Below are 141,107 nucleotides of genomic sequence, written 5' to 3' on the forward strand. Positions count from 1 at the left end.
ATTTTTCTGAATTATTTTTCTTTGGGGCGTTTATATATATATATACGGTGCATGACGGCGGCGGCGACGGGGACTGACAAAAACCAGCCGAAACTGTCAATATAATTGCTATCGCAATAAAACGAAAATATGAAAGCCAGCCAAGCAGTCAGTCGCACGGAAAGTTGTCCCTAATGCGATATTGTTCCTCGCACCGGATAGATGAGCTGCCAATAATATTTGGGGTTTAACGTCCCAAAACCACGATATGATCGTGAGAGACGCCGTAGTGGAGGGCTCCGGAAATTTCGACCACCTGGGGTTCTTTAACGTGCACTTAAATGTAGGTACACGGGACTCAAACATTTTCGCCTCCATCGAAAATGCAGCCGCCGCAGCCGGGATTCGATCTCGCGACCTTCGGGTCAGCAGTCGAGCGCCATAACCACTAGACCACCATGGCGGGGAGATAGATGGGTTGCTATCTAAGACGGGCTGCGTGCTGCGGAGTCGACACGAGCGCGTATATGCTGGCTTATCGGAGCGGGCAACACGCTATCTTCTTCGGGGAAGAGCGAAGGCGTTCTTCGATTCGGCGTCGGGTCCGCTTTCAGCGACTGTGACGGGGGTCGCGCTGCTCGACATCTCGCATTTCATCTCTCTGACATTCTGCGCAGCCTTGCAGAACGTGGGAAGCGTCGCGTCACTGTTGAATCGCTGCAGAGGGGCAGCGTTCGTGCAGTCGTTACTCTTTCCTGAGAGTGATAAGATGATCATTTGGAAAAATAAAGATCATTACCATACGCTTACATTAGAAGGCTCCGGGTTCTTCTATGTTGGAGCCACCGAGCTTGAAAAGTTGCCAGTCCACGCGCGCTGTCAGGCTACAGACCGCGCACGCGATGAAAAGAAACGGGAACAGCTGAAAGCATGCCTTTCTGCATGGTCAGCACAGGTTAGCGTCGGTCTGCTATAGTCCGAGGATCCGTGTACACTTTCGATATTTCTTGGCCGTTGCCTTGGGAAACCTGCCTTCAGTCGACGTCACCGCAGCGTTAGAATCTTGTTCCTGCTGGCGTTATCGCACCGCGTGTGTGTTCCAAGTATCAGGAATAACTGGCCGACGATAAGTACACGCGGTGCGATAGTGCCAGCCGGCACCGGCGTACCCAAGGATGGCAGGTTTCCAACCGCCCCACCCGCGAAAATTCTAATAACAATCGTTGGAGTTTAAAGTCCCAAAACCACGATATGGTTATGAGGGACGCCGTAGTGGAGGGCTCCGGAAATTTCGACCACCTATGGTTCTTTAACGTGCACCTAAATGTAAGTACACTGGCGTCAAGCATTTTTGCCTCCGTTGAAAGTGCGGCCGCCGCGGCCGAGATTCGATCCCGCGACCTTCGGGGTCCGCAGTCAAGCACCATAACCACTAGACCACAGTGGCGGGTCCTGAAATTTCTGTTCTGCATTTGTGAGTATACACGCACACATACAAACACACGCACGAATATACATAGAGATTGATTGACCCCTTCCCCCTCCCCCCCTTTCCATTTCGGCCAGCATTCGTGAGTGTGTTTGTAAGCAGTCGCCTTGTCGCTAGCAGGTCGCTCTGAGCCACGCCTCTTCACAGGCCGTTTGAAGGGTTCTGGACCGTGGCAGAAGCTGATTGCTTAGGAGGAAATACGGCATTTCGACATTCCGAACAGTAAGCGTTCTGGGAAGAAGGACTACATTGATTAGTCACGTGCCGTACAGTGGCACTGCGTACACGTACTTCAAAAGGAGGGTCGGAACATCCGAACACAACCCCTGGATCCGCGCATGCGTGCACCATTCTCGTTTCTCGTAAGCGCTGCCGTATTCCAATAAAACTCACAGGGCCCCCTTTGTATTCGCCAAAGACGACTAGAAGGCGAAAGCTTTCTTTACCTAATGTGGTTTTGCACTGCCTCCAGGATCGGAGGCAGTGCAAGCTTTCTGCGCCTCACCTGCTTTTGCACTGCCTCAGCGATCGGCCCACCCTTGGCCAAGCGACGATTTCATGCATGTGATGACGTCATCATGTGACGCCACGTTATGCGACGTCATGGTGACGTAACAAATTTGGTGATCTGTGACACCATGATGACGTCGTATGGTGATGAAGATCTTTTGCGTCACTCGCGTTGACGCCGGCGCCGCGGGCGGCGGTCGACGCCGACGGTGAATTTTGATGAGGCATCTAAGACTTTCGCCTTAATGTATACTATGCCGACCAACACAGTGTATCAGCGTTTCTAACGCTTCACGGGCTGTTCTCCGCTCATTCACGTTGATGCCTCGTGGCTCTGCAGGGCAGTGAGCGAACAAGGACAGACAGAGCAACCTGGCACTATGCAGGCTGAAGACACCGCTGATTATTCTTGAGCTTATTTTTTTCCTCGAGCGTGAGACCTATAGCTGAAGGTAAACACGGGCTGTAGATGTGTGCGTGTACCGAAAATACGACGCTAGGGCCGGTCGTCGCTCACCCGCAACAATCTTTCCTCCTTGATGAGCTCCTCCGGGACAGATTCACCGGTGGAGATGGACTATCGGTGCTCTTTGCGCGGCAGGGCCGCGACAATGACGAATGACCGTCACACCTGCTCCGGTGCAGGAACACCAGGCTAGAAAGGAGGCCGCTGTTATGCGGGAGTGTATACTTCGAGCGCGAGTTGCTAAGAAAGTGCGTTTCTTCAACGCTTAAACCCCTCCCGCGCGAGGTCGCGTGTCTCGCCTGGCGCACTCGAAAACGATTTTCGTCCAGGCCACCGGTGAAACGCGATGTGTGTCACCGAATCGCCCAATAGATCGAATAATTGTATTTCTTGATTTTGCGTGGTTCCCACCGCGGTGGTCTAGTGGTTATGGTGCTCGACTGCTGACCCGAATGTCCCGCGGCCGGGATCGAATCCCGGCCGCGGCGGCCGCATTTCACTAGAGGGGAAATAGTAGAGAGAGAGAGAGAATTTACTTGAAGGCAGAGAGGTCGGCCTGAGCTAGTGCGCTCTAGCCTGCTACTCTGCACAGGGGAAAAGGAAAAGGGAAAAAAATTAGTCATGAAGGGTGATGATGGGGAGAGGAAAGAGGTATGCGTATAGTAGAGGCCCGTGTACTTAGATTTAGGTGCGCATTGAAGAGACCCAGGTGGTCCAAATTTCCGGAGCCCTCCCCTACAACGCCCCATCGTGGTTTCATGGTTTTGGGACACATCGTGCTTTTGGGACGTAAAATCCTAACAGTTACTACTGGTTTCACGCTGTACAAAAAGTGCAGAATCATGGTCGCGCATGCTGTGTGACTACTTGTGCATGTAACCGCTCCACGGAGCTTTCACGAGCTTCGCAGCGATAGGCGGCATTTAACGGGGTTACTGTTTTTCTGTTGTAATAGCGTGTATGTGGCATACGACGATGTTCAACCGTGATTTAGCACAAGCGCTGCCCATCATCTGTCGAGCCTACGGTGCACTGACTTTACTGAAAATTCGGTCGTGGGTTCAACTTACCTTCTCTTCAATCCAAACGGCATTACTAACCAGCATCTCGTAATACCCAAGCTCATATATCAAATCGGTTTAAATGCTGTTCTCAGCTGCTATACAAGATGCACATGAAGGCGCTAGTGTTTATTTGTGTTTGCTTGTTTGTTTCTTTGTTTTTTCTCCTGCTGCGCAAAATGTCGTGGGTTCAGTTACCGGTTAAGGCGGTCGCACTGCAACGAAAGGGAAAAAAAATATGTTTGTATTGAGTGCCGAAGTTTGGGTGTCGTCGAAGATTCCTTGGCGATTTAAATTATTCACGAGACCACCAGCATGTCTTTCACAATCTTGCGTTGCGTTGGGTATGTTGACCAAATCAGTAAATCACTCAATAAATGTATACTTACTCATGTACACGTTCGCGATATACAAGAACTCTATAGAATTTTTATGTGGATATGATGATTGCAAATATTAAATGCGTCGACGAACGTCGAGGTTATACGTTTACAATTTTGTGATGCGCCTTTATATCAAAAACGCAAAGCATTTTACGTTTTAGCTCGCGGCGTCATGTATCTGTCATGTCTCTTCACAGCTATTCGTAATCAAACGTCCCTCTACGATATGTGAGCATTCCGCGCCAGAGATTTGATGACGATCTAAGTTTTGGGATCTAGGGGAGGCGCACTTACCTTTAGGGTGCTTTGGGAGCAATGATTCAATCTGATCGACGCACACCAACTGCTAACTGTTCTTTCTTCACTATTGCGAAGGGTGACAGTTGTCCCATTGCCTTACAGTTTTCTCGAAAAAGATGTTACTCGATTCGATGCAGCCAAGAGTACACGTCATATAGAAGCGAACAACAAGGTCACGTCCGAGTAAGGACAGAGAAGACCCAGCAGACGGCCTTAGAATATCGTGTCCAGAGCTTCGCGCACGCAAGCGCCTCGGGTCACCACCTCTGCGCATGCGTCATACGCTAACCACTCTTCGTACTATCATCTCGGGCCCTTTTGTTTGTTTTTTCGAAGACAGCCTGCATACCCAAAGTTCCTTCGCCTTGTCTTCGTGAAGATCCGGGCGCGGTTCTCGTGCGTTTAGGTTTACGGAGTACAAACGCTATCCTAAAATATGCAGTTTTCGAAACGGGTGCGCAAAGATTTGCGTTTGCATTTGATGCAACCAAGAGGCTTTAGAAACTATTGCTGTAATGAAAATTATGCCTGGCTTCTCTTTTGCCGGTAAGGTCTTGCGAGAGGTTCCACTTCAGATTTTTTTTTAACCTCTACGGTCGCCACTGCGCATGCGTCATACGCTAACCTATGGGTACTATCACCATCAACCACTGAATAACAGCTCACACGTTACATTTCGACTCATTGTTTTGGACAAGCATGATGTGAAAACGCCAGACATGCACGGAGTCGGTGGAGGTATACATGCGTGTTTTATGATATGATCCTCTCAATTCAAACGTTCCGTACACTTCTCGCTGTTTTCATTTTACTGGCATCGTGATTGTACACATACACGTGTTCATTTTTTTTCTCGGAGTCATTGTTCTCGACAACATTTTTTTTTCGTGGATATCGGGGCGTAACAAAGGGGACGTTCCAACACAACGGAGCACTGTACACGTAGTACAACATGCAGTGATCGACGTGACGTCATCGCCTCAACGCGCATTGAATGAGGTGCAGCTTCCGCACAGAGTGCCCTGAGATAACACTTCGCCGACGGAATTCGGCTACTGTCCTTTCTTTGGGGCAGTCTGTGTCGATGGAACCTGGTAGAACTTATTGAACAGGACTCGACTCCCGGCGATTTGGTCTGTACGACGTAGGCAGAGCAAGGTTCCTCGATGCACGTTCCACTGACGTGGCAAATGAGAGTCGCCGGCCAATTCTTCATACCAGCACTTCATTCTACCAATTTCGGTTATAGAAGTCACTCAATTCCTCAGCCCTTGTTACTCTTGCCAACGAGTAGCTGGCCGAATTCTCAGATCAAGTGCTTCCCGGTTCAGCTTCCCAATTGGATAGGTTAGCCAGCCTTTCTGTAACAACGTCCTGATGAAGCTTCTCGCTGGAATTTCTCTTGCGGGACTCGATTCGCCTCATGAACTTTGTTGCATCTGAATCGCTGAACCGCGTATCTGGCATAACTTGTTTGGTCCATCTTGATACGTATTGAGCCACTGATTTTGGCCGGCAGAGTTGACGGAGCTCACTTGGCTTTTACGCCGACGCAACACCGCGCAGCTCGTGAAGGGCATACAGTTTTGACCGCACTTGCTGGCAGAAGTTGTTTGGTTCAGCTTGGTGACCAATTGAAGCCATGAGTCTTGTACTGCCGGACACGTGAAACCTCGTGGCCGCGTTCACTTTACTTATCGGTCAACCAGACTTGAGTGGTAGGAATTTACCAAGTGAAGCTTCGGCCAACTTGAAAAGGATTTCTTGGTCCAACTATAGCTGGCTAACAAAGCCGTCAACTATGTTCAGATACGACGGTGATAACTGCCGTTAGAGCGCAGATGCCTTCACCATTAGCCAACTGCGGTATTGCAGAATTGCTCGCTGCAGTCTCGTTCAGTTTAGGATGTAGGTGGATCTTCTTCGTTATCACTTGCTCACAAATGATGCCACCCGTCTTGTCCACCTTGCCTGCATAGAGCTCGCTAGCCAACTCCGGTTAAGTTTTGCTTTTCGATCGAACCTGTTGGTTGGTGGCTCCCGAGGAAAACTGCTTGACTCGTCAGCAAAAGCGTGCCTCGAACAAACCCATTTTTTCGGCTGGGGTTTGTAAAATGCCCGCGCGTTGGACTACATATAAACGCTACGGGTGGTATACAAAGTCAGTCGATGAGTGACCTTTGACACTTCCGCTGAGCACACAACACACGGTGAAAACTGTCCAGGACGTATTGCTCTGGCAGTGTTCTCTCAATCTAAACATGACAGAATGTAAAATTATGACACACGTTCAATGCAGAGACAAAACACATTGATTTTTGGCCTCGTGGTGTATAGGCTTAGGCGCGAATAGCCAGCTATCGCGCTATAGCGTGCTCAAATGAGATATGTGCGCAAAGGCGCCGCTGGTGTAGACGATACATTCATAGCAGAACGTCGTCGATGGAACCAACGGTGAATAGCATGGTCGCTGGGACAAAACACGACACATTATTTAACAGCCGCCTTTGTTCACAGTGACTTCCCACTTCAAGCATGACACTTCCGCGCGAGGAAGGCTATCCGCTGAAAGCCACAGTCCTCTCAACCACTTCATAAAAACCAGTGTAGCGTCGATAAGACGTTGTGCGGACGCGAACAAACACGTCCACAACCCAAGTCACCGCGGGACGACAGTCTTCCCCGCTTCGCTTTCGTTTGATCTTCGCGGCGATTATTGTCATTGCGTACGAGCACAGAACGACTTCTCCAAGCGCAGCGTCGTTTAGACACATCCAGCAACCACACCCCACTTTTGTGCGTTCAACCATGCAGTCCGTGTCTGTGTCTGCACGCGGCGGAATGACACACAGCGTCCCAACACGCCGAAGAAGCGTTCCCGCCGCACACACTATAACCTCCAGCACTCTCCGCACTCCCACACACCGGTCCTGCGCCAGCACAGAAGTGTTCAGCCCGATTCACTCAAGATGACCGTGCACGTGCGGGAAACGACATTGCACGTTCCAGTCGAAGGCCATAGGATACCTGCGAAAGCAACGAAACTGCAGTTATGGCGAACATCACACCGCGAAGGAACGTCGTTGTCTAAACGAACTCGACAGCCTTTTTTTTGCGATAGCAATTATATGAACACTCGTGGCGCATTTTTGCCGTCGCCGTCATGTTCCGTAAAAGTTCAAACCCAGAGCCGCTTCGTGCTGCGAAAAGGTGGACAACAACTTTCGATTTCCGTGAACCTTTTATCCACCTGCTTCCCCAGAACTGATTTTATTATGATTACATTACTAGCCCAGTGCCTTAATATAGTCATCACTGGCAAATTTCATAACCCTTCCGTCACCTTGCGGAGTTGCGCAGAACTCATTTGCAATATTCTATGTCCACGTGCTTCGATCTGTTGACTAATTCGACCTCGCACTGCCAATTGCTAGCATCCTGGTTAGCTCAACTTGTAGAGCGACCACCCCGGAAAGGGGTGTTCGATACCCGGACCAGGACGCATATTTCTTCAACTAGAAGACTCCTTTCTGAGAAATCCGTATGGATTTCCTAGTGGCTTTGTGCTACAAATTGCTTCTTGTCAATGGACGAAACGTACCGACAAGAAGTCGAGTCGATTTCAGCCTTCAGCAGCCAGTGCATTCATGGCCCGCATCTCGTCGGGCTGGTCGGAGAGTCCCGGAGGTGGGCGTGTGCTATCCGGAGCCTGCATATATTTCGTAAGACGAAAGCACGATGCTGTCTTTTACTGAGTGCTTCCTGAAATAGTTATGTCACGCAATTCAAGGGTCGTCAAGGAAGGAGGAGGAACAAATAGATGCAAGGACAGGGAGGTTGTCGTCAAGGAAGTAAGTCGCCATATGCGAAGGACGCAACCCGACTAGAAGGACATTAGTCTTTCCTGACTAGAAGGACAAACTATACGCAGAAATTCAGCCGTTTACCTTGCCTTCTGATCACGAGCTTGGACATAATTCTCCTCGAACTTACGAGTCTTGCACAAAGAAGCGAAAAAGACGAACACGCGTGTGAGAAAACTGGAACAGCACCTATAGGATTCAACAGCAGTACACATTACCTACAACTATCTCCCGTCCTCCCCGTAGCTTCCGAGGGCAGGTACTTCCGTCAATTTATCTTATTTGAATATTAAATAAAATTCGCGCTATACAGGCCATTCTACTGTCCAAGAAGCAAATTTCGAAAGCCTCAGTTGCAACCCGTGAATGTCATGCGGGTGTCACACGGTAAATTTTTGATCGTGTTCAAGACCGATCGGCATCGTGTTATTTGATCGCGGTTGGCTTGATCGGGCAGGTGTCGACGTGACCTAGATTGCCCGTGCTATACCCGTATAAAGATTTTATGAAATCTGAGGAGGAGGACTAATGTTTTCTGCAGGCGGATCTAGGCTTGCAAAGGCTGCCAGTAACAACTCCGCCCGAGCGCCCCCTGTCAAACGCGATACAACCTGAAGTTCACCACACCTGATAGCAAATCGTTGCGCGTTATCTCAATTACTTATACCCACCTATTTCGTTATCCTAGCTACTACTGCCCACATATTCCGTCATTCACACCCCAGACAGGTATCATAACTGTGCATTTCCTATCCTTTGTGCATGTATTCGTGAATCTGTGTCCTGAACGATGCAGTCGCCATTTACCGCCTCCGTTCCTCTTTTCGAGCAAAAAAACGTGCCTTTAGCAAATATTATGCAGCTCAACAATGAGTTCTCGTAAAGCCATCGAGATTGCAACGGCGCAGCTAAAAAGGGGCAACGGTGCGATCACGGAGGCCACGACAAAAGGCACGTTACTCACCGGGGGCTCCAGAAGGGGGCAGGCAGCCAGGTTTCCTCCACTGCATCACACACACGTTCTCTTGAGGCTCTCTGAGAAGGCACGAGAAAAAAGTGAGAAAAGTAGGAGTGAACGGAAGAACGCACTCGGTACTCACAAGACTGGAGGAGCACAGAGACACTGGGCTGCCTTTGTGGTCCTTCCTATCCCGTCTCGTCCTATATAGCACTGTTTTTTTTTTTTTTGGTCATCATGAATCAGTCCAACGCCAACGGCAGCCAACGGTGTCTTCGCTACATTGTGTACGCTACAACACCTCTGGCTGACGTCGTTTACCACCTATACTTCAATTATTTCGAGTCGCATAGAAGAAAACCAGCGCCGACGTACTATGTCGTGCAGTCAGCCACCCTCCGTTGTGATGCGCACCGCCAGAGTAGCCTTCGAAAATCTAGATGTTTCTTGCCTTAGAAGCTTCGTTATGTTGTGAAACCAATGCATCTATTTTTTTTTTTCATCACCATCTTCGCTTCCCTCGCCATCCTGGTTTCGTCCTCCTTTTCTTTTCTCCTCTTCTTTGGCCGCAGGATAGTTTGGGTGTCCGCTGACAGGTGAGCCAGTTGGCTCATACGCCTATACTAATTCTCTTAAACAACGATAACTACATCATCTGTGCATATATAGGGCTTATCCGCTGCAGTAGGTTGAGCCATATCCCGAAGTATCTACAAACCAACGAAATCTGATACCTTCTTTTTTTATGTAAACGCAAACTGACATCGCGAATGCGCGGGCTCTAAGGTGCAATCACAACTCAGACGACCACATGACTATCCTTCTTATCAAACTTTCCCGTACGCACGCTCCCGCAAAGCCTCGCCTCCGTGGTTTTCTGGCTATAACGACGTTCTGTGTTTGTATGGGAGGTTAGGAGTTCGATTCCTGCGCCGCATTTCGACACAGGCGGGACGAGACGCCAATTTGTAGGAATTCATGCGGTCGTTAATGAACGCACTAAGTAATCCAGATTAGTACGGAGTGGTGCGGTACTGGTGTTGTGGTGCAAACCAAAGAAAGGTATGCACAAATGGAACGGACGCGACATGTCCACCGTAATCCACTGAGCACCTGAGCAACGTAAAACCCCCACCAGTCAAGATCGGCTGCAGATAATCTGCAGACCGTCGTGTCGGCGAAATGCGGCGGGCGCAGCCGTTAGATTTATTGAAAGCGGGGAGAGGTTTAAGACAGGCACTAATTACAAGGTCTCTTTTTCGGAGGACGAGATTAGTACCTGAGCAACGCTTTCAAAAACTCGTTAGCGAACACCACCGCTTAAACAGGCGATTAGCGAGAAAGAAGCGGAGTGTCTATGTACTCCGATAAGCTCTCTCTCTATCTCGCTCTTTTTGTCTTGCTGAACTAATTGTCGCCATGCCTTTTGAGCTTAGGAACATTAGAAACAACTTGCGCTGTAAGCGCCTATAAAGGCACTTAACTACGTTTGCTTTCACAAAGTGAACTAAAACATTGACACCGCACTCTAGCGTTCTTGCTGTCCCGCACATTGTTCTTTCCCTTGTTTCTCTTCCAAGCGCTTCCGGTCCAGCACTTCCGGTTTTCCGAATATCCAGGAAATTTATTTCAAAAAATAAAACTGGTACGAAACCGATCGTTCTGGTTCAAGTCAAGACCTACATTGAATACATGTAATACCGGAGCAAAAGTTTACTTAAGATAAGGGCCAATTAACAGTCTGAATAACTAACTGAATGAGTTCATTCGTTTTGTGTGCAGCTAGGATCGCTGCGGCACCTGGCGGAGCAGAGCTCAACCACGCGCTTCTTTCTACGTGGCCTCTGTGATCAGCTTCGGCAGCGCGCGAAACAGAGACCCAAGGAATACACCGGGGCACACGAACGCCGACGTGCAAGCGCCACTTACAGACACCTCAGTCAAGGATTAAGGTCGCCTCCATTTTTATGCCATTGATCTTTCTGTATCCATCTCTCTCTATACGATCACAGCTATTCGATTTCTAACCCGACACGTGTACGTCAGCAATGCATCTGCCGGGAACGCGCGACCCGACACGGTAGAATCGTGCCATCGGCCGTGGTGGGTTCAATACGCCAGTTCTCATTGCGACACCGAAGCTAAGCAAATTTCATACTGGTCAGTGCACGGCAAGGAAAACCGCCAGAAATTATCTAGTCATACAATAAAAGCATCGCTAATTCGAACTCGGTTCATTCGAACTTGCAGTTAATTCGAACTGACGCCCTGGTCCCAGCACAGCCTTGTGCATTTCTACGGGGGGGAAAACACCCAATAATTCGAACGCGTCGGTATCCACAACGGTTAATTCGAACTGGGAGCCCCTGGTTCTCGTCGCTCCTCGCAGAAGTCAGCCCGGAATTATCACAATATGTTGCAAAACCAAACCAAGCTAAATTAACTAGAGATGCAAAACAACGAAACAGCCGCATTTCTCGGCAGATGAGCATTCGGGCGCTGCGCAGGAGCTCTTCGGCAAGCTACAAACGATGCTCATAGAGTTGCGAAGGAAGAAACGCTAGTAAATGCTAATTACTCCTTACCTTTAATTTTGATTGCGTGAACTCTGCCATGTCAATAAACATGTTTTCGAGCATAAATAGCGTCATATATTTCGACGCTAAGGCTTACTGCTCACATGAATGTATGTCAGTGCTTGTTTCTGGCGTATCACTGACTGATCAATTAATTCTGCCCGCTGTTAGAGCTCCATGAACTCATTTTACAATACCAGCTGTCGCAAACATGTAGTTGCGCATAGTTCGCGATAACGAGTCTAGAGGTGGCTTCTTTGGGTTCTGCCTGCGCAGTGTGGCGCAATGTCCGTTCATTCTAGCGCCCATCCACTAATTCGAACTCCGCTTAATTCGAACAATTTTATAGTACCCTTCGAGTTCGAGTTAACGAGCATTAGATGGGAAGCATCTTATAGCGGAGTTCAATCCGGTGGTGGTGGTGGTGTGCGGCGTGACCACACTTAGTGCGCATGCACAATCCCTCTCCCCTTCCCTCTCCCATCCCCCTCTCCACTTTCCTCTCTCCCAACCCCCTCTCCACTTCCCATCCACTCGCCCTCTGAAACGCGGGCTCGACATGCCGAAACGCTGCTTCGCATCGCCTCATGGTCCCCTTTAGCGGGAGATGGCGTGATTCTTTTGTAATGCCTTTCCAACGAGATTCAGTTGTCCTGCAGAGCGAGACAGCCACTGCGGGCGCCGCCAAGGGGACGTCTTCCCCTTTCCCTATGCGCACACTCGCCGCTGCTGCCGAGAGTACTCCTTGTTCCGAACAACTAGAGGAAATAGAATGTTTTTGTGTGAAGGACCCCTATCTAAACGCCCCAACGCCCCTAACTCTCAGCGTTGTTCTGTTCGCCGGCCGGTTTTCTGGTTAGGGGACGCCTCCAATGCTTGCAAGCCCTAATGTCCCTAGAACCTTTAGGAGACCCCTATACTAAAACTCCCCAATAGAGAGTTTTAGTGTCGGGGCCCCCACGTGGCTTGCGTCCGCAAGCCCTTGTATTCCTTTGTACTCCCAGCCGCACCCATGGAGAGTACAAAGGAACGCAAGAGCGTGCTTATGTAAGCCACTTGGGTTCCCCGGTACTAAAACTCTCTATTAGGAGCCCCCAAAATGCTTGAGTACGCAAGCAGTTGCGTTCCTTATACTCTCCATGGGTGCCGCTGTCGAACAGAAGAAAGCGGGAAGATGTACAATAGGATGCAAGAACGCGCGGACCCAACGGCTGGGGATCCCTGGCACTAAAGCTCTCTAATGCAATGCACAGCTGGATGCGTGAAAAGCTACTTGTCCTCCTTGAAATTTTGGTGAAATCACTTTTTACTTAAAGAGTGCGGATAACGCTCTTTTCTTTTTTCTTTTAATTTGTCAGGTGTGCTATACTCACGGCGGTCGGGTGCGCAGAACGAGCCTCGCGAGGCTGGCGCCCTGCGCAAGCAGCGGCTGTGCCTCGGGCATCGGCGGCGGCGCCTTGGGCGGCAGCGTGGCAGCGTTGCCGGCGCCCGCCATGTTGGCGCCACCGCCGCCGCCGCCGGCGGGCCCCACGGGCGACGGGGGAGGCGCGCGCAGCGCAAGCGGCTTTCCGCCCGCGGTGGTCAGGTGGGGTGGCTCACCGGGCTTGGCCAGCTTGTAGCTGCGCTTGTGCAGCTTCGCCTCGAGCCGCGTCTTGTCGCGCTGGTAGTAGACGCCCGCGAAGATGAGCACGTTGAGCACGAGCAGCGAGCAGCCGACGGCGATGGTGACGCTCAGCGCGGTCGAGTAGCCGCCGCCGGACAGCGGCTCCCACAGGGGCCTCGCCGTGGACGCCGCCTCGGCGGGCCACGCACCGCTCTCGTTGCCCTGCGCACGATGACACCATTCAAGCTTCCGACCGTCTCCAGGCTCTGACAATGAGACGTCTTCAAGAACGCATGTCAAATGGAGCCATGGATGAAGAAAAAAAACTAGGAGGGAGCGTCACGTGATTCAGCTAACGTCGGCAAGCCAACCTACTCTGACGCCAACCTTCCCAACCAGAACGCGGTGCCTCCTGGGTGGGATTAGGCCCCCGCAGCAGAGGCAACCAAAGCGAACCCACCAATAGTAGCGCTTGCCTATCACGTGACCAGAGCCTATTTCTCTCATATATTTTTTATGACTAGGCCTTGAGATTGTCACGTCACGCTCTCTCCTAGTTGTTTTTCTTCCTCCATGGATAAATACATGGAAAGATTGTGACTTGGGCTAGTCGGTGTTCTCCACTTGAGGAGTGGTGCAGCTCAAAACAAAACAAAAGACAAGCAAATGACGAAGGCAAGCGCTTGTCTTCGTTTTCAGTAGTCATGTGTTTCGCATGGCGCTAAGCAACCCCTCCATTACGAATCCATACAAGCCCATCAATGCCTCCCGCCGATCGTTTTTGCCTCGTATTCACCGCATCTTGGCCGCCCAGTTATACAGAGAGCCCCTAAACGTCCCAGAAAGCCACTCTGTGCTTATTTTATCAAACCTAACAGAAAACATAGCTTGAACAAATGACTATGCGGCGATCTTGCTAAAGCTATGTGTTTATTGTCCCACGGGGTATTATTCGCCTCGTTGTCATTTATGCGCTCTATTAGACAGGATCTTGTGGACCAAACTATCGTTCCAAATCACCGCACCGAAACCCCAAGTTACGGCCATGAGCCGGCCCTTCGCATCCCTTTTTGCACAACTATGTTCGAGGTGGCCAGATCGCTTTGGATAAAAATGCCACCCGAATTGCTCATTCATGTTTCCAGCACTTTTCTTTCAGTGAATGATGTATAAGAGAGGTTGGTTCCTACACGGCGGCACCGGCTACTCTTTCCGCTTAGCAAACAAAATATATACAATATTAAAAAATTACACCATCTCCCGCTAAAGGGGACCATGAGGTGATGCGAAGCCGGAGCACTTGCACGATCGCGTTCCGTTGGCGTTCGTTGGGCATGCTACCGACCTCGCGTCGTGGAACGCGAAGAGGGACGCTACGCGCGTCGTATCTTCCATCTAGCCTGGCCGTTAATTCTCACAGGGCGAGCGGGGAACGCGGTCGACAGGCGGGCGAGAGGGGGGCAGCGTAGGAGAGGAGAGAGAAGGGGAGGGGACGCGCATGCGCTCGAGCTCATCGCAGCGTTGCGCAGGAGAGAATTTCGGCATGTCTAGCCCGCGTTTCAGAGGAAGAGTGGAAAGGGGGAGGCCAGCGTGGTATGGGAGAGGGGGAGGTGAGAGGGAAAGTGGAGATGAGGTGTGTGGAGAGGGTATGCGCATGCGCAGTAAGGGTGGTCACGCCGCACACCACCACCACCACCACCGGATTGAGCTCCGCCTTAAGATACTTCGCATCTAATAAAAAGCGTACAAAATATATCATACGACATCACAATATGTGCAAACACGGTACAATCACGCAGCACACGAGTCATAAATATTCGAGCACGAGTTCAGGTAAATTAAATAAGTTCACATGTGCACGTACAAAGTCAAATGTTCTGCATAGCTTGACATATACAATAACGACAGTGCGTTTTACATTGTGTGCAATTATTTGTCTTTTCCCGCACTTCGTTCTTATTCAGACGACTCGGTCACAGTTTCAGGATAAACATCAACCCGCAGCCGGCTCAAAAGTGGCAGCTCACGCTTCTTTTAACGATTGCCTCAGCGTAAATGGTTGCACGACAGTCATGGACAGACATGCGTGCGAGCGAGCCTTGCGTACACGACGTAATACGAAGGAATGCCTTTCGCGTATTCGTCTCCAGCCTTCTCGAACGGTCATGACCACGCGAGCGAATACCAATGCTGCGTGTACGTGTTCTTGCTATTCCCAGAAGGAGGGCGCCGGGGCGGAGTGAATGCCGGCGCCATGCATGACTTGATCTCTTTTCACTCTCCATTTCACAGACGCGTGCAAATAGCTCCTCAAGCGCATCCTGTTACACCTTTAACTAAAGCAACCATCTCGCATCCGCTATTTTTTTTCTTTTTCGTTAGTGGTCTCCTATGGTCTCATCGATGCAAACACGCTGACGAGATGAGAGACACCATGCGACACTTCTCGCGTCGGCATTTTTCGATAATTCATATGCAGAAACACGACGGCTTTTCAGCTTCTCCTTCTTTTCTTTCTTTTTTTTTTTTCCGATGTGCCAGCGAATCTGCGCTGTTATCTCTTCTGTTGGGAAATTATTCTAATGGCACCAAAATGCAAAATAACTTTCAATAAATCTTCAACTTGCTTGTCCTGTTTTACTATGTCGCCCTTTGCGTAAAAATTACGCCGCAGAAAAACAGACCCAGTTACCACAATTTCTGTCGACACGTCAGAGACTCACCTCTAAACACAAGTTCAAAGCCAGGAAGGCTTATTCGCGTTAGTCGGGGTCCTGTCATCTACAGGTCTTCATGTCACAATTGACGTGGGGAAAGGGTTTCGTAACGTACGCGACAGGAATGCACTCATGTCCTCCTATGCCGATTTTAAAGCCTCAGATCTCTCTGTTTCAAGGTCGTGTTGTGAGGTACAGAACAGGGCGTGCCTTCTAAGAAAACGTTCTGAGAAAAGGACGAGGGAGTGCCGTTAAGAGAAAGGGCAACGACGGTGCAGTAGTAGCGCAGAGGGAAATGGCAGTAAAGGCGCTGAGGAGGAGGAGAAGGGAAACGTCAGTGGCGGCGCCCGTAGTACGTTCACAGCGCACTCGCGCGCCTGGTATAGACTATTTTACAGATGGGCTTTGGTGTCTTTAACCACTAAACGAACAGTGCTGTGGTAGACGCAAACGCATGAACACTGTTGGGTTGATGCATTCGACGTTTCATGACGTTATTAATTCACGTAACAATATACAAAATTACGAAAACGTTCGAATTAACAGCCCAAGGGGTCGGAACCCACGCGTCTTATGTGAAATCGTCTATGCGTCGCCACGTGGGCTCAGAGTTCCATTGCACATCGCTACGGTTCCAACTGGGCTCTCGCCTCCACGTTCTCAGAAAATTTCAAGCATCCACCGTAATTTTTTCTCCGTCTCGTAAAGCTGCGAAGCACTCGCCTGCGATGCCTGCGGCACACCGGGCGCCGGTGACAGCGGGGCGGCGCTGCTGCTACTGCTGCTGGTGCTGCTGCTGGGCGCCGTGGACGAAGACGAAGAAGATGACGAGGATGCGGGCGCCATGCCGTCCAGGGAGCGTACGTGGCCGTCGTAGCTGAGCGGGTTGTCGTGGTCCTCGAGCAAGTGATGCGCCTCGGGGGCACCCGGCCGGTGCAGCTGCGGTATCAGGTGCAGCCACAGCGACAGCCGGTGCGCGTGGTAGTGGTCCTTCACCTTCGGCTTCAACCCTGGGCGAGACACGGACATAAGGAGCTTTGTCTCCGGTACAGACCTCAACCTTTTCCGACACTCTCCGATTTCCGTGTCCGTCGCTGCGAATATACCGGAACCACGACCGCTCGATGGAGACGCGTTTCAATCGAGCGGCCGTGTCGGAACATCGCGCACGTTTAGTAAGGGCAATACCACAAGCGTTTTGTTACAGAGACGCTCTGACGCACACCCGACTAAAAAAGCCAAGGAAGATAGAGACGAACCCAGATATATCGACTCTGAAGGGAGTCACAAAAGAGTTCTACATATTGGTGATTCTATTATAAGATATTTTATACATCGATAATATATTCTTGAAGATATTACAACTGTTCGATATACGCAATAATTCGTTATATGTGGGTTCGATATGCGCGGGTTCGACTGTACTGTCACCGTAACTGAAGACGTTTTGCGCACGAACAGGATCATGAAAACCAGAGGCTAGACAAAGCAAGCGCTTGCGTCTGTCTATAGTCTGGCTTTCGTCGTCTTTCTTGTGTGCAAGACGCTTACGGTTATGAAATACAACCAACTCACCCAAACCAATGCCCCGACCATAGTATGACCAACATGGGGCGATAGGATGAATCGTGCAGGAGCAATTTCTTAAGTAAAATGATCTGGTAGCAATCAGTGAACAATGAGAAACATCGTGCCACTTTTGAGGGCTATCTTGTGGCCGTGATTGGGAGAGAAAGGTTTCGTTAGCCAGCCTTCGCGTTGTACGTGTACCAGTAAGGCTTGCGGAAGAACGCGTCCACGCTGAGTCCTCACTTTCGAAGGTACGTGTCTTACAGAGAAATTTTCTTTCGCTTCCAGAAACCCGTCCCCGATGGTCATGTAAACGCGCCACGTGAATGCGGTGCACTCCTCACGTATGCAGAGAACAGTGTCGCGCGCTCTCTCTGTGCGTCGTTGATAATAAGAGAAGCCACTATCCTTGAAATAAGCCGGTGAGAAAAGGCCTCCTCTTACCGATGAGTAGGTACTTCTGGTGAGCTGGCTCGTAAGGTGGCCAAGCGATGCGCTCGAAGCGCCCCTTGGCGTGCAGCTCGCTACCGGTCAAGCCACTGCTGTGGCCCGTGTAGCTGGGGTCCCTGCAGAATGTAAGGTACAGTTTTAAGGTATAAATTCCGTGATTTATGTAGCAAACCTACGATATACGATTTTGAGTCACACTCTACAGGGTGACACTAAAATAATTTCCGCCGACTGGTATTCTTAACGTGCACGCAATACAGTGCACACGAATGTCTTTACCTTTCGCCCCGAGTTAAGTGCGGTCGCCGAGCCCGGAATAAGACCCACAATATTGTGCTTATCAGCACAATGTCACAGCTACTGAGAGCTACAGTGGCAGATTAGGTCTGTTAGGTCTTCCGCCTACGGTGGCAGACCTAACAGACCTGAAACACCTAAGTAAAACCTCGGTGATACGATCCCGGCTCGTACGAATTTCGGGGTGATACGAATTTTTCTGTGGTCCCGGCCAAGGCCCATTAGCCTGCAATGTATTGGAGTACGGTTGTTGCGAACCGTTTTGCACCTCGCGACGTTTGATACGAACGTACACAGGTGCTGCCCGCGCTGTCGCGGAAGACGCGGCAGTCACGCGCGGGCGCGGGCATGCGCGCTGCGCGACCATCGACGGTGCGTCGTTGCCTCCGAAATAGTGTGCGCGAATCTTGGAAGCCTTTAGGCGCCTTCGCGTTTAGATTATAGATGACGTTGACGTCACGCTTTCTTTTTCCGGCGCGTTGACGCGTGCTTCTGTGCTCGAGGCAGCAGCGTCTTTGTACTGTGTTAACACGTGCCTGCCACGTCGATGCTAGCCATGACGTTCTATGAAACAAGACTGAAACTTGGGCTGCGGGTCCGTCATGAAGTCCCATTAAAGGTGGACGAAGACTCCAAGAGACGAAGCAAACGGTCTCAGCGAAGGAGCTTGGCCTCTATCGTGCGCAAAGCGCTTCTTAAGTCACTTTCGCCGCAATACTTTAGTGTGATGCAGAAAAGCGTAGTAAGATTAGGAAGGGGCTACTAGCGGTAACAGGGCACAAATCATCTGGTTCATTAATTACACACGCGTGCATGCACCATATATTTATGAGTACAAGTATGATCGTTAACGTCTAAAAACTTTACTGGCAATCATTCAGAGCTGTTCTTGACGTCGCTGCGGCCCTGAGAAACACTGAATCAAAACGTATGCATACTTTCTTTTGTCGCATACTAATTTCCCATGTTTTCTGGTGATACGAATTTCGGATGATACAAATATCTTGGCAGCCCCACGAGATTCGTATCACCGAGGTTTTACTGCAATTAGGTGTTTAGGAGGGCTCCATGTGAGAAGCTTGATACGGATCGGTTCGCCAAGTGAACAGTTCAAATTAAACTATTCCTTGAATAGGTTTAACTTACTCGGCCATTCAACAGATTTACGTGAAACAACGGGAGAGTGGAAAAAACTTATATTTTTGCTTTAAAACGCGGTCGCAAGAAGAAAAACATCGAGAAGATCCGCGGTCGCATTCGGTATGTGGATCCTGTAAGGCAACCTGTTGCAGAACTTACGTGTCTTACACGTAAGCGCGAACGCTTGTGTATAAAAGAGTTTACACGAAACGTACAGGCCGCCTTGGGCAGCTTCCCAAGGCGGCCTGTACGTTTCGGGCGTGTGCTTATCATTACGGGCGTGTGCTTCACACCTCCGACTTTTTCGATGGTATATCTCGAGTTTCATTAAAAACAGTGGTTAAGCCCCTCAAAACAGAGAGGAATAGCGCAATTTTTACGTACAGAAGTCACTTTGCTTGAGTGAAGCTGTCTGTTCCTTGGCTAATAATGTAGATGAGAGGCTTTAAGACAAAATACTCGGTATTTAGTGCTTTTCCTGCATTTACATCTTTCTGCTTAAGTCCCCGTATTCGTTTCGCGCTTCTTATTTAAATAAAAAAAGAAATTATAGGTGTAACATGAAGAAAAAAGAAGGCAGCGGAGTGGGTCAGGAAACAAACGCGTGTTAATGATATATTAGTCAAAGTCAAGGAGAAGAAATGGGCATGGGCAATGAATGCAATGAGAAGGCACGACAGCCTGGATTTGAGGAAAAGGCAAGCGTGGCGTCAGAAGGTTAGGTGAGCAAGTGAGTAACAAGTATGCAGGGATAACGTGGCTGCAACAAGCACATGACCGGGTCAATTGGATAAATATGGGAGGAGCCTTCGCCATGCTATTCCCAAGCCCTGAAGTGGGCGTAGTCAGGTTGTTGCTGCTGTAGTTGTTGTTGATGACGATGATGATGATGATCGTGGTGGTGGTGGTGGTGGTGGTGGTGGTGGTGGTGGTGGTGATTGCGGTGGTGGTGGCGACGGTGGTGGTGATTTTTAAGAGCGGAGCTGTTTAAGGGCGAAGTAACTGCCTGGGGTTCCGTCGTCTGCACTTTCAACTCGCTGCTGTGAGAGCTAAGCCTGACGAGAGGGAGAGCAAGGGTAAAGTTATGTGGGTTAGAGGGAAGCCTAGTGTAGCGAGTTGAGCTTGACAGAGAAAGGTTAGCGACGTGGAAAGGGTGGATAGAGAGGAGCTGGATAGAGAGGAGGAGAGCAAGGGTGGGAGCGAAGCAGGCGGTGTGGAGAGGAGAACCGTCTGATAACCACCCCGGAAAAGCTCTGGGTCTCGCATTTCTTTCTAGAATGTTGGGCAATGGCCAAGCCAAAACTGACGCCACCAGCTGCGCTGTTTAATCAGTCTTCGCGACGTTAAGTCAGTTGAAGCTGCGCATAATTTTTTCCACGAAGGAAGGAAGGAATTGAAGCAAGAGGTAAGACGCACCCGAACTTGACGAAGTTTGTCCAGAACGCGACGGTGGCCTCGGCGAGCGCCTGCTCTTGCCGGCTGTAGTTGCGGCCGAAGTGTCCCAGCGCGGCGACGAGCGGCGCGCCGAACACGAAGGCCAGTTCCTCGCCGTGCACGCATCCGAGCCGGCTCGGGTAGTCCGACGAGAGCTCGGCCTGGTGCGCGAACACGTACAGGAAGGTGGGCGCGGCACGGGACAGAAGGCCCGCAGTGCGCACCAGCGGAGCCACCACCAGCGCGTCACCCACGGCCTCACCCGTACTGTCCAGGATGTTGAGCGGATGCTGCAGAGGACAATTGGCGAGGAGGCGATTGGAGAAAGAAAGTTATGCACGCGAACCTGATTTAGCCTAACGTAAACAAACCGATCCTATCGCGCCAATAAGACTTTCCTAGTTAAGTGATAAGGACAAGGACAACGAGAAGATCACAACAGGAGCGCTGTTATCCTGTTGTCCTTGTTCTTTCAAGAACTTTGCAGTTCCCATGTCACACCAACAAGGCCGAACATCAGTATCGGTCAACCCATGGGTTCGCGAGCCCGAAGGGCGGAGTATCAAAAGCTAACCGCGAGCGCAACCTAAGTTGCCCCTAACTTATGCCCTACAATCTACGTACACCAACCTGGAAGGGCTTCGTCCAGTCGGTGTACTCGTTGACGATGGTCAGGAATATCTCCTGCTGGTGGAAGGAGAAGAGGTTTCGCACCAGCGTGCGCAGCAGCCGGTCCCGCCGGTCCGCCTCAATGCCGTACTTCTCCTCCGAGGCGCTCACGAAGAAGTACGACTCGAACCGCGACACGCCCATCATCAGCTCGAGGCGGCGGCCCGACGAGGCGAGTGACTCGGTCAGCTCCAGGGGCTCGGCGCGCAACACAATGCCGTCCACCGTGGGGCCGAACGCGCTTAGGTGGTCGGGCACGGACAGGGGCACGCGCAACAGGTCGCCCACCGGTCGCAGCCGCAGGCACTCGACGAGCCCTTCTTCTTCGGCCACGGGACAGTCGAGGGCGCGGGCCACGTGACGCGCGTGCGCGTGCGCGTCACGGGCCAGCGCCCACGGGCTGAGCGCCGAGCCGGACATCAGGAGGGCGCGGTGCACCAGCGACTGGGCCATGGGCGCCAGTAGCAGCAGGTGTGCCATGGCGGCACCCGTGCCGTGGCCTGCAAGCGTCACGTTGGCAGGGTCGCCGCCGAACTCGGCGATGTTGTCGCGGATCCAGTGCAGGGCCGCGATCTGGTCCAGCAGGCCATTGTTGGCTCGCGCGCTGTTCCCCATCGCCGGAAGGAAGCCTGCGGGAAAGCAGATGGAGACTATTAGATCCGGTAGTAAGATATAACAACTTCGAGAGATTGCCAAGGATTAGAAAAGGGCAGAAGTTCAGGAGAACATAGAGGCTTGGCGAGATGAAAAATCCTAGAACTGTGGACGTCGCTGGATCCAACGCTTCGGCAAGTAGTCTTGTCTTCTTCAAGGCAGCAAGTGCCTTGAAGAAGGCAAGACCACGTTGGCCCCAGTGACAAAACCCTGTTCAAAGATTTTTTGATCTCCCAAGAATTTGGCAGTTCAAAGTAATATGTTGTTGTACTCAACGCTAAGTGAATCTGCATGGCTGCAGTAGCAGGGGAAAAACCACCGCAGGAGTGATATGTGCTGCATCTTGTTTCGATTAGGCTGCGCTACACAAGTTAACTTCTTACTAACATGGCAACGTTGAAGTTTCCAACAGTTCACAGTGTCATCAAGCAACCTTACATTAATTCCTTAGTGTTCTGAATACCCTGGAAGAAAGCCACGCTTTCAATACACGCTGAGGCGCGTGTATATGGCCTGGTCTTCACTGCGTAATAATGAACTAGGCATTAAGCATGTTTTTTTTTTCTCTTCAAGAACGAAGTTCGGACGTCTAACTGAGATAACAGCGTTGTCCTCAAAAAGAATAAGCATCTGTTCCCATCGCATAATTTGGAAATCGGCGACTAAATAGTTCTAGTCAGATTACGTGCATTTGCAATACGACGTCAATCTCGAAAAAAAAAAGTTGTTTCTTTTACAGTAGTAAAGAATTTGCGCAATATCAACAACATTTCGGCACTGGTTCGTTTTAACTATTAACGATGCTGACGTGAAACATCTGGCACATAGCGACACTAAACACGCCGCATCGTTCGTCTTGACGCGTCGGCTTAGCGTCGGTTTGACCGGTGCTTCAAGCTCTCTTACCGAGGATGCCCAGACGGAAGTTGATGGTGACCACAACCACATTGCCGACCGAGGCCATAACGGTGCCGTCGTAAGGGTTGCCCGAGTTCCATTCGTACGACTCGCCGTGGATGAACATGAGCACAGGAAGCCGCACTGCGTCTCGGCCCACTGCACCGGAATAAAAAAAAAGAGTTGGTTTACAGGAAGGCAGGGAGACCAGCACTGCAGTCCACCTACTACCCTATACACTAGAAAAAAGAGCACCGGGATGAAAAAAGTGATTAGTAATGACACTGATGAAAAAAATAAAGTGAGTATATGCAAGTATTTCACCCAGGGGGTCTCTCCAAAATCAAGTGTAAGGGTTGGTGGCTAGTAAAAAGACCCAATGCTGCTCCGCGTACACTAGGCCAAGCGCACAAAATAATACCGCCTGAAAGTGGTCTGCTATTGACTTACACAGTCAAGAAGACCAGGGGCCCAATCCACAAAGCTTTCACTTGTTAAGCGCTACTCGCCATTGGCCAGACGGCTTCGTTAATTATATGTCCAGCATCCCGATTAGCTGACATTTTCTCTTACGAACAATTGTAGCACGAGACATTTTTTTATGAACATCCACCGGCTCATCTCCTTAAGTCGTCCTCGCGTATGCGCCGGACAAGCGCAAAAAAACACGTCTACGAGTGTCACCGACGCTTGATAACATTCGCGCCGCGTACCAGTGTCACTAAAGCCCTATAAGGCGCGTGCATAACGCGTAACGAACTAAGGCGAAACACCGGTGAATCATGCTCGTTCGGATTCGTTGGAGCCTGCGAGGCGTGTACTGCGTATCGTCCATTTTTCTTAGAAGGGAAAAACGTTATAATCCGTAACACAGCAGCAACCACATCGGTGCGCGCAACTCCCACGCAGCCTTAAATCCCCGAGGTACGCTACGGGAGGTCTCATGAAGACCGCTAACGTCGAGCGGAACGTTTCGTCCGGCGAGCCTTAAGACGTCCGGGGCGCCCGCATAATGCGCGAGCGTCTTTGCATTTCTCCTCCCCATCAAAGTGGTGCCGCAGTTGGGGGGCCACAGCGGGAGTTGGGAGGACGAAAATGAACCTGCGACCTCGCGTCATTAGCATAACGGAATTGAGAGCGAGGAGGAATCTTTGCGAAATTGTCCTCTTCGTAGTGGACCGTACCGAGATCGAAATGAACCGAAAGTCATAAAAAAGAACTAAGACGACGAAGAAGAAGAGAAAGAGAGCACGTGGCTGTTCAGCTTCGCTCTGTAATTCTCTCTCGAGTCTGCGCACTGCAGGTTTATCTTCCTCTCCCCATTTCCAAGATTCCTTCCTAGTTAGCGCGACTGCTTCTCGATCAGCCAGCTTTTCGGCGACGACGGCTTTTCCTGCATACACTCCTGGGAGCAGTGAAGCCCTTCTTGCAGGGGCAGTAAGACGGGAAGAACGTTGGCTTCTTACGGTCCTTGAAATTTTTATCTTTTTTTGAAGGAGTTCGAACGACTAGGCGACTCTCGATCGAAGTCGGGACCGTACGACCGAAGAGAGAGTTAGAAAGACGACAGCGAACGAGAAGAGAAAGATGGCGGCGAGGCGGGGAATAGACGTCTCGTTGCACAAGCTCTGGTTAGTTACAGCTAAGGTAGATAAACGTCGGCCGCTAATCTTGAGAGCAAACAAGCGACGGCACCGGGGATGAGAATGTGAAACTGGGAAAAGAAATACTGTGATAAACTGGAGAACACCGAAGCACGCACGATCGCCCGCGAAGATTGCCGTGCGGGGAATTAAACGGGTGAGCGCAGGTCTTGCTAGGTTGTGCAAGGCACAGAGGGATTGACTACTAAAAGAGCTAGAAGCTTGGAAATAGTTACTACACTGTACGCGCTCATCATTCATCAGCGATGAATGAATGAATGAATGAATGAATGAATGAATGAATGAATGAATGAATGAATGAATGAATGAATGAACAGAATATTTCGTGGCAATAGATGGAGAACGGCAGGTGTATCAAGAAATGGTACAAACGAAACTGTTGGCAAGGGTTTCGGAAAAGGAACTGCATCCTCCCCGCTTCGTCCGAAGAAATATATTTTGGCACAGATGTTCGTGACCACGTTACGCGGTGACTGAGAATGTCTATTCTCCTATTTAACGGATGTCGCAGAGCACGCGTCCTGTCAGCTTTCTCAGTATGAAAAGTGAACGCAGTTTTTAAATCTATACGCGGTCGAGTTCTTTAGCAGGAAATCAGGACGTGAGTTGGACGAATGTTCTGCGTGAAATTAATGAGTACCCGATTGCGTATATATCTTGTTCGTCGAAGGTAAAAAAAAAAGTTAAAAAGAAGACAGCCGGTTTTCTTTTCACGTTAAGGAAGAGATAAGTGATTTTTGTTGCTGACGTCCTCGTCTTCGTTGTACATTCCTAGTATGTACACTTACACTCTCATCCACACATTTGAAAGCTAACCCCAAGTGAGAACACGGAATACCGACCTTAATGAAAACTGGATATTGAAAAACAAAAACTGCAACTTAAAATACGTTTCCGTTTCTGCACGGAACTTTCTTCTCAAGATGTTTCGCTTGATCCTGCAGTCGGTGTCTCCCTGCTCGTTAGTCGCTTGTGCAATGAACCGTCCCGATCGGTCGACGTTCTTTGTTTGTCCGCCGGGGTTTTAAATTTGAGATGAGATCGGAAGCGCCGTGGACGCAATCTCTCGTTTGAAGTAGCTGGTTCAATAGTCTTTCGAAAGAATGCCTTAGCCGTGTCTTATCTCGCGGTGTCGCAAACAGCCGATATTTTCCTGTTTCGCACAAAGATTAAATAAGCATCACAGCGTTTTTCTGCTCGTTTTTAGTGCGCACAAATGAGTATAAAGAAACGGGCGAAAAGGAACGCCGGAGCTACCGCTTTAATATTAGAGCGCGATGGTGCAAGTCACTAGCATGCAGCACAGATGAACGACCGTGTTGCCGTACGACGGCGGACAGGAGAAGCACGACCGTGTGTACCCATAGCTATTCAATTCAATTCAATTCAATTCAATTCAATTCAATTCAATTTTATTTCATCTCAAGGATGAGGGCAGGCTCGGGAGAAAAGTGACGTTTGTCACTTGAGGAGAACCCGAGCCTCCCTAATACATGGCAAGCAACGAGGACATGGGTGAATATAGACCATGAAATATAGGCCATTAACATATAGGCAATGAACATAGACCATGAAATGTTTGGCGCAGTACAAGTGGAAAAGATGCACGTACAGTAATGCTATGTACAGAGACTAATATACGTAAGCAGTTTCTTACTGCACACATTTCGAGGTACAATGCAAAATGTGACGGAATACATAATACTATATATATGACAACAATGCTATGCATAGAAATTGCATATACATATACGCATATATATATATATATATATATATACATATACACACACATATACACATATATATAGAGAGTTCGAGTAATGCCTGAACCACCATTTTCTTGATTTTCACGGTAAAAGCACTTCCCTAATGTCACGTGTGCTGCAATTTTCCAGGATTATTTTTGCCTGTAGTAATTTATTTAATAACAAAGGAACAGTAAAACACAACATTTGTCGCCCAAAATTTGTTCTACAGAATGGAAGGTTCCAGTGTTGTTGGTGACGAGTAGGGTACGGAATAGCATGTGTTTCCAGTACAAAGATATCTAAGAAGGCACGATTGTTATGAAAAAGAGATTGCTTATATCTTATTGCTAGGGAATACTCGTAAAGTTTGTGAATTGGCACAATATTGTAGCGCTGAAACAGTTCGTCAGTGTGTGCATGGTAGTCGACATTTGCTATAAACCTGATCGCTTTTTTTTGTAGTCTGTATATTTTACTTATGTTAGTTGCTGTCGTACTTCCCCATACCAAAAGACAATAATTTACATGCGACAAAAACAAGCTGTTATAAAGTGTTAGCTTAACAGAAACTGGAAGAAAATGACGCATTCGTGCAAGTATGCCCACACATTTTGATAGGTTGGTAATTAGATTATTAATCTGAGGATCCCACGACATTGTGCAATTAAAAAGCACTCCTAAAGTTTTAACGGTTTCTACAATTTCAATAGCCGCGCTACCTATACGTAATCTATTGCCTAAGAAAATCTGTCTCCGCGAATGAAAAACTACAGCTTTTGTTTTTGTTGCATTAATGAGTAATGAATTTCGTTCACTCCATGTGTTTAAGCTTTCCAACGTAGTGTTTATAAGTGTGGTCATGGCAGTCATGTCGTTACCTGTAAAGAAAATGCTAGTGTCGTCCGCGTATATTATGTATTTAGGTTTATCACTGATCTTGACAATGTCATTTATGTATAGGTTAAAAAGCAGCGGTCCTAAATTGCTACCTTGCGGAACCCCTGTGGTTATTGCCTGGAGAGAGGAAAATGAATCGTTAATTTTTACACATTGCATGCGGTGCTTAAAATAAGATTTCAAGAGGGAAAGTGGAATGCCGCGAATACCATACATTTTTAATTTTTCAAATAAAGTATGATGACAGAGACGGTCGAAGGCCTTAGTAAAATCTATGAAAACGCCAATGCAAATTTCTTTATTTTCAAACGATTTAAGGATTATTTCTTTCTGAGCTAGTAAAGCAGTCTCCGTCGACCTACCCTTCATAAAACCATGTTGAGATAGAGATATTATGTGAAACTTCGTACAAAAATTCATGAGTCTTTTAAAAATAATTTTCTCCAAGCCCTTTGAAAATATGGGTAATATAGAAATTGGCCGATAGTTCGTAAGATCATTCTTGTCTCCTTTCTTATATAACACGGTGACAACGGACGTTTGCATTTGTTTGGGGAAACAGCCTGTTGATAGACACAAGTTATAAATGTGAGAGAGCACGGGAGCTATAATATCGATTGCATGTTTGATCGGGGAAATCTGAATACCGTCTATGTCACGAGCGCTGCTCTGTTTTAGCGTGGAAAAAATTGAAACTATTTCTTGATCATCGGTTGGTCCAAGAAAGATGTTCTTTGTCTGTATTGTCATTGCGTCAGTTATATTTGTCTGCGCTGTTTGCGTCGGCTGTACAACGTTTATAAGAAAATCATTAAATCTTTCTGCAAGCTCTAAATCTGTAACCGCTCGACCATCTATATTTATTTGATTAACCCCAGGAGAAATCCGTGTCCTGTGAAGCAAAACGTTAAGTTTCCTCCACAGTTCTGCACTCCCTTTGCAGTTGTCTGCATGGAATTGTTGATTTAAGTAATTTCTTTTTCTTTCTTGATGAAGGCATTCACCTTATTGCGGTATTCTTTAAACGCTTTTAAGTCTGACGTATCCTTAGTTTTTAAAAACCTTCTGAATAGCTTTGATTTCTTTTCGATTATTTTTAAACACTCGCGATTGATCCATGGTTTGCGACTTTTACGGCATTTCTGTAGAACTTTTTCTTTAAAGTGTCTAAAATAGACTTTTTTAAATATAATCATGAATGTTTCATAGGCTAAATCTGCGGTTTCTGAAAGGTATACCGCACTCCAGTCTGTTTGGGAAAGGCTTGTGTTGAATGCTGTTAAAGTGTGAGGTGTGATATTTTGAACTGTTCTAGCGGGCAGTGCTTGTGGTTTTTTTATTGCACTGTCCGTAACAAAGTAGAGTGCAAAGTGGTCGCTAATGTCACAACATATTACACCAGTCTCAACGTTATCTTTGTTTACGTTCGTAATAAATAGATCGATTAACGTTTCCGAGGTAGGTGTGATACGTGTGGGAGTTTCCGTTACTATATCGTAGCCACTCGACTCGACCGTAGACACAAACGTAATTGCGACAGCAGACGACTCCAGTCTGTTGATATTAAGGTCACCGCCAAGAATAAGTTTTAAATTGTTGTCATTTACATAATTTAATAATTCTTCAAGGCTACTAATACCCATAGCTATACATAGCTACATAGTACCCATAGTACCCATAGCTATAATCAAAGCCTCCGGGATCGAGTAGAGTCACTGGAAAATCAGAGTACCGCAAAGGTAGGCTGCACGCGGGCAACATTGGGTGGCGGCGGCCATGTCCCTTCCAGACCGTCCGGCGCGTTGCTAGCGTGTGTTGAGAAGTGACCGATCTTTTAGCCTCAGTGCCGTGTTACGCTCGGCAGAACCGCATTATGTGTGTGTGTTTCTTCAAGAGGATATTAGAAGTGATTTCGACTCATCGACAGGTATGGATCGACTGCGCGGTTAGCGGTGTAACTAATGAAACATACGGCGAATGTTGCCATATGTGCTCGCGAACTCTCTTCATGGCTTCATCGGTCTCTTTTCGTGTCACGCCCGGGCGTGTTCGCCATGTCCGGATCTGTAAACATAGTTGCATTAGCGCAGTGACATCGTGCGAGATGCCATTTACTTCGACATTTGGTGAATCTTGACTGTTTGCGCTAGCTTTGCAGTCGGTGTTCAGGTTCACTGCACTCGAGAACGTTATCGAACATCGAGAACATTCAGCATTGCGTCCTTCGACTGTTCGCTGACGCATAGCTTGCTTGCGCACCGTGCTTGCTGTTCAACTGGTTGATATGTGTAATAGAAGTTGTGTGTGTACGGTAATTGGAAGTTGTGCGCGACGTCTTGATTCGGAACGCCAGCAGCCGAACGCACGGGCAAATCGGCGTGCGGTAGGTAAGGTGCATCTTATCTTGCGATACTAGAAAATAGGCCATCAAAAACGATTGACATCACTACTTATTTGTTTCATTTCCTTTTTCTTGTCTCCTTAATATTCCCAACATTGCAATGAATTTGCAGATATTTTGCTGTGTTCCGACAAACAGTTCTTTTTTGGGCGTTGCCAGCGCGTAAACAGCTGGGGTTCGGTTTCTGCACTGCTGCACTTTTTTTTTTCATAATGCACTCTTATTAAAACTTCCTCGGCACGGTGCTTTATGTTCTTTTGATCAGAAATAGCACATCCCGGAATTTTTAAAGCGCATACTGTTGCAACACAGTATGTATATAGACCTAGGGCTCGCATAAAATCGACTCCCTCAATGCGTGGGATCTGCTTTTTTTTTTTTTTTTTGCTGTGACCATTTCTTACCAACTATACAGTATTTTAAGGGTACGCTCGGCGCAATGCAGCATTAGCAGCAATTTTTTTGCTACAAGTTTAAAAATACGCTTCATAGCATTGCCTTATACCAAGTTTATCAACAGAGTCCCACGCTTCTGTTTTGTGCAATGCCAAATGATCATGCCACAATTGCCTTCAAGGTATACCAGAAAACAGTTATTATTTTATAAATCTTCAATTTCGCTCTCGTGCGTGACACGCTTATAACTCGGATAGCATGCGTAATCTGTTCAACAGATCGAGATATAAACAGCCGAGCAAATAGAAAGGTATGTAGTTTTCAATGTCGCTGGCCATAGCGAACCGAAAAGGTGAAGTATCCTGTCGCATAAGATCTTTTCCAGCAAAGTTAGTGTAGTTCACTGCAGGAAGGAGTGTTATTCGAGAGGGGCGAATTTGTTCAGGCCCACTATGCAGCCACGTAGAACGGCGCTCTTTGACATTAATTTTTCCCACACGGCAAACGAGATTCCCAGAGTAGCTGACCAGTAACGTTCGACTGATGGTGAGCTACTCTCTTCTGGCATCTGCACGCAGTGGCGTAGCCAGGGGTTGGCACGCCGGGCCCGTGCCCCCCCCCCCCCTCCGAAAAAAATGTCTGCTTACGTCCCTGTCTGCATGACGCGTTTAAAAAAGCGACGAAGTACTTCTGGGGACCGTGGTACTGCTAAATGTCCGGCCACACTCTGCATTGAACGCGCCTGCACCCAAAGCGCTTGGAAGGGATATGGCGGCGAGAGGTCACGTGATGCAAGTAAGCCAATCGCGTCGGCGGCGGCGCGCGGAAAACAGATGCGATACTCTGAAAATTTTCCAGTGACTCTAGGATCGAGGAGTCAGGTTGCGCGCGTCGCCCTATTTCGGAAGCCATGCAATGGCGTAGCACACTGCATGATCGTCTTCGAGACGTCGACCATTGAAATGGCGTTCTTTTACTGTACCCACTAGGAAACCCAACTTGGCACCATCTGTTAGAGTGGCTGCTATTGTATACACACTCTGCGGCCACGCTAACGCCGTATATACCACGAGAACTCGCTATGGAGATTACGGCATTCGTTGGATACACAGCAGTCTTCCGAGCTCCTATACTCACATCACAATCGTGCAGACATGAAGTTTCATAGTACGAAATTCTGAGTTTCAAAGTATGAAGCATACACTTTCATATAGTATGAATGCGAAGACCAGGCCTTCGCATTCTGCGCGTGTGCGGTCTCAAGTTACGAACACCGTACGCTCGGTTTCACAACAATGCGACGCTGCAATTCACGCTCTAAGATCTGCTCCAGCTTTCGAAACTAGACCAGAGAGTAAACAGATGATGCTGTGAGCAGCGCAACGCGTGGCCTAGAAACACAAGCGTCCGCTTGAGCGTGCTTCAGCGTGGCTGACGTTAGTACTATACTTGCTCCAGCGTCAAGTTGTTTTGAAGCAGAGCGTTTCCGCGCTTGCGCGATTAAAACTGCCGCGCTCAGGCTGGAAGGAATATGAGGGTACACCTTCCTGAATAGAGCAGGCAAACAAACAAAACGCACTGCGTAGAGACTCACCGCTCAACTGGAGGCAGAGAGTGATTAAGCGTTGTACCGAATGTTTGTTCCCTCACCAGCACAAACCTCTTTCGTTGTGAGAGGGAGAGAGTGAAGAAAACTTGCAGCAGCAAGAGAAGGTTGCTCGTGCATTCACGCGGAACATACAGCTAAGAAAGAAAAGAAAGAAAAGCCGAAAAGCACTTTCATCTTCTCTTGATTCCCATCTTCCACCGCGGTAGCTTTCCCCACCCACGCAAGGCCTGTCAGTGCATTGGGAACAAAGGCAACTTACTCACGCAGCAACCCACGGATCGCGCGACGCGGCTGTGTGCACTACACCGTCACAGACGAGGTTTGGCGCGCATTCCTGTCGTCAGCCTCGCCTTATCGGAGAAGGCATATAAATGCAACGCGACCAAGAGGTGGTAGATTCGTCGGTGTAGAGGGAAAAAATGAGAGAGAGAGAGAGAGAGAGAGAGAGGGGGGGGGGGGGGGGGGAGAGGGGGGGGGGGGGGAGGGGAATCCATAACCGTCGTTTGAGGCGAGTTTCAAGCATTCAAGAAAGTAAATAGCAAGAAAGATTGTCACGACGGGTCGTTTGCTTTCCATGTCGCCAGAATCGCACGTCGTTTGAAGATGCAAAAACTTTGGCTCGGCCGAGGCAGATTAAACTGAGTAGAGCCGCAAAAGAAAAGAACAGACATAAAAAAGGCGCTCATTTGGCAACGTTCAAATGGCCCGGTGTCGGCGCCTGCGATTGCTCACCCGCACAACGCTAACGTCAGCATCGGCAGCAACTTTCAATACTGCTGCCGCGTGACGTCACAGGCTGGCGCGGACGCCAAATCACAGACTCCACGAGCGCGTTCGCGAGAAAGAAGTCGTACACGACAACGACGCATGAATGCGCGGCCCATGTGTGCGACGAGGCCTCGGTTTCCCTTCCCCTTCGACCCTCTTTCTTCATCCGTCAGCCACGTCCTTCTCGTAGCACTCCCCAAGGAGAGATAGCGGAGCACGCGCTCGGCATGGGTCGCGGCGGAACAAGCGCAAGCGGTTCTTGGCCCCGGCCTTCCTGGAAATACTGTTCCGCGGCATACACAGGTGTGACGAAAGCGACGCGACGTGCGAGGAGAGAAGGTCGAAAAGGCTGGAGTGGAAGAGAACGGGGGGAGGGGGAGACAGGAATCTGAGAATCCAGTGAGTTCTAACGTAGTTGCGCTGAGCGAAATGGGCGAAGTACTAGCAGTAAAGATGACAAGACAAGTGGTCAAGTCCTCGTGTTCTCTTTTATCGTTAGTCCTTCGAGCATTTCGCTCAACGCAACTACATTAGAATGTCGCACCAACTAGCCCAAGTTGAAAGCTTTGATATCCATGAAGCGTGGAAACTTGGGCAAGTTTGTAGCACATATTTGCGCTGTTCTTATATTCAACTTTGATATCCAGTGAGAGAGAGCGCTGCACAAAGTTCGTGATGAACTGAGGCCCGATTCGCAAAGCTCCGCAATGATTCACGATGTTTGGTGTCATGCCTACTCCTTCACCCTTTCATCGAGCTTCAAAATTTTCTTCTGATGTTCCTCGGAGACATTAGCTTAATTGATAAGCCCTAAAACATCCTACGTCACGACCATTACATTTGTTGTCTCACCTGAACATACCACGACTATATCTCTTCTTTTTTTTTTGTCTTTTCCTGCCCTCCTGCTCCTAGGCCTTTCTGTTCTCAATTCCCTTCCCCTTGTAGCTTGTAGGCGCCTATAAAGACGCCGACGGAATTCTCTGTATTTCAATAAAGAGCTCTCTCTCTCTCTCTCTCTTGTTCCTTATGAAATCAAGCAATGTACAGACCCTTATATGCCAGCCTATTTCTGAAAACGACGATCTGAAAACGATAGATAATTTGTGCCTCTATGCAAGAGATAACAGAATAATTAGCAGAGCTGAAAGTTTTGGTGAAATCGGCGCACCTGTTATCGTAATGTGCAGCCTCGTGAGAGAGTTTCGCAGATGGCAGAAGGAGGATTAAGAACGCCTCGCTATAATACGGCGCGATCGATAAGGAGGGACCCTCTCCGCGAATCGGATTGCTCTGGCTCGGTTAGTAGAGAGAGAGGCAGAAATAATTTTCTTTCGTCAGGCCGCGTATGTGGGTCTCGTCGTTCCCAATTTGGGGTTCTTACGTTACCGCTTGCTTACTTCCACGGTGGAACTCGACACCCGCGAGGTAGAAGACGAAAAAATAGGGGGTCGGCGACCCCTTTTCGATTCATTTTCGTCCTCGACCGAAGGGCGTCATAAAGGGATGCGCGGCGACGGTCAAAGACTCTTCTGGCACCGCGCGTCATAAGAGCACGTTCGGCAGGGTGACTAACGGCGGCGCGGCTCCTCTGACAGGACAGTCCACGTGATTTGTGCGAGCACACGCACTCAAAAACACACAAACACACACACATATACATATACATGCGTACGCATCCCATCCATCCTTCAGGGGCCGCGCCGAAATAGACTAGCTTTTTTCCCCACTGCGTGCTCTCCTCATCCTCTCATCCTCATCCCGCTCTGCGGCGCGACCGGATTAAGCGCAGCCTCGCTCGCCCCGCAGCAGCGGCTTATGCGCGAACGTCATGGCAGAGGGCGCTGCATGCACTACCTACGCGTCACGTCACCTTCGGCCGGCGCCGACCGAGCGACAGGCCGCAGCGACTTACGTGCGCGAGCAGTCATTCGAAAACTTAGTGAACTTTTTATCTGTCCTGACGACTCTCTGTGCTGCGAATTCCCGGAGGTGGGTCTCAGCGTTTTGAACTTATAATCTTCAGTGACGAATCAGGCTTAACGAGAAAAAAATAAGGACATTCGAGGAACCCATTTTTTTTCCTTTCTCTTTTTTTTAAGAGAAGGTGGCTTTGCCTACCCTTCTGTGTTTTGCGTGGCCGCTGCTCAAGTGTCTGATGGTGCCATCGGTCGGGCGATATCTAAACAAATAACAAATATTTTTACGGATATATACACGAAGATTATATGTACGCCGAGTGCAAGTACCAATGAACGGAATTACAATCAACCTGAACACTGGCCGAAAAGCAGTGCCAAGTGCTGTGGTGGTTAGTCTACAGATCTTTCCATTATTATCTCTATTTTGGCTATAAATTGGTATGTTTCCAGAGGCCCAATAAAGACAGATTACCCTTGACTATTACTCCTACTCCAAGGGGCGCGCTTACAGTACTCAGGAAATGAAACGCTAAACTTTAGGGCTAAGTAACGAACGTGCCTTCGTTTTCAGCGCCTACAGTTCGTGTCATATCGGCGTAATTTTGACTGCAGGAACACTTGCATCAGAGCCAACCTTACCTTTAGCGGCCAGATTTGCAGCGACGTGACGCGGTTATCACGATCAACTGCTCATAGCAGTCGTTATACTAAGACAATTGAAGTCGCGTTTCAATCCGTTAGTACTTTACGTGGTCGTGATCACCATAGAGTTTCCTACAATATTTACTAGAGGGAACTGTAGCGCCGCGATTGTTCAGCCATCAAGGGAATGATGGGTAGTAGATGGATTTGCCTAGTCTTCGTGCTTGCGGCTTCGAGCGCCCCTGTAGCTTTGTTTATTGGTGTGTTTTGGCTTTTGTTTCGGATAAAAGAATGGCTCGTTGTTAACCTCGTGTGGTGATTTGAATTGGTCAGCCTAAAAGGTAAAGGTGGTGAAGTGGGAGCGCTGAACATTTGCCGAACTTCGTCTAGCGACAAAACGGCTGCAGGCCACACGGAGCCATCATTCCCGTGCCGGCTGAGGCGCCATGCGTTGCAGCTCCCACAGACACTAGCACCAGATTTGTACCTAGTGCGCCATCATGAAACTCTGTGGTGACCACGGCACACGCGCAGGGGTGTGAGCTGAAGCAGTGAATATACGAAGATCTGGCGGGCAGGTAAGCGCGCTATAATTGCGCGCAAGCAAGCTCTGCTCGGAACTCTTCCCTCGGCTCCATCAACTTATCCCGAAGATCCCTCTTGCATCGGGACACACGCGCCTTAATCCCTTCGCGTGGCGTCTGCTCCCTTCGTGATAATCTGTCCCGGATGGAAGAAGTCTCTCTCCAGAGGGTATACGCGCATTGGAGTGGCCCCCTTCCGTCAGCTGACCCTTCAGGGAGTCAATACCTGAAGACCCAGCCCAAGGTGTTCTCCTCGACAGCTTTTACGGCGGGCATTCTTTGCGGCTTTGCCCAGCAAACGAGGGTTGCTCGAAAAGTAGGAAGGTAATAATGCAAAAGTTGAACAAGCTGTCAAGCTGTGCAACACATCAGACAGACAGTTGTGGGCGTTAGCTCAATAAGGTGTTACCTAAACGACTACTTCAATGTGTGTATGAGGATGACCTCCTCACTTAGTACTAATAAATGTGTATACCAGAGTGCAGTCCATCAAGGATATATATATATATATATATATATATATATATATATATATATATATATATATATATATATCCATCCTTGATAATGTGTGTGTGCGTCACGCAAAACAAACAAAAATGTCGAATAACAGAGTAGCAAATCTTAGTTGCATAGTATGTTGTAACTTCGTCTTCACCAACCTTGCAGACGCCGTTTTATCATCATCGTGATTGCTCCTCACGAGCTGCGGCTCGCTCGAGCCGCAGCGAAGACCAGCTGAACAGCCTCTTTCAGTTGGAAACGTTGGCAGAAAGAATATTTGGTCCGAACTAAGAAACTTCGCCGTCAACAAAGCGAAACGCACTGACTTGCTTAAGGAAGGAAACTTAGTTAGTATCGGCGTCAAAGATGAAGAAAGCATCTCAGACAGCGAACAGACACTACAAGAATTCGAACGAAATATAACTAAAAAGGACGGTCGTTATCAAGTTCGACTTCCTTGGAAGAAAGCTGTAGAACTTGAAGACAATTTCTCTGTGGCCACTAAACGCCTTGGAAATTTGATGCGCAAGCTCATGAAGGACCACAGCCTTCTGGAAAAATATGACCAAGACCATACGTGTATATCTGGAAGAAGGTTCAGCAGAACGAGTTTCCAGTTCAAGTTACACACGTGATCACCGACCGTACTACATGCCGCATCGAGCCGTGATCAAGGAAGACCGGACTACAACAAAGATTCGCATCGTTTTTGACGCGTCCTCCCATGAACGTGGAGCGAAATCACTGAACGACAACTTGGAATCCGGTCCGAACCTAAACCCCGACGTAACCACCCTCCTCTTGCGTTTCCGGAGATACAAGGTGGCTATGACAGCAGATGTGGAAAAGGCGTTCCTTCAGATTGGTCTACATGAAGAGGACAGCGATTCCCTCCGATTCCTCTGGTTCGCCAATTCTCCCGAGGCAAATCAACCATTAACAGAAGAAGAAATCTGGAGAATGACCAGAGTGCCATTTGGAGCAACTTCAAGCCCTTTTCTTCTGATGGCCACCCTGCAACGCCATTTCCGGTGCGCCGAAAATTGCTACAAAACGACGGCTGTCCTGCTTCAGAAATCCATGTACATGGATGACCTCCTGATAGGAGCCGACACAACACAAGATGCTATTAGGATGCATGAAGAAATAGTGAAAATATTCAAGGATGCATCTATGAACATCGGGAAGTGGAAAAGCAATGACCCTGCAGTGACTGCCTGTTTTCAAGATTCCCTCGTAACACAAGACCAACCACTCTGTACGCCACCAGGAATGCTGAAAGTTCTTGGGATGTCTTGGAACACGGATAATGACAGCTTCTGTTTCCATCCTATGAGCATCTTGCACTTTATTTCGCAGCATGAAGTGACGAAGCGTTTTGCTCTACAAGCTGTGACAAGGTTTTATGACCCGTTAGGTCTCATGTCTCCCTTTCTTGTGAGAGCGAAGATATTTCTGCAAGACCTTTCGAGAGCTAATCTAGAGTGGGATGAACCGTCACCATTCCATTTGGCGGGCGCATGGTTAAAATGGAATCAAGAAGTAACGCATCTCCAAGACATCCACGTTCCTAGGTTTCTGGGAGCCGGAATGCGAAGGCCGATTTTGAGACGTACCTACACATTTTTTGCCGACGCTAGCGAATCGGCATACGGAGCAGTAGCTTACGCTTCCATGTTTGATTCGAAGGGCGAAGCTCGTAGTGCAATCAAAACAATAGCTTAGTATTAAAGGCACATTGGTTTCGCAGCCGGCTTGAGTCACTAAGAGCCTTACGCAGCTCGACTGCTGATCAGAAAGACGCAGGTTCGATCCCGGCGAAGGCGGTCGCATTTCAATCGAGGCGAAATGATAGATGTCCGTGTACTGCGCCATGTAAGTTAAAGAACCTCAGATGGTCCAAATCATCCAGAGCCCTCCATCATGGCTTGCCTCGTGATCTCATCGCAGTTTTGACACGAAAAACCCCAGAAAGTACTATTATTGAGTCACTGAATTCTCTTTTTTTTTTTCAAGTCAGATTATCCAGCTATAGTTGGTTAACATCACATATGCTTTCTTTTAATATTCGTTATAGAGTATAGGTACTCTTTGAAAAGTTATAAAACGTGCCAAGAAGACCCAAATGAAGTTGTTGACGTACCAATAACGCGTTCATTTTTTTCAGGGGCTCTAGCTATCAAAGAAACCCGAGAAGTGTTAGAAATTGATGTAAGGGGGGGATCGGAGATCTCTGTTCGTTCCGCGTTCGTTCTGGCGGTGTTACGTCACAAAAGTGGGCGGTCCGCAGCTCTCTTCCGCCGAGAGGAAGAGGACAGCCAATCGTCAAGCGGTGAGCGGCGAGCTTTCCGGAAGTAGACGCGCATCGTTTGTCCTCGGCAAGGGGACCGTATATTTCAAAACGAAGTGTTTCTCGCCTTCTAATAAATACAGTTGTTATACGAAAAGATATTGTTTTTCTTTTTCAAGCTCAAACAGTTTCTGAAACAGCAATAGCTTTGAGTGCTGATATTTATTGGTGTTAGTTTTTCTAACGTGCTTGCTATGTTAAGTCGCGCACGCGAAAAAAAAAAAAGAGAAAAGTAGCGGTTGGCGCAGTTTTTCAAGATGTCGTCCCACCGGAATGTCTGGCTTGGCTCCCGGGTGTCGAATCGTCAAAAGGAGCTCCTGCTGGCTTTTATAAAAGAGCACCCACAGATACCTACGCCGTCGTGCCCACTGGGGCCGTCGTTCACGAGTGAGGACCGGGACGACACGTGGCAGTACCTGGTAGCGCTTTTGAACTGAGAAGTGCCTGCGCGCAAGACAACAGCCCAGTGGCAGGCCCGTTCATTTTGTTCGCACTGTTCGTTTCGAGAACAGAAAGCGACGCCGCACTCGCTCATGTCTTCAAACGCATCTCGCACCTCCAACCGCAGGAGAAGCACACGTCGCAAGCGCCATTTTCTCAAAATCAGCTGTTGCGGCAGCCGCAACTGCCGCATCATGCCGTGCGAACCCGTTTGTTCGCTCGAGAGAACGCGTGCGAACGGTCTCGCGCTCCGTTCGTTTGTAGCAGACGACATGCTCGTTATGATGCGGTATGACGTCACCAAAAAATAAAAGATCACGCAAAAAGAAAAATGGCTACGCCCCTCAGAGACGTGGTTTTTTTTCCGGTTTCGGCCAATCGCGTACGCCGCCAGAATGGGTACAGAACGAACGGCGCAGAACAGAGATCTCCGATCACCCCACTCGTTATGACGCGATATGACGTCACCAAAAAAGAAAAGATCAAGCAAAAAAAAAAAGAAATGGCGACAGCCCCCGGCCTTGAGTGGCATCTCCCGCTTCAGCCAATCAGCGCGCTTGTTCTTCCCCAGGAGAACGAACAAGCGGAACGAACAGATCTCCGATCGCCCCCTAATTGCCCTCTAACGTGTCTGAATAGCAGCGCTGTCAACGGCGTTTCGGAAGACCGCATGTAGTACAGTGAAAAGTGAAAGAAAAGAAAGAAAGAACGGTTGCAATATCCTGAAAGCTTTTATAAAAGTATCTATATTTATAAACGTATCGCGTACATCGCCACCTTCGCTGTGGAAATGGACATCTGTCCAGTTTCTAAATGATAAGAAATTGGCAGGCGCTGATCGTGGATGCGAACACCGCCGCCTCCCCGCTACCACATTTATTTTATTTTTATTTTTTAGGCCAAGGGGGCGTGTCGGCTTCGTTCTTTAAAACACGATTGACAGCGTTGCCATTCAAGGGCACAAGAACACACTGACGTAACATTTGTCGTAACTTGGGCACTGTTCTTCCGCAACCATTTTCCTAAAGAAAAAGGAAGAACAGCACAAAATATTTCGAAGTGATAAAGAGCTGCAGCGAGACGAGGACAGACACTGGAGCTGCGCTGGTTTCCCACTTCAAAAGTATGCAGCGCCAACCAGCCCGACGTCGCCAACGTAAAAGGTAACGCGGAAAAAATTGCTTCCAAGGAAGCTGTACAATCCTGCAGTTAAGACATATGCCACTTAAAACGGCATATTTGAGATATTACGTACGCATATTTAACAATTCAACTAATTTATCGCATTTCAACAAATAGGTTCGGTCACTAAGGGCATTATCGAGCGCTGTTTGTATATATATATAAACGCAGGACAATACCATGTTATATAACCATGCGGGTGTGACGTAAGAAGGCAGGGATGGCTGGTAGAAGCCAACGAGGAAGAAGTGCAATGGAATAAAAGTATCTATATTAGTATCCTTCTGTGTCGACATATGTATATTTTTTTTTAAATTAGGGCATTGATTTATTTTATTTTATTATTAATTTTTTTTTTCATATTTGATGAAGCGCGAAAATTTCCTATCAAATTTGTAATGTTTCTATTCTGTAACCTCCCGTCTCAAATATTATAACATTTGATAAAACCACTCAACTCTTGGCCATTCCCCCACAGTGGGTGTGAGCCACAGTTGAAGGTGAACAAGAACAAGAACAAGAAAAAGTATGGCGTCTGTGCCGCTGCACGTCTCTCATTCATAGCGTCACACAAGTCGACAGGATGAAGACCTGGCAGCCACTTCATCAGCCGCACATCACCGACGAGCAGTAACAAGACGCCCTGACCACACATGGACTGGCGAAGCAGGTCCTAGTTGCACCCAGCGACCACCTGCATGGCAGCATCATTGACAGACCTTGCCATCCCACAGTACGCCGGATCAGCGGACGATGCAGCCGTAGAGGACTGGTTCAACCTCTTCGAACGCCACGCTACCGCTGCATCATGGACGGAACGGGACATGGTCGCCCACTTCAACAACTACGTCACCAGTGAGGCTTTCAAATTTTACCTCACACATATCTTTCAAAACGACGAATCTTGGAAAAAAGATCAAAGATGAAATGATCACCCGTTTTAAAAAATACGATGAAGATTTGTCCATAACCCATCAGCTGGTGGCCATTCAACTTGCTCATGACAATAACGCGAAGTCTTCACGCAGCAAGCATATTTGTCGAACAAGGTCTTATGTGAGAATACCGTCGACGGTCCCCCCATCTTATGAATATTCCAGATATACCACGTGCATTCGAACGTCGAATAGGAATTCACAACTCCCAACAGACAAGGTAAAGCCTCTACTAATCGAAAGACATTCAGGCTGTTTTCCCAAAAGACTCAACCTTCCACCAGGTTTTCCATCACAGCTAAGATCGTCATCGCGTACCCCTTCACTGCGCCATAGGACACAAGGCATTATTGAACCCGATGCAGCTGATTCCTCGTGTCGCATGCGTTACCCACCGCCTACCATTGCATCAAGTGGCCCAACTGTTCTTCATAACGATTACCACATGCCTCACAAGGTCGCTGCGTTCACGATAAATGAGATGACGCATCGGGAAAATACACAATCACGCCAGGACCAGTCCAGGGTATGTCTTTCGCCACATGAGTGTGTTTCAACAGCTCCACAGTCTTACCAAAACTCGCAAATGGAACCTAGTCAAGCCATGTCTGCTGTGCTATCAGCTTCCAGTGATCACCCACCAGAGAGTCGAAGCAACGCGGAAGTTTCGGATTCACCAAACCCTGCGCATTGCCATCTGCCAGAAGCACCTAGAATGCACGGCATCTCAGAACCTTCTGGGGAGCTTTCTGATCATTCTGCCACACTACTTTCATCACCAGATAAGCCTTGCAGTACAGCACCGATTACCAGCTACCTACTGGACACGACAACAACTTGCAAAAGAACTCAGACTCACGTTGCCAAGAGAAGCCCACCTCATCAACTTCCGCAGCAACATCAGAAATGCCAACGAAAGCAACTCGGAAAACCCCAGAACCTACGACAGCTATATCATCATGGACAACGGCGAACTAAAACTAGATCACAAGCACACTTTTGCCTTACAGAAGGTCGCCAGAAAGGACACCTACTAAACCGACAAGTTCAACATCTGAGGCACCTTCGCATTAAGGAGCGTCGTCAAGGAAGTTTTCCGCGCCAAAGATCAAGACAACTGCGACAAAAACCACAGAAAACGACGAAAGGAGCAAGAAACCATCCCATGTTCTCGTCAAGAACACAGACATCGCTCCATCAGCCTCGGTCAACGCGAACACTATGTGGAAGCGACGAATTTGTATCGGCCACGACAAACACCACGACGCGTACGGCATACAGGCATTCGATCCAACAAGGTGCTCCAGTATTATTCAGCCGTGACATATCCATTGACATATCTGCGAACCGTGTTCTCATCAGTGCGCATGCGCAGGGCATGGGTACGTTGTCCAGGACGCAACAGCCAGCCTCGCCCACCAGAGTTCTTCTCGATATTACCGGACTGCTGCACTCTCCCCTGAAGTTTTTGCGAGTTTACCGAACTCCACTGGGATATGGAACGATCTGTGCATTTTGACATCTGCCACTTCTAAGCCTCTCCTTGTTTACTATTAGTTGTCGTTTGTAACTCACGCCTTCTTTCGGGGGGAGGGGGAATCCTGTGACGTAAGAAGGCAGGGATGGCTGGTAGAAGCCAACGAGGAAGAAGTGAAATGGAATAAAAGTATGGCGTATGAGCCACGGCACGTCTCTCATTCATAGCGTCACACACACACACACACACACACACACACACACACACACACACACACACACACACACACACACACACACACACACACACACACACACACACACACACACACACACATATATATATATATATATATATATATATATATATATATATATATATATATATATATATATATATATATATATATATATATATATATATAAGCGCGGAGTATAAAAACGCGGCTGTTCTCGTTGTGCTCGAGCGTGATAGGAAGGGCCTCTATCGTAGAGACGTGGCTGTTGTCGAGGCGTGAGATCGTACTCCTCAATGCCCTTCGCCGCTTGATGCTAGAAGGACGCAACGTTTGGCTCGAACTCTAGTGGCAGCCTCGTCTTGAGTTGTTCGAAGGTGCGACAGTGCCGAATGACATCGGCGACGGAAGTCAGGGTGTCTTTCGCGATGAGAAAACTGTAAACGTCCTCGGCGATTCCTTTTAGAACGTGCCCAGCTTTGTCTTCTTCAGTCATTCCAGAGTCCACCATCCTACACAGTTTTATGACTTCCTCAATGTAAGTCGTGCAGGTTTCGCCTGGCACTTGCGCGCGTTGCATGAGCGTCTGTTCTGCTTTCTTCTTTTTCGTCGTGGAATCGCCGAAACGCTCTTTGATCTCAGAAACAAATCTGTCCCACGTGGTTAACTTTTCCTCGTGATTCTCATACCATACTAACGCAGTATCTGTTAGGAAGAACACGACGTTCGAAAGCTGGGAAGCGACATCCCACTTGTTGGCAGCACTCACCCGTTTGTAATGGATGAGCCAAGACTCGACGTCTTCATCCGGTCTTCCGGCAAAGGGACGGGCATCTCTTAGCTGTGGAGCAGAACTGGTCGGCGTAGAAGTTGAGAGGGGCTGTGGTTTGTCGGTGTTGTGGAACATGTCCGGCCCAGATGGCTTCGGTGGAAGTCCAGCAAGGCGACGGCTCCGTCGAAGAACTTGCGGTTCAACCTCCGTTTTCGGGTGTCGAGTACCCAGCACGTCCACCACAACTGTTACAGCGAGTTGTGATGAGATGGTTTTATTTACAGGAGATGGACGATGGTCGCAACGCCGCGCTGCGGCCTTGCAAAAGCTCTTCGTGCTCCTCCTCTTCTCTTTCCCTTCTCTGTCTTTCGCATATATATATATATATATATATATATATATATATATATATATATATATATATATATATATATATATATATATATATATATATATATATATATATATATATATATATATATATGAGAGAGAGAGAGAGATAAACGTTATAAACGCAGGACAATACCATGTTATATAACCATGCGGGTGGAAAAGTAACTACCTACTAAAAATTGTGCATAACTTTCACAATAATAATCAAATTTTGATAAAAAAAAGAACGTTTTCTTCGTTACAATCGGAAATATTATTAAACACAACTCCGTTATGTCATTGGGAGCATCAGAGACAAGACTTGCTGTGGGTCCATACGTTATACAGAACTCCCCCGTAGTGGGTTGAGCTATTCCCCTAAGGAACCAACCAAGGGCGTCCGCAGAACTTTTTCCAGGGGGGTGCATCAGGAGAGGGTGGGGGTGGGGGAGGGGGGCATACAGCATAGGTAGCTTTTGTTTCATTGCCGTGACATGACCGGCAAGATAGCAGTATATGTAACTTGCAAAGTTGGCTGGTAATCCTGAATGATGTTTCACGCGGATATGCGGGACTGGAGTGTGCTAATCAAGCTGTGTAGCTTACTGCTACTGCATAGCAAATTATTATCCAAAATTCCAAGGGGGGGCAGCTGCCCCCCCTTGCACCCCCCTCCGGACGCCCATGGAACCAACCAACCAACCAACACATTTACCGGGAGGCTGGCCGGGGCGTCGTGCAACCCTAAAAAGGCTTGCAAGGAGTCCTAGATCAAAGCAACTTGTTCCTCTTGGGTGGGTTAGAGAGGAAGTTTGTGTCACAACATAAAAAGCGTATTGAGGAATTGAAAGAGCGAATTAAGGCTTTTCTCTTTTTGCGAGCGCACCACATGAATGTCTGCAGAAGTGTGTCGAAAGCACCTCCAATCGTTTACAAAATACTGGTGAATAATGGCGGGGCTTACACAGAATTTCAAGCAATGCATTACAATTATCCGACTCTGAACGCAACTCACGGGCACCTGGGTACATATTTGAAGAGGTCACACATATGTCGCACGGCAGGGAGGGTCGTAAATTCCAATGTAACTCCATGTACAGCTCGCCACTTCGCAATATTTCGCCAAAAAAAATACGAAAAAAAAAAACGTATATACAAGCTCACGACTCTCGAGGTGTCAGTGTCGCCGTGGCTGCTCCCAGCGCACCGCGCGCCCACCACCTCTGGCAAGTTTCTTCAGAGTTATTTAAGACGAAGTGGGCGCCGGCAGAAGCGTAAACAACGTGATGTGTATGCGTCTCGACCGTTCGTACGTAAGTAGTTTAATTTTACGGATGCCTCGAAGGCGCGATAAAATCGAGCCTCAGCACTGGAGCTGTAAACAACTCCGAGCTCCCATGATCTGACCCGCGTTGTGTACAACCTCACATGAGCAATCACATTACGTAATATATCCGCGCGTCCTGCTTGCTTACACCGGAAGCGACAAACCAAACTTATTCAACTTCAATTTGAGAGTGTGTGTGTGTCCGTTTCGGTGGTGCAGTGCTTACGGTGCTCGGCTGCTGACCCGAAGGTCGCGGGTTCGATCCCGGCCGCGGCGGTCGCATTTTGATGGAAGTAGAATGCTAGAGGCCCGTGTGCTGTGCGATGTCAGTGCAAGAACACCAGTTGGTAGAAATTTCCGGAGCTCTTCACTACGGCATACCTCATATCATATCTTAGTTTTGGCAATGTAAAACCCCCCGATATTATTAATCTGAGAGCGTATATCGACCTTATGTTTTCTCTCTCTTCCCTGTGGATATTATGAGGCAAACAACAATATGGTCCTCATACATCATAACGCCAACGAAAGTACAGAGGAAAATATATGTTCGTTTGTTTCTTATTACCGAAATGTATAAATGGTAAGGTAAGGGTAAATGAAAGCTGAAGAGCGAAAAAATATTCCCACCGGTGAGGAGCAAAGCGCACATCCTCCACGTTTCAGAGTGGCACTGGCTAACACTTCCAGGGCGCAGATCTCTAACGCGCACATAAACACCCACGAAAGTGGACGCGAGAACGACCACGGCCGTAGCACAATGATAAAAAACGCATCGCACTCGTAATGCGGAGAATGCGGCTTGGGCTCCCAGATGCGGCAAGTTGTTTTCTTTTTCACACAGTTTTGCTTCGCTTTACCTTGTAAGCTGAAGATGTTGATTAGAACTTAACCATATCTTAGCTTCATGAGGTTGCGACTAGTACGGTTCATGAACCAAACGAGCACCAAAAGACTTCAACGATCCGCGTATCTTCGGACTCATTTGGTGAGACCGGATCATCATCCTCACTTCTTCACGTTGCGTATACGACGTCGCGCTCGTCCGCTACAGCGTCACCCGACGTGTCCTCCGAAATGCAGGCACGAATACCACCGCTCTCCGAGTCTGTGTGGCGCACAGAACCACGCACATATTGACAAGCGCCGAAACCAAGCGATAACGTGGTATAGTTAGCTAACCCTCTATAACGCTTACTATACTGCGCTATCCCTTTCAACCGCACACATTTGCAGGCGCACGGGTACGATCAACAATGGCAGTGGTTTGTATAGCTTCGTTTTTCCTCACCGCGCGGTGATGGTGAAGGTGATGATTACGAAGTACACCCCGAACGACGATGAGTGGACGGCGAAGCGTGGCGGACTGGCACAGCAAACCGAGTCTCATGCATTTAACTGTTTTCGCGTCAAAGTACAGAGCGTACAGCCTTGGAGGTCGTTTAATACCCGCGTAGACGAGGTTCGTTATAAAAGCGGGACAAGAAAAAAAAAAAAAACAGCGTGCGTTAAGAGCGCGCTAGACGCTAACTTCATTACGTGCAGTGAGGGCGTATGAGCGGGCGGATGTACGCGACGAAAATTACTGCTGAATGAAAAGCTCTGCCTCGCATACAAGGCAAACTTTACGCACGCGCGAATCCTTCGGGCGCGTACTCGTAACGCACGCACGCACGGAAGTGCGCGTGTTTATATATAGCCTCGCTTCTCCTCGGCACCCATGCACCCTGACTCGGCAACCACAAACCGTTCAACGTTCGCGCCGTCGTTCTGGTGAGTGACAGGGTGCTCTCGGGTTTACGACCGCAGGAAAGTTGCTTGCTAGCACGGCATCTCCCTGGGGACTTTTAAACCAGCGGAAACGAGACTTAAAAAAAAATAATAATAAAACTGCCTCAGCACGGGAAGGCTAGACACGAGCAGTCTCTCTCTCTCTCTCTCTTCACGTGTGTTTGCGAGAGTGGTTTTCTGTTTCCTGTGGTTTGCCTCTCAGAACGTGGCGAGTTTTAAGCCTGCTGGCTGCTAATTTGTCTAGGCTATACATAGACGGTCAAGAGGCCTGTTTCCGGGCACGTTTTTTCATGCTGATACGGCATATTAGGAAGAGGAGAAAGAGAGGAAATAGCGGGTAGTTTAGCCAGTGCAAACAGCGGCTGGCTACCCTGCTACGTAGAAAAGGGTAGAGAAAAGAAAAGGTGATATAGGGAGATAACAGGATGCAAAAAGGGAAAGAGAAAGAAGAGCGTACATACTAATGCGATGCAACGCGATGCAACTTATTTCATAGTATGTCGCACAATCCGCAAATCTTCAAACATTGCAGAAATGGGTTTAAAAACCTTGAAGCACAAAACCAACAAAAAAAAAATCATACGATCATAAAGGAAAGGGTAGAAGAACGGGGAAGGTAGGTATTGAGCTATTTGTGAGACCGCCGTTTTCTCTTTTTTAAGTTGTCCGCGCCTGTTGTAGGGAACAAAATAACAACAACAGCGTTTGTACGCTCGGTTCTTCTAGTAACACTTTTCTAGTAACACTTTTCTAGTAACATTTTCCCGCAGCACGATTCACCGCAGTGTCCTGGAGTCATACCGTGGCCGTAGCACAGATGGTGGCCACATCTTCTGATGATTTGTCCGACGAAAAGTCCGTTTGAAACTTTTTTGTTGTCCATGAACGTTCTCGCTCAATGAAAGTTTACGCACCGAGAACGCCGCTATACCGATGCCAGAGCCCGTCCCGCGCACTGGCAGCATAATGAATGTACGACTAAGGTTTTATCTAGACAAATACAACGCACTCCGGCTTCTTAACTTGAGTAACGTTCAAGGTGAAGCTGTTTTAATGGCAATGAGTTGTTTTCCAGAATCCCGTCATCACCGGACAGAAGATGATTGTGTCGCGCAAGGCTTTCTACTAAGCGTTCACTCTGCAAGCTCTGACGAGTGGAGCTCCCAGTATTCGGTGAGCAGTTCCCACCGTGCCTGTTTGGAGGTCTATTAGCTTACACGTTGCAGTATTAGCCTTGTGTGCTCTCTTAATAATAACCTTCGCATCGCAAGATGTCGCTACCACGGTTTTGTTGCTGTGTCCACTTGTAACGTGGTCAAGCTGAACCTCTCTACGCCGTCCATTAGCGTTATCCTCACGTTTCGCTGCGTACTCTCGAGTGCGTTGACACGGCGCCAGTCGATCCCAGCACGGCTCGGCAAATGACGTATGATCATTCAAGAGACAAAGTTGTCCTCGATGATGACCAGTCTGAGCACGCGGCCCCAAGCGGTTCGTTTCTTTAGTCACTAATGCGCTGCACATCAAACGCTTTCTGTAATCCGTGCCTGCGAATTAAGCGATTACTGGCGATTGCAACCGTGGTTTTCCCGGAGAGCTTCGTTTTCAGTCACGACGCAGCCGTTCCTCTAAGTAAGCGTACGCTTCGATTTATTCAGCCGCTTTAAAATAAGAAATAATTATGAAATCAGAAAGTGTGGAGCAAAGAACGGGCCTACGAAAATAAGATACAATAGACGCGGTGATTGCCGTGCCTTCATTCGTACTTTTCGTCCCTCAGTTAAACTCACCTAAAGACGAGCTAGATACAGTGGAAACTGCTGCTTAAAAATAAAACGTTTTTGTTTTTTTACTTCAAGGTCTTTTCCATGTAATTTCAAATGGGTGATTGACCAAGAAACTCGCGGTTACAATGAACGAGAAGTAAGATGCAGTGGATTGATGAACTAGAAGTTGCCGTAAACAGATAAGAGCTGTTTTGGCACCGCCTCGTGCCAACGTATCTTTCTGCTTGTTTCTATTTTTTATACTTTTCCCCAGCCGGCAATATGACCAAAAAGAAATTCACAAATTGAACTCTGTACACAGTTCCCCGAAATATGACCAGTGCAACATCCAGTATCGCTGCAATATTTTTTTTTTCGCGTAATTGCACATACCGAAGGGGTACTCTTGAGAGCAGATTTCGCAACAATAAACTCGAACGTTCTCCATATCGCTTAGATTACCAACAGCCGCGTACCGTGCTATAAATACGAAGTTCTCCTCTTTGATCGCACTCCTCTCGCTAGTTTCAAAAGAAAAAAAAAACGCTAAATGTACTCGATTATCGCGGATATACAGCGTAGATAGAAGCGCGCATATACGAACCTCCATACGTAAATACATCTTATTTTTTTCTTTTTTCCTGTCCAGAAAAACTCGCAACATAAAAATGAAAAGCGGAAAGTTATGAACGTCACGGCCGACCCCACTATTTATAGTCTCCCCAAGGTGCTCCCTCGAAATGCGCGCTTGCAACGAGGGCAGCTACACGGATGAGCTTCATACTCGGCGTCTTGCCTTGCCACACACACCAAGAACGTGTGTGTCGTGTGCGCGCCCGTTTTTTCGAGATACTAGCGTCGGGGCGAAGCTTCTGCGCAAACGTTGCGATATTTAAAAAAAAAAAACGAGAGTTCGAGGAGCAATTCTCGCCACTGGATTCGTACTGGATCTGAGATTACGAAAACTCGACGTTTCCTTAGAATCATTCCTGCCTGACCAAATGTGACTGGCACGCTGTCTGATTCGGGGCAGACTAATAATAATAACTGTTGGGGTTTTACGTCTCAAAACCACTATATCAATATGAAGGACTCCGTAGCGGAGGGCTCCGGAAATTTTGACCATTTGGTGTTCTTTAACGCGCACCTGAATCTAAGTACACGGGCCTCTAGCATTTCGCCTCCATCGAAATGCGGCCGCCGCGGCCGGGATTCGATTCCGCGACCTTCGTGAGAGAGCAGACACGTTCGACGAAGAGCCGTGCAAGTGGTGGCTGAGAAAACGAGCAGGCCGGACCATATATGCCATTGCTATGCCTACGTGCCGCTATACCGTACTCATTGCGGAGAGCAGATGTTCATCGGTACCATTCACAAACCGTTTAGTTGTTTACGTGAACACGATAATGAGTTAAGACGCCTAACTGCACTTGAACGTAGGGGTGATTTTGTAAATTTGACTACGCAGTGTGGCTGTCGTTACCTGTATATTTTCATCGGCATGTGAAACTGTTTCACAAGCCTGCTCTTTACCATGATATCATACAAGCCAGCATCCCTACTAAAATGTTCCGTGTACCATTTCAATAATTCTATATGTTTCCGTAAAGCTCTTGCGGAAATATATTGCAACCGTATGGAAAACATATGGACTATATGTGGATTTCGTAAGGAAACGTACGGAATTATTGGAATGGTAGGCGGAACGTTTCAGTAAGGATTGCATAGTTATTTAGGTGTTGGCAGTATATGCTTGCTAACTGCCTTACGTGCTGTTAATTGTGGTCGCTTATACGCAGGCTGGTAAGAACCCGTCAAGGTGTTTTATCAGCAGCTTACCCCACTGGCTCGAGTCCGCGAGCCGATTTTAATTATATATGCGTATATATTGTTCAAACAAATCTACCCATCCCTCTCCCCTCGCGGGGATTGATCGACAGGAGCGATGGGAGGCTGCCTGCGCAACACACGACTGGAAGACCGACGGCGGATCGTATGCTAGGTTATATGGGATCGCTGAAGCACATGAACTTTCGGTCATCTAGAGCGGCCTGAAAGCCCACCGTCTTTCTCTTTCCCAGACCACAACCCACTCCACACCTGACCAGGTTCTTGGCGTCAATAAATTGTTTCCTCCTTCTCCTCCTCCATGCATAACGATATCTGAATAAACTGACTGAATGATGTCCTTAGTGGTTCTGCCATGACCACTTCAAGGGTCCGCAGCAAAGCCCCGACCAAGCCTCCCTCTTTTCGCTTCATGTAAAATTTCCCTCTCTCTTTCTCTCTCGCTGCTGTAGAAAAGTTAAGCCATGATTACTTCGAGAATTCTGCTATCTTTATGTGCTGTGTTTTACGAGCCAAAACCGCATTATGATTAGGAGGGACGACGCAGTGGCGGGCTCCGGAATTTTCGACCATCTGGTGTTCTTTAACGCACCAGTTTCTATGTCTATACGCCTTTCTTTCTTTCTTTCTTTCTTTCTTTCTTTCTTTCTTTCTTTCTTTCTTTCTTTCTTTCTTTCTTTCTTTCTTTCTTTCTTTCTTTCTTTCTCTTTTCTTTTCATTCATTCATTCACTCGCACTCTACAGTGCTCAAGGGATTACAGCCGCTGCCCGCTAGATTTAAAGGATGATCGAGATGTCACTTCATTGCCTTTGCAAGCAAAGGTCGCGCTCTTTACGTTGACCGTCATTAACTTGGAATTAAAATGAGCGCCCACACTTTCTGCCTCCCTTCTTGCATAATCTTCGATGTACCACTCTTGAAACGAAAAAAGTCATTGATCGAACAAGAACACGCGTTGCCTGCCGCCCGCCGAGCGCGCTGCAGCCAGTCTTTCGTAAAATAAGTGACGCCCACTTCTTTCGCGAGAGCAGTGTAGCTGAATATTCTCCGCATGTACCGCTAGTCAAAATAAAACGTAATAACGAGGCTTTCCACCTGCGTCACTACGGCTAAAGTTGTGGGCGCATTTAATTTCGCTAAAGACTAACTGACAACGGCAGCTGCTTTCTTCCTTTTTTTTTTTTCTGAACATAACGCACGTGAACGAAGCGCCATCTGGAAATTGCACAACGCTGCCAATATTTTCACGCCTTTTTTTATTAAAGGTTAGACCAATTCATGTAAAAAGGCATTGCGTGTAAAGACGGCGGTTTCGCAAAGGTCATCGCGATACTTGACATTTAAAATATCTGGAGAGAGCTAGTCCCGATGTTACGCTTCCCAATGAGACACTGTGGCTTTAACAGAGGTCGTAGCGGACGTCACCGGAATAAACTTGACTTTAACGAAGGTCGTTGCTGGGCTAGTTGGCTCATAATCTTAAAAACTGGATTGCGTAGATTCAACACAGGACAGAGAAAGAACACTGATGCACTGCACTGAACAATGCAGTGCATGCACGCTACAGGACAAGCGCTACTCGCTTGCGAGTAGCGCTTGTCCTGTGCATCATTGTTCTTTCTTTGTCTTGTGTTGAATCTGCGCAACAGTTTTTAAGATAAATTTGACCACCTGAAGTTTCATAACGTGCGCCTATACCTCAAGCACATACACGAGCAGACAGACAGACAGACAACGAACTTTATTGGATCCTGAGGAGTTACGACCCCCTAACGGGAGGCCGTTGTAACTGCTGGCCGCGCCCACGTAGAGGACAGAACGCCGTGACGCTCCGCCCTTTCCTGGGCCCTCTGGATAGCCTGGGCTTGCTGTCGGAGTGCCGTGCTTCTGATGGCCTCCTCCCATCCGGCTTCGCTGGAGAGAAGGGTTTGAGACAACGCGGGACATCGCCAGAGCATGTGAGCCATGGAGCAAAAGGTTTCACTGCAGTCGGGGCAACCGGGGTCAACGTCCGAGTACATTTTACTGAGAATGCCCCGCGACGGGAAAGACCCCGTCTGCAACATTCTCAGAGTAGCTGACTGAGCTCTGCTGAGCTTCGGGTGAGGAAGAGGATAGACTCTCCTGCCAAGTTGGTAATGCTTTGTTACCTCATTAAATGTCAGAAGTGGATCATTCTGCTGAGTCCCTTCCTGCCCCTCCGGAGCCTCCAGACCGCCGCGGCGCGTGAGTTCTCGCTCAGGTCTCTCCACAAATCCACATACACGAGCAATTTTTTTTTTTTTTGCACTTCGCTCCAATAAAATGTGGCCACCGCTGCCGGGAGTCAAAACCCTGGGCATCGTGTTCAGAACGGGATGGAGCACATGTTTAAATGGTGCAATCTCTGAATTAAATAACGACAGGAAGTTGAACTGCTTGTCAGAGATTCACCATTAAAATAAACAAATCTGGGAGTGCACGTACGAACGAAGGTAAATCTTGTCGGTTTTCTTCACTTACGTCGGTGCTTACACGCCTATTTATTTTTTCCGCAATGAATCTTTCTAATCATATTGCATCACCGAGAGAGGCGCATTTTCCAACTGAAAGAACAAAGAGATACGTTTTGTGTCGAGACGTCGCTGCGTAAAGCGTTCACGCTCATCGACTCCCTCAAGGTTCCAACAGCGTCGCCGATTGCGTGAAGAACGACGATGCGGCGGCGTCGACTTGACAGTTCAGCGAGCCGAAGCATCAGCGGCGTCTGCCTGCCTGCCTGCCTGCAGCGGCCGATGCTGCGTGTATGGGACTGCCGCGCATGTAATCAGTGTCAGGAGGGCGCGTGGTAAGAACAAAGGCGGGAGACTCTACCCCCCCCCTCCCCCATCAGAGTTTCGGGGATAAAAAGGAAGTAAGCGCCCGTCTTATCCCAGCAGGCGTCACTCGCTTAGCCAAGCGTCGTCATTCGGCCGGCAAGAGACAGCGTTCATCCGAGCGAACAGGCACGTGCGAGGAGAAAGAGGTGCTGGCCATCTGGCGTCGGCGTTAACTGCGTGTCTGACGGTTCTCGGACTCTTCTTTTTTTTTTCTTTTCCCTGTACCCTTCTGTCGACGGGACGCCTGGTCCGGGCAGGACCGCGTTCGACCAACCTTGCTGTCTTCTTGTCCTCGACGCTTATTACTTTTTATTCTCATACGCGCGCTCCGCTATATTGAGTCTCCCTGGCGCATGCTTCCAGCGACGACGCGTGTGCATTGTGTCCTCGCAGCTTGCGGTGCCCATGCACCGGCCGACGCCTCCGGATACGTACAGACCGCTCCAGAAGGCCGTGCTCTTTCTTGTCGGCTGATGTGCGAGCCCATCGTGGACAACTGAGCGCGTCCTTCGAAGGCGGCTAGTCGAAGGTTGGGAAAGAGCCTTCTTTCTTATTCGACCTTGCTGCGAAGATCTATGAGAGCGTTGCGTTGTGTGGGTTTTTCTGTACGGAAGAAGAAAAACGAAAGAACGGAAGAAAAAAAGGGAGTCGATCGCCTCACGAATTCTTTTCAGGTTCTTGCTGTTCCTTTATTTAATTTCTAACGTGTTTCGCAGGCTGCTATAAAGATTATTTGTCATTCTTGTCGTAGTTTGGCGGCTAAGGATCGGCAACCTTTGATGTTCGTCTTCTCAAACGTCCTTCGGGTATTCTTTTGCGGGTTTTCTTCGTTATCTACTTACTTTTTTGCAGTTTGTGAGGCACGTGCCTGTTTCAGCGGTTGTAAATGTCAGAACTGTCTCAAGTACAAGCGATGGGTAAGGCAGTTGAGTAATTTCCAACAGTGCGGATCCGATACTAGCAAGAGAATTTTAGAGTACGTCTAGGCACACTTCTCCCTCGTCGTTCTTCCGTCTAGTATTTCGCGTTCTGACGCGCAGGAAAACGCACATTCGTCAAAACGCCAGTATTTAAACAAAAAGAACGTCTACAAGGTTGTTTTGTCGCAGTACATAGCAGCCTTACAGAAAAGCCCGCACATGTTTGCAAGCAAGAGCAACAGGCGCCGGGGGAGAGAATTGAGGCAGGAAAAAATCAGACGGCAGCTGTGCTTGTATGAGGTATTACCGTTGTTTTTTCTTCCACAATTTCCTCTACCACAGACGCTTAGCTGTGCTGCTCTTTAGCGCAGCATTAATGGCGTCCTTTCCTCACATGATCTCCCCCCTCCTCCTCCCGTCTAAAAAGCCAGAGTGTATGATGGGAAGCATGCTTAGTCAGTATCAAGCGCGGATACACTAATTTGAGCTCGTGAACAATTGTGCACCTACTGTGCAGAAGCACGCAAGTGTGTGTGTGTGTGTGAGGAGGGGGGGGTGATGCTTTCCACAGAGAAACACTCATTGTGAACTTGCAAAGGTATACAAAGAAAACCTTGAAGAGGAACATCAACAACGTTAGGACCAAACCTCGTTTCTAGACACACTTTGCTGAACACATATTGCTCTAGCACACACATCTCGACCGTCGCAACCTGCTTAATGCAACCTTGCGACATCTGCGACAATTGCGACAGCCCGGCCGCCACGGGAGTGCACTCGGGCAATTGATTCATCAAAATACGCGTTCTCAGCCTGATTATCCGCATTGACCTCGGGACACCGTGTTCGCGGGAGTAACGAACACGTCACGCGATGCGCCATCATTTGCACTTGCACCGTCAGCCGTACGCACCGATAATTGCGTCTAGAGATGACCGATACTTTTATTTGCTCAATACAACGAATATTGTCCCGATGCCCTGCGGAAAAAGAACGAATACGGGCTGCCAGGCGTTGTTATTTGTGATGACTGTCGCATCGATTCTGAGTGAGTGAGTGAGTGAGTGAGTGAGTGAGTGAGTGAGTGAGTGAGTGAGTGAGTGAGTGAGTGAGTGAGTGAGTGAGTGAGTGAGTGAGTGAGTGAGTGAGTGATGGTGAGGGTGAGTGGAGTGAGTGAGTGAGTGAGTGAGTGAGTGATGTGAGTGAGTGAGTGAGTGAGTGAGTGAGTGAGTGAGTGAGTGAGTGGTGAGGGGTGAATGAGTGAAGTGAGTGAGTGAGTGAGTGAGTGAGTGAGTGAAGTGAGTGAGTGAGTGAGTGAGTGAGTGAGTGAGTGAGTGATGGTGAGGAGTGAGTGAGTGAGTGAGTGAGTGAGTGAGTGTACACATAGAGGGATTAACGGGTCTGACAGTAGTTCAGTAGGCAAATAGGTGATTCCGCAAAAATGCAGGTAGATGAGCGAGCTACCAAGCAAGCAAATGGGCGGGAGAGCGAACGCGGGAGCAAGAGGGGCCCGCGAAACAACGACTCTTTATACTGCCAGTGCTAGCGTTTCCGTGCGGGATAAAGTGACGACGATAACCGTGCGAGAAAGCGGCCCCAGCGGCGGCACGTACGTAATGTCTTCGCGCACGCAAGTAAACGCCGTTTCGCTATCAAAGTCGGTCACGCGATCCCAGCGACCTCGGCAAGCGGTAGAGCGCCCTCGGCACCTTTCGCGTTGATTGAGTGCGGGTTCGTGTGTCTGGACAGCTCGTTTAGGCTCCCTACTGCGGGTCGTTTAGGCAATGGCATCCCTCAGCTGCTCAGAGCGCAGGAACCACCTCCATTTACCGCAGAAATGGCAAAATAAAGACGAGTGCGATCGCCGGGCTAAAGAAATAACCAACGTCTCTTCATGTATTATTGGGGAAGAAACATGCAACGTCACTCACGGAGTCTAATCAGGCGCAGGCACGCCGCTCTCTCCGAAATATCTGAAGAGATTCCTCGGCTTAATGCGATTGGTCTTCATCAATGAAAGCGGGAAAATGCCAAGAAATATCAAACAAGAAGACGCATCTTCTCTTACGTTCTATACACAGCGCCAAGCTGTACACCTCTTGTACTCCGATGGAGAGTATTGGGTAGTGTGTTGAGGCTCTTAATTTAGCAGGCAATGATGCAGTCGGCTGACGCAAGAGAGTTGGCAATTGGAGATCGCTGAGGAACGGGGGGTTTGCCCTACTAGAGGACACGAAAGTGGTTGAGCATTGGGATGATGATTTCGTCGTGTTTTTGGTGAATACGGCTTCGCTTATATATAGGGGGCTAGGAATGCTTTTGTCTTTGCAACGAACTAGTCGACTGCGTCGGTGGACTTTTTTTTTGGGGGGGGGGGGGTGTTCTTCATTGCGTTGTCCGTTCAACACGGAAAAATGACACAGAACGGAGAGCGCGAAATACAGTCAAACGAATTGGACACTGTAGAGTACGTACCATAACTTCTCGGATTAGTGTTATCGAAAAATGACAATGCGGAGGAGGAAAAGGAGAGAGGCGGTAGCCAGTTCTCAGACCGGCTGGCTACACTGTGCGGCACACTACTGTAATGTCAATGTTTGGGATGATCGCTAATGGATTCTGTGGCTGAACAACTGACAAACAAGACGGCAGAAATATGGGCGAGGAAAGTGCAATAAATAATGCATCAGTGCTGTCAGCGTAAGAAGCTCTGGTATTTTTGTACAAACCTGGTTAACGTTAGCTGTGGGGAAGTACAGCGGAGTAACACGTACTTACGTGCAGCAAGATAACACAGTCGGAAAGCCTGAACGCAATTTGGAGAAGGGATATACATTGCAGGAGGTGGCGTAATAGCCACATTTGTACTGTACTGTACTCTATTCGACGATACTCTACCGTAAAATAACAGCGCAAAAATAAAAACGACGGACGAACACACAGAGACAAACGAGCGCTTATACATAGCGGTGTGTTCGCCCGTCGTTTCTTGTGTTGTTATTTCACTATCATGAACAACCGACTAGCCCGATTTACCGCCATTGTGAAGGTAAACTCTACCCTAGTCTATTCTACTCCACTGTACTGTACTGTACTGTGCAATACTGTACTGTACTGTACTGTACTGTACTGTACTGTACTGTTGTATAAGAAAGAGGATGAGGATGGTTGCGTGAGGGACATGAAATGAAGAATATGATGTTCAGGCATCGGATGCATCGTTTCTCTGTGTTCAAAATACAACATATTGGCGACGAGATTTCAACCCACGCAAAAGTGAGAGTCCTGGTAATTTCTGCTGCATCATCACAATGAGCATTCCGGGTTTGCAACCGCCACCGCCTTTCCTGCTTTCGCCTGGTCATCCGGCTGTCCCATGGGACCAGTGAAAGCAGGCCCTTCAGACGTACATGGTGGCTTCTGGAGCTTCAGAGCTTCCTGCCGCACACCAAACAGCTATCCTGCTCACATGTCTTGGCATGGAGGGGCAGCGGATCTTCTCTACACTGAAGCCAGCGGACTTGCAGGCTTCAGTGTAGGTCGTGCGCGATTTCGTTCCCGGGGAGGGAGGAGTGAGCCGGCGCCCATATAATATGAACAAGCCGCTCGGCGCGAAAGTTAGCTAAATTCTTAGCGCTTCCGGCAATATCCTTCCCTTCGCATAATTTTTAACAGCGGTTTAACAGTCGCTGATTATGACGTGGGCTTTTGTGGAGGCTAGTGCTATTGCTACAGCCACCTCCTCCGCCACTTCTGCATTTCCTGTACGTATAGCACCACTGACCTTGGAGTCCCCTTGAATATTCGTTGCTACTATGGCCATGTTTCGACCATTCTCGTATTCCGCTGCATCTACATAGATCACGTCCCGATCGTTGCTGAATTTTTATACAGTGTTTTCGCCCTTTCTATCCTTCTATCTTGGTGATGCTCAGGATGCATATTTCTAGGTAATGGGGGTACTCTGATATGTTCCCTCACTCCGTCGCGTTACGCAAGTAATAGTTCCCTCACTCCGTTCAAGTTCAGGGACTATGCGTTACGCAAGTGATAGTTTTTTTTTTTATCAACCGGGGAAACGTTGTACATGAAAGATGATGACGATGATGACGCAATCTTTATTTGGGTCCAAATGACGCAGGAGAGACCCCGCGCCACCCGGCTAGTCCCAAGATGAGGATGGTCGCGCGGGGGACATGTAACAAAGAAGATGATGTTCAGGCATCGGATGCATCATTCCTCCGTGTTCTAAATACATCTGTATTGCGCTGTGCTGTAGTGAGCTGTGCGGTACTGAGCTGTGATGTAATGTGCTGTACTGAGCTGAGCTGAGCTGAGCTTAGCTGGCGCTGTGCTGTGCTGTGTAATAATGTGCTATGTAGTACTGAGTGAGTGTTCTACACTGCAGTGCAGAACACCGGATTCGGGGCAGGAAATCGCACTCTTCTGTGCGGCGCCGGTAGTGGATCTGGAGCCCGAAATTGAACCCACAAGCGTTTGCTGAGAAGCACTACGCTGTAGCCGCTAAGCCATCGCAGCGGGATACGCGGGCGTGGACACGTGCTACACTGACGGTAATGCAATTAGGTTAGGAGACATCTAGTCCTTAATGCGGGAAACAGCACGCATTACGTTACAGGGTGCCAACACATGCGCACGTTGAATCGTTTCGACGTGGAGCGTAGGACGAAACACGGTAATGTAGCAGGCCGCCTTTTTTTTTTTCTTTCTTTCTTACCGCAACCAGGCTTTATCATGCGAGTATGCATATGTCTGGCCGCACTATACGGTAATGGGAGCTACGCGTCTTGAAGCCCACGCCGAGATATTTCGAGAATATCGTAGCCTGACGAAGGGAGGAAAATGTTTCACCATCAAGCTGCTCCGCAATTAAGGAGAAGCTGGAGCAGAAATTACATTCTGCTCGGCATAACAGCGGGAACGTGGGCGGCTAGAAGATTGCAGGTACCTATCTTCGCCGAAAAAAGAAAAAAGAGACGCATTCTCCACTTTCACAATATTGGCCCTTGATGCACTCACGCTACGCGTATGTATATTTGCTCACACGATCTTTTTCTTCGGGAAGCGCGTAATAATATCAACGCACACGTTTCAGATATTGCAGCTGCTTGTTAAGCAGACTTCAATTTCTTTTTTTGAAATTGTGGTGTGTCGCGTACAAATTTGTGCTGTTATTACTCATTACGCACGCCGTTGTTGGGGGACATCGGAGTAATTCTGACCACCTGGGGTTTCCTTTTAACATTCGGCAAAATCTTCACTTCGGTTAGCTTGTACAAGTTGATTGTGTTGTAATCTGCAACGTTCTCGGGAAATATAACCGGTTCACTTTGTCATCGTCGTCATTGTTGTTGTTGTTGTTGTTGTTGTTGTTGTTGTTGTTGTTGTTGTTGTTGTTGTTGTTGTTGTTGTTGTTGTTGTTGTTGTTGTTGTTGTTGTTGTTGTTGTTGTTGTTGTTGTTGTTGTTAACGGCGCATCTATGTGTGTGCACCGTGCTTTCGGCGCTGATGCTCGCCGAAGATACCCTTATTTTAACCCTTTTATTTATTTGGCGCTTGCGTTCCTACGTGTGTAAACTGCGTTTTCCTTTCCTGATATCTGTCTCTGTTGAGTAACAATTTGATGATTTTGGGAAAGCCAGCTCCAACATTGCCTACCTTCCTACGCGTTCACATCTAAATATTTAAAGAAAGAGCCAGGTCTTGATTACCAAAAGGAAACTAAGTTTTGAGAAATTGAAACGCGGGCGCCTGCGTAACGTAGCACCGTCGTGGAAAATTTCATCATAGAACGTTCATTTAATCGCTTCCGAGCTCCGAATTAACGTCTCCCGATAGAAGTTCCATAATAACTTTCCCTACCACGCTTCCCTTAACTTACAATAACGCGCCATTTACCTCCTGAGTAGAAGAAAAAAAGTGCTGCATCTTCAAATTTCCGAGAAGGCAAAATTTGCCGATAACTCGATTACCTGCGAAAAACCGGGGCTAGGCGAAAGGAGTGCAGCGGTTAGATTAACGCCTACTACCGACAGACTTGTCGGCGTCGTTATTAAAGGTGCGGAAATTAAGACGAGAAACAACTTCTCGCAGAGTAACACCCGACACCATCTTGAGTGCACATTCTTCTTAGTTCACTGACATACAAAATGAGTTTTAGTTCATCGTGTTCTGGTTAGCGGAAACGCTATAGTGTGAGAAAAATGACGCAGCTACCACCGGTTGTGCCTGGCCGGCGTACTGACTTTTCTCGGCGCAACGCGCGAGTACCGCGAGAGTGGCGCACACGCAATTAAGAGAACAAAGTACGGCAAGGTAAGAGATATGCGAATTGTGTGTTTGTAATTAGAGATAATGTTTATACAAGTGTGAGGATACTTTTTCGACAATTTGAAATGCCTTCCCTATCAGGAAAGTATGGCATACATTTTCTGAAGTGTTCGTGTATCAACGCTTCATAGCAGGCTTTCTTTTTTGTGCTTCCAGCGAAAATCCTATAACAGAACGAGCTCCATCAGCTTAAACGAACAGCCGATCACCGTGCTTAAACGTGTTTCTAGTAAGGCGACGTTCCGTTATCCACGTATGTTCACGTGAGAGATCAGCCGTCGCGCCGTCATTAAAGCGACTTTTTTTTAACACGAAAGTGTTTTATGCCGGGGTCCACCAAGACTTTCATGGCGCATTTCCGTCACGGAAATATGTCAGCAAAATGAACGTCATCAGATGGCAAAGAAAAAAAAACTATTAAGAAAAAGTTGCGTTCACAGGAGTCGAACCCGTGACCTCTCGGTCCGCTACGATGGCTGGCGGGCGCTTAGCCTACTGAGCTACCGCCAAACACATAACGGAGGCAACATGAACGCGCCTTTTATCTTTCACACTTTCCTTTCACAGTGCTATTGGATGGATGGATGCTATGAGCGTTCTTTTTATAACGGGGCGTTGACATGTGTGCCATCAGGATCGAAAAAAAAACGCGCCGTCGCTACAACCATCCCATTCGGCGCGTTTCCAATAGAAGTGTATTTTCGTCAACGCTTTAACACACCGCGAGGTGGTGGCTTTAGCCCAAGCCTCGCTCATAACATTCATTCATATCGAAAAAAGCTCTCCGACGCTCGTCTGGCTGTCACACTGCGTTCCCCGCTCGCCCTGTGAAAATTAACGGCCAGACTAGAGGGAAGACACGACACGCGTAGCGTTTCTCTTCGCGTTTCACGACGCTCTGGAGGAGTGCATATGGAGTATCAGTGTTTATTATGCGCTTGTTGATGCCATATTTGCGCGGAATTCACACATATGCGGTGTCCACGTATATGTTAAGAACTTCAGCTACCGCGAAGGTTAAATTGTGATCATGGGCGTTAGCGGTCGGTACGGAGATGTGCCACTAGGCGTCAACGTGAGTGCGTCCACATCAAAGTGGTGCTATATCTGCTAAACAACAGTAGACATTGTACGAGCTCTCATTCATATACCCAATGCGCTATAAACAATCAACTACTTCTGTGAAGACACGTTTCACTTTCGTGTTATACCGATTCCTATGACAGAGGGATCAGTTATCTTTTTTTTTACACGCTCTACATCAACCGCTACGCTATCCCTCGACCAGTACGTCCCGCATACAGAAATAGCGTTGCGACATTCAAGCTCTTCGCGCGCTTCGACTAATACCCGACAGACAACGCAGTGCGCGCGACAGCGAAATGGGCACTTTCATCAAAGATGCGGAGGTGATCACCGAGTCGAGAGCTAAGCGCAATTAACACGGCGCGTTAACCGTCATCCGTGGATGTCGAAGCCCCCGGGACAGTCTGCTGCGCGTCTACACGCCGATACGTCTGGCTTGCTTTGCTCAAAAGGTCGTTTGTTATTTATCGTAGGGAGGCACTCAACGCTACGCCCTCTAACACGCGTCGTTCATATGCAGATGCGAAGGCGGACCCGTGGCTTTCATTGTTTTGTGTAGACACACCGCTCCTGCGGAGCGGGGTCCTCAAACGCAGGCCACGAGGCATGAACTATACGCGCGGTATTAAAATTCAGCGCCTCAATGCAGTCGCTTTGCAACACCCAAACGCCGAGTTTCCAGCACATGGCACTGCGCCTCTTCGAGAATGCAGATGAATGAATAACTATATCCATACGCGGATTTATACAGGATATACTGCCGTTCCTCGGCGCTTTCTTTCTATTTATTTCATTTTCTTGCACGCCTGCTTTTTCCTTCGCTCTTCTTTCCATCTTTCTTTCCTCTTCCCCTTAATTCAGAGTAACAAGTTCAATTGTAGTTAACCTCCCTGCATTTTCCTCATTCGTCTCTCTCTCTCTCGCTCTCTCTCTCTCTCTCTCTCTCTCTATATATATATATATATATAATATATATATATATATATATATATATATATATATATATATATATATATATATATATATATTAGGAAAAAGGTATACGCTTCTAAAAAACTGTTTATTTGTCGACGTTTCGATCGGAGACCGATCTTCATCAGGATCGGTCTCCGATCGAAACGTCGACAAATAACAGTTTTTAGAAGCGTATACCTTTTTCCTAATTATTTTACGGCAACCGAAGACAGACTCTTCATAAGCTACGTACCATATATATATATATATATATATATATATATATATATATATATATATATATATATATATATATATATATATATATATTTATTTATTTATTTATTTATTTATTATTTCTGTGTGTGTGTGTGTGTGTGTGTGTGTGTGGTGTGTGTGTGTGTGGTGTGTGTGTGTGTGTGTGTGTGTGTGTGCGTGCGTGCGTGCGTGCGTGCGTGCGCGTGTGTGTGTGTGTGTGTGTGTGTGTGTGTGTGTGTGTGTGTGCGTGTGTGTGCGTGCGTGTGTGTGTGTGTGTGTGTGTGTTTGTGTGTGTGTGTGTGTGTGTGTGTGTGTGTGTGTGTGTGTGTGTGTGTGTGTGTGTGTGTGTGTGTGTGTGTGTGTGTGTGTGTGTGTGTGTGTGTAGGGAAAATCAGAGTTCTTCTCTTGCTCTAAATGTCGTGTAAAATTTATGCAACCGTCACTGTACACCAGTCTTGATTATACGAGATCGCGTAGACAATTTACATGGGTTTAAACGCGAATTTCACGAGATTTTCGGGAGATTTTCTTCGAAGACGTCGGCGCACATTGTGCTAAGGAAGCCCACCAAAAGCTCACAAATAGCATCACAGTTCTTTCCTCTTTATTACGGAATGTAAAACGACATGTTGACACATTTAGCTGATATGCGTCGCAGAGAGAATGAATCGATGAATTTTTTTTGGTAACCTCACTGCGTCAAAACCTCCTTTTCGGTAATTTATACAAATGACACCGAAAGATGGAACACGAGAATCATAGTCAAAGTACACGAGCAACGTTTATTTCTGGTGTCCATGTCCCTTGCCGCGCTCCAACGAAGCTTAATACCAAATTACGCTTATCGATAGATCTATAAAGGACGCTTGATAAGCCGGACCACACGAGACAGGAAGATTCTTGCATCGGCTTGTTCTGGCTACGCCAGTCCGCGAGCAGCGAAACTGAAATACACTGTGGGTGACTGCATGAGTGATTCATCTATAACGAACATCCTGCATCTGTCACCGCGGACTTTAATTCGCCACCGAAGGATAAGTGTGCTACTTCCGCCCCGACATCTAGGCTCCTCAATTCTAGTTATGATCAAATCATTTTAAGAAATCGATCAACCTGCGAATTTCTTCCCATTCTTCCTAACTTTCTTATTGTATAACCCAGCTAGTTGTGAGCACTAGATACGTATACCGCGTATGGTAAGCGTCTAGCTATCCGGTTATATATACTATAATCGAACGTCCTATACTACTTTCGTTCATGGCAGGCAAGTTACGCCTCTCTTGGTGCAACAATAAACTACGGAAACGATACGGACAGCGCGTCGAGATCTAGATGGTCGTTCAGTGGAAGGCAATAACGAAACCGTCGAAACTAACAAAGCAAAAGAAATAGCGGCGACTTTCGTTGATACCATCAAGCGTGAACCCGCCTCAAGCCGTGCACAGAATCATGGATCATTCGTTCGTAACTCCCTTAGAGCACAAGCGCGCGCTCGCGGCTCAAATTACGCGGCGCTGAGACGTTGCAGTCCACTATTCGGAGCTCAGAGGCCTTAATCGATTTCGAACCCCCACTAAGAGAGCGAGCGAGGAAAAGAATAGAAGAGCCTGCTGACTGATATGGAGTGGGCGGCCCGGGCCGTCTTCGCTTTCGCGCTGGACCGCTTTGCGGAAAATGACTGCTTCGCAGCCTCAGCCAGTCCTGCAGCCGCCTGCGCTCCTGAGTTCCCTTTTTTTTCTTTTTTTTCCCGCGACGGATTTCTGACAGCCACACCTGCGTTATCGCTCACTTCACCCTCGGCGTGGCTATTGCGCTGAGCCGCCCGTGGCCCTCGCAAGTGCGGCTATATCTAAACTGAGAGCCCTCCACGCACACACACACTCACGCACATCCCTCTCATTCGCCTCTCTGCTCAAAGCGGATAAAAATGTGGAGATGAGGGAGTTGTAAGGGAAAGACGTCCCAGACAGAGTGTTTTTTTACACCTTGCAGGCTTCCCGACATGCTCAGCGTGCGCAAGAGGTAAGTGAGGACTTCGCGGAAAACAGCTCCTATACTCGGCCTTTTTATTCGATTGTTTGGCGGGCTTTCAGACGTGGCTCGTCGCCTTTTACGTTATTTTCATTTCTTCCTCTTTCTTTACCTTTTAGAATTTCCTCTATTTCCTTGTTTCCTCGTTTTAGGTTCGCGCAGATTCGACAGCGCTGTTATAATCCGCTTTCAAGACGGTTGTGTACTACTGTTCGGTACTTTGTCTTGTGTTTTGTTTCAGTTGGCTCGCTCGCTTATTTCGGAACGAGCAAGAGTTGGTCACAGTCACGACTGTTGAAGACATAGACGTCGAAGTAAGGAAACGAACAGACAAACTCCGGCTTCGTTGCTTTTGCCCGGAAAAGAAAGAAGTACACGCAATTTTTCCATTCTTGTTCGCTGAGGAACGAACGATACGCTATAGCTCATTCATTCATTCATTCATTCATTCATTCATTCATTCATTCATTCATTCATTCATTCATTCATTCATTCTCTGGTTTCGATCTTCGTACCGTAGATGCTACACTCGTACTTTACCGTAATAACTCGACGTAGGTTAGCAAGAAAAAATGGGTGTCACGTTATGCTATTCAACCTAATAGCAACTGTAAATATAGCCTGAGAAGTACAGAAGAAGTCGCTAGTGAAACGACGAAGGAGATCAGCAGCTGGCGGCGGGTCAATAGCGGCCAAAGAGCACTGTCTGGTCACACTGTGTCTCGCGCTCGATGTTCGACTGCGGTGCCAATCACACTGCTTGCAGAATCTCATTGACAGCGTTGTGAGAAACAAAAACAAAAAGAACGCTAGGCACGTAAACAATCTTATATGATAGAAATTATTCCGAAGCATTTAATTCGCAACGCACTGCGTAATTTAAGGAAGGTTACTCATGGCCCTCTCAAATGTTGCAGAAGATCAAACGACAAAATTTTGCAACGTGTCCCCAGTCGTTCAATAAATATATGAATAAAAAATACGGTACATGTATAATGAGAGAAATAAACAAGGACATCCTAATGATACTAGAAAATGGCTTGAACGAATGAATTAATTAAAGAAAGACAAGCAGGTAGAGTGCATTAGTAGAGTCATTACCGTGTCATGCTGAATATGTCAATGATAATCGAACACGCCTACTAGCGCTGCAGGCAAGCCCCAGATGTCCAGTGTAGCCCTAATCATGGCACAGATAAACACCATAATGGACCGTGAAGCTGGCATCTACGACGTGGTCAAGCAAAAGTAATAATAATCAAGTTGTTGTTGTAGTTGTGACCCGAGCGATCGGCATCGCTTGTACAACTTGTCGCCTAATGGTCCTTAATGTTCCATGCAAACTTTACTGTGCACATTTGTCATATCGGTGGACGACCGAAGAGAAACAAATGTACGCATGGTCGCATTCGTCTTTGCTTGCACACTTCTTACTATGCCATATGTACACGGTAGCTTCTCCTCAACGAACGAACTGGTTGGGGTTCAAGCTTAATGACGGGCAAAGTTAGTACGCCATTTCGAATATCGTATTGTTATCAAGTGCGTCAACAAAGACTCAAATAATATCAACTTGAAAAAAAAAAAGTCAGTGTTGTTTCTGCATTTCTCTCAGTGACCTTCTTCTACTTTTTATTCTACTCATTTTTAGAGGGAACAGAGGGGAGGGCTGTATATCAGAAAAATTACATCAATAATGCACCTCCTCAAAATCAATCGCTCCACAACAACCTGTACACAACAAAACGCAAACAAAAGCTTCTTTTTTTTTTTTCAATATTGATTGGAACAGCTCACAGTGCGCACAGCGATTCGTGTCATGCTGCGATGCGTTGTGTCACCGTCGTCTCTAATTTCACTTGCAAAGGCAATCACCCTAGAGCGCGACGGGACGACTGGGCGATCGTCTACAGATTGAGCGGCGCACTGTAGGCTTCGCTATTGACGATTCTTCACAACCCCATAGGTTCATAATACACAATGTATGCCGCGAAGGCGCTTTCATGTTGTTGGGAGGATAAATGGCCAGTGCAAACGCCTTCGTTTCGAAATGTGCGTGCGCCTACACTTGTCCACCATTTCTGCGTACCTTAAATTTTTCTATTCTCTTGTTGCCCTTTCTCGCCGTCCATCCGTCCGTCAATCAATCAATCAATCAATCAATCTATCTATCTATCTATCTATCTATCTATCTATCTATCTATCTATCTATCTATCTATCTATCTATCTATCTATCTATCTATCTATCTATCTATCTATCTATCTATCTATCTATCTATCTATCTATCTATCTATCTATCCATCCATCCATCCATCCATCCATCCATCCATCCATCTATCTATCTATCTATCTATCTATCTATCTATCTATCTATCTATCTATCTATCTATCTATCTATCTATCTATCTATCTATCTATCTATCTATCTATCTATCTATCTATCTATCTATCTATCTATCTATCTATCTATCTATCTATCTATCTATGCCCACAACAGAACAGCGAAGGAACGGGAGTACGGACGGTCTTATTTACACATCATAGCATCCACCGTGACAGAGCGTGCAAACAGTCAGCACACATCGTATCTGGTGCACATAACCGAGAAGAATTCGTAAAGAACGTATGTGCCGCTAACGTGACGCAAGCCAATCTCCGCTACAGCATCATGTCCCGCTTACAACTGTTACGTACTCTAGACGCACCAAGAAAAACCTAATTGAATCCGTACACAACAGAAAACATTGCAGACATGTATCGCGACATCCTGAATGTCATGTCTTACGGCAAGTTTTCCACGGAAGCTTAAAAAAAAAGAAAATATTAACCCGCCTTCTCTGCAGCTTGTTTTCGACACAGGAAGTATATGGCAGCGGCGCCGAGAAAACGATATCCCCGAACGAAAAAAAAAAAGGAAAAAAATGAAACGAAACGAAAGAGCGTATCGATCGTTTTTCATCCGTTCGCCGCTTCCTGTTGCGAAAACAAAGTGCGCGAAAATTGCGTCGCCCTCGAACCGTGCAATCGAGCCATCGCGGAAGACGTAATTTCCGCGACAACCCACATTTCGCAAATATCGCGAGTGGCCAGTGACGTCTCGAAGAATTACAGTGCGATGGTACCACGGGAGAAAATGAGCAAGTTGCGACACTAGCAGAAACGGTACGCCGACGAGCTACGAGAATGCCCGGCTTCATCAGCGCAAACAATGGCGGTAAAAATAAGCGAGCATCTAAAGGCGCCCGCATGATCGCAAGATCGACGTGAATCGGGCGAAATTTCGAATACAAAAAGATTTGCTGAAACTGTTCAGCAACACTATTATCGCCGTAGCGCGCAGTTTTTCCGTTCGCAAGATTATGTAACAATTATTATTGTCCTCCTGGAATTATTTATTTGCTTTAGCCTACTGCTGGCCGTCAAGCCGTTACAGGGGTGGATTACGGAAAGAAATATCGTCACATATCAATCTTACAACGTCATATAAAATACACAATTCTGCCTAATAATATCTGGGGTTTAACGTCCCAAAATCGCGATATGATTATGAGGGACGCCGTAGTGGAGGGCTCCGGAAATTTCGACAACCAGGGGTTCTTTAACGTGCACTTAAATCTAAGTACACGGGCCTCAAACATTTTCGCCTCTTTCGAAAATGCAGCCGCCGCGGCCGGGATTCGACTCGCGACCTTCGGGTCAGCAGTCGAGTGCCATAACCATAAGACCACCAGGGCGGGGCACACAATTCTGCCTCTAGTTACAAGTACTGTACAACAATTCAAATGGTACATAAGTGCAATTAGTACGTAATTTTTTATACGCTTCAACAGTAATCACAGTGAAGCGATACAGTAGCTCATCGAGTACATCAACCTTCAAATAACAGACCACGAATACAGAAAAATAAATATCAGCCTTGTGAACCAAACTGCGACAAAAATTCATTGGGCCCTTTATCAAAATGTTCTCGAAGTTGTGTAACGTGCATGTAAATCTAACTGCACGTACCTTCTCGTCTTGTCTTGTTTCGTTTCACTTCTATTGAATTACCCTCGCCGCGGTCGGGATTCGTAGGCACGACCTCGCGTTCATCAGCAGAACGACATAACGCTATACTAATAAACCACGCCGAGACTTTTCAGTATCACGCTATCACATCCGTCGATGACATTATGTTGCAGTTTTTGAGGAACACCGGCCTCGGTCCCAAATTTGTACTCCTGCTGTTCATCCTTCTGCACGAGTTCTGCACAATATTATCTCTTTTTATCTCTCTCTCTCTATCTCAACGTGCTCCACCGATGACCGTGGCAATGCGGGACAAGCTGTTACTGCCGCTTAAATGAGTCGTTGCAGCGCTGCCCCATTGTTTCCGTGGCGTAAGGGAAAAAAAAAGAAAGAATCTCGTCCTGACCCGCAACTGTAAGCACTCGCATGAACCGCTGGTTCTCTCGAATGTGGCATATACGATTGCAGGTGCTGCGCGTGTGCAGCCGACCGCGCTCCCGGCTCGTTTCGCCTCTCCGAGTTAACGCTTCGCGCTATAGCTGCAGTCCGGCTCTTGCGTGCGCGCCGTGCCATTAAAGATTAAACGCGCGCACGTGCCTTCGGTTTCGTGTGAAACTCGACCGAAAAAAAAAAACGGCATTCCGCGAAAAAGTTTGAATCGATGTCGCATTCGCGGCTCTCTAGTAAAAAAAAAAACGGAACTAAGAAAAATGGAAAACGGAGAGACGTGTGAGAGAATCATGCGGTATTTCTTCCTTCTGAGGACCGGCCATCGCGTAGTGAGAAATTTCACGGTGGAATGGTCCGCTAAAATACGCGAATAGTCGCGCTTTCAAGAAGACAAAAAAAAAAAGACCAAAGTGAACCTAAAAGCAGGTTGAACTTTGCAAGCAAGTTCGTTGAGAGCTGCCTTAATACTGTAACGCCTGACAGAGCACGAAAATTAAGTGAAGGCATAAGTGGGACGGGACTTTGGCAGATCATTACGAGTGCAGTCTTCCATAGTTTTTTTTTTTCTTTTTTCAGTACGATAGTGTTATATTGCGGCGCTGACCTGCCGCGGTAACCCCGTGACTGCGTCGTTCGAGGTCGTGGGTTAACGTCTTGATGAGGTTGAAATCACTAATTAATTAATTAATTTGTGGAATTTCACGCGTCGGAACCACTATCTGGTTATGAGCCACGCCATATAGTGAGGGTCTCCGGATCAATTCTCCTGCAGCTCTTCAACGTGCACTTAAATCTAAGTACACGGGGTGTTTTTCCACATTCGGCACCATCGAAAGGCGGTCGCTGTGGACGGGAATCGAACCTGCGTCCTTGAACTTAGCAGCGCAACACTTCAATTACTAAGATAGGACGGCGCGCAACTAACCCAATTTCTCGCTATACAATTAGCTATAGTCTGAGCTCAAATCAGCGCGACCTATACGCTGGCCGCTGATATTACGCTGATGCTCGAGAAAGGCTTCCCAGAAACGGAAAACTGTAGGAACTATCTGCATGGGAACACGAGCGAACTCTTTCATGTTCCACGATGCGTATAACAGCTAAAGAAGGAAAGTCTAGGTATGTGAGCACCTCTCGATACCATACACACACCGCATGACAGAGGCATTAAAGGGGTAAAGATGGGCGCCCAGTGTTAGGTTAGAACATGTTAGGTTAGGACTTGCGCACACGGGGCGAGCCCCTTTAACGCAAACCAACGACATTTTTTTTTCTTTTTCCGGGGTCGACATTTGATTAGGGCGGAGAAAGTGTGTGGCGTAGGCATGAATACAAAAAAAAAAGGTAACGCGCGCACGGCGAACATACGATGCGATTAGCGAAGGTATACAACATCGATCCACGCGCTGCGTAGGCAAGACGCGCGCTTATTAGCTGCCTAATGAGAATTCATTGGGGTCATACGGGACCAGGGTAAAAGGTCCGTTTAACCCCACGTGCCTCGAGTCTTGCCACTGCTATAACCTCGGAAAGCAAACCCTGCAGCCACATCGAATCTCCGTCGTTCAAACCGCCATGGGGTCTTTTTTTTTTATTCTCTCCCTCTTTTTCATGCACAGAATTCAGCTGGCTTACTTGGCATGAACAGCGAAACGTTTTCCCGAGGTATCACCGTGCTCTTTTCTCTTATCTCTCTCTCCCTTTCTCTATCTCTCCCTCTCTCTCTCGACTTTGTAGGCTGGAAGGAAGTATCCTCGGCGGAAGCTTAACTTGCCGGGTCAAATTGAGTACATAACTTTGCAGTTGTTCTTCATTCTTTCCAAACTATCGTCGTCTCGTATTTAACGTTTCTCGAAACACAAATATAGTGAGAAATGGAAGTTATTCGCTGAACGTTCGTTCCCTGCTCGGGCTGCATTGACTAATCTTATCGAGAATGTCGCTACTGCAACAGGGCAGCAAGGGAGAGTGTTAGTTCTCCCACAAATCCTATAACAGTGACTCATCCGCTCCCATTCTCACTTTTACCTGCGCGCCACGTTACTTCCTCGACAAAATCATTTTTTTTAGCTTGTTCCTTTAGGACGATAGCTAATGACAGGTCCTTTAATAATAATATCCGGGGTTCTATATACGTGCCAAGTTAAGGCACGCCGTAGTGAAGGGCTCCGGAAGTTTTGAACATCTAGTGTTCTTTAACGTGCACTGACATCGCACAGTGCACGGGCCCCTAGCATTTCGCCTCCATTGAAATGCGACCGCCGCGGCCGGAATCGAACCCGCGACTTTCGGGTAAGGTACCACAGAGCAGGATGTGTCGGGTCCTTTGGGTCGCTAGAATGTGTCATTAAGAAGTCGTAGTCGGGACGCGTCGAAACACTCCGTTCTTTATTTACTGCAAGTCACCGACACACGCGCTACACATCAAGGCTAACGTGTCGCCAGCGTCTGTTGTGATCGAAAGGACGTTTCAGATAAATATAGGAGTCAATGCTTCGACAATGATGCTTGTCTTCTTCGACGACAACGCCTATTGTCGGAACGTTTGCTCAAGGCTGCTGACGCGTCCCTCGTGTTCACGCTGTCCGTCACACCCTCTGTGAATCTTTTGTCTCGTTCGGCAGCTCTTGTGGGGCTCTCACGATGTGTCTGTTGGAGCGAGTTTGACGCCATCAATGTACATGCTGCCACCAAATGGAGAATCGTAGCGTGTCTATTTAAATAGAGTCATACACGTGGCTAGTCAGTACTCAAAAAAGAGAGTCAAACTACTCTTCTTCTTTTTTTTTCTTAGTGTGTAGGCGTTGGCCTGAACGACCACACCCAATGGTACTTCAAGTACTGGGTCATAGATACGTTATGTGCAGTAATCACGCACAAACGGAACATGTGCGACCACTGACACGCACGCTAAGCCTGTTCACAAAGTTTCGTCAATCTTTGTGGAGCGCAAGATATTGAGAGCGCGAATAACGAACGAAGGACAGGCGAGGGGACTGTGACTGTGTCCCCTCGCTCGTCCTCAGTTCATTATTCGCGTTGTCAGTATTTTGTGCAATAGAGTACCAACTAGCGCAAACCTTCACGTCAATTTGTGGAGCACGTGACCTTTCTTCCGCGCACGTGACCCGTGAGGAACGCGCACGCGACGCTTTTCCGGAAAACCGACGATGGAGCACCACTGAGGAGGAGCAAAATTCAAGCTTTTTTCTCTTCGATAAGCAGCGCGGCTGTATTCGCAATGCAGTACACGGTGCAAGTCTTCAGTAGTGCGTACTGCCGATACCCAGCGTGACCTAATATCCCTCTCCTTCGTGGCCTTTTAAGATCGCACTCGTAAGTTCGACCCGCACTCGTCCCGAAGTACGTCACGCCCAGAACGCGCTGCTTCTCGTCAGATCCATCGCGCGCGGGCGAAATCTTTGGGGAGCATTATAGCCCTCTACCTGGAGAACAGCGAATGCTTGTACGCTCACTCTGTGTGTTCCTGCCTATGGTGCGTAATAATTCAGACGCTCGTACACGGCGCCTAGTGCGCGAGTCATTAAACATGAGGTGTTTCCGAAGCGGGAAATGTCCACCCCACGCCGTCGTTGCCGGCCATTCCGCGCCCTTAGCAAACACCATTTAGTATGTAGCGCACCGGATTCTCTCGGATCGGCGGTGATCTTGTTTCTTCCGACTGGCTTTTTTTTTTATGAATGTGGAGTAAGTATATTGTCGCGCTCTCTCCGTAACCGTGTGTAGCAGTGGGCCGAACAGCGACTGGAAGCGTAGAACTGAAGTCGCGTCATTAAGAAATGATAGTTGCGGCTTGTGGAAGGAAAAAGGAGATATGAAGTAGAGTGTAGGAAGGGATAGATAGAATAAAGAAAATAAATAAGCAAGGACGGAAAGAAAGAAGAAGGGAATGAAAGAAAGCAAGAGACGGGTGGATAACAAAACAAAACAGAATGAACGAATGAATAAAACTAAGAGGACGAAAGTAAGAAAAAAAGGAAAGAAACAAGGACAGAAAAAAAAGGGATGAACAGCAAAAACAAAGACGTAATAGAGTGGTTAAAGAAAGAACAAAGGAAATAAAGATGGAAGTAAAATTAGGAAAGAATGAAGCAAGAAAGGAAGCAAGCACGAAAAAAAAAATGGATGTGTAACGAAAAGAAGGGAGGAATGAAGCAAAGAAAAAGACAACAAGATAAGCAAAATAGAGACGCACGCTAAAAAAAAAGGAAAGAAAGCCAAGAAAGTATAGAAAGGAAGAGAATGAAAGAATTACCGCATGATGGTGGCATACAATTAAAGCGCATAAAGAGAGAGATGCGCTCGAAAAAGTGTCAGCCTTGTTTTTCTTCTCGCGAATGAGCGCGCGTTCGAAGATTTTCATACGCGCCTTGTCTCGCAGCTATACCGAAGAACAAACATATTCCTCCCCATCTGTTCACGTCCCGCGCGATCATTCTTTTACGGGTATTTCCGTTAATGGGGCGCAAATACCGCAGCGCAGTGTACTGCCGTGACTCTGCGCGATTAATCGTATTAGCCGCTTCACTCGAGCGCCAAGACAAGCGTGCATAAGCGGATGCGTAGAGCGTGCGAAAGAGAGAAATGGGGATGATGAAAAGGAAACCAAAAGCCGTGACAAGTGCGCGGATATTAGAAGGCACAGAAGGAAGCGAAACACTCAACGTGAAAAGAAAAGCGCAGGTATGATCAAACACCTAGGCTCACGAACAAGGGGGAGGGGGGGGGTACAGTGACGTATATGACGTATTTATCAATAATTGCTGGTATTCACTGCAATATTTCACTGAAAAACCCGCTCGTGTTCTAGCAATACCAATTAAACGAGTGAATAATTCTCGCCAGACGCATCACAAGGATACGCCTAGTTTTTTTAACGAAGGTCCAGTTTTCTCGAAAGTTGATTAGCTGATAACTGGTTTTGAAACAACTATCCATCTGCACCGCCGCCGTTGAAGTGCACCGTTGAAAAGCGGTTATTCTCGTCACCGCTGTATCGATAAATATTGGTTCTTCATTTTTGAATTCGCTTTTACACAGAGGCATGACACAACTGTGACTCGGTGGTGCACTCTATCATCGTTGTTGTTGCAGTTAAGGCGAAAGCCTTAGATGCGTCATCAAACGCGAAAATTGACCGTCGGCGTCAACAAGAGTGAGCTTCACAGATCGGCAAAATGTGTGACGTCATTATGACAGCACTATGACGTCACATGACACCGTCGCTTGGTCAAAGGTGGGCCGATCACGGAGGCAGTGCAAACCCAGGTGTGGTGCAGAAAGCTTGCAATGCCTCCGATCTTGGAGGCAGTGCAAAACCACGTTACGTGCAGAAAGCTATCGGAGGGGCGCGGGGAAGGAACAGTATATCGACTGAAAAGAAAAAGAAGGTGGCTTTCGCCTTCGAGTCCTCTTAGTCGAATGCATATAAGAAACCCTGTAAGATATTTGTTGTTGTTGTTGTTGTTGTTGTTGTTGTTGTTGTTGTCGTCGTCGTCGTCGTCGTCGTCGTCGTCGTCGTTGTTGTTGTTGTTGTTGTTGTTGTTGTTGTTGTTGTTGTTGTTGTTGTTGTTGTTGTTGTTGTTGTTGTTGTTGTTGCGTAACACGCGTGCTACGTGTACCGGACGTTGTTATCCTACGTCCAGCGCGCATACGTCGCCCCGCAAAACAGAACAAACGCGCGTGGTCGCACAGAAGCGGAGCCGCAAAAGAGAACGAAGGCCGAACTAATTTTCCCTGTCCCTCCCATTTAAAGTAGGCCATTCCTGTTCACCTCGAAGGACGAGCTTTATCGGTGGCTCAAAATTGATCCGAAGTCGGCGGGCGAGCGAGCGGGCCGGGAGAGGAGAAAGTGAGGGGGGTTGGGTTAAAAGGGAACGTATAAGTATGGTAGGCCTCGGCACGGACACGGCTCTGAACTCTCGCGAATTCCGCGCGCGAGTGAGATGCGATGTATGGGGCGTTGTGTGCGGCGCTTCTTCCGTCGGAAGTTCGCCTCGATCGCTATATATGGTGCGACGTGGAAGGAACCGAGGGAAGAGGGAGGAATAGAAGGAGAGGGGGGGGGGTAGAATTCACTTTCTCGGGTTCGTCCTCTCCTTCCGGGACACGATCGCGATGGCGCCGGAGTTTCCGTGACACGCCTCACAAATGCAAAACGCGAGCGATGCGCGAGGGGAGATCGGAAGAGATATTTCGAAGCCGCAACTTGCGTGCGCGCGCGCGACGATCGATTTTTTTTTTTTTTCGAATCCCCGGAAAAACACGTGGCGAAAGGCGAGAGGTATCTACACGCAGGAGCTTCGCTAAGTTCCGTTCTCGCGGTGTATGAGCCGTATGTATATGAGCCTAATGGGCTAACGGCGTTATTCGATGCGGGATGCAACGCGAGCATTGGGTAATCCCGCCGTGTCCGTGCGAGTTGGGAGTGCATATATAGATCGCGCTTAATCCAAGGTGCGCGAACACGTATCCTCCGGGAAAAGCGAGAAAATCGCTGAGGACGTAGAAAATGGCCGCTGTTAAGCTACAGCGCCAGAGAATGCAGCAAGGAAGATGGAATATATAAGCGTGCGTGGGTACGCTGTCGAGCGAAAAGTGTGCAATGTGGACGCGATGAAGTGATAAGGATATGATAAGTATAAGGATGAAGTGATAAGTAAGAAAAGAACCACTGCACTGTCGGAACAAAGAAACGACTGCAAGTGAACGTTAATGACCTCTTTTATCAATATCTTCATTTTATGGAATAGGCATACAGCGCGGCGTGTGGTGTGACCGACCGACTATGCCGTCGTTCCATGCTTTTCTCTCTCTCTCTTTTTTGTTTTTTGCATGCCTTCTTAAGCATGATAACTGTGAACGCGCCCTTCCGTGCCTTCACAGTGGGTTTGTCTGCTTTGTACTGACGCGCTTTCCGATCGCTCTCGTCATCACCTCAATATTAATGCGATAGCGTTAAAGAGCTCGTTTCGCAGAAATTCCGGTGTCGGTGTCGTTGGATGTGAACGAAATATCAGCGTTGTCCGTGAACGGAAAATCGAGAAAGATGCAACTAAAATAACTAATAAAATGTTTTTGGTCCGTGTGAGCATCGAACCCAGGCCTCCTGCGTGGCAAGCAGGTGTTCTACCACAGAGCCACAGAGCTTGAAGCATCTTCGAAAAAAAAAAAAAAAACACTATATGAATGTCTTGTAGGGGGAGGAATCTCCTTATAATATATTGCGTGGCAGAAGCGTAAAATCGCGCCAGGCGTCAAAACATGTGAATTGCGCCACGAGTGGGTGTTTTAAAGGCCCACCCATTACAAAGCGCCCAGACATATTTTATCATCATCAGCAGCAAAAGCATAAAAAAAGCGAGCAGCTGCGTATGCTCGCGTGTTGCCTTACGGACGCGTAGTGGGCCCTTCGCTGATTCGCAAGAGGAATAAGTATGGCGCAGTCGGCATTCAACTACTTGCAGTAGGCATTCTAGGATAGTTTGAAACGGCTAATGTTGCGCGCACAGATGTTCGTTTCCTTGCGGCACGGTTGAGGCATGCACCGATAACCGAAGCTAGGCTAGCAGTTGGGCTAAGGCGATGCGCACGAGTCCCGATTACGCTATCGCGTTCTACTCTTGAAGGCGAAGCTCAAGCGTCCTCCAAGTTTTGTTCGTGCTTGTGTGTATCTGCGTGTTGTATACTTGACGTATTTGAAGGTCGCCACCATCAGATTACCATTATCATCATGTTGGTGAATCCATCAGCGTCGTCATCTGCCTTCCTTCACATCTGCATTTATTTAATCACCCACTGTACGTAAACGCAGCTCCATTCCAAGAACGTACGACCGTGAGTGGTCTAGCCTAATTCCGGGCACCGATAATAGCACCATTATACACCCGGCGCTCTGAAGTTGCAGGAGACAATGTGATTGGTTATCCCAATAACCCATCGCGCTCGGGAGCCCCATTTGCCACGGATACCCCATAACATAACACCGAAACAGTTGCCTTCATGCTCATAGTTTGGCCCGTAAATCTAAAGCAAAAGAGTGAAGCCGCCCGCTTAACTGAACACCATCATCAGCCCGACTACGCCCACCGAACTGCGAAGGCATCTCCAATGCTCAAATTAACCCGTTCATGCATGCTTGCTGCGGCCACATTATTTCCGCTAACTTCTTAATCTCACCTGCCCACCTAACCATCTGTCTCCCCCTCACACGCTCGCTTTCTCTTGGAATCCAGTCTGTTACTCTTAATGACCAGCGCTTATCTAGCCTTCTCGCCGCATGCCCTGTCCGTGCCCATTCATTTTTCTTGATTTCAAACAAATACACGTTTATTTCGTGACCTAAGTGAACCTGACCTGTTCCCTAAGTGAACAAGAAAGTTCCCTAAATCCCGCACATTTGCGCCAAGACAGGTGTAAAAAAAAAACATTATATACAGCCTTAAAAGCGCGGTCTATCGTTCAAGAAGTGTAACACCTACGTATTTTCAGCTTATTTTGAGCCAAAATGGTCGCTACTCAGTGGTCGGTGTTCCTCACCGCACGGTAAGTGTACACCTATAGCGTAAGTCTCTAGCGCTCGGTCCGTACACGGTTAACGTAGAAGTTAATCGCGCAAGGCGGAACGGCGTACAAGCAGTCCGCGGCGCATTTAGCTCCTTAAGACACTCGCTAAGTGAACCGTTTCAAGAATGAATGCCGTCTTTGTCACCGTGTCTTCAACGCTGTCTCCGTTTACGACGACGCCGTAATTTACCGGGCATTTGCGAACCACCACTTCTCCTCGAAGCGCGAACGAAACGCCTTTCCCGAGCTCACCGCAGACAGGAAACGCGCCAGGGAAAGCCCCTTTTTCAGTCGAACAAAGGAATAATAAAGAGGCGTCCTCATCTCGGCAATCCATCGATCGGGTTCGAGAAAAATAAAACGAAACAAAAAGAGGAAAGACCCCGTCGACAATTATACGAGCCCCTCCACTCTGGAGTCGTATTGCCGCGCATTCGATTAGTAGTGGCTTCTATTTCGAACACACTTCGTGTATTTCTTTTTAATCAGCGCCCGAAGAACGAGCGACTTGTGCGGCCCATGCAAATGAGGCACGGAAAGGCCGCAGCTCGAACGAAGCTTCTTCGTCGCCGTCGCCGTCGCCGCTTATACGGTTTCCTTGCCGCGCCGCCTGAACCCGGTCGTGCACGTCGGGACCCTGACAGAACAAAAAAGCTCCCCCTCCCCCCCCCTCCTATACGCTTTGTTTGTTCAGCTCTTTTCTCGCATTGTCCTTCTTCGGCAGCGGAGCAATCGCGGTTTACCAAAGCCGACTTCGGAAGCGCAGTTAAACTGGCGGGGGTGGAAAGACTGTGCAGTCGATAGGCGCGGAACGACTCGGCGAAACGGAGATGGTATACGCCAGCCTGCGAGTAAAATCTCGCAACGCTGTAACAACCAAGAATGGTTGGTCGCATGGCAAGAAGCCAGTGTGCCGACCCGACCGAGCCCGGGCTGCGTGGCTCTCCTTCTCTCCGTTCGCGGGTCTCTCGCTCAATCTTTCTGATTTATATTCCGTTTGAAGGTGCTTTGCTGCTGTAACAGCTTTCAAAATATCGCCGCTACCGATTCCTCGCTGGAGGAATCGGATTTTTTGTTATCTTTACTCGCTTCTTTTAAGGTAAAGTATAAAAGCTCTCGCTGCGTGGTGGTGCCCTTCCTTTCCATCAGATACCTGCGTCAATCGCAGATGCCTTGAGGGAGGTCGTGGTCAGTTTGCGCTTTACTTTTTATCTCGCGATAAGAGAAGGATAAAAATGAAGAGGAGGGTGCTCTTGCATTGATTTGTCTCCACTATTTCTGAACGACATTCAACCGGAAAAAAAGAAAAGAAGCCGTGCCAGGGCCTTACGCGAAAGGCAATCAGCACTATAGGGAAGTGCCTGCTTCCTTATGGGGCTTTCCGTTCTTGTTTCGCGCGTTCTCTGACGCCTCTCCACCGCTCTCCGGTGCCATGTTTCTAATCTCTCAATGTAGGGTAGCGAACCGGACAAAATCCTGCTTAATCTAATCATTCTTTATTCCCTCCTTTTTTATTCTTTCTCCTACTTCATCTTACTGAAAAAGTGAGCACTGCCAACTGTGTTCTCACCCATAACGCTTTAATTGGTTAATCATAAAACGTACCACGATTTAGCCCTTCTTCAGGGCAAGACCCTGACGCCAGAGAAGTTGTTTTTTTTTATTATTATTATTGACGGGAGTCTTATGCGCTGATCATGCATGCATGTATGCCCTACAAGAACCAAGAATGCATAATAATTTGCAGGGACCAAGGTTATTTAGGATCAGAGCTATTAAGTGGAAGTGTGATTATCTATCCTCGGCAGGCTTGTTGTATCAGTTGGTCTCGAAACATTACAGTGATCTACCAAGCTAGAACGTTGGTATTAATTTGTGTAAAATTAACGTTCTCTTCAATAGCATATGGATCGCATATCTCCATCGCCATTTCGGTCACGAATACAGCAAAACAAAAACACATTATATAGAGAGGCCCTGGACTTTGTTAATTGTTAAGCGGCACCGGTGAAACGTTTTCTGAGCTTGCGGTCTGCTACAACAGGCAGTCGGCAGACACAAGTTTAGCTCGAATATAGACAGACAAAAACACACACACAAACGAACAAAGACAACTATGGCATAGTAAAAAGTAAGGATAAACTATACTACAGTGAGAACTGCGCCGTCATTAATGATATCACGTAAAAATTGCAGAATACGGGCCAAATAGCGCGCTCAGAACAAATCATTGTTCGATATCAGGAGGGCCATCACTGCGACACCGAGCCACTGTCTTGTCAAAAGACGGAAGAGGTCTGTATTTGGACGAAATCGTACGAGGAGAGCGTGACTCCATAGTAAGTAGTCACGGCTCTGCTGAATTATCTTTGCTTTCACTAAATAGCAGAAGAACTGGAAGAACATCGCCATCTCACGGCTAAAGCCCCTCCACGCTCGCATCTCTGCACAATGCACTACTGCGAGACAGAACGCGCGACATCCCGCACCTCTCTCCCATAACTTACATCCTTTCAAGCAAGAATCATCCAGCCGTTACTGTTACTGTTTCACCTTGGATACCACTGCTTAGAGGAACGCTCGAACAACACCTTTAGACGCTCTTTCCTGTTCGTGAACGAGCTAGCGACTCCTTTCGTAGCAGCTCTTCCCTCTGCGGGTGCGCGGAGATCCATCTGCCCGTCACCTCGACAGAGCGCGCGCGTCGGTGGCGCGCACCCGAGAGAGGATCGCCAGGAAGAAAGGGGATATAGCTGGCATGCGGGCACAGCCACACACACGCACAACGTATACAAAACTGACCGATGGCCGGCGTGTAGATGTTGAGGTAGAGACAGTCCTCGCTGTGCCGCTGCAGGTGCGGCAGCAGGCGGCGCAGGTACTCGAGCCTTCCCAGGGGCATGCGCTTGACGGCCTCGCTCTCGGAGCCGATGTCGGGCAGCCGCTGCGGGCACACGGGCGCCAGCCGGTCGGCCATGCGCACGCCGCTCCAGTGGGCCGGCGACACCGGAGGCATAAATCGCATGGCCCCCGTGGGAGGCGCCGCATACGGCACACCCAGGAACACCTCGACGGGCTGAAGTTGCTGGTGCTGCTGCTGGCGGGAGGACTGCTGGCCCTGCGTACCGGGCGGCGCGGGCGGCACGGGCGTCTCGATGTAGCCCTTGAGCGCGCCGTACTTGGTCGTGACCGTGCGCGAGCTGAGGCGCGTGAACTCGGCCCCGGCGGCCAGCGCGAGCAGGAGCACACAGAAGGCGGCCGGCCGCCAGCCACCCGCAGTCGCCGCCGTCTTCATCGCGCGCGAAACACGACGACGAGACTTGCGATGCCGCCCGCCATCACGATTGTCGTCGTCGCCGTCGCAGACGACGATCGTCGCCGCAGCCTAGGAACCATGGCCGCTTGCTGCTGCTTGCAGCCTCCGCGGTCGTCGCTGCTGCCAGCCGGCGCCAGGAGGCGCCCGACCCGCGGTTCTTTTTCTAAACTTTTTTTTTTTTTTCGGAAGGTAGCAGCGCGCCTGCGCGGTCCATCGAGCGGTCTCGGTCGTCTCCGCCGGCGCGCACACCCACGGTCGGAGCCGCGGCTCACTCGCTCGCCATCCCCCGCGGCTGCTGCCGGTGTTTTCACAACACGGGAGGAGGGCGCTGCTGATGCTGCTGCTAGGAGGAGACGTCTTCACTGAGGATAACGGAATCCCCGACTCTGTCAGGGATAGACGCGAAGGACGGATGAGGAGAAAAAGGGGACGGCAGATAACCAGGTGCGCCGGAAGCTGCAGCGTACGACGTCTTCGCCGCTCTCGATCCTCGTCACTTCGTGTCTTTGGAATCTCCTGGAGCAGATCGAGACTGATGTGGAAATTCACTTCTCCATCAGTAACCTAACTATATTACCTGTCTGACCTTAGACTCTTGATTTCTTGTTGCTTATTTTCTGATTGTCGCGCTCATAACGCTGAAGCAAATATTAATAATATCAATAACAATAATAACGAAGGAGCAGGCAGGAAAGGAATAATGGAGGAGTGAACCTTTACCAAATAAATAAAGACAGCACTTAGTTAAGTCATTTTTTATAGATCGATTTAGGCAATCTTCTGTATGGTCAACCTCTTCTTTTACTGAAATTAGCGGAACTCAGAAAGAGGGAAGGAATTACGACGATAACAAAGAGTCAGGAGACAGGAGTGACACTAACTGGAAACCTGTGAAACCTCATACACTCACCGCTATACTGACAGTACACAACTAGTTGTTCTGTCTCTTCGTCATCGTCTCAGTTGGTTCTTTCTTCGCGAGTCGCGCTAATTCTAGAAAACGTTACGTAACGCCAACTTGCCCAGACCATTATGACCAAAACTCGCGTACGTGACCAGACACTTGCAGCAACGACGCTCAGATGGATGAGCGCTCATCGGCATTACGAATAAGCCGGCCTCTGTTACTCAGCAAAGTGGCCGTCCCTGTTGCTAGATGCCTGCACAGCTATTAGACGCGCTTCATTCTTTCCATTGGCTCTGTAGCCGATGAAGCCGACTGTACAGACCACGACTGCGTTGTAACCAATGGCGCAACCAGAAATCCGTTGCAGGGAAAACGTTCTGTAAGAACAGCGGGAAGAGACGAGGCTTAGACAAGAAAAATTGCTTGTTTCTGATATATTTCGCAATCGGCGCCAGCCGGTGGCTGTCAGTAGCACACGTGCAACACTATATCTGGATTGCGGATAAAGACGTCTTTTTATACCTCTGTGGTCGAAGTGCGTGATCATGATTTATCCGAAGAAAAAAAAAGAACAATGTTCATCGGCAAGTGAACAACTCCAAAAAGCAAATCCCACCGCCTGAGCGAATTGAATGCCGTATTTCGATATCGGCGAAGATAAAAAATTATTATTACTATTAAATGCTCGACTAGCATGCTTGTCTAAGTAAATGCTACTATTTGGACAGCGAATCCATGCCGACGACGTGAATGCATCATTTGTTCCTTTTTTCCTACATTTTCTCTCTTCCTCGTTACGTTATATGCCAGCGAGGACTTCAATACTCAGTGGAAAGTATTCGTGGACTGATGGCAGCGTCGGTGCGCTCAGTCCACTCGAGCGATTTTCTGAGTGTCGAGTGATGCCGAATACCAAAAATATGAAAGCGCCTTTCATTCGGAGTTGTGCGAAGAAAAATGGAGAAAAAACCCTTAATGAAGGCTGTTATTGCATGCACCATTGAAAGCAATAACGGGTATTTCTCATCCATCCGTCGCACTGATTGCTTGGAAACGTACTTTCTCGGGACATGGTTTGCACTGCGCGTGCGTAAGGATGCGCACGAAACGTAGCATTCTTGTTGTAACGGTGGAGCGTCAAACAGTGTTCAAGCTAACTCGGTGCGTTATTACAAGCGCACTGAGTAGCTCCCATCACTGTTGAAACATTCAACACAAAAAAAGCAGGGGGGTGGGGGGTGCTGTGCTGCTATGTCATTTCTTTTCAATCTTGGAGTATGCGCCGCAAGGATTATGAGAAATAGATGTGACACATATGCAGCGCGCTATGAACTAGCAACTTCTTCATCCACGTCCGTGCTTCTCGCAGCCCTGTCTCACTGATCCATGCATTCTGCCGTATTATTGAAAGTACGCCATTATACTGTCCGATCATAAAGAACAGAAATTCGTCTGCTTGGACGAAACGTTCCAGCACCAGGTTTTGTGCAAGACCAAAAACGGAACAAGCTGTGTCAAGGTTCACGTGCATTGCAGCACTATAATTGTGTCTGACTGGCGTTAGTGAACGTAGCGTGTTTTAGCGCGGTACATAAAGGAAAGGGACCCGACACAGACGTAGAGATAGGCAGGCGCTGTCGAGTCCCTTTCCTTTATGTACCGCCCTAATACACGCTACGTTCATGGATGAGCAACTCGCTCGATCAGCAACCCTTCTGACTGGCGTTATTTCTTCTTTTCCACCTCGCGACGCGCGCTAAACCGCGTCACGAAGCACTATCTGCCAGAAATACAATCTTCCAGACTCCCGCTACCCGTTATCAGTGCTCTGACGCTGTCTATTAGAGTATAACTCCTGCGCTTGAACGCGTGCGCGCAGTCCACGCAGTAAGATAGACAGCAGCGCCGACTTGCCTATCTCGCAATTCATTCGGCGCGTCCAACTAATGTCCCGGCGACGCGACGTGCCTAACTTTCCACAGCGCTCAGCTGTCTCTCTCTCTCGCGCAACACACGCTTTCTCTCTCCCTCGAGCTGTCTGAATCATACTATCTCTCTCTCTCTCGGATTCCTTTTTCTGCGATTTGTTACCGTTAAACGTGCGCCTGCAATCGTACGAACTGAAGCGCGAGAAAGTCACGTGGGCCCATTGGACCGTGCCGATACAGCGAACGCCGGCGGAGGTCGCGTGAAACGTGAATCGTCAAAGTGTGCCAGCCCGTTATCTTGTAGTTAGAGAAATGCGCCGAGAGCTCGGTCCGCGTCGCTCTGTAGACCGCAAGCACCACGCAGTGCGCTAGTTGGTAAGGATTATTGCTCGGCTTACTGACCAGGTAAACACTAAGTTTTAAAGCCAGCTTTGTGTTTCTCCGGGAAACGTGAACCAGTAGGACGTCGATTCGACTGCCGCCATCTGGCGAGTCGTCACTTCCATTGTGAAGACGTTAATTCGCTAACCTAAAGCGGGCTTCGTGCAATACACAATAGTACTGTGGCACAGCCACACAACCGTCAACTTTGTCAGCTTAAAACTCGAAACTGACAACTATAGACCTCACAACTGTCAGCCTAAAAGCTGGAATGTGACGGTAAGTTAAAATAACGTCGTAACTAGCCCGTACCTTGAAGTGAATGCCACTTCATCGTACATGGTTCTCGACCGACAGAGTGCGAGTGCTGTTCGTTCGTTAACCTAAAGCAGACTTTCAACTTAACAAGATTGCACTGTGGCGAAAACAGCTTTCAATCTGTAGCGCGCGTATTTGGATTTATTTATTTATTTATTTATTTATTTATTAATTTATTTATTTATTTATTTATTTATTTATTTATTTATTTTCATTTAAATCATCTGTGTCAACTAGTCGTGTTAGTGCCCATAGTTCGAATGCCCGCATATTGAATGCCATTAAACGAAAAACACTTGACCTTTTCAAAACTATTACCGATCACAACGGCAGGAAAAAAAGTATACCGTTATTAACTGATGCGGTAAGACAGCATTGCAACAATAATGCATCTCTAACTAATACTGCTATCATGGGAGAGCGCAGTACGGAGAAGACCCGAATTACGGTTATAAATGCCACCTTGAATGGTACTTTCTGGAGCGCCTGCGTAACGCAATTGTCTTCCACAAAAACTGTAAATAACTCTCACAATGTAAGCTACTTCCAAAGCAACACTTATGACTCGACACTTATTCCAGCCGAGGTGGTGCTACGTTCAGTTCACCCATGACACGGAGCAAACTTTCTACGTGCATCGCATGGTCGCCTGAATAACGGACGAAGAGAGGACTTTACGCAATTATCCACAAAGGCCGTAACTACCCAAAAATCACACCATCTCCCGCTAAAGTGGACCATGAGGCGATGCGAAGCAGTGTTTCGGCATGTAGAGCCCGCGTTTTAGAGGGAGAGTGGTGAGGGGGGAAAGGGGAGAGAAGTGGAGAGAAACAAGGGAGGGGAGAGGGAAAGGGGAGAGAGGAAGTGGATAGGGGAGGGGAGAGGGAGAGGGAGAGGGGAGAGGGAGAGGGGAGGGGAGAGAGATGGGAAGTGGAGAGGGTATGCGCATGCGCAGTAAGGGTGGTCACGCCACACACCACCACCACCGGATTGAACTCCGCAATAAGATGCTTCACATCTAAAACGTACGGTTTTGGTTGCACCTCGCCTCTCACATACATCCCCTCACGAACGAATCACGCATTTCGTATACAATTTAGACGGAGAAAGGAAACGAGCACTCCGTAATTAATTACGTAGCGCGTAATTAACCTATATACCTTAAACTGTCGGAGCACATCACCGTTAACAAGCTCTCCATCCTCGTTAAGTGCAATGCCGCTGCCAAATTTGGCTCCTCTAGGCTTCCGAGAAGCATTTAACCCGTTTCATAAAACGCCCCTAAACCAGTGAAATATAGTGACAACAGAAAATTTTAAAGCAATTTTTTTTTTATGGTACGTAATAACCCTTACGTATTCTTGCCCCTCCTTCCGACTCCATCCCACCCATATCACCTCTAAGTACCCTCATGTCCTCTCTAGCTCTCAGCGCATGATTTAGATCGCGCGGAAGGCCAAAAAAAAAAAAGCAGGCGTATAACATCTGCTAGATTTTAAGTGCGCATTGTGTTTTCACGAACAGACACTAACGCCTTGCTTCGGCGCGTAATGCGCAACTCCACATTCGAACAATGGAACAAACCAGAAGGACGGGACAGGCGACTGCATAAATGGGCCCCGGTAATGAGGTTCCGCATGCCTCACAAACTAAAGCGAAACGTCACGGGCATGATCCACCGGATTCCTCTAGGTGTGTCCTTCACAAGGTGTTATGCCCGCATGCCTGACTGCGGTCAGTGACAATTACCAGAAACACTTGAACATATGTGGCGTTTTTTTTTTTCTTCGTTTTTTTTTTAAAAGAGCCAAATGCAGAAACCAAAACTGGGCTAGATTTCATGGGAGCGTAAAGCGCACCTAACTGTCTTTAACTTCTAAAACAGCTGGAATCACAGTGGGGAAATTCCTTATTGTAACGTGAACTCAAAAAGGCAGTTTCTAATCAAAAGTGTGCCAAATCCTGCATCTGTTTCAATCAAACTGAGCCACATTCATTAAACCAGCGCTGCGTCAACATGATCGCGACCAAAACAACCAACATGGTCTGATCCAGTCTGTTTCATTTGTGTCCTAGTTGCTTTGTTATCGTCTTTACGTTCCACAATTAGATTTTATATAGGGAGAGTTGGCACTTACTGAAGGACATGATGTTGTAGGGCAAAACTCGAATATAAAGAGTAAGAGGCCGACTTTCCTACTTCTTTTGCCTCTTAGTGTTTCTTTTCGAGTTTGGCGCTACAGTATCATGTCCTTCTTTCGCTCCAAGACGGTACATTGGAAATAAAAGGCAACTGCAATGAAGATATTAGGCACCGATCTATTCCTTGAAGAAGAAGAACTGATCCGAAACGTCGCGGCATAAAACGAGCTCAGAAGAAGAAGAGCTGGAGTTCTTTTCAAGGCCTTCAATAAGATGTCAAGATCAGCAAAACGGCAAGTTGGTCCAGTTGGTTGTTATTCATTTTTTCACTCGGTTACAGCGCAACACACACGAGGACAATAGAAGAAAAACAACGGACAACACAGCGCCGTGTTGTCCGTTTTTTTTTTTTTTTCTATTGTCCTCGTGTGTGTTGCGCTGTAACCGAGTGAAAAAAAATGAAAGATGCCAAGAACAAGGAAACACTGCCGACAGTCCAGAATAGTGCGCCTTTTGCCAGAAAGGACCACTCCGCTCTTCAAGTCTAGTCATCGACATTACGCCCATGCGACGAAGGGCGGCACCGACGGAAGCACAAGGATGATGTTAATTTTATCGCAAGATATTGCTATACCGCACATTCGAATCGTTTTAGAGTTCTTTTACGAGCTAATTCAAGCCTGAATGAAATGTTCCAATCTATATGAGACAAATAGAAATTTTACTCTTGAATACCGACGATAGTGGGCTATATGGATTTTAGCCGCAATATAGATTTGAGATATTTGGGGGAGAGGAACGCTCTGGCAAAAATTGTTGGAGCAGGCCCGGCCATATTGTCAGCTAGTAGCAAAAAAAAAAAGTGCGTTTTTCTCAGTTTCAGTTAAAGTGCGTTTGGCTCTTTTAGAAAAAAAAAACGTCGCAGTTATATTTTGCGCCCGTCCAGCGTACGCGCGGAAACGTCAGAAACTGATTTCCTCGATTGCACAATTTCATGGTAGGCTGTTAAAATATGAGGTTGCGTTAGGTTCTTGGCCTGACGTCAACGGCACAAATGTGGTTACAGGAGCGGTCGTAGCCTTCCTACAAGTCACTGGACTGGATTCACGTCTTTAGATTTGGCCCAGCGTGGCGGGACTAAATTCTCGCCTGCCTAACTTACCATCGTCATCCATTACTCTTTCGCTCCCCTTTCCCCCTTCCCCAGTGTAGAGTAGCAGGCCAGAGCAAACTACAGCTCAGGCCGACCTCTCTGCCTTTCTGTAAATAACTTCTCTCTCTTTCTCTAATAGTCGTAGGTAGGTAGGTACAGGTGGTAAACTTTACTTATGTCCTGGAGAAGTCATCCCCCCGTTTTCATAAAGGGGGGACCGCGGGCCGCTCCCACGTCTCCAACGTTTCTCCAAGGTTGGCGCGGCTTGCAAATTTGCAAAGCACGGCGGAGCAAGCGCTTGAACGAGCGAGTGAAGTTCTCGAGTTCGTCTTTAATTTTGACAGTCAGAAAATACAGAAGAGAGCACTATAGAGGTTGAAAAGAAGTAGATAAAAAATAACGTTATTAACTAAAGGTTCAGGGGAGCCGCTTTCAGCGAGATTTCTTGTAGTACTTTCAGTGCCCTCGGAGAATCGTAGGATTGAAGCCAATAAGTTTGTAAAGTAAAGGCACAATTGCAAGATTATTAGCACTGCTGCAAAGTAAACCCCGTGAGCAGCTGAAAATGACGTGTTGTGTGCGAGTGTGTTGAGGGCGGGTGAAGCAAAGAAATCGACAGTGTAAGGAAACGAAGCACCGCGCTCCTACTCAAGAAAGTAATAAGAATCTGAAACGCGGCAAATTTTGCACCCAGGGGCAATCATTCCTGCGGTTGAACTCGAAAGTCGAGCCCCCGAAAGAAACGGGAAATGGAATTGTCAGGTCAAGGACTGGTTTGAGATGAGAGCTTTTCTTTTTTTTCTCTCTCTCTCTCTCTCTCAAGCGCATACTGGAAAACCACAACCGCTGGCTGACAGAAAAATTCTCGGAGATTTCCACACAGCTTGTGCACTTCCAAAGCTGCATGTTTTTTTTCTCCTTTACGTACGTACACGTGTGTGTGTGCGTCTGTGTGTGTGCCTGTGCGTGTGTGCATGTGCGTGCGTGTGTGCTTGTGCGTGTGTGTATGTGTGTACGTGTGTGTGCGTGTACGTGTACGTGTACGTGCGTGTATACGTGTGTATGTACGTGTGTGTGTGTGTTTGTGTGTATGAGAGAGAGAGGGACGGAACCGAGATGGCGTTCTTTGAACGACACGTGCCGCTTTGATGATGTGCTGTTTTAGATTATATAGTTTGTGATCGTCATGGTGAGGGTTATAAGAGATAAGCATTTTTCAAACATGTGCTTTCTGAATAAAAATATCAGTTCCTTGTAGCGCGTCGTCCTGTTTTCCGCCTCTCTTTGGTGTTAGTCTTATCGCGCCTTTTCAAGTACGTCTTCAGATTATTTAGGCATGCCAGTAACAATCTCGAAAAGCGTGTGAATGTTAGTAGCCACGACAAAAAAAAAGGTCACAGTTTCGCCGCAAGGGCGAAGCAATGAATGCGATAGCAAGAAACTAATGCTATACGAAGTGAGGCTCGCCAATGAATACTCTCAGTTTGAACAGCGCTCCTGTTGCAAAGGCGGTCGAAGCAGCGAAGGAAACTAGCGTGCTTCAAGTGTCGAGCTGTGACACTTAATAGTTCGCGCTCATCTTCTGTTTGTTCGTTTAGCGGCGTCCCTTGAGCTCGAGTGACTTTCGTACGCTCCGTAACATGAGCGTGCACATCACGGTGAAAGCCCGAAATGTCCCTCTTCTCCTCACCACGAGAAAACCGCGTGAGCAGACAGCGTAAGGGCAAGGTTCTCTCTGCGCAAATATAAGAAGAAGCGAGCGAGCTCGCCGACGACTCTTAAATCCGCCCGTCGCGCTCCTCGCGCCATCTCGCTGGTAATGAAGAAACGCTTATAAGTGCCTGCCGTCTCTGAGTCCTGCCAGCGGTAAAGGGTGTGTATATAACGCTCGCCGATATCTACCTGAAGGATCTGCGCTTTCTGGCGTAGTGGTTAGCGCCACGCGCTGCGGAACGAGAGGTCCCTGGTTCGGTTCCGCGCTTCGGAAGCATTTTTCTGAATTATTTTTCTTTGGGAGTTTGATATATATATACATACTTATCCATATACGGTGCATGACGGCGGCGACGGCAAAATCCAGCCGAGACTGTCCATATAATTGCTATCGCAATAAAAATTGATTCCTTGTTTTAAAAAGAAAAAAGGAGCTTTCCTTCTAAATAATCCGTAGGGATTTTCTTGGAGCATTGTTCTACGGCTGGGTGGATGACAATTATTTTTCTTTCACACGCACACAAATGAGTAATCGCACTGTAGTCAACGTACTTACACATCGATGACTTGGGATGTTACTAAGCGAGATAGCAACTAAATATAGCGAGAGACAAGCACTTTGAGTTACAGACACATAAGTCTCGAGTTTGCTTGTGCTCACAGCCGCGGTGGTCTATTGGTTATGGCGTTCAACTGCTGGCGCGAAGGTCGTGGGATCGAATCCTAGCCGCGGCGGCCGCGTTTCGATGAAGGCGAAATGCTATAGAGGCCCTTGTGTTTAGATTTCGGGGCACGTTAAAAAACACCAGATGGTCGAAATTTCCGGAGTCCTCCACTACGGCGTCCATCATGATCATATCGTGGTTTTGGGACGTTAAGCCCCGGCAATTAATATTATTGCATGCTTGTGCTCACCCTCCACAGCTGAGGTAAGCTAAGATAAGCTCGCGCACTACAGAATAAAAGTCTCGGATGCTAATCGAGATACCTCTGCGTTTCCTGTTTCCATGATAAACGCTCGGAAAGTGACGTCAACCGACGTGCGGCCGCTCCTTATCAAGAACGGCGAGAACGCCGGCAGGAAAAGCTTTGTAGTGAAGCACAGTGCGTCAACTGTTTTGTTAGCTCTTCGTTTCGTTGACATCATCTGCACGCCACTGCAGAAAGTTTGAAAAGGCTTAAGGTCGTGCGCCTACGCGGAGACGTTCACGAGAACTAAATTTTGATGCCAAAAAAAAGAAAAAGAAAGTCCAGCAGCTTCACTGATTTAACGTCGCGAAGACTGGTTAAACAGCGTAGCTGGTGGCATCATATTGCTACTTGATTGCTTGACGTTGCTCTATAGTAGTTTCGCCACCATCTATCCGCCTACACGAAAGCCCGCGGTCTTCCTATACAAAGTCACGAAACAGTGCTTGCAACACATCGCCGGACATTCTATAGTTATAGACAGCTGCTTCATTTTGAGTGGACCGGGGGTGAGCAGTGGAGCTTGCACAATTTCAGTGGCGCATACCCGTTAGGAACTGCGGACGCTCCGTAGAGATATTCCACTAGCCTCAGCCCTAAACATCTCCGCCGTTAAAAAGCTGGATATAAATACGATACTTCATTCGGTCAACTAAACTAAACTCTATATACTGTTATAGTACTGTTTGTCTTTATTTATGTGGTATCTGTATTACGACTAAGGCCCCTGCTTCTGCTGTCCATAATAATGTAATACAACCTAACCTAACATGCCGCGGGAGGAGGGGGGGGGAGGATACTTTGCATATTCGCGAGCCAACTGATCGGTTGGCTTCCGTATGCCGTTTAACTCGGACAACTTACGAAAAAAATATAACCACTGTTAACTTCTCTTCTGTTTCGGTAGCACACGTATGAAGTTCACAATCTTACGTTTTACAAACCTTCCCCGAGGGTTTCCTCGTAAAAGAATTTAAGATTGACTCTCATCTGCATATATCTCACTAGTAAAAACGTCCGAGTTAACCGAAGCCCGCCGTACGGCGGCCAAACCCGTTTGTCATTTTGAGCCAGCGAACGAAGCAACTCGAAATCTATAGCAATCTATAGCAATAAGTTCCACACTGCACCGTGGCAATCAGAGCAGATGACATTCATGTTCCCGTTACTTCATAGCCGAATCAATGTCTCTCTCCCTCCCTCTCTTTTACTTTCTTCCTTTTCTCCTAAACGGGCACAGCGCTCTAAAAATCAGCGAATTGTATCCGTGGCCTAATGGAAATGCCGGCGCACTTGGCTCGCTCGAGTGACTTTTTGAGTGCCGAGTGCCGAATAGATCAAACCAATTTCTTTTTCTTGTTCTTAGCTGCTCAAAGGGGAAAACAAATATCCTCCAGGAGAGCCGTTACCACGTCCATGAAAGCACTCACTTCTATTCACTCTCACTGCCTATTTCACTTACTGGCCTTTCTTGCTCAGCGGCGAGATATACTGTAAGGCTTCTGCGTCGCGCAGAGAAAGCGAACTTGCGACAGACGCGGCGGAGGGTGCGCGCGTCATAACGCGGATTAAAATCGGGATCTCGAGGGGTTTTTTTTTCTTTTTTTTTCGGCAGCTTATCAATCAGCTTGCGCACGGCTTTCTTTTACATTTTTTTCTTTCTCCAATTCAGCGCTACTCAAAACACTGTTTCGCTAATCCGCGCGCTTCTCGCGTTAATCGCATTACGTCAATCTCTTGTCTGTTCCACAGACACAAAGCAGCCGTTGACGATAACGAAACATAGTAGCATTACGCCTCGTGCATGGACGACAGTAAAACTAACAGCTTGCGCTTCGTGCGTGCATCCGTGTTACCACAGCGAAAGCTGTTATGAGATCATTTCAACGGCCGTATTTGGCGCCGTAGTTGTCCGCCGCCGCCGCCGATGTCCGTAACCGCTATCGCACGAAATAAGAAAAAAAAAAAGTAAATAAGAAAAAATTTCCAGGATGGAACGAGGTTCGAACCTGGGCCCTCTGCGTGGGAGCCCAGTGTTCAACCTGTGAGCCATGCCGGTGCTTGAAACTGCTTTGCAAAAAGGTTCTATACAGGCTTCATTTCGCGAGGGAACCACATTAACATACGTAATGTAGTGTGAGAAGAGTAAAGTAACAACCAGGCGTCACGCGAACGCGAATTCTGTAACCTGGCGTCACACAATGCGAATTGCGCGACGAGTGGGCTGTTGAATGCTTCCAACCCATTACAAAGGCCTCGGCGATAATTCTTCATCGCCACAGCATCAGCAAAGAGCACATAATGCCTTACAGGTGCTTAGCGAGTACCACGGTTCTCCGCAGAATGACGAAAAATTGCATAGTGGCTGCTTCCCTACTTCACAAAAATTATGATGATTTTAGGGTAGTGGGTTCCTTGTAAGTGCACTTCTATTGGTTGCCCAGGGAAGCCCGTAAGGATCCCATGATCCATTTCCTCAGGGTCTCAATAAAGTTAATTCCCTCTCTCTCTCTTTCTCACGTTAACCTATGTTATAAAGCGTGGTGGGACAGTTCAATAACGACCGGGCGTCAAACAATATGAATTACGTAACTAGTGGGTTGTTTAAAGCTTCCAACCCATTACAAAGGGTTGAGCCATAATTCTTCATCGTCATCAACCGTCGCATCAACAAAATGCACATGATCCCTTACAGATGGTACCTTGCTTCTCCGCAGAATAACGAATAATGTCGTGGTGGGTGCTTCCCAACTTCATAAAAATTGTAATTTGTCGCGTAGTGGGTACCTTGAAAGTGTCCTTGCATTAGTAGCCACAAGAGAATTTATAACAGGCTCTAGAAATGCCACTCTTCCAGCTTTCGCTGTGACTGTGCTGCGCTTTCCGCGCAGGCCTGGCGATTTTTTCGTCCTGTCTTTCTTGCGCAGTTTGAAAACTTTGCTGATTCTATGAAGAGGCTCGAACACCTTGCCTCGTTTTAAAACGAACAAGTACGCGTGCATAGCAACACTTCATTTACGGCTACGTTCGTTCCTATTGTAACGCGCGCTAAGGCTTCGATAAACACCAGTTCAGTTAAATGCACAGCCCGAGAGGCCGTAACGATTGTTTGATTGACGCTGCCGATCAGAGAACGAATTCTATGCAAGGATGGGCTTGTGTGTGTGCCTGTTCCTTAACCCAATCTTATTTTTCTACAGTGTTCTGCAGTTCAATTAAATTACGCTACCAGGTGTAGCTAGCGCACCTGCTGAATTAAGCGTCACATTTTCGAATTAGTCGAATCAGCTGTTACGCAAGTACTCCGTAAAAGCAGCCAATTTAGCTTTAAACCAAAGAGTCAGGCATTTTATCCTAACCAAATTCAAGACCGCCTACAGAAGAGTTCGTAACCAGCTCCAACATGCAAAAGGCTGACGCTGCTAACTTTCGTAATTAAACTGGCGGCGAAGAACGCTAATTACGCGTCCTTAGCTGACACCCCTGAGTAACATGAACGTCTCGACGTCGAGAGAGCATCATGAAACGAGCGAGATTCGCTGCTTGATAAAGGTGATCAGGATTAGAACAATGTTAGACGAAGTTTTTTTTTTCTTTTAAAAAAAGCCTTGCAGTGTTCGAAGTTATTAGTTAGTTAAAAGATGCATCGTAACCTAACACCTAAGAGCCACTCTTGAAAAACAAGTAGAGTAACTATCCCTACCTGCGTGGATAGGCTCTAGTCCTTGACGATGTCAACCACTTGTGAATGTTCACTGCTAAAAACGAATCCTGCAAAGAAAATTCAATTCACGCAGTTGTCCTTATGCGTTGGCGTACCACCTCAGGACAGAAAAAAATAACCGCTGTTTACGGCGTCGGCACTGTCATGTCATTCATTACCTTAGAAGCTGTCCAATATGTATGTGACGTCATGAGTCACAAAGAAGTACCAAATTTCGGGGTGTTACGTGCCAGAACAACAGTATGATTATGAGGCACCCAATAGTGGGGGACTACGGATTAAGTTAGGCAACCTGGAGTTCGTTAACGTGCACCTCAATCTATACATTTTGTTTTGTTTTTTTCGTCACTGTGGCCGCCATGCCTCGGAATCAAAACCGCGTCCTCGGAGATGTCGACGCGAGAGCCACAAGCCGAAGAATACATGTGCTAGGAAACGAAACACGCAACTTGGCACACTAAAACACACTCGGTTTACCGAGTGCACGTCAGTCAGTCGGTACATCTCCTTTCGTGCCACCCATCAACGCAGTCAAGGGGAATAAAGATCATATAAATGTAGCTGTATTGCAGCGGCGTAGGCAGAAATTTTTTTTCGTGGGGGTTTTCAACCATACTTTATGTATGTTCGTGTGTGCGTTTGCATGTATGCGTGTATATATACACATGCAAAATTGAAAATTTTCGGGGGGAGGGGGGAGGCTTGAACACCACCCCCCCCCCCCTGGCTGCGCCAGTGCTGTATTGTGAAATGCTCTTCGACAATACCGCGAGAGTCACTCTTTTCGTGATGGTTTACGGGCTCGCGGAAACCAGTAAAGACGGCAAAAACGGAAGATTGACGTCGGGCGTGCCTTGAAGGAGCCGCACTAGCTTGGTCGTGACGTCATTGGTGTTGGCGGCATCTGCTCCCCTTACCCCTTCCCCAGTGCAGGGTTTTCTGGTTAACCTCCCTGCCTTTCCGCATTACATTTCTCCTCACTCTGCTCGGGCGTAATAATGGGCAACGGCGGACAACATCTTGTTACAACGAAGCCAAAGCGCGAATGCACAGAGTTATAGGGACTTTCACTGATCCATAATTGTCTAAATGTAAAAAAAAGGAAACATTGAAATTCATGATTTCACACTTGTGTGCTAGCTATGAAATTTCGGAGGGATATTTCAGAAAAAATGACATTTTTTACTTCAATGTTTGCGTCTGATAGAACAGCTGTTACCGAGAAATTAAAGAGAGATGAGTTGTAAATTATTTAGCTGCCTTGACGACGCGCGCGGCAGCCTACAATGACCTCATATTACAAGAGTTACGGGTGTTATATGCGACAGTAAAAGTAAAATTGAGATAAGAAGTATCAAATGCCTGTTAGATAAAACGGTCGCCAAGCTTGTATCGGAGTACAATCATCGTATCTCACGATAGGCCACTGCTGTGCTAGGACTTATACATAACTGCACATGTATTGATAGCCATTACGCGCTACAGTAATCAAGTAGTTCCTATCGCACGCAAGAGTTGTCGTTAATCTTTGGAGCGAAGCACGCTTACCGTAATCACGTGACTTCTGGGCGTACTTTAGGCGATTGTTCGTGTTGAATAAAAGATGAAAGGTTGCGTTAGTCCTGCGGAACATGTTATTCGGCCGCACTTGTTTTGCTCCGTTTAATTCGCAGCAGGAGTAGAAGAAGGTAGGCGTTACGAGCGCCACCTGGCGAGTTACGTGAGATCCCGCCCACCCCTCACCGCTCATTCAATCGCCTTCTTTGTTCCCAAGGACGAGCGCACAGCACACACGTCTTCTTCGCCATATGTTCCAGTTTTTTTCCCGCACATTTCTGCGTTTTGCATAGCGGCAGCAAGGCGATGACTATGGCCGCCCGCGTACCCTCATTGCTTCTGGTAAGTCAGAAACGCCTCTGTTTACGCAAAGCGTGTTCTCTTCGGGGAATTCATCAGTGACCATCGAATGGTTACCTGCAGACTAACCAAACGTAAGTCATTGTAAAATGTATTTCCGATAATTCAGCCACCGTCATTTCTACCTGAAGCCCTATTTTTAAATACCCGCAAGAAAGCAGAACCATAGTAAACGTAACGAATTAAGGCACTTACAAGATGTTGAGTGCTCGAGAAACACGGCACAACAATCGCAGGAGGAAAGCCGCGCGAATAGATCTAGCTATACTATTTTTGTTTTTTTTTGTTTTTTTACAGAAAGACAGCTGCGACGGAGGGTACACACCTCTGCCTTTTTTTAGTAATAGGGTCTTTTAGCAGGACCGGTAATATCATTCCGTTTACTCTGCGGTATTACAGTTTCGTGTTAGCGTGCCACGATCCAGAAACTTTTCCTGGCGCGCGGGTTGCTCGATACGCACGGTAACGTGATGAAATGGGTGACTAATACAGGTCACAGGTCTTGCAGACTAAACAATCTACGCGTCGACTACGACGGTAAGGTATCGATCGCCGCACTTGCAGCACGGTATAAGCCTGCGCTTCTAAAAGGCCCTATGATCGCGCGAGCATTTGTTGGGTACGGACATCGTAGCGTCTAATATCGGCGATAAGTACGCTATATACGATGCGCAAGTGCACAAAGCATGCACAGTGATGTGCGAACGCCGTCTCAGTGCTACGCTGTTTGCTTGACACGATCGCGCGTTCAGAAAGCCGGTGTGAAGCTAAGTGTCGTATCGCTTATCTCTATAGTTGCTTCTCGCCGATATTAGACACCATAGGCGTGCGCAGGGTTCCTCATAAGGGAGATAAGGGAGGGGGGGGTGCAAAGTATCATAGAACCCCCCCCCCCCCCATTGGTACAGTCGAAAGGACATGCTTCACAATGGATGAATAAAATTGAAAATGAAGCAATGACGTATTTCTCACAATGACTTGCCTTTGGTACCTGGCTTTCCCGAAGTAAATATGTATGGGAAGTAAGCAGTTCTTGGAATGCAACAACAGGGGCCTTCGGCTGCCATTATCGTCAATAAACTGCGTGGCCATAACTGGCTTAACCAATGAGGCAGTGCCCCTTTTGCACTCCCTGTTGACGCCCATGCTCTTAGGTCATTAGAGGGGGCGGCTGTGCCCCCCCCCCCCCCCCACTGGCCCCCTCGTGCGCTCGCCTATGTTAGACACTACTGCATCCTGAGGGGTCAACGCTCGCGTGATAATATAAAAAAATTGCAAGGGTGTAAACTTGCACACTGTTGTCATCGCACCACTGGGCACGAAACATGAAATGTGTTACGGCACGTGCGACTTGTCTTGCTCTCAGTCACAAATTTTACATTGGAGCTGTAAATGGCAGACCTCCTTGATTTTGCGCCGTCCGTCTCTGTCTGGAAAAACTCCTAGCGCCATCTAGGGAGCAGTGGTGTATTTTGAAGTATTAAAGTGGAACCCCTGGCACCAGCTACAGAAGAAGCTAACGCATTAGAAAGCGCGCCTGGGGAATAAAGAAAAAAAATTTCTAGGCGGGGCTGGATTTGAACCCGGGCCACCATGCTCCGAAAGCGAGTGTCTTAACCATTCAACTACATACATTTTTATCTCTCATTTATGCTATTCATTCGAAAGAGAAATGGTACTTGCATGAAATTCAATACAGATAGAAAACTATATGTCTCTTAATCCTGGTCGTATCGCGACATCATCCCAAACACATAGCACTAAAGAATTCACAATCATCTCTGCTGACAGTGAATATACCTGAACCATGTGAATGCGTTGTGTTCGCGGAGCAAAACAAATGTAAAATGAAATCACTTTCTACGAAGGCTTCGTCGACTGCCGTGACGGTGGAATACAAAACCTTCTGCAGGACGACATAATGCGCTCAGTGTGCTCAGTGTGGACGAAATGTGCTCAGTGTTGGTAACGACTATCTATTTTAGATTTCGTTCAAATGAATGTTATGTTCATGTCGTTTACCAATGACTACGGCATGTTTTTAACGTTTTTTATGTTCTCAGTGTAATACTGATTTATTGCCTTTGCAGTTTTTTGTTGTATTATTTATCAACTTCTGTTGTACACGTAACATTACCTACAACTGTTCGTGTTTTTCTTTTTTGTCCTTTTTTCCATAAGTCTTATGAATGTGTATTACTATGTATAATGATGTATAAAGACCAAATCCTCTCATGTTTTTCCTAGTAATCGCTACATTTTCCTCTTCCTGTCAATGTGCATTCAAATCAAATGTTTTATTTCCAGCAAAATCAATTTTTGTGTGGTTGATCACTGTTGCTGATGGACTTTGTAGGGGGCCGGAGCTTTGTCAAGCCGCAGTACTGCGGCTTTTTTTCCGTCACCCCCATATTTCTCTATGAGAAATAAAAGTTGATTGATTGAAAAAAAAAAAAAAGGCGAGGTAGATTATTGTATTCTGTATTCCTAACCAAGTAAAAACCGGTTGCCATCCCCAGAAGATGACGACTACAACTCCTTAATTTTTTTCATATTTCTTATCGAGGTTCTTGTCCCTCGTGCGTAATAAGTCCTACACGATATCACATTACCCGGGGGCCGGGGCTGCTCAAAGCATCCCCCACACCTCACACACACAGAAATGGCACCAACACACACGTTGGAGCAGTGGAAGGCGCCACTGTCCAGTCTGACCTTGCCGACCAGCAAGTGCTGATCGACCAGGTTGAACGGGCGGCTAAGGCCAGCGGGGCCCTCGACTGAGGCTCCCCCCATAAGAATGACTTATATTTCATTAAAGTTTTCCTGTTCTGTTCAATAAAAAAGAATCCGCAAATGATTGATTGTGAAGGCGAAATAGACATTAAAGGGACACTAAAGAACAAAACGATTTTTCTCGTATTAGTAAACTGCTCTTTCACGATACCAAAAACACCACGCTTGCTGCGAGAACACGCTTAGTAAGCGAGAAAACGCGCAAAAAGAAAATGTGGGTGGCGACGCCTCCTTGAAGTTTCCGCACCATTCGCCGTGACGTCCCATATTTTGACGGCGCCTTCTAGGTCCTGCGTGGTTCCTAATCGGTAAAAATTAAGTCATTTGTCCTCGGAGGGGGTCATAGACTTAACATACCAAGTCTGAGGACATTTTGTTGAGCGAATGGCCCCAAAATACGATAAATACACTTCGAAATCCGTGACGTCACGTGCGGAGATTTCGGTGCGAAATTTAAAAATGACACTTTGAACTTGATTTTCTCGTCTATTAATAAACCTATGATGGTTAAATTAACTACATTAGAGTTCTCAGAGTACAGTTCATCAATCTAAACCAATTCATTGTTTCTCTTTAGTGTCCCTTTAAGCAGGTAGAAATAACCAAGAGGAGGTTATCAGATTGGTGGCTAAAATGTCAAATTCCGCGATGTTGCTAAATTCCGCCATTGATCAACACTGATTGGCCCAGGGGGCTGCTACGGTCTCTCTGATTGGCTTAAAGTGCCGCCATTATAAAATCTGACTATGACTAAATTTGACAGTGTCCAGAGTAGCACCCCAGGACTGCTATTCTGGACTTCACTACATAGAGTTAGTGCTTCATCATAAGTTACGGCTAAGTGGCGTGAGCCACCGTCCAATCAGAAGGGTACAGTCCCGTCCATCCGTCCATCTCTTGGGAATCGTTGCCCAGGAAAGCAGTAGATGCAGTAGATACAGCAGCTTCTCCAGTTTAGTTTGTGCCTCGTCGAGCGCGTATTGTGTTTGTTGCGGCAGCCTCGTCAGAACCCAAACACTGTTTTGTTCTTTCGTGTACACATCCGGTACACACCCGCGTTAGATGACGCTTACGTGTTACTTGAGAGCCCGCGACGTTCGCGGTTACAAAGTGACATTCACGTGTTATTGATGCTGTTCACGATACGGAACTGCGCAGCCTCTCTCGGCTTTCCCTGCGTCTTCACGAATGAACCTGCTGTGCAAACTGCGGTAGAAAACTTTATTATAATGCTTATCCAAAGCTGAAAAAACGCCCAGAAAGAGTTACAGCCACATGTTTCGTGTCGGCTTGACTGGTTTAGTACACGCTCTCTTTCGGTTTTTTTTTTCTTTTTTTATTTATTTTTTTTTAGAAAAGATAACCAGTCTTCGAAATCGGTGTCAGGAATTCAACCCCCCGCCCCCCGAAAATTTTTCAATTTTGCATGTGTATACGCATAGCCAGAAATTGTTTTTCGGGGTGGGGGGGGGGGGAGGTTAACCATATTTTATGTATGTACCATCCCCCCTTGCTACGCCCCTGATATACACGCACACGTACAAACTCACGCACGAACATGCATAAAGTATGGTTAAACCCCCCCTCCCCCCCCCCCCCCGGAAAAAATTTCTGGCTATGCTGGTGTCTCATCAAGTTTGCAAACCACGATGAAGGTCCGTCCAGCGGTCAAAACTGTTGAGAACTGGGAAACCAAACCCTTGTCGGGGTTACACATGTAGTACCGCTCAATGGAAGTTGCAGAAAGGATAATAATTTGCGGGGTTTACGTGCCGAAACCACAGTATATGGTTATGAGGGGGAATTTTTTACACAGAAGAACAGAACATGCCACAGGCGCTGGCCTTGTAGACTTCTGCGTGGCGGTCTGTTTTTCTGCGCTAAATTATTGTATTTAAGTAAACACCAACTCGCCCAACACGCCCTTCTGCAGTCGTGTTTTGAATAGAGCAGCGCACGAAAACAATCCAGCGACTTTGCTTGTACCGTTTAAGGGGAGATGCCACTCGGAAAACTCAGTTTCTTTTTCTCTAAAATTAGATTCCTTGCTTTTACTTGTTTTGTTAAGTTGAGTGTTTTTTTACATTCAAAATAAAAATTAAGGTTGCATTTGAACAGACAATGGGTTAAAGTCGCGTTTAAGGAGCACAAGGTGGCTGTTAAAAACTGGAAACGGCGCATTGCCTAGGGTTCCCAGGCTAGCACCACACAGCTGCTTGCCATTGAGGTTCGCACGAGGAGTTGAACAGTCACATTCTCAAGATAACCGTGATTTCCAAGCTCCCATGAAGAAAGAAATAATTCTTAAAAAACTTATTCTTCCCACATGACAAGCTTGCAATTTCTGGCACTTTCTTGAGCTTGCCCATATTTTTGTGTGTGTGTGCTTCTAATGCGTGGATCTGAATGAAATTTTCCTGTGTTTTCTTGAACGTGCGAAGGGTACCGTTACTTTCTTTAAACTTTGATATCGGTTATATAACTTTATGAATTTTATTTAACTGATCACTGGGGTATGAACATCTTAAAACTTCCGAGGTTCTAATTTTTCGAGCTTATTAACAGATTTTATATGCACTTTCTAATGGCTCATAAATGTGGAAGTTTAGTTATAGGAAGGGAGTTTAGTTATGTGGGCAATGTAGTGTCGCCGCCGGAGGTACCGTCCGGCGGGCTAGGAAGGCGGCTCAGCGCCGGAGCGCCCGCAGTTGCGTCAAGACAGTCGAAGAGCGGGGATGGGACTGTAGTTTATTTACAAAGAGATTTGGTCATACGATTTCGTACAGGGAATACCCGTTGTGTGGCGCTCTGCGTCACACAATCAAAACCGAAACTGGTAAGCCGCGACACCACATCATCTCCCCCTAAAAAGGAAAGGAGTTGTACTCTGTATATGACATTATACAGTGGTAAGGCACTGAAAAGTTTGTATGAAGTAACACGTTGGCACACAATCCTTGAACATCTTGTAAGAAAATGTGCAAAAATAAGTAACATCATTATACAATAGTTATCACATGTAGGAATGTATTCTTTATTAGGACAATATTTATGTGACCAGAGTTGACGTAGTTTGACTAACTTGATGTAATGATTTTTTATTTTTATTGCATGAGCCCATTTATGAACTGGTATAAGTAGTAGTTAGGAACTTAATGTCAGTCACATGTTCCCCAAAAAGGATTATGTAGTAAGTAATATATGAAAGTAGTATATAAAGTGGTATATAAGCAGTATAGTTGTATGTGAAACATGAGTATTATGAAAAAATGTATATATATATATCAAGGAACATAGTCCTTGTATCGAGATGGCTTTCTTCGGTGCCGTTTGGGACGAAGGGATCGGTCAGTAGAGGAATTTGAGCCTTGGGGCTCACCTACACGCTCATCGGAGAGCGAATGCGGCAAGGGTTCAAGATTTTCCGTAGGCGGCATGTTAGTCGACGTATCTATCCCCCCTTCGAGAAGCGTTGCATTGGGGCTGGGCACATCAGCCGATTGTTGTGAAGGTGCCTGCAAGGTGGTTAGTGGAAGTCGCACTAACTGTGGAACTGCAGAAGAACATGGAGGTGGGGAGGAATTATGTTGTTGCATGGAAGATGTGTTAGGTGGAGGACATGAATTCTGCTGTGGAGTTGCATTCTGCTCAGCATGAACAACTACCAGCTTTGATGCATTCCAGACGTTGCCATCACTAAGGCGAAAGGAATTGAATCCAGTTTGACTAAGGATTGTATAAGGACCTCTGTATTTATTCTGCTTCCCTGGCAGACGAACTTTGACTCTGAGGCCCACCTGTAGCTTAGGAGGTTTTGCTCCACGCTTAGAATCAATGCGTTGCTTAGTTGCCTGTTGCTTGTGGAACACTCGTGTTCTCACAGGATCCAAACTTGGCGAAGGAGCGGGAGAGTTCGGGTGTAACCCTGCAATGTCAATTCCAGAACGCGGTTGGCGGTTATGCAGAAGTTGTGCAGGCGACAAGCCTGTAGTAGCTTGAGGCGTAAAGCGATACGTGCCTAAGTACTCTGTTACAGCTTGTTTCAGTGGGCGGCATTCAAGTTGAGCGAGCTGAATTTGCTCTTTCAAAACACGGTTGAAGCGTTCAACTTGACCGTTAGATTGCGGATAGTAGTTCGAAGAGCAAAGATGCTGTATGCCTCTGTCGGAGAGGAACTTCTCAAATAGTTGAGATTTAAATTGTGGACCGTTGTCCGTGACGATTGCTTCTGGGAAACCTTCCCTACTGAAAAGTGCTGACAGAAATGTAATTACTGCGTCAGAAGTGACTGCATGGGTAAAGCAAACCTCAGGCCACTTAGAGTGGTAGTCAACTAATGTGATTGCAAATTTGCAGTCGAAAGGAGCACGTTCGAGTGGACCGACAATGTCCATGCCTAGCTTTTCCCAAGGTTTGTTTGGCCATGGGACAGGCTGTAAGGGTGCAAAAACTGGTTTAGCAGATTTATCTGCTGTTTGGCATACGACACAGTCGCGAACTGCACGTTCAACTTGGCTATCTAAGCCAGGCCACCAGTATCTTTCTCTAAGTCGCTGCTTAGTCCTGACAATTCCAGGGTGACTTTCGTGAGCCAACTGTACGAGTTTATTGCAGAGTGAAGCAGGAATGCTTACTCTGTCTGCACGGAAAACTAAGTTGTCTACATAGGACAGCTCATTTCTGATTGCAAAGTAGGGCAGTAGTTCTGGCTGAAGAGATTTCTTTTCTGGCCATCCGTTAGCAATGTATGGAATTACTTGTTGCAAAGTAGTATCCTCAGCTGTTGCTGCCTGTAGATCAGCTTTACTGATGCATGGAGTGACAAGTGAGATTATCTCTTCTTCCAAGTCTGGTGAGACTGGAAGTTGCAAAGGCAGACGGGAAAGTGCATCTGCTACAACATTATTTGAACCTTTGCAGTACTGTACAGTGAAGTTGTAGTACAAAAGTCTGGCGCACCAGCGTGAAATGCGTAATGGGCGTCGGCCCTCTGATCCAGCAGAAAGTAATGTAGTAAGTGCTTGATGATCAGTGCGTAATGTAAAATGTCTACCCCAGAGGTATACATGCCATTTCTCGCAAGCAAAGAGGCATGCTAAGGCTTCACGCTCACCAGTAGAATATCTGCGTTCAGCAGGTGACAAGGTTCTTGAAGCAAAAGCAATTGTAATTAACTGGTCACCTTTGCGTTGTTGAAACACAGCACCCAAACCTATGTTGGAAGCATCAGTCGTTATGACTATCGGAAGCTTCTCGTCAAAGAGTTGAATGACTGGGTTTTCAGCCAGTACTGCTTTGATACTGTTGAATGCCGAATTGGCTTCATGCGACCAATGAAATGTTTGGCCTTTGCGCAGCATGGAGCGCAGTGGTTCAACAACGTCAGCATAATGAGGAATGAACTTTGAGTAGTAGCCAGCGAGACCAAGAAATGAATGCAAGGATTTACAATCTGTAGGAGAAGGTGCATTAACAATAGCATGCACTTTGGACTCAAGAGGAGACAATCCTCTGGCACTGACATTGTGTCCTAAAAATTGGATTTCCTGGACAGCAAAGACACATTTGTCGTTTAGTTTCATTCCTGTGTTGCTTATGCGGCTTAGTACTGCTTGTAAATTAGCATCATGTTCAGCACGCGTTCGACCCCAGACCAAAATGTCATCTAGGTAGCATAGTACTCCAGAACAACCTTTCAAGATGTCTGACATCATTTTCTGAAAAACAGCAGGGGCAGATGCAAGCCCGAAACAGACTCTACGGAATCTGAACAACCCATCATGCGTTACAAAAGTGGTTAAGTCCCTACTTGATTCTGACAAGTTAACCTGATGGTATGCTGATGCAAGATCTAGCTTTGAAAAGTAAACAGCACCTGTAAGTTGCTGGAGAAGTTCTTCGATGTGGGGCAAGGGAAACCCATCAATCACGATAGCTTTGTTTGGTTCACGCAAGTCCACACAAAGTCTTAAGGAACCGTTCTTTTTCTTCACCACGACCAGTGGAGAGACCCAATCTGATGCTGAAACACGTTCGATGACGCCTGCATTTTCAAGACGGGAAAGTTCATCGGAGACTTGTTGTCGAAGCAGGAATGGCAATCTGCGAAGCTTGGCAGCTACAGGTTGCACACCTGGGCGGCGTTTCACTTCGTGCATGTAGCCTTTCACCAGGCCAAGTTCCTGGGTGAAGAGGTGATGAAATTCGGACGGAGCATTAGCAGGAATTCTTGGAGTTGCTGTACTTGAAACTTGTGAGCAGGACAATGTAGCGCCGTCGATGTGTATGTGGAGGCTTCGAATGGCGTCCAAACCGAGAAGTGAAGAACCTTCTTTGGTCACGTAAAATGTGACAGTGGCAGTCGTATCGCTGTACCGGACGTTTGTAGAGAAGTATCCGACATGGGGAATGCATTTCTTGGAATAGTCCTGAAGGACAATGTAGGAGTCAAGGAGTCTGGTCCCCGGAAAGTACTGCTTGAAATCTTGTAAGTTCAGCAATGAGACGGTCGCACCGGTGTCAACGAGAAAAGGAATGTTGAAGTGCTTTGGCGGCCATCTTGCGTACCCGCTTGAAATCCGACCCTCTCAACTTGTGCGTTCGCGAACTCCTGCATTTCGAGTTCGGTACGCTCCTCTTCTTTGGCAATTTGTATTGCTTGATGTATAGTAAGGGTAGGTCCCAGCTGCAGAAGTCGTCTGCGGACTTGTTGTGCGGTAATTCCGCTGAAAAGCTGATCGCGGACCATGGCATTGACGGAAGTCCCGAAATTGCATCTGCTGGCCATCGTCTGTAGCGCAGAAACATAATCAGTCACGGATTCCCCTGGTAACTGTTTGCGCAATTTGAAGTAGTGACGCTCCAGAATTTCATTGCTCGGCGCCTTGAAGTGATTCTCGAGCAGCGTGAGCGCTGCGATGTACTCATCTTGCGTGCCTTCGTCCCGAGTGCCATCTCCGCTCCCCGCCTGTTCCTGGGCAGCTTGTAGCGTCCAATAAACATCCAGGCCTACATTTTACACATAAAAACTATGCAACACACTGTAAAGGTAATTACATGTACCAGTAGCAATAATCGTGGGACAAAGTTTATTCTAATCTCATCCAAATCAGCATAAAAGGCTATAAATAGCCAAACTTTGATTGCCCTAGCATGAATATCTGAAAAAAAGTATCTTCGAGTAGTTGGTCCCATGGGCGTCCGGAGGGGGGTGCAAGGGGGGGGCAGCTGCCCCCCCCCCCTTGGAATTTCGGATAATATTTTTCTATGCAGTTGCGATAAGCTACACAGCTGGATTAGCACACTCAGGTCCTGGCCTTCAGGTTTGCCATTCAATTTCGCAACTTACAAACTACTGACTAATCTTGCCTGTCATGTCACGGCAGTTAAAGAAACGCTGCCAGTGCTGAATCCCCCCCCCCCTGCGTATGCACCCCCCACCCTGCAAAAAGTTCTGCGGACGCCCTTGGTTGGTCCCCTTAATTCTAAGGCCACGTTGGATCCAATATTTTTTATAACCTTGCTTCTGCACAAGTTGTGTGCGTTTTCGAAGCGTAAAATCGCCTCAATCGAATTTTTGGCGTACTTGTAAATTCTTCGACGGAAAAGTGAATTCGAAATAACCGCCACACATAGTTGCTCAACAAGTCTAACGGGTTATTAGGAGCGGGGCGGAAACCATCGGACTTTCCTAAGCTCATAACTGGCGCAATGTACTATGCTTTGCATATTTGTAGTCCAAAGCATCAGAAGTGCGAAGGAAGTTCTTCACTACATTATATCGGGTAAGAGGAAATGACCTCATCTTTTCGCCATTGAAGTGAGGCAGGTGTGGAGGGGGAGGTGACTCGCGGAGGGGTGTTCATGACAGCTGAGCGAGCGCTCGCATAGGCACGTGAGTGCGCGAGGTGACTCGGGTGTTTCTGCGCGAGGATGACGGAGTCGGACACAGCGGGTCTCGTGCCTTCAGAACCTGAAGGAGAACAAGATGACGTTGTCGTGCGCAGGTTCGGAAATTGCGCCAGCGTATTTTGCGACCCGACTACGAGAGCACATCGCCTCATTGTACTCGTCTTCCTGTGTTTCCTAGCATTCGGTAAGCACCTTACACTTTGCTTTCGTTAATTTCGGACTCACCGAAACAGCTGCTGTGCATCAGTTAGAAAGTGAAGTTGATCTCATGTGGAGGTATCAGAGGCCGTATTCAAAAGCCATCCAAGGCGAAACCTTCATCGCGCATCAAACAGGGCTGCACATTGAGATGGGAAAATCACCAGCTTGCCACGGCTAACAACTTTCGCTGTGCTTATCGCAGCAATATTTTCCGTTGATCCCCCCGGATTCACTTTAGTGGTTGTTCAGATTTGTATTATCTTTGTTATCGCCAATGTGCGACTTTGCGACGATGTATTCAGCTGCGCTCTCACGTATACGCCATCAGCTAGTCCAGTGGTTATAATTAGGCAGCTTGAGAATAGCGTACGCAAAGCTTTGCGTTAGCTTTTTGCGCAGCTGCGCATGCGTCGTACGCTAACCGCTTGCGCGCTCCCGTTAAGTCGGAAATAGCGGGCCGCAAACTCTAACGCTAACTTAGCGTACGCGCTATTCTAAAACTGCCCATTAAAGGCACCAAACGAAGCTTGCTGTCACCATGGTATTACCGATGAATGAACGAAATGAACGTCGTTCATCACGTGTTCCACACCCACCAACGCATGTACTGTGTTCAGAAGGAAAAATTGAAAGTGGAGCAGCGGTATGCCATAAAATGCAGAGACTTGTCGCCCGAAATCTTATCTTCGGAGTGCGCTCCTTTGTTTCTTTATCGCCTCTGTACGCTTATCGATAATTGGTGGCTGCTGACCTGTGTGCTCCCACACTGTTTCACTCGCTTATATCTATAAAGCCTTCTTTTACTGGTACTCTCAAATATGGCAAGATATTCTGCTTCTTCTGTCTGTTTTAAGATGTATTTATCCTTGCACGTTACGTTCCAGAACCTGGACTAACGCAGCTGTTTCATGGCTCTTTATGTTGTGCCAAGTGACTTACTGCTGTTTCTCTTTGTACGTAGGTAGCTACTACTGCTTCGACAACCCCGGTGCGTTGCAGAGCCAAATAGAAAATGTTATGCAAGTCAAAGCAGCGGAATTCAGCAGCCTGTACTCATGGTACTCGTGGCCAAACACAGTCCTCTGCTTTGCTGGGGGCTTCCTCATCGATCGAGTCTTTGGCATCCGCCTCGGTGCTTTCCTATTTTCGTTCATAATCATCGTGGGCCAGGTAACCTTACTTATTCTTAACTTGTTCTGTCAAATTCAAATACTGAAAGCTAAGGATTGCACTGCAGGCAGTGGGAAACTATAAGCATTACATAGACAGGAAAACATCATTAGAAAGCAAATGAGTGTTCTGTTATGAGGTGCCTGCACTACTCTGAACCAGTTAAAATTTAGGTCAATTCAGTAACAGAATGGGTGCCAGTGGATCAGAAACAGAGCCAGAAGTGGCAATGATATGATGAAATCAAGAAATAATGGTTCCTTAGTTTTAAGGGCTCGTGATGTGACAGAAGTTGTAGACCATTGTCTTTCTGGCATCCAGAACAGACACAGATGGGAGCTCTACAAAAGAAACTTGGCAAGAAATAGTACTTAGAAAGAGAGCTATGAGCAGATTCCCATAGACCACGAAAGACTGTGATCTTAGTCTGAAAGGCAAAATTCACTTTAAGGCTCTGGTTTTTTCTCTGGTGATGTATGGGTGCGAGCAGTGGATCATGCGAAAATACGAAAGAAAAGAGCGAAACTTTTTCACACTATGGTGCTGGCATATAGGTTTGAGCATCCCCTGGATTGCAATAATACGTACGAGTATCTGTCATAAAAAAGATTAATCCCGAATATTCCATCTAAAGCAAAGGTCATGGAACTAAAGCTTTATTTTGATCAAATCATAAGGGCTGCCAGTTCAACGGATGAAAACTAATGATAGCTAAGGTAAAAGGAAAGAGAAAGCGAGATTGTCCGTGCACGAGATCATTAAACAGTGCCCTTCAGTCCATGGGAAAACGTCTTGGTGAACTTAGGAACATATACTAAATAGTTCAAAATGGTGGTCGAACACTCGTGGTGTTGCCAAGAGTCGTCGGTGGCACCCGATGGCACCTAACCAACCAACCATGATCATCTGTTGCATGCAGTTGTAACTACAGAATGGTTCAACGTCCAACGTTCACCAGAAATCTCACTGAGGCTCCTCAAAAGCTAGTAAAGCAGTTTTTGATAGTAACCACATATCTCATCTAGGGCCTTGATTAAAAATAGTTGTTGCTTGCTGGACTCTGGGCAATCTAGCTTGCACATTTTTGATGCATTGAAAGGAAAGAAAATGGGATTACGGTAGATTTTATTGCATCTTGGTCACATTTGTGCTGATTGCAATGTATGTGTGCACTACCATACATTTCAGATCGTCTTTGCCATGGGGGCCTTTCTCAACCGTTTCTGGCTTATGCAATTTGGACGATTCATTTTTGGGTGAGTGTCCTTACAGAGCTGAATAAATAGTACATTTTGTTATATTTAAGAAGCTCTTCTTCACACAAAGAATTTCTCTTTTGTATCACTAAAACAGCTGTTTCAATGTAAAAAGAAGTTTAAATTGACAGAGTATTCTAGAACCACATTTGAACCTCAGCTCTGCTTTTGTTTATCTTGTGCTACTGGGTCAATTTTGTAGTACTGGGTCGATTGAATAGAAAAGGATCAAAATTCTGAATGCCAGAGCCAGTAAATCAGTGTGAAGCATTTTGTTGCATTTCAAGTGCTCTTTAAAGCTTTGCAATCGTCCTCAGTTCAGTCTTTGGCTTTCTTTTTAATACAATGTATAGTTCACTTAATCTGAAAAAATTTAACCCGGCCTAAGCAGACAGTCAGAATCTGCATCATAAGCGATTCTGCAAACTTCAACAGAACATCACCACCTGTCTTCAGTCTTCTTGTACCCTTTCTTGTCAACGAAGCATCTCTCTTCACGAATGACTTCTTTTATAATATAGAATTGTCATTTGCTAAAATGGCCTAAACAATTTTTCACTTTAGTGTCTTTCTTAAGGTAAGCAGCAGAGTTACTGCTCTTGCAGTGATAGAGTTTAAGGCCAGATGGCATACTAAAATCGTGATCAAGAAAAATTGAAAGCTTTTATCTTTTCAGGGTTGGAGGTGAATCTCTGGCTGTGGCCCAGAACACTTACTCAGTGGCCTGGTTTAAGGACAAGGAGCTGAACACAGTGTTTGGCCTCCAGCTGAGCATATCTAGGCTGGTTAGTTACCCACTTTAAACTTGTTTGGTGTTTCATTGTCATCAACATCACTGCTCTGTTTGTTGCAACACTACCCTTGTCAGTGCATGAGTGTCAGTGCATGAGTGCATCAGTCATGAGCAGAAGAAACATATATTGCTCGTGTATGAGTCACTTCTTGGCATAGTGCCACTTCAGGCATTGGAGCCTTGTTTTAAGCATTACAATGGAAAGCATATAAACAAAGGTGAAAGGTGAGGTTTCCCAGGTCGCTGTTTTAAACATCTTCATTCAGCATTTAACAAAGGAGCTCCCACCATGGCAGTGGCTGCTTATAGAGTGTGATATCTCTTTTGTAGAGGTAACGAAGCATGCACCTGTGACACATATACACATGTATTTGCTTGAACTACAATACAAGTACTCTTGTTCTGAATTGTTCACCAATGCATCAGTCTCATGCTGGCATGTCCTATGCAGCAGTTGGCTCGTTCCTATTCTGAGCCGGACTTTCTGCACCCCAACACAAGAAGTATCTTTACAGCAAAGGCCTATGCAATATTGATGGCTGTTAAACACATTAAGCAAATACATATACCAAGAGCAGTAATATACACTGATTCCTTAAGTGTTGCAAAAGTTTTCAGAGCTATCCAAAAGCATAAAAATCCTGTAATTATGTTGCTGTATTCAATCTTGTGCACCACTTATGCATCCAAGCGGCACATCGTGACATGCTGGGTGCCAATGCACCGCAAGATTGAAGGGAACATATTGGCGGACCAGCTAGCTACATCCATCCACCCTAACACTGCCAACTTATTCATGGCTGTCCCTGTAATGTACCTAAAACCCATTTGTAAAGAAGAAGCTCAGAGCTTACTGGAAGCACTTATGGGATTGGGAAACATAAGATAAACTACATTTTATCAAGCCACACCTTGGTAATTGGCCACCGATATTAAAGAAGTAACACTTTGCTGACTCAGAATAGGACACACACACAGCACTCTTACCTTTTGTCCAGTGGTGATCCACCTTTGTGTGGTAAATGTGGCAAGCCTCTTGCTGTCATTCACATCCTGCTGCAATGCACAGAACTAGATACTAGCAGAAAAAGAACTTTCCGTTGAAATACCTGCAGCATATACCACTCCATCCTTTAATGTTCATAGGCAAGGAACCTCTTTTACAGCGAAAGCTGTTACGAGATCATTTCACCGGGCGTTTTTGGCGCCGTAGTTGTCCGCCGCCGCCGCCAGTGTCCATAACTAGTATCGCTCGAAATAAGGAAAAAAAAAAAACGAAATAAGAAAAAATTTCCAGGATGGAACGAGGCTCGAACCTGGGCCCTCTGCGTGGGAGCCCAGTATTCAACCTCTGAGCCATGCCGATGCTTGAAACTGCTTTGCAAAAAGGTCCTATACAGGCTTCATGTCGGGAAGGAACCACACTAGCATATGCAATATAGCGTAGTTGAAGAGTAAAATAAGCACCAAGCGTCGCACAACGCGAATTCTGTAACCAGGCGTCACACAATGCGAATTGCGCAACGAGTACGTTGTTGAATGCTTCCAACCCATTACAAAGGACTCTGCCATAATTCTTCGTCATCAGGCACAGCATCAACAAAGTGCGCATAATGCCTTACATGCGTTTAGCAGGTACCAATGCTCTCCGTAGAATGACGAAAAATGGCACAGTGCCTGCTGCCCTACTTCTAAAAAATTACAATGATTTATAGCGTAGTGGGTTCCTCGCAAGTGAACTTGTATTGGTTGCCAAGGAAGCCCATAACCGCATGATCCACTTCCTCGGGGTCTCAGTAAAATTACAATGATTTATAGCATAGTGGGTTGCTCGCAAGTGAACTTGTATTGGTTGCCAAGGAAGCCCATAAGCGCATGATCCATTTCCTCGGGGTCTCAGTAAAGTTCTTCGCCCCCCTCCCCCCCGTCTCTCTCCCACGTCAACATATGGTATACAGCATGACGGGAGAGGGAAATAGCGACCGTCCGTCACCCAATGCAAATTACAGAACTGGCGGGCCGTTTAAAGATTCCAACCCATTACAAAGGGCTGAGCCATAATTCTTCATCGTCATCGGTCGTCGCGTCAACAAAGTGCACATAATTCCTTACAGACGTGTAGCTGCTGCCTCGCTTCTCCACAGAATGACGAATAATGGCTTAGTAGGTGCTTCCCAACTTCACAAAAATTGTGATTTATGGCGTAGTGGGTACCTTTCTAGTGTACTTGTATTGTCGCCCCAGGAGAGCTTACAACGGGCTCTAGAAACGCCGATCTTCCAGCTTTCACTGTGACTGTGCTGCGGTTTCAGCGCAGGCCTGGCGTTTTTTTTAAATATGAGTCACTCTTTACATATTTAAAAGATGTACATAATTTTAATGTTATATTCCCAGGCAATCCGTAGCATGGCATCTCAGCGGAGGTTGCCGCTGTGGTATTTTTATCAAAAGAAGCACATGGGGCCTCTCTGCATTTGTACTCAAAGGCCTTGAGGAGGTATTCGTGCAAATCACATTCTCTAACTTGTTGAATGAATGACAAGTGATAATGATTTCAACACCTATGGATCACTTCATGTGTCGCTGCCATAATTTTATGCTTTATGCATATCTTTTACGCATCTATATGGCGCGTGATTTTAGGCCCCTTTACAGCCATATTACATCCTATCATAGTAATCATTCGCCACCGCTAACACCACATAAAAAAAAACATAGCACTCTTTGGCTATTGCGATTAGTAGGTTCTTGTGGCCCTTGTGCCACAAGAACCTACTAATCATCACCAACACTTCAGGCTAACCTGCTAAGCACTGAAAAGCACTGAATATGCTTTCATGTACTATTCCAGTGTCCTCTTTTTTTTTTTTACATTATCTGACTAGGTAAATCTTGCAGCGATGTATTGTCACCTTGACTACTTGCTATATGTTCACTGAATGTTCCTTGCTATTCATTTGAATTTAGTGCAAGTTTTCTTTTCCTCCAAGGTGTGTGGGGAAGCTCTCATTTGTGCCGATGCCATACTAAAAGAAGAAAATAGGCCTTCATATGAAAGAGAGGTGGCAGTTTCCCTCTCGTGTTATATTGTGAAACATACCTTAATGCATCCTACATAAAAGTATACACTGCCTACACGATGGCCTAATGTTGAGCAGCTACAGCAGTGTTCAACACTGTCATCTCTCACTCACCATTTTTGTGTCATTTTTCAGCTTGCTGAGGGCTATTGCGAAAGTATAATGCAGTGATGAAGCTTTAGGAAGTGTTCCTTTATAGAATTGAGGCACGAAATACTAATAAATGTAGTGTTGGCTCCATGGGATTTTTTTTGTTCTTTTAGGGGCGACGCAGCAGTGGGAACAGTAAATTTGGTCAAAATGTTCAATTTTTCCATTTATTATTATTTTTTTTTTGCAATCCTCAAACCATCTTTTACATCACGGTGAAATATCAGAACAAAATAAGCAGTAGAAGTTAAGAAAAAAACATTTTACTAGCGTACTGTCATGAAAAACTGTGACAAAACTGGGCGTCTGAAAATGAAAACCTTGTAGCTTCTCCTTGGCACAGTGCCGCCATCTTGGCATCATCGTAAAGAGGAGAGATCCGAGTTCAAGACAGCCCTAAACCTGAATTTCTTCAATGAAAAAGAAAACCAGCTTCCTTCCGAGTTTCGTTTCCTTAACTTTGAGCTCCGTTTTCTCGGATTCCATTTTTTTGTGCAGTTGCTGTCAGTCATCCCTGTGCCATTTCGTAACAAATAAAGATATAACCATTCCGTTTTTTGCACTTAGAGTCTGAAACATTGGTGAATGTCGTAAAACTGTGCATATTTGTCTGGTGTATCACAGGTTTTTATAATTGGCTTGTTGTAAAAATTGTTAGTAAGACTGTGTACAGGTGATAAAAAAAATTTTTTGTGTGCTTATTTGAATATTAAAAAATAAACCAATAGCTTCACGGCACAGAATTGGCCTAGTGAATATTCTGCAACAATCTTGATGAACTTATGTCTAATTCACTAATTAATTTTGGGATGACAATGAGAGCTTATCAAATGTTGTAACTAAAAAACTACAACAGATAGCTCTAAGCCAATTTCAGTTATCACATCAGCATAACAGATCACATCTGCATGCCAAATTTCATCACTTTATTCCCTTAAATAACAAATAGTGTTCATTGCCACGTCCCCCCTTAAGTGGTACATCTTAAGAGTCATTTCTTTATTATATGATAGGTAGAAGTACCTATCTTGTACTTCCACTGCAGGATGAAGGCCTCTCACAATTATTCCCAACCTACCCTGCCCTACGCGAGTGGATTCCATTTTATGCCTGCAAATTGAATTTTGTCTTTCCACCTAACCCTTTGTCGTCCTCGGCCACACTTCCCATCTTTTGGTACCCATTCCGGCACTTTTTTTTTGCTCTTAATATCTACTACAATATCAGCTACAGCTGTTTGGTCCTTGACCTACTCCGCCTACTCTGCTACCTTCTGATCTCTTAGTTACACCTATCGTTTCTTATTCCATCGCGCGCTGTGTGGTCTTTAAATTCTTTAGTTTTTGTTATCCTGCGGGTTCTTGCCCCATATTTGTTTTGGCAGTGTAGCACATAGTCGACCATGTAATACATTGAGTCATAGAATTCCATATGTGCAAAAGGGTGATGTTTGCTGCCACGTGCTTTAAAGTGAGAACATTCACACACACAAAAAAAAAACTCAGTATGCACAAGTAGGAAAAAAATGAGATGAGGCTAAAGCCCATAAGTGAATTTCTGTTGAAAAAATAACAAAGAATCATCTTCACTCTTGTACCAACTTGGGACCAACTTTCAACACTGTTGCCAGCTGCTTACCCGAGCATTTTATTTGCAGGGAAGCACAGCCAACTTTATGACCATGCCATTCCTGTACGCCGCTGTGGCCAAGGTGTACCCCGGTTTCACGGGGCTGGGAGTAGCACTCCTCGTCGGTGAGTGAGCAAGATTGGACAGCTGAATGCATTTTTTTAGGCAAAATGGTGGCTCTTGTGACTGTTGTTGCTACCTCATTATGTTTGGCAATCATATGTATACACAGGTTATCATGAAACTAAAGTTCTTCCTTTCCGTTTTCATCCTTTCTTTTTCCTTTGCTTTGCAGTGTCGTAGTGGAGATAGGTTAATAAAATATCAGCTCTGAAATGTTAATTTGACCTTTAAAGGTCTGAAAACATGTCTGTGTAGTGACTGTGTAAAGAAAGCAAAAAGATATATGCTTCGCTACATCAGCATGCCATTATTTATTTGCTGAAGAAGGATCTATGCCTATCATTTTTACTTTGCAATATGCATATATGTCGGCATAGCTGCCAGCTCTCTCATTTGTACAAGCGCAGCCATAAGTCTCCCAATAAACTGCCTGGCACCCAATTAAAAAAAAAAATCAAACAACCAATTCGAGTCTTGCAGCACAGTCGCATCACGATGGTCATCACGAACCATGCATCTAGCCGAAGTCAGATTCAAATCCAAGCCATTCGAGTGCAGAATGTATTGGCCTACTAAGCGCTACCAGTACTAGAATAGTAGCTTCAGTGAGTTGATAGGGATTTCCACTTCGCTACTGGCACTAATGCATTACTGTTGTGCTGAAGTCTGGCCGAGCTCTGTGTGTAGCTTGTGCTCACTGGTTTTGTCCTGCGTCAGGTTGACTACTAGAGAGAAGCCAAACCCTGAAAGCGCATTTTGAAATGGTTTCAATTAGCTAAACACCAAGTGATGTCTGACAAGGCGTCTAGCTGTCAAGGCATATACAAGAGACAAAGCGTGCACTGGCAAGCATACCGGTCATTTTGGAAGCGATGATATGAATCGGCAAATACTTTTGTAGTGGGTTCAAAGTGACCCACTCAGGCACGTAGTGTTTGAAATAGCACGGGAGTAGTACGTCCCATGTCACCTCGCGTGAACGTAGAAAACAAAACAATAAACGGGCAATCGTTGATCAAGATGGGCAGTACTAAGAGGAGTTACTTCTTCGGTGTTTTCTTAGAGAGGCATCTATATTTTCAATTTATTGAACTTGAAACAATCATTTTAAATTTTATCGAAGATACTTTCGTGATCATGAAATCTGTCACTGGCTGTCCCTTCAACTCTGCAGTTTGCCAAGAGGATAGTAAGCGGTTTTTGGCTGTCTGTGAAATGACAGTGCAAATTTTCTGCTGTGTGCAATGCTATTACTTTATTTTCTCGCATATAACCCACACTCCTAACTTTAACTCTACAAAAAGAAAAAAAATGTATGCATATTACACCTGCATATAATCCACACACCCACTTCTTAACCACATTTTTCTATTCTTTGGTGTGGGTTATATGCAGGAAAATATGGTATTTGCCTCACATGTTTACAGGAGACTTTGACTACTGATCAGCAATATTTTCAGAGTGTGTTCAGAAAGTGTTGAAGGGCCCCTTTAATGTGACAGTTTGAGATAAACATGAATTTTGTAGGTTAGACCGATCACAGGTAATAACTGATTTTTTTTTTTTTTTGTCATTGCCCAGTATGGTGCAAGACAAAATATTTTGAGCATCCTTCGCACTCTACATTTTGACACTAAGGTACTGACTTTCACGTATTGACTGGTTTCAAGCCTTCGAAAAGAACACATGCAGGTTACCTATGCTTAATCTTCTTCTTGGATGTGGGTGCGAAAAGTCCGCATCGCTACCCCACATCACTACCCTCGCTTAATCTTTGATATTGATGGTCTTTCTTGAGGTTTGAAGTACCAGTAAATACAAACGCTGACAGTGGTGGACTTCTAGCTTGTTTGTTCTTCATTATCCCTGCTTGTGCTTTCAGCTGCTTCCTGGTGCGTGATGTCCATGCTGTGTGCAGTCGTGCTGGCCATTCTTGACCGCAGAGCGCAACGTATTATGGGACGTGAGGATGCTATGACTGGTAAGTACTCCTGTTCTGCCATCAAAATACACAGAACTGCCATACATTTTTAAAAGGAAAAATTGGCATCAACCCAACAGTGGAATAAGGTTGTAGAGGAAAACAACATACAGTATAACCTCGTTACAACGGATCTGTTTACAACAGACATTCGGATATTACATACCAATTTGCGGCGTTATGCCGACCTCCATATTTGTTCCATTGATTGAGCTTCGTTTACAACGGATTCTGGTACAACGGACATTCGAATATAATTGACTAAAATCTCACGCCTGCAAGGTGGTCAGGACTCCTTTAGAGCGGACTTTTCTACCACGGACATACTAAATTCAATAACTTCCGACTTCAAACATCGCTTAGCATACTTTCGGAACAGGAACAGCGCGCCGCGGATGTCGACGTACCGATTTAGGAACGAAGACCGCCGATCTCCGGTCTGTCAATGATCAGCTATGCCTAGGTGTAGCGACAAAAAATCGGCGCGCAGCGTGCTTGGTGTTGAGTTTTGGGACGCCGACGCGCGAAGCTGCTAGCCTCTGCCACCATTTCTCCGAGCGGTCGCTGCGCGGTGAGCTTGGCCGGGGGGGTCCGTTGCCGATGCGCAAAATGCCCATCCACGGCTCTGATGAGCCATCGGGCGATGCGATTCGTTGCTTGCCACGAAGGACATTGCGGCTTCTTCGCTTTCACATGTCCGCTAGCGCGATGTTCTTGTCCACAAAGTTCGGATTCGTCTCGTATATCGGCACCGTGAGCGGAGTTAGGCCTAGCAGCGACATCGAGTAGAAAGCTTGGTTGCGATGTGTGTGGCCGCGGTGCCCGATGTTTCAAAGCACGTCATGCTCAATTGCGAGTACAAATAGTTGTCCCGCGGTGGTCTTCGTCATAAGCTCCGAAGTGCTGATAAGAAGAACCTCAAACAGCGCACGTCTGCGATGTTCGCGACGAGTGCGGCGCGCTATCGTAATCTGATGATTGAGCTTCCGCTTGCAGCTGCCAAACTAAAGTGTTCTAAATTATTGTCGACCTGTGAACACAGAACGAGTGTGAACACGTCACTAAGTAGCGCAATTTTCAAGACCTCGCGACGCAAAAGCAGCAGACGACGATCCCGAAGCGAGCATCACGGCAGAAGCAGCTAATCGGAGGCCTTGAATGCAACTTCAAACATGTGCTTTTTGTACGATTGTTACTGAATGGAGGCGCTAGCTGAAACGGAAAACGGAGAACTTGAACACGGAGAAATGCTCTTTACGAGGAGCTCAAAATGGTGGTGCCCGGTTGCGCCGTTGCCGAGCTATAACTTTGAAAAACGCTTTTTTTTTTATTTCCGCAATTTTCGCCAAGTCGGCAGACACAAAAAAAAATTTTATAGTACTCCTACGTAGCTTTCAGTGAAGATATTTTGGAATCAGATAGAAAATAGGCTACAGAAACTGAAAATGAGATTTTCCAAAAATCGCATTTTTTTTTGCTCCCCTGTTAAAAATAAGACTATGTTTGTGCCTCGTAATTCTCTCCGGTTATAACAGACCCATTCAGTGTTTATATAAAAGTATGTTGTAACAGTACTTGGATTTTACATACTCCCTTTACAACAGACCAAAATCCTCTTCCCTATGAAGGTCTGTTGTAATGAGGTTATACTGTAGTTAGGTTTCTAGGAAAGAATGTTTCGCAGTTGAAAAAAAAGTAGGGGTGTGCGAATATTCGAAATTTCGAATATTTTTCGAATAGTGTTTGCTATTTGATTCGATTTGCACTGAAATTTTACTATTCAAACTATTCGAACTTCCCAAAGACAAATGCAGTCAACGTCCGGTTGAAAGTGACCCCTTCAGATTTTTAATATGCTTCACCTCATTACACTCTCGTATTGCGGCAAAGCTGCCTTTCAAGCTCCGCTACGGTCGCAAATGTATTAACTCAAGAAAATGCTGGTTCCAATATGGAGATGAAAGATGTGGCAGAGTTGGGGGCTCAATTAATGCTGTTTTGGACCTGAAATTTGGGCAGGAAGTCCGAAAAATTGGATGCCGAAACTTTTTAGCATCCAAAATTTCAGATGTTCTTATATATCGACGTCTACGAGGCAGATTTGGAACTCCGGACTTGAAGGGAGCACACCCTTGTCCGCCAAATCAGTTGGCCTTCCACAGCAGTTGAAAGAGGAGGAGAGGCTGAGGAAATGGCATCTCTGCCTATCACGTGTAAAGTGTTGTCGGCAACACTTTGGTTGCACCAAATCATGTACATAAATACAATTCAGCCTCTACATTACCTCACTCTTGATAAGAAAGACAACTATGAAATATGACCCCACCAGCGCTTCATCAACCTAGCGAAAAGAAACACTTTCATGTTGCTATCTCACAAGAACATACTTAGGGATTCTCTGCAACTTTTTCTGTAATTTCACTTCGAATTATTCGAAAAATGTTTGAGAAATATTCGAAAATTATTCGAAAATATTCGATTTGATTCGCACTCAATCTTTATTATTCGAATTCGCTTCGCACCCAAAATTTTGCTATTCGCACAGCTCTAAAAAAAAGCCATCCCGGCTCAAGGTTCGAACCCGCAATCAAGGTGGGGTCTATTCCCGATTTCTACCTGAGGATTACGAAGAAGTGATTTGTTGTATCTGGTACCCCTTTTCTTGGTTGTCAACCATTTTAGCCTCATTTTGTGATTCTCAAGCCTCACCATTACCTAAGGAAAACATTGGTCCCTGGTGCAATTACCAGAACCAGGACAAACTTTTCTGCACCTGGGAGCTTTCATTCCGACAAAATTGCATGCATGCATGCACAGTGTTACAGCTGAGTTGTCTATAGCTAGCTGTCTACATCACAAGTCTCCCTCTTATGCCTTGGTGATTTCTCTAAAACGAGACAGGCACTTGACCTTCGGAAAGAAATTAACAGATGTTCTATTCTTCATTCACTGTTAAACGCAATGTCGAAGGTCACCACATGCACCGAAATTTTAGCGACTCGGACACATCAGCTTTGAAATTTGATGCCCTTGTGCACATAACATCTCTGAGAGCATGTTCACACGGAATGCAGGGCAGCCAGAGTTGGCAGGTAGCTTTATGTAAAGCAGCGAAAAATTCCTCACCAAGCAAGTATAGCGGGCAAAAAATGGGGCGATGAGCCCGACCAATCCCGAACCAATCCTTTTTTTTTCCTTGCCGTCAGAGCCTCACTGTTTCCTGCAGCCAACGAGAGCATAAGAAGTGGCAGTTGGAAATAGCATCCGCCGGGTTTCGGCATTCAGTTGCATTTTCTGCTGCACTCTTCATCAACACAATCAATACCACCCCTGTGCTATATGAGAAATAACGCAGTGAAATACCTACTACTGTCTTGTCTTCATCTCAGCTGATTGTCCTAGGCGACTGGAGAGTGCGGGCAGCTGATAGTTATCAGAAGTGCCACAAGGTGTTGGGATGTCTGTGAATGTGCAAAGTACAGCACTCACGGAATGAAACATCTTCGTTTTTTTTTTAGTATAACGACTGCTATGAGCAATTGCTCATGATAACCGCGGATGTAACGCAAGTCTGGCCGCTACAGGTAATGTTGACTCTGATGTAAGTGTTTGACTCAAAATGCCGATACAACACGAACTGTAGACGCTAGAAACGAAGTATGCGCATTACTTCCGCCCTAAATTTTCGTGCTTCAATCCGTGAGTACTGTACACTGCCTCTGTGGAAGCACGGGCAGCCATGTTGCCAGGCAAGTCTGAACAGCCTCGCACCATGTTGAAAACTCACTTGCTTTCAGATCTTCATGTTCCTACTTGGCTGATGTGAACATGCCTAAAGTACCTTATCCTGACCTAACAGCGACTTTCATGCAGGTGAGGTGGTGAAACTGACAGATGTACGCTACTTTCCCAAGACCTTCTGGCTTCTGTGCTTCATCTGTGTGTCGTACTACGTCACCATATTTCCCTTCATTGGCCTCGGCACGTGAGTATCATTCACAGTAGCAAAGGTTCATTATTTGCTTCTCAAAAGCCACTATTCTGGCTCTGTTGGTATTTAACCGACTTGTAAGGAATGCATTTTCTCGCAGATTTCTTGAAGCAGGAGTTGCAAAAAGCTGGTAGAAATGCAAGAAGTCTCGCATTCACATTTAGTTATTAAAACTTTCTTGAATACTGACTCTGAACTTAATTAATAGGTCTTTTGCCTAAAGTGTATGTATGAGCTACGGAAAGTTCCCCACAACATTTGTGGCTATCAAACTGTGGAATTCTATTATACATTTTTATTAAGGATCACCTTATGCAACAGCTCTCTTCATGGTAACAGTTACTTTTATGATTGTAATAATAGTATACTTGTTTTATTGTTTGCTGGCTGTTGTTGCTTATTACATGACATCTCTTTCCTACTTTTTACTAAACAGCCTTGTATTTTCTTTTGCTTTTTTTGTTTCTTTGATTTTGGTTTTTGAACTGTGATAACAATAACTGTAACCACTGCTTGTATATTGTTCAGCTTTTTTTTTCCCCTCCATTACTTTTTATGTATAGGAATCGCCCTGACAGCTCCTAACTCTGGGGCTCCCTGTGTATTAACTGTATTGCATGTGTCTACCTTTTGAAAAACTGGCATTTTTAATGAATAGCTTGATTGTTTCTTTTTTCTTTTATTTTCTTTTTGTAGGTATAGTCTTGCAATAGTGTACTGACAGGATAACTACTCCACCCGAGCACACTCTTTTATTTGTCGTTATAATTTAGTGAGGTAGACGCTTGGTGCACGTGAGATCATAAAGCAGAGTCTATGTAAAAAACACTCGTGCATAACCATAAGTTTTCGTTTTTTACAACAGGGTGTTCTTTCAAAGAAAGTACCAGTTCTCGGCCGTTGAAGCAAACTCTGTCGACAGGTGAGTGGGCTAGGACAAAATCGCTGTTTTTAATCTTGTCATAAAAAGGAGGCTTACTTTCTGTATTATCACAAAGAAGGTGCTTATTACAGAGGCTTAAGTTTCTATGTGTACCTTATTGTTGCACTAGGCCTAATCATCATCATCAGCACGACTACACCCACTTCAGGGCAATGGCCTCCCTATGTGTCTGTAATTAACCCAGTCCGGGGCTTGCTGCAGCTGTGTTATCCCTGCGAACTTCTTCACCTCATCTGCCCATCTAACTTCCTGCCTCCCTGTCGCGTGCTCGCCTTGTGGACCAGTGGTTATCTTGCCTTCTTGCTACGTGCTCTGCCCATTTCCACTTCATCTTAATTTCGACTAAGATGTCCATAACACACGAAAACCATGTGTCCGTCCCTCTGTCACGTAAGAACAAAATTATGGCAGCTTGGCACTAGTGGTGCCAAGCCTGAAGGAAGGGCACAGCTGGGCGGCCTTCCTTGTTTCTCTTTCTTTCTCTCTGTTTCTTGTATCTCTTTTTTGTACGTTTCTTTCTATTTCTTTTTCTCACTCTTTCTCTCTCTGTTTGTCTTTTTATGTCCTTATTCCCTTTATTTCTGTTTGTTTCTCTTTCTCTCTCTCTTTCTGTCTCTCTTTTTCACGTGTCTGTTTTCATTTGACACTCGCACCTGCTGTACACGGTAGTGGGGCTTGCCCAATTCCTGTGGCGCATACCCACCCTGTAGAGTTTTGCACGACGGAGCACAAGTTACCGACAGCCTAATTAAAGGGGCACTGACACAAAAATTTTGGCCTCGCATTTGTTTGCTGCAATGTTTTGCTTGGGGCATGTTAGTCATAACACGGCACATCGTTTGTTGCCATGCACAACAGAGAATTAATTGTAGGCTCCTCATTACCGACAAGTCTCAGTTTCGGTTTGAGAGAGTTCCAAAAATGACAAGCTGCTGGGTGTCACTATCAACACCTAGTGTGCAACGCTCGTCCACGTCAACACAGAGAACTGTGACGCACTTCCACACGGTATGTATCAAGATGTCTGTTCGAACAGGAAACGGGACAGCAATGTTGCCAAACACAAAACTTTCAACGCATGCACCGCGGCCACGAACTCGTGAGTTTGCTGGAGCAAACGCGGCAAAAAGAAAAATGGCGGCTATGACGTCATCATAACTTGTTGTATTGACTGCAGCGTGGTGCCATGAGGGTTCACCGTGGGTCACTTTTCAGGGGGCGGTGCTCGATCATGCACGCAAACCTCAAAATTAATGTAAAATACCTTCCAAGCTATGTTCGCTGTTGATATTTTGCAGATGATATACGCATGTTCACAGGAATCGATCCCGCAGGCTATCTCTGCCGTGAAGTTTTATGTCAGTACTCCTTTATACAGCTTCGATATTAAAATTGTTATAAAGAAGTAAATGTATAAAGCAAAATAATTTTTCTCAACAGCGCGGGGTTTCGAGCTCAGGCTGCCATGCTTCCAAGACGAGTGTCTTAACGACTTGGCTACAGACTCACACTTTCAAAATCTTAGCATATATTAACTATATGAATGCATTGTGCCAGAAGTACAAGAAAACTGCAAAACAGAACACTTTCTATAAAGGCTTCGTTGAAATTTTTTCTCGGGGTTGAATAAAAGCTCTCTAGGACAACATGGAAAGCCGACATGGAAGATTGTACTATCGGCGCCAGATGAAACGCGAACAGCGGCAAGCATTCGCAGTGGTATAGTGCGCGCCGTTCACTTATCACCATGGACAGGCGTGCATATATGTGCAGTGCTGCCGAACCGGATGCACGTGCCTGTCAATGGTGATGACTGGAGAGCACACACTATACCACTGCGAATGCTTGCCACTGTTCGGTTGTCATTTGATGCCAATGGTACACATCAGAAAAAATCTGACTTTGCAAAAATTTGATGTCATATGTGTTTCAGTGGTCACAGGGTGTGCCTTCCATGGGGCCATTCTCGATGCTGACGAGCACTAGACATAAGATGAGACGCCAAGCTGATACCGATAAACAATGTTTCATGGAAGGCCACTATAATGGGCTCACTTGCCATCACTTAAACGCATCACTTAAACTGTTGCCAAAGGAGATTCTGCATGGAGGTTTTTTAATACAGAACAAACATATATTGATGCACAAAAGTATGTTCGGGAAGCACGAGTTAATAATTAAACTCAGTGCTGAAAAATGAGTCAGTCACACATGTCGAAAGGTACTTGAAGTGCAAACCAAATGCTGCTTGTCTTTCTTTAACGATTCTGCCTTTGCTTTGTATACTTGCCCTCGCTTCATCTTGTGGCTTCTTGTTTGGGCAGACAACCCTTACAAAGTGTCCTGAACAACACTGCAATTCCAGTTTTTGCAAAGTGGCTTCTCTCAAAGATTTTAATAATGTCACTCATCTTCTGGGAAAGACAACTGTGTATAAACAGTGCAGTTATGCCACCAGAGGTGCTAACTATTAAACTGAAATGTACTTTATTAAAGCAAAGCTTTCTTAGCCTTATCCTGTGGTTTATATGTATCTGAACTGCCGTTGACTGTGCCAGTGCACACTGACATCAGAACGCTACATTCCCAGTGCTTGCAGATATCACGCCGCACAGTATATAGCCTATACATACCAAGTTCCCCTATCAGAGAAGCTCAATAGGCTCCGGTAGCATGCCTAAAAAGGCAGAATAAAACATTGTCATGAATTTTGCTTGTGGAAGCCAGTGCTTTGAGATACTTGGCCCATTAGCCAAGTCACATAGGTTTATTACTTATTAGAAGGGCATTGAATAGTGCTGCTTTTAAAGCAGTACTATTCAATGCAGCAAGTCCTGAGCATTGTCCTTGCTACATAAAGAGTGCTAATTGTAGGACTTTTCAGTCATGTCTGATTGCCTCTGGCTATAGTTTGTTGTTGTTGTTAATAATGTGCGACGCTGACTAAAGAAGACTGGCCTTCCACATTGTCACTTTGCAGCACAAACCACTTTCACTTCTTAGACCTGAAGAAATTCATTTTGCAGAATGCCATGCAACACCAAGGCCTGGCTTCCATGTGTGTGTAGTTTAACATTTTGTAACACTATTATTGCATCAAATAAAAGTTGAGTCATCCTTCATATTCTCAACATAGTACTATCTCCAACAATAGCAAAATTTAGGGCTCTGAATTGTAGAAGAAAAAGAAATAATTCTTGATGTTTCTTTGCCACTACTCCATTTATCTCCTTGAAATTGTTTTAGTCTACTGGGGTGGTATGGTGCTCAGCTGCAGATTCAGAAGTTGCACATTTGATCCTAGCCGTGGCGGTCGGATTTCGATGGAAGCTAAATGCTAGAGGCCCGTTGTCAGGCCCAATGTCAGTGCAGACCAGATGGCAAAATTTTCAGAGCCCTCCATTACGGTATGCCTCATAATCATATTGTCATTTTGGCACATAAAACCCTAGATATTGTTATTATTATTCCATGAAATTCTCATTCCTTTCCAGCGTCCCATACCTCATTTCGGCCTTTGCGTCGCCCGTCTTTGGAATTCTGGTAGATCTGCTGGGCAGAAACTTGATCTGGGTCACAGTGGCTGTCTTTGGGACACTTGCTGCTCACGGGCTGCTTGCCTTCACCTTCCTCAATCCCTGGGTTGCCATGGTAATTGTGTTCTGTAGACTGCTGCATCATGCTTTTATTTGTGCGTATACAGGGCTCACGGACTGAAACGCATCATTTTAAGGTTAAGGCATGCACACACTTTCGCTTCCGCTGTCTTCTTCAGTTCATGTTGTATGTCTACAACTTTGATCCAAACACGTACATCAGAGCCAACATTACCTATAACGGTCACATTCATAGCGATACAACACTATTATCTCTAGCAGTTGCACATTCCAATCATTGTGCTAAAAAACTGATGTTGGGTTTCAATCCATGAGCACTGTACATGTACAGACTCACGGAATGAAACATGAAAATGTGGTGCTAAGTAATGCATGTACTTACGTTTCCAGCGTCTACACTTCGTGTCAAATTGGCGTAATTTTCACTCAGTTACATCAGAGCCAACATTATCTTTAGCAGCCAGATTTGCAGTGACATGACGCAGTTATCAAGAGTGATTACTCATAGCAGTGGTTGTACTAAAAAAAATGTCACGTTTCAATCCACAAGTGTTGTACATACGTACAGTGTAATCTTGTTAAGCCGTACCTGCTTATTAAGCCTTCAAAAGGGCATGCGGGTTGCAGGAGAGTGCCATTCAATCCAGCAGTGTATGATTCATATGGCGACGGTTCTAGCAGCTTATCATACAGGCCGAGAGCACTCCTTGCATTTCGTGTAGCCTGCAACAGGTGCAGTTTTGCTGTCTCTTTGCAATGCATTGAGTGTTGGTTGTCACATCGTTTCAAAGTTTGTCTCATTGAAGCGGGAGTCAATGCAACGTGGCTTTTTTCCTGAAGGCAGTCAGTGCGTAGGTGTGAGGAATTTTGTTCAAGAGAACTGTTGAGCAGTTCTTAGAAGTCATGTTGCTGGAGATTTTTTCCCATTCAAGTACAGTTGGCTTGCGCTAATTCCAAATGTTGTGCTCAAATGTTAGGACCACATGTTATGCACGGGCTCCGACACATGAAACATGCTCTTCCAAGCTGTAGCTATCACACCATTGAATAAAGCATCGAGTTACCAGATTCGTGGTGCTAGCGGCATTGTGAGCCAAGCCATGGTAGATGGTGCTGCCGCTCTTACATAGTGTACCAGATACCACTGAGGTCATCATACACGGTGGTCATACTGACATAATGCTCGTTTTTACATTGTGTAAGATCAGTGCCAAGCTGCAATACTTGTCGTTTGGTGACTGATCAGCACTCGTAGGCAGGAGCCTCGCACTTTCCTTCATGATGTGGCCATGGTATAAGGCCACTCTCTTCATCTGAGACATGCTTTCTGTTACTGTGTAAGTGTCCCGAATATTTGTCCGCCATTGAGCTAGGGTACTATACCTTATAACAGTTCGGAAAGTGAGCTGTTATAACACAGCTTGCTTCTTATCTGAATGAACCTTGCAAGAAATATTCACACTAATTTCCTTGTGAGGGAAGAAAGAGTCACAGTTTCGCCGCAAGGGGGAAGCAATGAATGCGATAGCAAGGAACTAATGCTATACGAAGTGAGGCTTGCCAATGGATACTCTCAGTTTGAACAGCGCTTCTGTTGCAAAGGCGGCCAAAGCAGCGAAGGAAACTAGCGTGCTTCAAGTGTCGAGCTGTGACACTTGATAGTTCGCGCTCATCTTCTGTTTGTTCGTTTGGCGGCGTCCCTGAGCTCGAGTGACATTCGTACGCGCCGTAACATGAGCGCGGACATCACGGTGAAAGCGTGAAACATTCCTCTACCCCTCGCCACGAGAAAACCGCGCGAGCAGACAGCGGAAGGGCAAGCTTCTCCCATGCGCAAATATAAGAAGCGAGCGAGCTCGCCGACGACTTTTAAATGCGCCCGTCGGGCTCCTAGCGCCACCTCGCTGGTAATGAAGAAACGCTTATTATCGCCTGCTGTCTCTGAGTCCGTCCAGCGCTAAATGGTGTGTATATAACGTGGCGTAGTGGATAGCGCCGCTCGCTGTGGAGTAAGAGGTCCCTGGTTCGATTCCGCGCTTCGGAAGCATTTTTCTGAGTTATTTTTCTTTGGGGCCTTTATATATATATACAGTTGAACCCCTTTATAAGAGGCACGCATGGGGGAGGAAGTCTTGCCTGTTATATGAGGTGTCTCTTATAAGCAGGGTACTAAGTTATGCATTTTCCTATCCACCCTTACTTTCATGTAGCACACTGGTGTCTCTTATACCCCACGTGTTTCTTATATCAGTGTCTCTTATAAAGGGGTTCAACAGTACATACTTATACATATACGGTGCATGACGGCGGCGACGGCGACGGCAAAATCCAGCCGAGACTGTCCATATAATTGCTATCGCAATAAAAAGGCACCCATTACAATTGGATAATTTCTCTAATAACTCTTTGTGAGCTACCGTTTTGGCATTATCTTCCTGAGGCAGGTAAAAAATAGGCAATTTTTACTCGAGATTATGTGCATTTAGCGCATTAGGTATGATCCAAGTGCTGCAGCTGGAAACATTGCTGCAGTCATTACTGGAGTAGGGCATATGTTCGACGATCAGCCATGACTGAATTGTCTGGTGAAGGTTAATTTTGGAATTTAAAAAAGTGTGACTGCATAGAAATATACTAGTCCTATCAGCTGGGTCCTTTGCCGACATCAAGTTAACGTAAGTTTACTGTACTTACAACTTTGCCAAGGTCAGCCGCACAGTTCGAATTATTTGTACCTTCAAGTTAATCAGATTTCAAATTGCTGAGCTCTACTTTATGTTCTACTGTAAAAAAAATGTGTAACAAGTTCATAATTGAATCGCAGAATCAACACATAGATCGATTTTACAATGAATTTTTCACTGCGCTACCACAGCTGCACAGAATACTGGCAGTAGTAGGCATTGGCTATCCGAAGGGCAACCATGGTGCTTAGTGCGTTGCATTTGTCAAAATGCTGGCAAGTATACGAGATTGGATTCTATGTGCATTAGAAGTGTGACTCGGCAGACACACCCTCTGACTTCCTCCTAAAGATCTTTGGCAAAAAAAAAGTACTATAGCGTATCCCTTGGCATTTCGTTTAATGTTGACTTGAACTATAGGGCAGTGTTAAAAATGGGGCTACTCTCGCCATGGTATCGACCACCCATTGTACATTTGCCTTGAACGGGGTCAGATAAGTCTGTTTGCAGCAGCCAGTCACTCATATGCACAACCCGTTTACTTTGGTAGTTGGGCTCCAGTTATAATAGGCACACCACATACTACTCGGAAAGTAACAGATGTAATATTCTAAACCAGCACGACTAGCCTGGCACAGAATGCTTAAAGGGACTGTCTACTGCTCCGAAAAAACTTGTTGATTGTGATGAAAATTAGGAGATTGTCACATCAGCGGCAGCCAGCATACTTTTGTCCAAGAAAAGATTAATTATATTTTTAATTTGGTTCTGAAAGTCGCGAAAGTGTGACTGCTAGTGTCACCCAACGGCAATGTGGTTCAATCTAGAAGTGAAAAACCCTTGCAGGTAGACTTGTTTTGCTTGAAAACAAACATGTATAGCTAAAAATTGTATTTTATGCATTTTTGGCAGCTTTCCTTTGCCTTAGAGAGTAATTTTTGCTTCTTTTTTTTTTTCTTGCGTGTTCAAAGAGGCTTCCGGTGGCACTGCCAGCAACGCATTCACCTGCCTGCCTACGGCGGGGAAACGCAAGCATGCCGTTACGGCACCACTCATAAGAAAAAACAACTTCTTGTGCGAAGAGCAACGCGACTGACTTCAGGGAATTTTCGAACCATGCCCATGAGTCCTCTTACGTAAAAGGGCGCACCGACACTGAAGTCACTTCACGAACTACATGGGTTCTAGGTTGAACAAGATTTTGCCTTCAGGTTACGCTTCACAAAGGCGTCCATGTTGGCTGTCATGTCGCATATGCAACACAGAACACGTAAACATAACTGAAACAGCAGGGACCTTCTCTTCTTCTGTAAAGCACGTCTCATGTTCATTTTAGTTGCACGTTTGACATGAGTGGAACCAATGCAGTTCATTTCACAACGCCGGTGTACGAGTGTTGCTGGAACAGAACAAGTTTTCTGTTCGACTGCGGTAGTTTTTCAGGCTGACTAAACAAAATTGGAGAGACTGTGGTAACAATACTGTATTTTACAGAGTGCGAGCTCTAAACGACCATTGCGGTAATCGTTTTGTTATTAAGCAAAACCTAATTTAGCCTGCAAAAACTGCATGTGGTTCCAGTTTTCAGCGTTCACCAGTACAATTGTGATAGCATGTAGTAACCAGTGTTGCGGGCGTCCCTACACCATTTGAGGATGACAGATCGTAGACTGAAATATTCTATTTTAAAAACTTCTACTCGCTTTCCACAGAAACCGCTGCAAGGTTGAACACTTCAGACGGTATGCGTTCTATTGCGACACAAAACAGAAAAGCAATAAAGCACGGTAGTCCCTTTAAAGACCAACTCCGGCAATTTTCGGCGGTCTGTGGATCTCAATGAAATTCGCTGGGTACATTGCTTTACACACTTCCATTGTTTATGCAAAATTACAGGCTGGAAAGATGTGCAGATTGCTTGCAGATGAACTTTACTGATTACCTTGAACCACCCACTCTGCTTCCCACAATAACTGACCATAGTGTGTGTGATGTCAGCCTGGGCAAAGCGACAGAAGTGACGCAGGCACCAGTACAGGTGTTCAGGGATGTAGCGTCAAGAAAGCAATGATCATGTGTGTTTGGCCAGCGCCTTGGTTTGTCCTTGACGTTAGTCTTAAAGCCAGTGCATCTGGAATTATGCCACTGATGAAAATTGACACCAGAAATGAAATAGAATACATTTGTTTACATTATGTGTTTGCCTGGTTTATCTCTCCACCGTGAAATGGCACCTGCCCAGGCCACTCAAGTTTGTGGCTATGGTAATCGGGTGGGACACTAACACTAGGGAGTTTGTAGACAAACTAAACTCTTATAATTGTTATGGGAACGCATAAGTTTGTGGACAGCAGCGTTTAACATTGCAGCGATAGGATCAATGAAATTTAATGCAAGCAAAATACGAGCCACTCTTCGCACAATGTGCAGATAACCATGCTGGAAAGATCCAGTATACATTACTGAAAAAGTTCCCGTAAGATAAACCAGCACTGCTAAAAGATTCATTAGAGCGGTATATTATTAATTCTTTGGATCATGTATGCCATTTTTCAGGTGCTGATGGGGCTGATGTATTCTCTCCTGGCATGTGCATTTTGGCCCCTGGTTGCCATGGTGATACCTGAACATCAGCTGGGCACAGCTTATGGCATGTAAGTGATAAGTTAGCCTCATTGCCAGCTTCTCTGGTTTGATTAATTTATAAGCGATAGCACACATAGAGTGCATCTGATGGCAGTCACCACGTAGTCCAAAGCTTTCATAGTTTTGTGTAGCAGCCCTAGGGCTCAGGTCCCCACAAGCTTTGGCAAATATGTCAAAATTAGGGCACATGGAAGCAGAGTTCTATTACGTTTATGCGCTTCCACATTGTCTCTTGTGCCTGCAGCACCAGTTCAAAAGGAAAGCCAGGGTACGACAGACTAGGGAAAAGTCGGCTAAATTGACTATTTTCCTCATGTGCGCATCGTTGTTAATTTATCAGAGTAATAATAAGCAATTGAGAGTATTGGCAAGTTTCTCCTGTTTGACTTCTTAAACCAAATATGCTATCATTTTCATCCCATCAGTGCAGCGATAGCTACATAAGTTCCACTGGGTTACATAGCTTTCAGAATTCGCAACAAATTTATTATTCATTTCTTGTGTTTAATGCTAAGGAATGTTTAAGCTAAGGAATGTTGGTGATTCCTCTATAACCTGGTTGAGTTCGGTGCAAGACTAGCACTACAGTCGAACAGATATATCGAACTCGAACGGAATCTCGAATTAGTTCGATATATGAAAAATTCGATATAAAAAAAAAATACATGCCCCGAGACCTTACCAGTGGTGGACGATCACCTACAATCGGCGCATTCAAGAATGACAAATAATTCCACACACACGATGCAACAGAATGTTTTATTTGCGCGAAAAAAAATCGCTTATCTTGGCCTGCTTCTTCGTCTTCGAAATGAAGTTGAAGATGCTGGCCTCGATCTTATCGAGGCTGTCCAGGTGCGACAGCCCAGTTTACTCCATGTCGCCACAAAAACAGTGAATTGAGCTGAACGCTGCCGCTACTTCGGCGGCGGAGTACACGCGTGTAGCCGCTGCCTCGTCCAGATGATCTTCGTCGCCACTTGAGCTGTCGGCCTGAGCATCCTGGGTCCTTGCGACCGCAGCTGCAATGTCCTCGTCAACGAGGCTCGCAACAGCCTGAGCATTGCAGTCCACTTCCTCAAAACCGTCCGCAGACACTTCGGTTGGAACGGCAGCCAGGAAGAGGGACGACAACTCTTGAAATGCGTCGTCTATGCGCTTGCCGTCGCCATCTTCACTGGTTTCCACAAGTTTCGCCGTCACGAAGCCTGCCTTCCGGAAGCAGTTGGCCACTGTGTCCGTCTTCACGTCTCGCCAGGCACCAGTCACCATTTTAATGGCACGAAGCACCATTTGAATGGCACCAAGCAGGTCAACCTTCAGCCCACCTTGAAGGACTTGATGATGCCCTGGTCGAGCAGTTGCAGCTTCGCTGTCGTGTTGGCCAGCAGAAACTTCAGCTCGATGTTTTTGAGCTCGCAGGGGAGCACACACGCAAAAGAGGAATACGGTGGTATGCGATAACTCGGGGAAGTGAACTCTGCCAACGAAGCGCTCGCGATCAGTCGCGATGGCGGCGATGTCTACCCGGGCGTCCGGGCTACCTGCGAGGGCAGCAGCGATGTACGAAAGGTGCGAGCTGTGGTTGGCTGAGCAAATACAAAAGGGGCGGGCTGTGGTTGGCTGATCAAATCTCACAAAACAGCAAAAAAAATAAAGAAAGAAAAGGTGAAAGGAGGAGGCTGCCGGCTCCTTCGGTCCTGCTCTCCGAGCCAACGGTAACGCGGAGAGCGTAGGAGAAAGAGAGAAAAAAAAAAGAAAGAAAAAAAAGCCATTCTACAAGTTGGAGAACGCGCCCAGCAGGAGTACAGTCTGAGCACTCTCGCCCTCACGTTTTTCGAGCGTTTCAGGTGTCGGCTGAGGCGCAGTGTCGCGAAGGTCGCGGTGCGCAGCGGGTGCCGAAGCGCGCCTTCCAGCTTGCGCAGCGTTCGATATATCCAATGGCGGGTAAAAATACCATTCGATATAGACGTGCGAATTTCTATACTTTTTCAAAGGATTTTCAAGGGGATAATTTACGGGTTCGATATAGCCAAAAACTTTATATATGTGGGTTCGATATATCCATGTTCGACTGTATTACATTGGTATTACATTGGTACAGATTAATAGATGTGAGGCTTTTCACGTAAGCTTGAGGTGACTTACTGTATCTGGGATGTAGCATCAGATGCAAAGCCTCATCCCTATTGAGAGCTACAGTCTCCGAACGTTTATTCTGACTCAGCGGGAACCGCCTAAAATTCTGAATAATCGGGAGTCCGAAAAAAATGATTCACCAGAAAAAAGCACCTTCATCGGCCCAGTAGTCAGAAAAAAATCGTCAATGTGCGTTTGTACACATGCATGCTTACGCGCGACCATGTCTGCCTGTATTCAAGGCAGTGGTTGGTCATCCCTGTAGGTTGGCAATAGCACTGTAACGGCCTGTGCTAAATCTGCATTTGATGCTCGTGGTGTGGGAGGCACGTCATCATCTCAGTCCTTGTCCACGTGCACTGGCTCGGGTAGCTGACGGATGATCTCATCGCCCAACTCAATGAAAACTCCAGAGCAACTTCGGATTGAGGTCAACCACTTTCCACCTGGCGAATAATCACTGCTTTTTTCGCCTTTTTTCGGTCCTTGTAATTGCCACATTTCCTTAGTTCCGACAGTGCACATGGAACGGGTGTCGTCGGAGCCATTCCAAAAGCGCAGGACGCAAAGCGCGGGACGCAGGTCAGGCCTAGCCACAGAAACATCTGGCAACGCAAACCCCTTAACTCCAAAAGGGAACGATGTTGGGCTAGTTGGTGCTGCAGCGTTCGTGTTGTCATTCTCTTTTTGTCCGAGTTAGGATCCGCTTCGTATTCGCACGCGTTGTCATTTGCCTGAAATGCTGCACCAAGTTGACTCCGGACATGGCTTGGCTTGGCCTGCAGTTTGGCCATGGTAGCTGTTCAATGCATACTCAACTGGCTAAAGCCAAAAGGCAGCCGATACGTGTAGCCAACAAACATAGCCATCGAGATTGGCAATTTTAATTTCTGCATGGATTTTGGAACTCCAGGTATAGCCACTGCAACATTTCAGTGCTGGCAACCTAGCAAAAATATTGTAGACATAGCTGACAGCTTGTCGTGGTGTTCAACTGTGCACTCAATCAGGCAGCCGGAGTCCGAAAAATCAAACTGCCCACTGTGGGGCATCTGTATTTTCGGTCGTAAGTTTACATTACTTCAGTGGGATGAGTGACTGTGCCATGAAGGTGTTCGAATAAACGAGCATGTCCGAATTTCGAGCATCCGAATAAGCGGTCGGTGACTGTATTTCATTATAAATGGCTTGAAACAACTGCTCCATTTGATGGAACATTCTGTTGTCTATATTATGCTTAATGTCTGTACAACACAGTAACTTTCAAGTTTAACCCTACAATACCCAATGTATCATTTTTAATAAGCCGAGTCTGATACCTCAAATACTGATTTAGGATCGGGAAACTTAATGCAAAACTTGAGGAAAACTCGTAGTCCAACCCAGTTATAGCGAAGCTGCATCCAAAAAAGAAGTATGGTATGTTCCTTGTGTCCAACGTTTGTCATAGACATAGGCATGTATTCATCTCATGATAATATTGGCAAGAAATATTATAGACATACTTTGCTGTATCTGTGTTCATTGCAATGAGCTATGAATATAGTAGCATTTATGACTTGCTGACTCAAAAATTCAATTGTGGATAGCTCAGCACATGATGAGAATAACCACACCAGAATTCAAAGGCTCTGCCATGTGTTTCTTGTGCTCACTTACCCTTTCTTTGTTCAACAGAACTATTTTTTTTAGTGGCCTATTTCAGATGTGTTATTATGGCACCAGATGCTTACATAATAGTATGCCTTTCATTTCATTTCTGCTACAGGAAAAGCTTATTCATTCGAATTTCATGGGACCGGAAGTCCGAATTATCGAAAGTATCAAGAAAGCAATAAAGTGTCTATTACATCAATGCATATTTATTTTCTTGATTAATACGTAACTGTAGTACTTATTTTGCATAAGAGCAGTGTAAAAGCTGCAATTTTCGGCATGCGCAACTTCGTTCAAAATGTGACCACAGCTCAAGATCCCTGCCTCTTGTCCAAATATGCTCTGAACTCGTCCATTATTGCATACCACCAACACCACCACGGACACGTTATGGCGACTTTTTCACCGCAAGAATAGCAGGCAGCTGATCATTCATCGATCAAAGTAGCAAACGAGTTTTATGTCAGCATGCGAACTGTTCAACAGCTTCCACCATGTTTGAGTTTTGTTACATTGCACGCACTCTGCCCGAAGTGAAAACGAAGCTACTGAGTGTCGCATCCGCTGTGGACGAAGCCGTGGTCACTAAAGATACGATCATAGCATCCACGCAATTCTGAAGGCACGTGCGCAGCCTATGCCTAGAGTCGAAACAAAACTGCTGAGCAGCGCATAAACCTGGCTCTCTAATGCACAATCATAGATGGCGACCACGCCTTTCTGAAGGCCTGCGGCTGTTTCGGTTGTTTGCAAACAGTTTTCTCTCCTTTGCATTGCACATTTGTGGTGCTTCATGCTTGGCATGCTCCGAGGATCGTCTAAATTAACTAGGTTGCGGCCGAATATGACCGAATTAACAAGAGTTTGATGCCATTAAACAATACATATGCTTGCAAGGACCAAGAAGACGTCCAAATTATCAGATTTGTCGAATTAACGAGCTCTTAATGTATTCCACGCCGACCCAACCATTGTGTCTTCCACGTTTTGTTAACTCAGATTGATCGGCTTGCCCGTTTTGCAGAATGCAGTCCGTGCAGAACCTGGGTCTTGCCGTTATTGCCATGGTGTCGGGCATGATTGTCGACAGCAGTGGCTATTTTGTCCTCGAGGTCTTTCTCATGGCGTGGCTTTGCTGTAAGTTGGCCAGCTGGTTCTTGTGTGTCGTGATGTTCATGCTGTTAATGCTGACTCAACAGAATGTGCACTTTGTGTAGAAAGCAGCTATAGTCTAGATATATAGTATCCCCTTGAGGCATGAATTCTGATGTACTGTCTACAAATGTGCAAAATTTGCATAACCTTATTTAAAGGCACTCGATATTATATTCCAAGAAAGAACAGGAGGTAATATGTTGTTTTGTGAGAGTTTCAGCAATTAATAGTAATCAGTTCATAATTAAATATATAATTATTATGCAATCAGTAATATGGCTATGAAAATAATTAAATCTTAGGCTCAAGATGCATGTGCAATTTGTTTTTGGTTGTATTAATTTCAAGCAAAGAAAAGTATTACTTTTGACATTGGTCCTGGAACACAGCACATGGTAAACATAACCCGTCGAACATTGCAGTGCCTTCACCAGAGAGCGATGTACCTTGCTCTTTCTTGGCCAGTAGTTCAAAGAACTGGCAAAAACAAGTTGCATCCACTTATGTGGACACTGTGTCTCCAAGGGATACATATAGAATTTTATAACTACATTAACTAGAAAATCTATTGCAAGCTCAGTGTATACTACAGAATCTAAACAAGAATACATGACTTGTTCAGATTTTTAGATACTGCTGACTCTCACTAGTTCAGACTTATTGGGAGCTCATCAATATCAAAATTTTCTATTACCCAAAGATTGATGCATATACAAAACTGAAAATGAGCTTGTTACATAAACAGATAGACTCACTTATGTTTGAATAAATATAAACATAAGTTACGTTGACGTTTATACACGTAATATAAAATTGCATTAGGGGATGAGTCGATGCACTATGTTGTAAAAGTGCCCATCAGAACAGACCAGCCATTTCATAGCATCAGCTGGAATAGTAATCCAACTGCACCACTTGCACCATTTTGCTTCAATTCTTGTCTGTATGTGCTACACTCTGTTCGGCAAGTACTACAATAACTTCACTGAACTTTCATCCCTGGCATCAACATTTTGTGATCTATCTGTTTTCTTTCTCTCTGCAGGTTCTCTCATTGCCTGCCTTTTGCTTGTTCTAGTGAATGCTAAGCAAGGTAAGTGCTGCACACATTTACTGTTCTTGACACATCTTTTGTACATGCTTACTAGCTTAAGGCAAGAGATAAAAGCTGTGAATTACTATGTTTACAATTTCATCACTGAAACCATGCAATAGTCAAACATTTTTGCGGTGCATCTTGTCTGAGCAAAAATCTGCGGTGGAATGAAATGCTTCTTTTATCCTGATTGTAGTTTCAGCGAAAGCTGGGTTCTTTTCTTTCGAATTTAGTAAAGCAATTTTCTACAGAGTTTCAGTGTAGTAAAATGTGTCTGCAGCTAATGTGTGTACCTGAAACCTTTGCCACTAGCAAATGTAGAGAGTACCAACCTACACAGTTAACTTGCATGCATCGTTTAAAATGGAAGCTTTTTGTCATTGAACAAAGGACAGAAGACAGCACTCTGTTTTCATTGCGCTGCAAGCTTTTAGCTGCAAGTTCAGCATAATTATATATTTTTATCGACACTTAAGATCATCATAATTGCAAGATACAGACCAACACTTACATTTACCGATCACTCCAGAAAGAACATGAAAACAGAGTACAACAGTAAGAAATGTGTGCTGTCAATGTGGACCACTTGTCCCTGTCTTCTTGTGTACTTCTGTAGTACTTACGCACTCGTACTTCAAGTATCGCGAATGACCAGCTCACCCAATCTGCCATTTTATCAATGTGGAGTTGTTCCTTGGCTGAAAATATGCAATTCTCTTTTCTTTAACTTGACCATGCTGGCTTACTCCTTATTGGGTCACTGTGTGCTCAAACTATGATCAAGCAAGACAATTTGCCATAGTTTTTAATGACTAAGCGTTTGAAATCTCATTATGAGTGAAAAGCATGGAAAAACCATGCGTAAGTGATTCTGCGGTATCGGTGCCCCTTACTGTGAAAAATTTTTTTAATTACTGTGGTGGAGAAGAGTGGCCTGTAAAATAATGAACATCAGAAAATTATAAGCTAGACTGTAAAAGTAACTAATTGAGCATTGTTTGGCACTTCTATTTACTTCTTTATATAGCATCCGGCTTATTTTTTGGGAGATAACAATGTTGAGAAAGCCATGATGACCTTTCCTTTTTTTTAAGTTTTCTGTATATTTTATTTGATTTATGATTGCATGCTTACTTAGGCCACCTAGGCATCTTTGTCATTAATGTTTGCTATCCATCCCTTTTCTTGAGCTTGCATTTTTTTTTTACTCGTGTACCTTGCATTTTGCACAGAATTGTGTTCTGATACACCAAACCTGTTTGTCTACTTTTCTAGGTGGAGTTCTCAACCAGAGTCGCCTGAAGAAAGATTGATTATTATGTAATTCTTGATGTGTGTGTGAATTGAGGTGACAGTGACACAAGTCACAAATTAGCGTCATTCATTATTTTTCACGATGTTGATTCCCATCGCTCATTAAACTATTTTATTATATCATGCTGTGAACATTTTGTGCCTTATCAATATTCTGTGTGCTTTATTTTACAAAATTAAGTGTTCAGTGAGAAAACTCCTTATTTGAATGCTATAAACTAAGAAAATACACATTTGGGTTTTGAAAACCGAATGTTTTCAAATTCTAAGCAAAGTGAACTATAAAGGTTCCGTGGAGTTTGCTCAGGTTCAAATCAATGCATTGATAATTGCACGTATTAACAACTTGATGTCAAGTCAACTGAGACTTTTGCAACTCCGGAAAGAACAGCACATAACCACATGCACATACTATACTCCATCTCACCACTACCATTCAGCACTACCAAGGCTACGGGGTGTAAGCAAGCCACACGCCTGCACAGCGAAACATAGTTCCAGGTCTAATTACCTTACAGTTGGCAGGGTTGAGACATTAGCGCCTGTTTGGCACGTGTTACGTCACATCAATGCGGGATATGTTTATTCTTCCTCGTACTGATGTCGTGTGCCTTTAATTACTGTATCAGTAATCACCAGTTACGGGCGCAACGGTGGCAAGTAATCATTCTAAAAGACAGGGCGTGCAAACACGGACACAAGAAAAAAGACAGCCTTGGCTTCTTTCTTGTGTCCCTGCTTGCACGCCCTGTCTTTTAGAATGATTACTTGCCACCATTGCGCCCGAAAAACCAGGACAAAAGGCAGGCCGTTGCGAGCAGCACGTCATCGTTTCGTTTTCAGTTTTGCATCCATTGCAAAGCCTGTCTTCTGTCGTACTCGACCAACACGGGAGTGAGGAGGCATTGGCGTAGCCAGGGGAGGGGGGTTCAATCCCCTCCCCCCCCGAAATGTTTCAGTTTTGCTTGCGTATATATACACGCACACATACAACACATACAAACGCACGCCCGGACATACATAAAGTATGGTTGAACCCCCCCCCCCCCCCCTCCAACGGAGCACCGCACTATGCACGCCTATGCGCCGAACGCGGAACCCAACCTAGCAGATGCTAAGATGTTTCTGATATGCACCGTCGAGCATCACCCATTCACCCCGCGACACTGTTCCTATATCGATCGCCGCACAACTCGTCGGCGGGGCGGGGCGGTGTTTGCGCTGGTTTTACGGGACACCCGATACAGCTCTGGACCGAGCTGCAAGGGGGCCGACGTATATGTCATGGAAGAGTATGCACTCCCACAGGACAGCTGGTCTCCGTTACACGGCGACAACGATCGGCCCGCGTGGCCTGTCTCTTCATATGAAACGCGATGACAGCAACTCGATCGCTGTGTGTTCCCAAGCTGCGACATCCTGCAAAACGGGCTCAACACCTCGGTGGTAGTGGCGTTATATCTGTTTCTGGATGCGAGTTCACGGGTTCGATGCCTGCGAGGTCGCCGGCACCACGTTCCGATTATGGAGCGGTAGAAAGGACAGAGCCCATGTCGCGATGACTGTGCGATTACCATAATATTAATGTACAACTTAACCGCGGCATCAGGCCACTGTGCCACATATTACAATGACTAGCCTGATGAAAAATTCGTAAACACGGGGCGTAGCTGGAGCCAATTCGTTTCGACAAGCGGTCTTGTCTTCTTCAAGGCTGCAACACCAGCGACACCCCGTGATCACGAATGTTTCATCTCTGCAAGCTTCCATTTTCCCCTGAGCTTCAGCCTTTTTTTGAATGATTAGCCAGGGATGACGACTGATGGCGTGACAGAGAATGTGTAATCAGGATTGGAATACAACATAATGACAGTGGCTTGAGAAGAGCCTGATGACAAAGCTGGAATATCGACGTTGAGACTAGCACGGTGCAAGGTTTTCTTAGCATCACTCAGTGCAGCGATAGCCAGGCCGGCAACGAAGACGACAGCTTAGTCGGAACGACGCACGTCTTTCGCAATGCGGCGCGAGACGCCGCTGCCACCGTGGCTGCGCTCGCAGGTTGCCGGGGAGGTAGGCTCCTCCGCTCAATACCTTCTGCTGCGGGAAAGCCAGCTTCGAAGAGCGCGTTTTGGGAGCGCCACGGTTTGGTGGA

At 46.5% G+C, this 141,107-nt stretch overlaps 2 protein-coding genes across 3 annotated transcripts; one reads left to right on the forward strand and one right to left on the reverse strand.

Moving 5' to 3' along the window:
- Nucleotides 1-4,979: 4,979 nt before the first annotated feature.
- LOC119387508 (neuroligin-4, X-linked) lies at nt 4,980-81,588 on the reverse strand. The gene is made up of 10 exons (XM_037654915.2): nt 80,956-81,588; nt 23,025-23,174; nt 21,426-22,093; nt 20,778-21,085; nt 17,919-18,040; nt 16,629-16,915; nt 12,959-13,410; nt 9,016-9,086; nt 7,790-7,897; nt 4,980-7,215 (listed from the first exon to the last, which is right to left on the reverse strand). Exons 1-9 carry the CDS (start codon nt 81,446-81,448, stop codon nt 7,887-7,889), a joined length of 2,562 nt encoding a protein of 853 aa, XP_037510843.1. The 5' UTR covers nt 81,449-81,588; the 3' UTR covers nt 4,980-7,215; nt 7,790-7,886.
- Nucleotides 81,589-96,578: 14,990 nt separating this feature from the next.
- Nucleotides 96,579-139,075, forward strand: LOC119387509 (major facilitator superfamily domain-containing protein 1). Of its 2 annotated transcripts, none has more exons than XM_037654920.2 (13): nt 96,579-96,603; nt 108,491-108,699; nt 109,888-109,955; nt 110,632-110,740; nt 115,636-115,732; nt 117,613-117,711; nt 121,585-121,696; nt 122,568-122,624; nt 126,140-126,296; nt 131,503-131,600; nt 136,412-136,524; nt 137,588-137,635; nt 138,914-139,075. In XM_037654920.2, the coding sequence occupies exons 2-13, from the start codon at nt 108,547-108,549 to the stop codon at nt 138,949-138,951; spliced, it is 1,149 nt and encodes a 382-aa protein (XP_037510848.1). In that variant the 5' UTR covers nt 96,579-96,603; nt 108,491-108,546; the 3' UTR covers nt 138,952-139,075. The 2 variants fall into 2 exon arrangements, with proteins under 2 accessions (XP_037510848.1, XP_037510845.1); XM_037654917.2 differs by lacking the exon at nt 96,579-96,603 and adding an exon at nt 107,253-107,512.
- Nucleotides 139,076-141,107: the final 2,032 nt, after the last annotated feature.

The sequence above is a fragment of the Rhipicephalus sanguineus genome, chromosome 3 (assembly GCF_013339695.2).
Source record: "Rhipicephalus sanguineus isolate Rsan-2018 chromosome 3, BIME_Rsan_1.4, whole genome shotgun sequence".
In the NCBI taxonomy this organism is placed as follows: domain Eukaryota; kingdom Metazoa; phylum Arthropoda; class Arachnida; order Ixodida; family Ixodidae; genus Rhipicephalus; species Rhipicephalus sanguineus.

Bases quoted from the DNA above. Each gene is read 5' to 3' on its own strand.
- LOC119387508 (XM_037654915.2), bottom strand. From the start codon at position 81,448: ATGAAGACGGCGGCGACTGCGGGTGGCTGGCGGCCGGCCGCCTTCTGT. The intron at 21,086-21,425 runs GTTGGTGTACGT...TGTCCTCTGCAG, and splicing joins ACTGGACGAAGCCCTTCCAG to CATCCGCTCAACATCCTGGA. The intron at 16,916-17,918 runs GTAAGAGGAGGC...TGTCTCGCCCAG, and splicing joins CCAGAAGTACCTACTCATCG to GGTTGAAGCCGAAGGTGAAG.
- LOC119387509 (XM_037654917.2), top strand. From the start codon at position 107,350: ATGACGGAGTCGGACACAGCGGGTCTCGTGCCTTCAGAACCTGAAGGA. The intron at 126,297-131,502 runs GTAATTGTGTTC...GCCATTTTTCAG, and splicing joins TCAATCCCTGGGTTGCCATG to GTGCTGATGGGGCTGATGTA. The intron at 137,636-138,913 runs GTAAGTGCTGCA...CTACTTTTCTAG, and splicing joins TCTAGTGAATGCTAAGCAAG to GTGGAGTTCTCAACCAGAGT.